Genomic DNA, 144179 nt, shown 5'->3' with positions numbered 1-144179 from the left:
TAAAGAAGCATAACTTCATTTAATTATGGGTTGCATGATCTTAAATTAGTGAGAGGGTGGCATTACATAGGGATTTTATGAAGATGGTGCAAATAGTCAAGCTAATAAATTGTGCATCACAAATAGGTGCTCATTTTAAGTAGAAGCACAATGAAGAAATCAGAAATGAAAGCAAATTTAGTCATACACTAATCTGTGATTGATAGTTATTTGAAATCCTTATTAATAGTACTAAATGTCCTCTAAAAAGACTACAGACCATTTTCTTTAACCTTGTTTTCATCAAGTTGGTTTATTTGTCTCTTGGTGCTACCCAAAAATGTTCTAATCAACCTTGCAATTTAACTACATCAGTCCCTGGGAATAGATAAAAATTTAAACACCATCTGGAAAAGCTTGGCACTTAACATGACCTCAGCTTTTCCCTTTCTTTCTTCTGTGATTTTGTTAACTGTCATTTTGCAGCATGCTAATTTCCACAAGATTTTCTTGATTGTAAAATTACTGCTGTTGTTTTAATCATCTTGAGTTCTATTATCTAAAAAATATATATGCAGCCCCTGGATTATCCTAAAGATAGGGACAATATGTACTATTTTATTTGTAACTATCAGACATTGTGAAAAGAAAACAAACATAAAACAAATGATACATTTTGCAGTTGAACTTTGTAAATTATATTTTTGCAGTTTATCTGTGTGATTGTTTAACTCACAGTCCTGACTGATCTACCAGCCAACTACAGAGATGTGCAATGTGTAACATTCCATTTTTTGACATGCACAATATAACATTATTCTGTTTTTTTTCTTTAAAGTAACATCTGTGCCTGTTTCTAAGTCTTCTAAAATATGCATAAAGAAGAAGCACCAACAAATGTGCACAAATCTCAACAGTACAATTTCTTGTACTCAGTCCAAGTCCAGATAGCCTTAGGATGGGCACCAGTTGGCTGCTTCATTTAGCTGGTTCCACACAGTTTGTCAGTTATGGGCTTAAGTGCACAGGGAAAATGGCCTTTTAAATTACAGGTGCTGGTCATAAAATTAGAATATCATGAAAAAGTAGATTGATTTCAGTAATTCCATTTAAAAAGTGAAACTTGTATATTATATTCATACATTACATACAAACTCATATATTTCAGATGTTTATTTTGTTTAATTTTGATGATTACAAATGACAACAAATGAAAATCTCAAATTCATCATATCAGAAAATTAGAATATTGTGAAAAGGTTCAAAATTGATGGCCCCTGGTGCCACACTCTAATCAGCTAATTAACTCAAACCACCTGCAAAAGCCTTTAAATGGTCTTTCAGTCTAGTTCTATAGGCTACACAATCATGGGGAAGACTGCTGACTTGACAGTTGTCCAAAAGATGACCATCGACACCTTGCACAAGGAGGGCAAGACACAAAAGGTCATCGCTAAAGAGGCTGGCTGTTCACAGAGCTCAGTGTCCAAGCACATTAATAGAGAGGCGAAGGGAAGGAAAAGATGTGGTCGAAAAAAGTGTACAAGCAAGAGAGATAACCGCACCCTGGAGAGGATTGTGAAACAAAACCCCTTCAAAAATGTGGGGGAGATTCACAAAGAGTGGACTGCAGCTGGAGTGAGTGCTTCAAGAACCACCACACACAGACGTATGAAAGACATGGGTTTCTGCTGTCGCATTCCTTGTGTCAAGCCACTCTTGAACCACAGACAGCGTCAGAAGCGTCTAAAGAGAAACAGGACTGGACTGCTGGTGAGTGGTCCAAAGTCATGTTCTCTGATGAAAGTAAATTTTGCATTTCCTTTGGAAATCAAGGTCCCAGAGTCTGGAGGAAAAGAAGAGAGGCACTTCATCCACGTTGCTTGAAGTCCAGTGTAAAGTTTCCACAGTCAGTGATGGTTTGGGGTGCCATGTCATCTGCTGGTGTTGGTCCATTGTGTTTTCTGAGGTCCAGGGTCAACGCAGCCACATACCAGGAAGTTTTAGAGCACTTCATGCTTCCTGCAGCTGACCAACTTTTTGGAGATGCAGATTTCATTTTCCAACAGGACTTGGCACCTGCACACAGTGCCAAAGCTACCAGTACCTGGTTGAAGGACCATGGTATCCCTGTTCTTAATTGGCCAGCAAACTCTCCTGACCTTAACCCCATAGAAAATCTATGGGGTATTGTGAAGAAGAAGATGCAATACACCAGACCCAACAATTCAGAAGAGCTAAAAGCCACTATTAGAGCAACCTGGGCTATCATAACACCTGAGCAGTGCCACAGACTGATCGACTCCATGCCACGCCGCATTGCTGCAGTAATACAGGCCAAAGGAGGCCCAACTAAATACTGAGTGCTGTACATGCTCATACTTTTCATGTTCATACTTTTCAGTTGGCCAACATTTCTATAAATCCTTTGTTTTTATTGGTCTTCAGTAATATTCTAATTTTCTGATATGATGAATTTGAGATTTTCATTTGTTGTCATTTGTAATCATCAAAATTAAACAAAATAAACATCTGAAATATATGAGTTTGTATGTAATGTATGAATATAATATACAAGTTTCACTTTTTAAATGGAATTACTGAAATCAATCTACTTTTTCATGATATTCTAATTTTATGACCAGCACCTGTATACCTACCCCCCTGCCATGTTTGTCTTTGTTCACATATTTTGTTTGGACTCCATGCAGATAGGACTTCATGTCGCAACATTTGCTTGCACATTGGTCTAGAAATACCTTCTGGAATGTGTGTGGACTCATGCAGACTTAATTTCCCCATTCTCCATATCTTATTGTTTTGTAAACCTATTTGTTCTTTCACATAAAATACAAATACTGATGCTTAATTTTAAGTGTCTTTACTGATATCATTAACGTGTTAGCATCTACACTGTGTTCAGATAACTGCATTACAGGTTATCTGAAAATTATGCAACAGTTTTCTTTCTTGGCATTGATTACCTAAACAAAATTCCATTGCCTGGTGTTCCAAAATATGTTGGGGTTGTGAGAAATCAACCAACTTGTTCCTTTTGTTGTCATAAACAAACCAAAGGGAAAAATTCTTGAATTAACTTCTGCTTTTGGTAAGGCATATAGTACAGTGACCAGACGTCCCTGATTTCCGGGGACAGTCCCTGTTTTGGGCCACCTGTCCTTTTAATACAGACAAGGACATTCGTTATCAGAACCAGTCGCAACTACCCTGTGTTATGGTGAGTGTGTTTATCGGTTCATTTGATTTAAATCAGGCTGATCATTGTGATAAATGTTTGGTTTGTGTCCAGGTTATTTAAAAAAAGCGCTTTGATGTTTTTAGTTTTAATAAAATGAGGAGCAGTCATGTGACATAAACCAAGCTAACCAACAAAAAGTAAGACAGAATGTTGGCTGCAGCTGGCATGAGTAAATTCCGTGTAAGGCACTAATCTGGTTCTGTGGTTCTCCAGAGATCAGCAAGGGCTCATCTGAAGATGTTTTTAGAACTAATTGGTGACCTTTAGTTTATATCATCAGATAGTTATTTATTTTCAGTAGCGTTATAGGTTGTTCTGCCGTTGTATGGTTGTGATACATGAGCATGGACTTCCAGACTTAGGTCTACTTTTACATCACCTCACCCACTTATCTGATTCCAAGCTAGAGGCCTGTAATCAGACACTACCTACAGACACTTAGAACAAAACATTTCCTTTTGTTATATATTATTAATAAAACACACACCACACAGCGATCCCACTATTATGGCCCTGCCCTGACCTGTTATTGCTTACCCTAGGTCACACCATGTTAAGCAAACACTACAACCAATCACCATACAATTTACCCCAAAGCCCTAAAAGAATTACATATTATCCAACCATTCCACATCAAAGGATTAGATATAGACTCCAATTTAAACCCCTAAAACCCACCCTCCATTGGATCCAAGACAGCACCATGAGCACAATGGAGGTCATCAGAAGACATGGACAAGAATACACTAAGTAGTCATGAACAAGAAAACTATTTTATTATTTACTTTTTGGTGTTTTTTGAAGCATATGGCGATCTGACCTTAAATTGTTTTTTTGCAAATGACTAAAGCGATACATGCCTGTCGAGGTAGTTTATAGTATATTTTTTGTACAAAACTAAAGTGATAACACCGATCTGGTGTCTTGCGCATCCATATTGAGTATGTTAGCCTGACAGGGTATGCTGATCTGACAGAACACAGGTAAGCAAACTGCACCGGGTCGAGGGTGGGGCTCACAACAGTGCATAACTGTGCTAGGATGAAGCGCTCCGTGGTCTTCATGAGTTGGGAGGTCAGGGTAACTGATTTTAAGTCGGCCGGTTCCTTGATGTGTGGCGTTTTGGGAACTGGTACCACACACGAGGTCTTTCACAGTGCTGGGACCATCCCCCAGGCTGGGGCTCAGGTTGTAGATGTAGCTGATGACCTCAAAGAGCTCATCTACACAGCTCCTGAGCAGCCTTGTGGGAATGTCGTCCAGTCCTGAGGCTTTGCTCTATTTCAGCCTCACCAGCTGGTCTTTCACCTGCATTGAAGAGACTGTGAGGGGGAGGAAGGCAGGGCCAAAGGTTTGGATGGGTTGGGGTTGGTGTGAGTGGCGGCAGAAGGAAAGGTAGGTCTCTGGTGGGCTGGAGGGTTGGAGAGGTGTGGAGGGGGGCCAGGGAGGGGGCCAGTGTGAGGGGAGTCAAACCGGATGAAGAAACTGTTTAACTCATCTGCAAACGTGGTGTCATCCTCTGCAGTCGTGCTGGTCATCTGCCCAGAATTAGAGATGTTCTTGAGACTTCTCTACACATCTCTGTTGTTGTTCTGCGACATCTTCCTCCCATAGTCTTTCTTTGCCGCCCTGATCCTCCATTGGAGCTCCCGCTGAACCCTACACTGCTCCTCTCTGTCCCCTGTGTTGAAAGCCTTTTTATTGTTGTACAGGAGCATCTTGTACAGGGGTCACTGTGCTCTCCATGCAGCAGGTCATGTAGTCAGATTGTGGGGGGCATCCTTAACGTCGTCCCTTGTTATACACGTAACGTACTAAATGAGGTGGGAGGCTGGAACAAAAGGAGGCTTGATAGAAGTAGGACAGCATGGGGGTGATGTGTCTGCAGCCTGGTCACTGCGCAGTGGATCCGATCGCATGCAGTATTAGTGTCCGCAAAGCGAGGAATGTATACACAGAGCACAATCACGTGCCCAAACTCTCGTGGGAGATAGTACGGTCTCATGCTCAACTTGCGTAGCTCCACCTCTGAGGACTATATCTGTTCCTTCACATGAACATGAGCTGCGCGACGCCATCTCACCTTCACATACATCGCCAGCCCCCCTCCTCTTTGTTGTCCACTCTCCGCAAAAGTCCTGTCTGTACGGATGAGTTAAAAACCACCCAGGGAAACCACTGAGTTTGGGGAAAATCCATTTAACCATGTCTCACATGTCAGCACATGATACTAATTTTGTTGCGGAGAGATCTTACGTTTCCCATGACAACCAATGGTAAATCACTTTTCCTTTGCTTTGTCTTTACTTTCAAACACACATAAATAAGTGAAAGGTATATTCTGAGTAAAATAAAAAAAGATCAAAACAATTTACAGTACACTCACTAACATGCTAAATTATAATGCTGGACCTGGACCCCAGTGTAGCGTCACCTTGGGTCTAGAAATGTGTGCCTTACGTTTCAGACATAACAACTCTGTATTGCTACACTGTTTCCTACACATATGCTGCCCTGCTGCCAGAGAACAAACTGGCTATATGCCATTTCTGTCTTTCCTCCAGGCTCTTGCTCATTTTCTATTGTAAAGATGTCCCAAGCGACCATTTGCAACACCTCTTAATCCATTTAGTATAGCTTCATGTGGGCCATGTTTCTGATACAGTTCTCATGGGTTTCCCCACAGCAGAGTCGCTCCAGGTCAGTGTTCATGTCTTTACAGTTTGAGCATGAGCACCAATACAAGTCCACTCCAACTCCACTGGAGCTCTCTGAAGATCTGGGTTCTCCAGCAGGTCCAAAATGTATTACATTAGCTCATCCCTTTGATACAAAGTACATGCATCTAAAAGTACTTGAGGGTGTAGTAGAGGGTTTTCATGATTTTTTTTTTTAAAAGACTTGACCTCTCCACTTAAAAAAAAAAATGCACATGCACAACCCTGTTCCCACTACTGAGAGGGAACACCTATAAAATGTATGCGAGAGCATGCGCAAGCTCATTTTTCCTTGTGCAAGCTCTGTTTAAAATTTGTTCTCTGGCAGCAGGTACAAACTTATTTTCCACAACGTCAGACTCACCACCGATAAGTGAAAATGGGAACGAGGATGGCCTTCCATAGACATATCACCAGAATAATTAGCAATGACCACTTATTTTGATGATCCACCTGGAAAAAGAACACTCTCCACTATACCTTTAAGTATGCAACAATACAAATTTGATTTTCTAATAACAGTGCATTTCTGTACAATTTTAAAGAACCTTGTAACTTTCAGAAACCACCTGATGTATTGATCCATAAAACTAGAAATAGAGGAGAGTCTTGATTCTCCTCACACATTCACTATGGAATAGTTTGATAAGTTACGACAAAGAAACTGCAACTCTGATTTAAAAACTTCTCCTATTGAAGAATTGGCCACACAGCAACAAATAACGCCCTCATAAAATACAAATTACTAAAAAACATCTGCCCTGAGTTTCTCAAATTTGTGGAAAGTAATGGAAATCTCTAAAACAGTGGTGCCAAAGTTCAGTGCTATCTTGCATCTTGAACTTGCATTTCAAGAAAAATTACTCAAGTAAAGTTACTGTAGAGAGTAAAGATAAGTATTTTAGTACAGTAATCAAGTAAATGTTTTTGTTTTTTTTTCAACCACTGCCTACACGTGTAACTGATTCGGCTTAATAACTGCCAAGTCCAATCATTGATCAGTTTATCCTTCCTATACATTCTCCAGTATCCATTCCTGAAGAGGATAATTAAACTGAATAGATGGAACCTAAACCCTGGAAACAGTATCCCAAGACTGTTGCAGAAAAAGAACTAGCCATAAACATTAAAGCTACAGTGTGTAATAATTACAGGGATATACAGTCAGAAATGTAATATATTATACATAACTATGTTATTTATCATCATCTACGAGCTCAGCCTCTTAACCTTAATATTTGCGTTGCCTTAGAATTCGTTATTTATAATTACATAGGAGCGGGTCTCGCAGCCATGGAGGCAGACATCTTTGCGCTACGGCAGCGCAGAGCCAAAAAACTAGCGATTGCGAGATTGCCAAAACGTCACAACGATGCAGAAAAAATAACGGGTATATTTATTATCTTAGGTCTACATGAAATCTATACCCTACACAGACTAATGAAATACTATCTGTATAATTATCTATGTAAACAAACCTCATCAGCGACATCTAGCGTCCAGACTGCAGACCACAGCAACATGAACATCTCCCCCCCACCGCTTCTCCCCCCCAACAGTACGGCGAGCGTTACGGGACAAAATGTCTTCCACGACGTCTGCATCACCTACCTTCTCAAGTGATGAGGTTTGTTTACATAGATAATTTTACAGATAGTATTTCATTAGTCTGTGTAGGGTATAGATTTCAGTACCGTCTCAGTTCATCTCTCTCAACTTGCCGTAGTTACTTTCGAGCGTAATGGGCGATCTCGCAATCGCTAGTTTTTTGGCTCTGCGCTGCTGTAGCGCAAGATGTCTGCCTCCATGGCTGCGAGACCCGCTCCTATGTAATTATAAATAACGAATTCTAAGGCAACGCAAATATTAAGGTTAAGAGGCTGAGCTCCTAGATGATGATAAATAACATAGTTATGTATAATATATTACATTTCTGCATGTATATCCCTGAAATTATTACACACTAGCTTTAAGTGCTTGCTTACTTTGTGTAATCTGGCTTTCATTGGTGTACTTAAAGACTCAGGATGGTTATCTTTGGCTGAGATATAATAAATGGAGGACCAGTTCTACCATATTTAAAAATAAATACATAAACAATTGCTAAATAAATAAATAAGCATACAATTTATTGCCCACAAAAATACAATAAACAAATAAATTTAGGTAGGAATCAAATTATTCAGTGAGACATAAATGTATATATCTCTTTTAATTAGCTTCTTTATTTTTTTGCCTTTGTAATATTCACCTCATTTATTTATTTCCCTTTATAATCTTCAACTTTTTCTATCAATTACTTATTTTTTTAAGTATTTATTTATGTGCATTATTTTTAAATATGGTAGAGTTGGTCCTCAAAAATAACATACTATTTGTTGATATTGAAAGCTATATGAAGCTCTAGCGGAAGTTCAATTGAAGAAACTCTGACTTACCACCATCCAATCAGAAGCAAATCCATCTCTGAAGCGAGCCATTCAGCTTCGAACTACTCCACCGCAAGCCCAATCAGCGTCCTGCTCTCACTTTATAAACGCTCCAAATCTTCATCCCAGCCGCTTTCCTGCAATCGCAATGTCGGACTTCGATTCAGACGACAATTCACCCACCTCCATCCCCTTCCCCGCCATCGCAGCTGAATCGTCCCCATGACTCGACTTCACCTCAACCTCATCAGAGAGTATTAATCCCAGTTGTCACCATCCCCTGTCTCACCGCATTGGTCCGGCAGAAGACCACCATGTTGAGCCCGGTTCTGCCAGAGGTTTCTTCCCAAGCGGGAGTTTTTCCTCTCCACTGTCGCTTCATGCTTGCTCATCATGGACAGTTCCCGAGTCTCTGAGTGAAGCCTGGCGTCAGCTCCCTCAGTCTTCTAGTCCCACATTCTGCTCAGCAGATCACCTTGTCAACCAGCTCCGACTAAACCACCACCAGTTTCAGGCCGGGGGAACATCCCTATTCTCGTTTATCTACTCATGCATGTTAAAGCATAATTCAGCATGAATGTTCCTGCCGAGGTCTGAGCGCCAAAGACTATACTTTCTATCAATAAATTCTTCTAATTATCTTTTCTCTCTGTGTGAGTTTTTCAGATTGAACTTCATGTTGACCTAAAATATTACCTTTAAATATGATTCATTGCAAATACTGTCTCTTTTTAATTATCCTTATTTCTAAGGTTCAACTGTTTGCTAAAGCCATTTCAAAAGATAAATACTGAGGTTTTGGATGATGAATTAATTAATGAAGTGTGAAGTTCACCAAGAGTCAGGGTCCTTTGATGAATAAAGACGAGGGAGAGAGAAAGAGAGAGAGGAAGAGAAAGAGGGGGAGAGAGACAAAGAATATGAAGATATGGTTGTGGGATTGCCTTGTGATTTCATTAATGTTGGCTTGGATACATTTACCAGCATGATAATTGAACTTAATTTGGGTTTCGATTAAAATATTTTGAAACAAGCACAAAAAAAAAAAATATTTTTTCCCACTGTGTAGGGGTGAGTAATTTCCTCTTCTTGCCTTGAGCAGCCAATTTCCCACGCTGTCTAAATAGATCTGTGTCCTTCGTTGGTATCTACTGAGATACCAAAATTTGTAATATTCTTTAGCAGGTTTAAAATAAATGAAAAATTTAATTTTAAATATTTCAACCATTCATCACCAACTCCAATAAAAATTTGATGTCATTTGGTTACACATGTGTAACTTTACACAGATCAGGACTTGGTAAACAAACTTGATTCAAGTCTATGAAATAATTTTACACCAGTGGAAGAGAGCAAACAGTCAAATGAATTCAACGCATTTGCCCTTAAACCATTTTACTCCCAAAAGATTGATATGTGCACATGTATGCAAAATACTTAGCAGAAAAATCTCTTTCCACCAACTACAATAGGAACACGTTTGCGTCAAAAATGACTACATTCCACAGAGTGTGATACCTTGCAAGTAATAGTCCCCATTACTCATGGCACCACAGCAGAGGTCAGTCCCATGGGGTTTACTTTTTACCTCCCTAAATTGGAAGTCAAGAGAAAATGAATTGAGACACCCACACATACAGGTGCTGGTCATAAAATTAGAATATCATGAAAAAGTAGATTGATTTCAGTAATTCCATTTAAAAAGTGAAACTTGTATATTATATTCATACATTACATACAAACTCATATATTTCAGATGTTTATTTTGTTTAATTTTGATGATTACAAATGACAACAAATGAAAATCTCAAATTCATCATATCAGAAAATTAGAATATTGTGAAAAGGTTCAAAATTGATGGCCCCTGGTGCCACACTCTAATCAGCTAATTAACTCAAACCACCTGCAAAAGCCTTTAAATGGTCTTTCAGTCTAGTTCTATAGGCTACACAATCATGGGGAAGACTGCTGACTTGACAGTTGTCCAAAAGACGACCATCGACACCTTGCACCAGGAGGGCAAGACACAAAAGGTCATCGCTAAAGAGGCTGGCTGTTCACAGAGCTCAGTGTCCAAGCACATTAATAGAGAGGCGAAGGGAAGGAAAAGATGTGGTCGAAAAAAGTGTACAAGCAAGAGAGATAACCGCACCCTGGAGAGGATTGTGAAACAAAACCCATTCAAAAATGTGGGGGAGATTCACAAAGAGTGGACTGCAGCTGGAGTGAGTGCTTCAAGAACCACCACACACAGACGTATGAAAGACATGGGTTTCTGCTGTCGCATTCCTTGTGTCAAGCCACTCTTGAACCACAGACAGCGTCAGAAGCGTCTTGCCTGGGCTAAAGAGAAACAGGACTGGACTGCTGGTGAGTGGTCCAAAGTCATGTTCTCTGATGAAAGTAAATTTTGCATTTCCTTTGGAAATCAAGGTCCCAGAGTCTGGAGGAAAAGAAGAGAGGCACTTCATCCACGTTGCTTGAAGTCCAGTGTAAAGTTTCCACAGTCAGTGATGGTTTGGGGTGCCATGTCATCTGCTGGTGTTGGTCCATTGTGTTTTCTGAGGTCCAGGGTCAACGCAGCCACATACCAGGAAGTTTTAGAGCACTTCATGCTTCCTGCAGCTGACCAACTTTTTGGAGATGCAGATTTCATTTTCCAACAGGACTTGGCACCTGCACACAGTGCCAAAGCTACCAGTACCTGGTTGAAGGACCATGGTATCCCTGTTCTTAATTGGCCAGCAAACTCTCCTGACCTTAACCCCATAGAAAATCTATGGGGTATTGTGAAGAAGAAGATGCAATACACCAGACCCAACAATTCAGAAGAGCTAAAACCACTATTAGAGCAACCTGGGCTATCATAACACCTGAGCAGTGCCACAGACTGATCGACTCCATGCCACGCCGCATTGCTGCAGTAATACAGGCCAAAGGAGGCCCAACTAAATACTGAGTGCTGTACATGCTCATACTTTTCATGTTCATACTTTTCAGTTGGCCAACATTTCTATAAATCCTTTGTTTTTATTGGTCTTCAGTAATATTCTAATTTTCTGATATGATGAATTTGAGATTTTCATTTGTTGTCATTTGTAATCATCAAAATTAAACAAAATAAACATCTGAAATATATGAGTTTGTATGTAATGTATGAATAAAATATACAAGTTTCACTTTTTAAATGGAATTACTGAAATCAATCTACTTTTTCATGATATTCTAATTTTATGACCAGCACCTGTAGAATGGACTATGGTTTTGACTTTGACTCGTCCTCGAACTGCAGAGTAAAAAAATAAAAATGTGTGTATCACATGTATTGGTGTGGACTAAAAACAATTAGGTTAGCAAATGTAGAGATATATCTAATAACAATTTAGAAATAATGGAAAGTTCAATGTTTAATTGTTTCATTTTCCTTTTATTGTACGTTACTTTTGATGAATTAGGAATGACACATTTTTTGTACATCATTGTGGTTTTAGTTTCCATAATTTATATTTTGGAAATGATAACAATAATTGCAATTATTTTTGTAAAATGTGTAATATTTACCATTCATTTAACACGAGCACTTCATTACAAAATTACAAAAAACAAAAACAGTTACAAAAACCAAAAACAGTTTTTAGCATAAAGACATAATAAACAATAGAATTACCACTACAGTAGGTATTAAAGGCATCTTATAGAGATTATTTAGTCTTAAGTTTAAGAGGCCAATGCAAGAGACTGCTTCCCAGCAATATTTTGAATTGAAGGTCAAATATTTATCAAAGCTTTCGATGTATTTCTTAAACTGATAATGTATTATTCTGAGTAAGAAAATTGCTGCTTATTACATGACGTAAATAAATATATGAAGCATCTTTGCTAGACAGTATAGCAGTTTTCAACAAGGCAGCTTAAGAAATCTTGCATACCAAAATCTGTCTACAATTGGATAGGTGTTAACTTTGTTAAATAGTTAAAGAATAAATAAAAGACATATTTCATTCTTTTCATAATCTTTTTTTTAGTTATTTCTATCTGAAATAACAGACCTTTGCTTTTTAATTAAGCACTTAGTTAATCAGAATCTAAAAAAGCTATTTCAGTTTGCTATACATTCATAGTAGCCTATACCCTTTATCAGTCGAGGTCTTGAATCCTCTCCTTGGGCTGCCACCTTATCGTGGTGGAGAGGTTTGAGTGTCCCAATGATCCTGGGAGCTATGCTGTCTGGGGCTTTATGCCCCTGGTAGGGTCACCCAAGGCAGACAGGTCCTAGGTGAGGAACCAGACAATGCGCAGCCCAAAGACCCCTATGATGAGCAAAATATTTGGATTCAGCGTTCCCTCGCCCGGACGCGGGTCACCGGGGCCCCACTCTGGAGCCAGGCCTGGAGGGGGGGCACGATGGCAAGCGCCTGGTGGCCGGGCTTTTACCCATGGGGCCCGGCCGGGCTCAGCCCGAAGAGGAAACATGGGTCCCCCCTTACATGGGCCCACCACCCTTGAGAGGGGCCATAGGGGTCGGGTGCAATGTGTGTTGGGTGGCGGCCGGGGGAGAGGACCCTGGCGGTCCGATCTTCGGCTGCAGAAGCTGGCTCTTGGGACGTGGAATGTCACCTCGCTGGTGGGGAAAGGGCCGGAGCTAGTGTGTGAGGCTGAGAGGTTCCGGCTAGAAATAGTCGGTCTCACCTCAACGCATGGTTCTGGTTCTGGAACCAGTCTCCTTGAGAGGGGCTGGACATACTTCCACTCTGGAGTTGCCCACGGTAAGAGGCGCCGGGCAGGAGTGGGCATACCCCACTCCTGCCCCCCATCTCGGTCCCTGTACGTTGGGGTTTACCCCGGTGAACGAGAGGGTAGCCTCCCTCCGCCTACGGGTGGGGGGACGGGTTCTGACTGTTGACTGTCCAAAACGAACACCATGTTCAAGCATAAGGGTGTCCATATGTGCACATGGTACCAGGACACCCTAGGCCGCAGTTCGATGATCGACTTTGTCATAGTTTCATCGGACTTGCGGCCGTAAGTCTTGGACACTCGGGTGAAGAGAGGTGCTGAGCTTTCCACTGACCACTACCTGGTGGTGAGTTGGCTCCGGTGGTGGGGGAGGATGCCGGTCAGACCTGGCAGGCCCAAACGTGTTGTGAGGGTCTGCTGGGAACATCTGGCGGAGTCCCCTGTTAGGCGGAGCTTTAACTCCCATCTCCAGCAGAACTTCAAACACATCCCGGGGGAGGTGGGGGACATTGAGTCCGAGTGGACCATGTTCCGTTCCTCCATTGTCGAGGCAGCTTATCTGAGCTGCGGCCGCAAGGTTGTCGGTGCCTGTCGTGGCGGCAACCCTCGAACCCGTTGGTGGACACCTCCGGTGAGGGATGCTGTCAGGTTGAAGAAGGAGGCCTATCGGGCCTTTTTGGCCTGTGGGACTCCGGAATCAGCTGATGGGTACCAGCGGGCGAAGCGGCATGCGGCTCGGATGGTTGCTGAGGCAAAAACTCGGGGGTGGGAGGAGTTTGGAGAGGCCATGGAGAAAGACTTCCGTACGGCTCCGAATCAATTCTGGTCCGCCATCCGGCGTCTCAGGAGGGGGAAGCAGTGCAGCACCAACACTGTTTATAGTGGGGATGGTGTGCTGCTGACCTCGACTCGGGACGTTGTGGGTCAGTGGGCGGAATACTTTGAAGACCTCCTCAATCCCACCAACATGTCTTCCATTGAGGAAGCTGGGCCTGGGGACTCTGGACTGGGCTCTCCAATCTCTGTGGGCGAGGTCACCGAGGTGGTTAAAAAGCTCCTCGGTGGCAGGGCCCCGGGGGTGGATGAGATCCACCCGGAGTTCCTCAAGGTCCTGGATGTTGTAGGGTTGTGTTGGCTGACACGACTCTTCAACATTGCATGGACATCGGGGGCAGTCCCCCTGGATTGGCAGACTGGGGTGGTGGTCCCCCTGTTAAAAAAGGGGGACCGGAGGGTGTGCTCCAATTACAGGGGAGTCACACTCTTAAGGTCTATTCGGGGGTGCTGGAGAGGAGGGTCCGTCGGATAGTCGAACCTCGGATTCAGGAAGAGCAGTTTGGTTTCCGTCCTGGTCGTGGAACGCTGGACCAGCTCTACACCCTCAGCAGGGTCCTGGAGGGTGCATGGGAGTTCGCCCAACCAGTCTACATGTGCTTTGTGGACTTGGAGAAGGCGTTCGACCGTGTCCCTCGGGGGGCCCTGTGGGTGGTTCTCTGGGAGTACGGGGTGCCAGGCCCTTTGATACGAGCTGTCAGGTCCCTGTATGACCGGTGTCAGAGTCTGGTCCGCATTGCCGGCAGTAAGTCGGGCTCGTTTCCGGTGAGAGTTGGACTCCGCCAGGGCTGCCCTTTGTCACCGATTCTGTTCATTACCTTCATGGACAGAATTTCTAGGCGCAGCCAAGGTGTTGAGGGGATCCGTTTTGGTGGCCTTAGGATTGCGTCTCTGCTTTTTGCAGATGATGTTGTCCTATTGGCTTCATCAGGTCGTGATCTGCAGCTCTCGCTGGATCGGTTCGCAGGCGAGTGTGAAGCGGCCGGGATGGGGATCAGTGCCTCCAAATCCGAGGCCATGGTCTTGAGCCGGAAAAGGGTAGAGTGCCTTCTCCGGGTCAGGGGGGGTGTCCTGCCCCAAGTGGAGGAGTTTAAGTATCTTGGGATCTTGTTCACGAATGAGGGAAGAAGGGAGCGGGAGATCGACAGGCGGATTGGTGCAGCGTCTGCCGTGAAGCGGGCGCTGTACCGGTCCGTCGTGGTGAAGAGAGAGCTGAGTCAAAAAGCGAAGCTCTCGATTTACCGGTCGATCTACGTTCCTACCCTCATCTATGGTCATGAACTCTGGGTCATGACCGAAAGAACGAGATCGCGGATACAAGCGGCCGAAATGGGTTTCCTCCGTAGGGTGGCTGGGCTCTCCCTTAGAGATAGGATGAGAAGCTTGGTCATCCGGGAGGGACTCGGAGTAGAGCCGCTGCTCCTCCACGTCGAGAGGAGCCAGTTGAGGTGGCTTGGGCATCTGTTTAGGATGCCTCCTGGACGCCTCCCTGGTGAGGTGTTCCGGGCACGTCCCACCGGGGGGAGGCCCCGGGGAAGACCCAGGACACGCTGGAGAGACTATGTTTCTCGGCTGACCTGGGAACGCCTTGGGGTTCCTCATGAAGAGCTGGAAGAAGTGGCTGGGGAGAGGGAAGTCTGGGCCTCCCTTCTTAAGCTGCTGCCCCCGCGACCCGACCCCGGATAAGCGGAGGAAGATGGATGGATGGATGGATGGTCTTGAATCCCTGCTAAAACAGCACAATATAGTACGTAAATAGTAAGCAACTCTTTGTGAAGATTGGAAGCGGCAAATGAATTTACTTGCAAGCAAGAAGAATTTTTGCAAGATTTGTAAATTCAGAAACTCCCAAAAATATGTTTTGCCAGAAGCCAATAAAAGCATTGGCCTTAAATACAGATATGTTTCACACCAATGAAATGCACCGGCAAGAATGATGTCAACTAGAAGTGGCAGGCTGAAGGAAAATAAACATGGCTGCTCCGGTGGATATGGAATACCCTCTATCTGTTTTTTAAAAAAATAGCAAAAGAACACAATTTCAGCACTGGTGGATGGAAAAGATGTCTTTGTGTTCATCCTGATTGGATTTGGAAAGAGTTTGATTTATCAGTTACCTCCACAGGTTGTGAAACAAATCAGGAATAAACATTAAAGGTGCTACTGCTGCTGTGATTGGCTTAAAGCTCGACATGGGAGGGGAGTGTCCATTGGTGATTTACCCAATAGGCCTGAAATTTGTACTCAATTTCCCTTCCCTTTTGCGGACTCTTTCCACAGGACCCTTTTCAGATGGATACTTTCTAGAAAGAAAATTGTACTACATGTATCAATCTGGTTCATTTCAGGTTGGCAAATGGAGGCAACTCACAAGTAGAGCCAGACACCTCTCTTAAGAGTGAAAAAAATTGATTGATTCTTACATGCGCTGTTAAAAAGTGTTTTGGCAAAAGTATTTTAACTGAAAATTGAAGTATCTTGTTCAGGAAATGCTTGTAATTTCCATAAGATTTTTATTTGTTAATGCTCTGAATAGGTGTAAGGGCTGCAGGAAAGCGGTGCATGAATTTACTACACCTATTTTTATATAATAACCTTTTCTATAACCACCTTATGGGTATTCACTAAAATACAATAGATACTTCGGCCTTAGTTCAGTAAAAAAAAATTATTTATTAGTCGCAAAACAAACGTAAATGTTGAAGCAAATCATCAGCCTATTTTCATTGAGATGTTATGAATGTTGCTACTTGTAGGCAGAAAGGAAGAAATGAAGACACTGTTTTAGTTTAACAGTCTTCTTAAGATGATGGTCACTGTTGTCCATAAAAATTAATTTAATCTCTGTTAAAAAAATTTTAAAGCCCCAAATAATGCACATGCTTGTGCACTTTTGGAAATTAGTTTGTGCTGAAGCTTTCTTAAAAGTCAGAAAGTGATGTCATGGTACTTCAAACAGCAGCTTTCCAGGCAGGAAGCGAACGTAAAAATTAGACTCTATGCTGTCACAGACCTAGTAGATAGTAAATAGGATAAAAAAAAAATTTATTCAAGCTTATTGGTATAGTATATACAAAGAAACAACTAAAGATTGGTCCTTTTGTCTGTGCTTGTACACAGGGAGGACAAACAGACTGAATCACAGAAAAGTTTACGCAGACAAGAAAATGTCAAAGGCTTACCAAGATTATTCCTTGGGTTATTCCCTCATTTAATATCAGCTCAGATTCTAATATATATTTATGAAGCTCCTGTGAGCACACCGACATCCAAGATCAAAAAAGCCAGCAGGTGTTCACTCTGTGTGTACAACAAAATGTTTAGACATGCACAGCAGAACTCGGAGTTAAAGTATGCAATGCTATTTTGTTAAAAATACACACATGCACTCTAGATTCACAAATATGTTTTACCTGAAGCTTGACAAACCTCACTCTGTGTATCCAGGGTCTCAAAGTACTTAATATCTCATTAAAACCCACAGGTGCTTTGAAATCCAAATGGACATGCTTATGTTTGTTGGGCTGTTAGTGTTAGCACAGTTTTATTAAAGGTCTCTCCCTGGCACACAAAAACAACATAGATGGGAAAGAATCAAGTTTGGGGTATAAAGGAAATGTGAGGGTTGGCTCCCCTGGCTCACTAGTCTTTAAGATTTATATGTTGAGAAAAATGTTGGTACCCCTAATTTATTGAAAAACACACCATTGATATGGAAATGATTTAAATCAGTCAAAAGTGATAGTAAATAAAAAGGCTATGGAAATGAATAAATTCAATTTAGACTGCTTTTCAACCATGCTTTATCTGGCACAGGGTGTCATGAATCCCTGCAGGGTACAATGAAATCTTAAGACTATTAGGGGATTCTATAAGGAAATGTGCGGGTGTAGATTTTTGTGCCCTAAAACCTTTTTTTTTTTCTGAAGTGGACTTCTATGACTCCATACCCAAATCCTATTTAGCATCTTTGGAAGGAAGAAAAACATGCTGTCTGAAAAAGGCACCCTTCAAACCTGAGACAACTGAAACTATTTGCTTTTGAGGAGTGGGCCAAAACACCTGCTAAGAGTTGCATAGGTCTCATTGACAAATACAGGAATCACTTATTTGCATTGATCAATTGGTTTGCAAGAAAATATTTAATTAAGGGCACCATGAATTCTTTTTTGTCTGGGCCTTTCCTTGAGTTTATTTTTCAAATCACTGTGTTGAGGAGCAATTTCTGACTTCCATTTTTAAAAAATTTTTCTAGTTTTTTTATATATTATTATTATTGTCACATTCAAGTTATTTATTATGGCATTATGTTTTTTTCTTTCATTAAATAAGGGGTACCAACAATTTTTTCAGTATGTGTACATTAAAGGTGAGTATTGGTTGTATGTTAAGATGCGATATGTCACAATACTTGGGTCACAATATGATATTATCATGACTTGCAATATCACTATATATTGTGATATTTTACCCAGTTTGTCCAGTTTGTTACTCAGAACTTTGAATCAAGAATTAAAGGCAGACAAATGTGATTTACAATAGCGTTTATTGGCAACCTGTAAAATCTGCAACTCAGCAGGTCTGTAGAGGGGATAACGGCCAGATAAAATGAGGTGCACGCTTTTAACTATTTACTCTTAAGGGAAGGTCTTTGGTAGATAGTCTCACTTTTTGGCCTTCCCGGTATACGGCTGCTTTAGAGACAGAGGGTGCATGTCCACACCGACAGGTCAGGAATTGTGTATATTTTGAAAATATTCAAATTGAAACAGACAAAGGGGTCCACCCCTTTGGAATGGGGGTCATTTGGCTTCTTTTGTTAGTCTGCAATGCCCCATTGCCGTCTAAGTGTCTGAAAGGTCGGTCGTTAAAGGGAATTGTTGGCATGGCTGAATAGGAGAGGTCCTCAGTTTTCCTGACACTTAGACAAATAAGCTTTCACACTGGTTGTCTGGTTTGAATTCTGGGTCCATCTGTTCTGATTATTACATGCCATCTGTACGCCCACTGTCAATTTTCTCCACTAAAGTACACTACCATTCAAAAGTTTGGGGTCACCCAAACTATTTTCAATTTTCCTGAAAAGTCACACTTATTCACCATACATTGTGAAATTGTTGGGAGCTGGAGAAAATCCCATCTTTCTCCAGCAGAGTCCGCTGTGGATCCTCTGAGGGAGCCTCCTGCACAGCTGCAGCTCATCTAGATCATCAGAGGATCCACTATATAAGCTGTCTTCAGACCTTGCCTCAACGCCGCAGTGTTGTTCCAGTTGGTCAGCGCTAAAGCCTAGATCTTTGTTGAATCTCCATGACTTCGAATCCAGGTTGGATTCTAACCACTGTCTCTGTGTTTCCAGGAAACCCTTGCCTCCTCTGTGAAAGCTCAGGAAGAGCTAACCTGCCGAGCCGACCCTCAGAGCCAAACCTTGAAGATTCTCAGAGAACCTCCAAGCAGCTCAGGACTAGAGCTGGGAAACCAAAGCCAAGGTCTGTTCAAGCTAGACGTGAGACGCTGAAGCAGCAAATGGACTCTGCTGATAAACTCTTCTCCAGAACCAACAGTGACTCTCCCAAGGAGAACCTCAAGAACCCTCAAGGTACAATCAGTGCACCTTTGGAAATTAAACCCAGTCAGCAGTCAATAACTGAGCTGTCTCTCACGCAGACTCCGGTGAAACCAGAATCCAGGCCCGAACCAGGAATCAGTACATTCTGTGTGTTGTGCAAAATAAACTGTTAAAACTTTTCATCCTTGTGTCCGTCAGTGGTGTTCTGCATAATTGGGTCTCCATTAGAGAACCCATCATGACAGAACACTGCGGCCAAACTCAAGGCCCAGCAGATCACCTCACCCGTCGTTTGGAGGAGCAGGATGCTCAACTACAAGGACAAACCCAAACGCTCCGTGAGTTATACCATCTAGTTGGAACTCATAACCAAATGCTACAGAGTTGTGCTAATTTCCTGAATAGCGCTAATGCTGCATCTGTACAGCAACCATTTCCGGGTCCAGTCCCTCCCCCGAGGTCACAGGCTGTGACGTCATCAGAGTTCCGTCCTAGTCTCCCAGAACGATTCTCCGGTAACTTGAAAGATTGCAAAGGATTTTTATTTCAGTGCCGGTTGATCTTTCAGAACTCTCCTGGTAGTTTTTCCACAGATCACAAGAAGATAACGTTCATTCTTTCTCAGTTAACAGGAAGAGCCTTGGAATGGGCTCAGGCAAGATTTGCCACTGACGACAGTTTAAATTGCCATTTTTCTGACTTCATTGCTGAATTTACCCAGGTCTTCAACCAGGAAACTGACCAAACTATTGATTCCAGAGCTCTTTTCAACCTTAAACAGGGAAATTCTTCGGTGGCAGATTTCTCAATTAACTTCCGGGTTAAGGCGGCAGCTTCCGGATGGAACCAAAGCGCCTTGAAGGGAGCCTTCTTCATGGCATTAAACGAACAGATTAAAGATGAACTCGCAACCCTCGACGAACCTGCCTCCCTCGAAGATTTAATTCGCCTCGCCATCAGACTAGATAATAGAATTCGAGCCAGAAACAGTTCTAAGAAGCAGAGTAACTTTTCTTCTGCCTCACATAACGTGACTGTTTGTTCTCCCTCTACAGAGCAGATGCCCACTCAGAGGTCTATGCCCCAGTCTCTACCATTGCCTGTTCAGGCCTCTCATTCGGGCGAAAGGGATTTTGAACCAATGCAGGTGGGACACACTAGGCTCACTCCTGAGGAGAGACAGAGGCGTTTCCTAAGTAAACTATGTATCTACTGTGGCGAGAGTGGACACTTCATCGCCTCCTGCCCGGCAAAATCAAAAGCCGGGGCCCGCCAGAGGATCTGAGAAGTCTGGCGGGCCAAACAAACACAATAAAATCTCCTCGATTGTTGCTGCCTGCCACGCTCTTCTGTGATAACCAAAGTCTCTCTTTCTCCGCTTTCATCGACTCAGGCTGTGAGCGTAACCTAATCGACTCTAACCTCGTCCAGCAACTCCAGATTAAAACCGTTCCTCTCTCTCAGCCTCTCAGTGTGTCCGCCATAGACGGAAAAAGACTCCACCGTGTTACCCACCAAACCCAGCCCCTCGAGCTACTTCTGTCAGGTAACCACCGAGAGACAATAACTTTCTTTGTTTTTCCCTCTGCATGTTCCCCGCTGGTCCTCGGTTTCGAGTGGTTGGAGAAGCATAACCCTCACATTAACTGGACTAAGCGTCTCCTGGAATCATGGTCTACTACGTGCCACGAAACATGCCTTCGTTCTGCTGCCCCTATGGTGGGGCCTCCTAGAGGTGGGGGGGAGATGGACTCTCCTGACCTTTCTTCAGTTCCCTCTGAGTACTATGACTTAGCCCCTGTCTTCAGTAAGGTCAGTGCGACGTCCCTACCTCCACACAGACCATACGATTGCGCCATTGAACTTTTACCTGGTGCTCCTCTTCCTAGCAGCAGATTGTATAACATTTCCAAGCCCGAAAGAGAAACTATGGAAAAATACATCAACGAATCATTAGCTGCTGGAATAATTCGTCCTTCATCCTCTCCATTGGGCGCCGGTTTCTTCTTCGTGGGCAAGAAGGATGGTTCCCTGAGACCTTGTATTGATTATCGAGGTTTGAACCAGATCACAATTAAAAATAAATACCCACTGCCTCTTCTCGCCTCTGCTTTTGAACCAGTACAGGGTGCAACAGTGTTTTCCAAGCTGGACTTAAGAAACGCCTATCATCTCCTTAGGATACGAGAGGGCGATGAATGGAAAACTGCCTTTAAGACACCCTTGGGCCAATTCGAATACCTGGTGATGCCTTTTGGTCTAACAAACGCTCCAGCTTGCTTCCAGGCCCTAGTAAATGATGTTCTCAGAGATTTCCTCAACGTCTTTGTTTTTGTGTACATTGATGACATTCTCATTTATTCCAAGGACCTCCATGAACACAAGAAACATGTTTGTCTTGTTTTACAGAGACTTCTGGAGAATAAACTGTTCGTGAAAGCAGAGAAATGCGAATTTCATCAACCTTCAGTCACTTTTTTGGGGTTTGTGCTCGAGGGCGGCCAGGTAAAACCTTCAGAGGACAAGATCAAGGCAGTCTTGGAGTGGCCAGTTCCTGAGAACCGAAAACAACTGCAGAGGTTTTTAGGGTTCGCTAACTTCTATCGTCGATTCATAAGGAACTACAGTCAAACCGCCCTTCCATTAACCTCACTGACTTCTATTAAACGAACTTTTCAGTGGACTCCCGAGGCTCAAGCAGCATTTGAGAAACTAAAATCCTTGTTTTCCAGAGCACCTGTCCTTATTCAACCTGATCCCGCAAAACAGTTTATCCTAGAGGTGGATGCTTCTGATTCCGGTGTTGGAGCTGTTCTCTCCCAGAGGCTCGACTCAGATCAAAGAATACACCCATGTGCTTTCTTTTCCCGTAGGCTCTCATCTGCTGAACAGAACTATGACGTGGGTGACCGAGAACTCCTGGCTATTAAGCTGGCATTGGAAGAATGGAGGCATTGGCTGGAGGGAGCTGAGCACCCGGTTCTTGTGTGGACTGACCACAAAAACCTGGCTTACATCCAGTCAACGAAACAGGCTAATCCTCGCCAATCCAGGTGGTCAATCTTCTTCTCACGTTTCAACCTAATCATTTCCTACAGACCCGGATCCAAGAACGTGAAGCCCGATTCCCTCTCTCGTCTCTACTCCGTCGATCATCCAGAGACACCTGAACCTGTCCTCCCGGCTTCATGTACCGTAGGAGTGGTCAACTGGGAGATAACGGACCTAATCAACTCAGCCCTAGCCTCTGAACCAGATCCAGGTACCGGTCCGCCTAACCGTACATATGTCCCATCTTCTGTCAGGTCCCGTCTTATCCAGTGGATGCATGCCGCCAAATTCTCCGCTCATCCTGGAGTGAGTAGAACAGTTGCTCTCATCTCCAGACGCTTCTGGTGGCCCACTCTCCACAGGGACGTAAAGGAGTATGTGTTGGCTTGCCCTACATGTGCCCGTGACAAAGCCTCACACCAACCTCCTTCAGGCCTGCTTCAACCACTTCCTGTTCCCTCGCGTCCATGGTCCCATATCGCCATTGATTTCGTCACCGGTCTCCCTGTCTCTCGAGGTATGTCCACCATACTAACCATTGTTGATCGTTTCTCGAAATCCTGCCATCTACTTCCCACGGCCTTCCAGACAGCTCAGCTGCTTATTAAACATGTTTTCCGGCTTCATGGCATCCCCCAGGAAATCCTCTCGGACAGAGGTCCCCAATTCATCTCTCAGGTATGGAAGGCTTTCTGTTCTGCTCTCGGCTGCAAACCATCTCTCACTTCAGGTTACCACCCTCAATCGAATGGCCAGACCGAACGCATGAACCAACAGCTGGAATCCACCCTCCGCTGCATCACGTCAAATAACCCCGTGGATTGGAGTCAATACCTCCCGTGGATAGAATATGCCCACAACTCTCTCCGTTCTGCATCCACTGGACAGTCCCCATTCCAGGTCAGTCTCGGATACCAACCACCTCTTTTCCCCGCAGATGAGAGAGAGATATCGGTGCTGTCCGTCAACCAACACATCCGTCGCTGTCAGAAGATTTGGAGGGAGACCATCGCCACACTCAACCAGTCATCCGTGTCAGTTAAACGTTTCGCCGACGCCAAGAGACGTCCCGCCCCCGAGTATTCTGAAGGCCAGGAAGTGTGGCTCTCCACTCGAGACATCCCCCTCAAGCCTGTTTCTTCGAGCCCTCTGTGCCCACCGTCCGACTCCCCACCACCCGCCCTGGAGGTCGATGGCCATCCGGCCTTCACAGTGCGCCGCATTGTAGACTCCCGTCGACGAGGTCGCGGATGGCAGTACCTCGTCGACTGGGAGGGCTACGGACCGGAGGATCGTCAGTGGGTCCCAGGCTCGTACATCCTCGACCCTGCGCTCATCGAGGAGTACGAGCGTTCCTGCCCATCTACCTCTTCCGGACCGCCAAGGGGCGGTCGTTGAGGGGGGGGTACTGTTGGGAGCTGGAGAAAATCCCATCTTTCTCCAGCAGAGTCCGCCGTGGATCCTCTGAGGGAGCCTCCTGCACAGCTGCAGCTCATCTAGATCATCAGGGGATCCACTATATAAGCTGTCTTCAGACCTTGCCTCAACGCCGCAGTGTTGTTCCAGTTGGTCAGCGCTAAAGCCTAGATCTTTGTTGAATCTCCATGACTTCGAATCCAGGTTGGATTCTAACCACTGTCTCTGTGTTTCCAGGAAACCCTTGCCTCCTCTGTGAAAGCTCAGGAAGAGCTAACCTGCCGAGCCGACCCTCAGAGCCAAACCTTGAAGATTCTCAGAGAACCTCCAAGCAGCTCAGGACTAGAGCTGGGAAACCAAAGCCAAGGTCTGTTCAAGCTAGACGTGAGACGCTGAAGCAGCAAACGGACTCTGCTGATAAACTCTTCTCCAGAACCAACAGTGACTCTCCCAAGGAGAACCTCAAGAACCCTCAAGGTACAATCAGTGCACCTTTGGAAATTAAACCCAGTCAGCAGTCAATAACTGAGCTGTCTCTCACGCAGACTCCGGTGAAACCAGAATCCAGGCCCGAACCAGGAATCAGTACATTCTGTGTGTTGTGCAAAATAAACTGTTAAAACTTTTCATCCTTGTGTCCGTCAGTGGTGTTCTGCATAACCGGGTCTCCATTAGAGAACCCATCATGACAGAAATGAATAGAAAATAGAGTCAAGACATTGACAAGGGTAGAAATAATCATTTGTATTTGAAATACTGTTGAGGTAATCTGGAGAAATTGCACCCCACGCTTCCAGAAGCAGCTCCCACAAGTTAGATTGGTTGGATGGGCACTTCTTGCATACCATACAGTCAAGCTGCTCCCACAACAGCTCAATGGGGTTCAGATCTGATACCAGCTGCCTGCTTTAAATAGTTATTGCTTAATTTGGAGGTGTTTAGGGTCATTGTCCTGTTGTAGGATGAAATTGGCTCCAATCAAGTGCTGTCCACTTGGTATGGCATGGCGTTGCAAAATGGAGTGATAGCCTTCCTTATTCAGAATCCCTTTTACCCGGTAAGAATCTCCCACCTTACCAGCACCAAAGCAACCCCAGACCATCACATTACCTCCACCATGCTTAACAGATGGCGTCAGGCATTCTTCCAGCATCTTTTCATTTGTTCTGCATCACACAAACATTCTTCTTTGTGAGCCAAACACCTCAAACTTGGATTCATCCGTCCACAACACTTTTTTCCAGTCTTCCTCTGTCCAAATTTCTATGTTCTTTTGGCCATCTTAATCTTTTTCTTTTATTGGCCAGTCTCAGATATCCTGCAGCCGCTTCTTCACTGTGGATGTTGACACTGGTTTTTTGCGGGTACTATTTAATGAAGATGCCAGTTGGGGACCTGTGAGGTGTCTGTTTCTCAAACTAGAGACTTCAATGTACTTATCTTCTTGCTCAGTTGTGCAACATGGCCTCCCACTTCTTTTTCTATTCTGATTAGAGCCTGTTTGTGCTGTCTTCTGAAGGGAGCAGTACACACCGTTGTAGGAAATCTTCAATTTCTTAGTAATTTCTTGCATGGAATAGCCTTTATTTCTAAGAACAAAAATGGACTTCTAAGTTTCAGATGAAAGTTCTCTTTTTCTGGCCATTTTAAGCGTTTAATTGACCCTACAAATGTGATGCTCCACAAACTCAATCTGCTCAAAGGAAGGTCTGTTTTGTAGCTTCTGTAACGAGCTAAACTGTTTTCAGATGTGTGAACATGATTGCACAAGGGTTTTCTAATCATCAATTAGCTTTCTGAGCCAATGAGCAAACACATTGTACCATTAGAACACTGGAGTGATAGTTGCTGCAAATGGGCCTCTATACACCAATGTAGATATTGCACCAAAAAACAGACATTTGCAGCTAGAATAGTCATTTACCACATTAGCAATGTATAGAGTGTATTTCTTTAAAGTTAAGACTAGTTTAAAGTTATCTTCATTGAAAAGTACAGTGCTTTACCTTCAAAAGTAAGGACATTTCAATGTGACCCCAAAATTTTGAATGGTAGTCTATATTTGCCAAAACAAGTATGCGAACCCTAATGTTCACTAAAGTGGCACAACTCATTATGGATATATGAAATGATGGAGGGGTAAGGGTGAGAGTTTGTAAAGATGCTAGTTGAAAATGGTGTATAGGTAAAGGAGAGCGGAGCTGATATCCTAAAGGCATTCACCTTTCATTTATCTAGCAAACTTCCCCAACCCTCCAAAAAATGAAGAGAATAGTCTATATCATTTGACTTGCATGGAAGAGTTTTTAGAGAGGAATCTTTATGTTGTATTCTGGCCACTAGACAAATGTCTTGCCAAAATGGTTTTTTAAAATTGCCTTTTATTCCTGATGTGCATTTGCTGGGTTTTACTTGTTTGTGATTTTTATCTACTGAGTGCGAAAAAGATAACATTAACAAATCTTTAAACACAACTAGAAATAAAAAGTAAAAGTAAAAGCATATCCAAAACCACAACAACATATTCAAGGCACACTTACTGAGGGAAGTGTTTGCAGATTTTTTTTGATATGATGCATATATCAAAAACTTTTGAACTACATTTATTCATGTTCTTCCAAAAGTTAAAATGATGCAACAAACCTTACACTGACAGGTATAAGTTTTGCAAAGATCCACCCTACTCTCTTTCTGGTTGGCTAATGTCATGGCTCTCCCAGGTTTTACTGGAGCAACCTCAGCTAAATACATTGAACAGTCTATGTAATGGGAACCACCAAAATTAAATCAAGTGGAGTTATTGTTTCCTCTCATTTTCAAATTGACAGAAATCAGTTGCAGTGACAGAAAACTTAAATCTATGCTGACAATATAGAGTTAAGAAAGCAGATAATGCAAAGGGGTCAATTCACAAAGATTTCTTAAACTACTTTATCGTGGCACAATAGAAACATTTTTAAGACGAATAGCAAATTCCCCTGGAACCTGTGCCTCTTTAAAAGTCATATACCCAGTCTCTTATTTTTGGAATCCATCTTTTTACTTTCCGTCTCTCTAAGAAACATTTACCAGAAACCATTGTACATATTCCTATTTTCAATTATTCTGGATAGGGCAATATGTTTTCTTGATGGGCTGATTCTTCGAGAGCAGTGTCTCCATCTTTGCCATCCAAGGCAATAATACTTGTCAGAGTCAATGCCTAGTTGTATTCTGAGCCTCATTACAGCTGGTAAGGCCCAGAGTAGAAATGGAATACAAGTTCCTCCTGATCATGCATCCTTATTCAGTGTAGTAATGTCTCCGTGACTTCACCGAGGCTAGTTTTAAGTAGTGTTGCTAAGCTTTCCGTAAAGGTTCACCTTTTCAAGACCAATAAGGTCTTTAAGCAGTTTTTCAAATCCCTTCATATATATATATATATATATATATATATATAAATTTTTATTTATATATATACATTTATTGACAAATAAGTGAGCCAGTTTTGCAGCAGTGTTTTAAGCGTGTGCTTAAATATAGGAATAGCTGCTGGGGCATAAGCTGTAATTATACATTTTAAGCAATGCTGGATCCTAATCCCCAGTACTAATAGAAAGTTGTGAGAATATAAAATTTTGTTTATAAGAACAGATATCCTTGTTCAAAAGTACAAAAAAACTGAACTTAATAAATCAAAAATGGTTACATTGATAAACATGAATGGTTACATTCATAAACATAAAGAGTTAAACTGTTTTTCAAATATTTAATATTTTGTTTTTCACATTCAATTAAATGTCCACAAACATTAATCATAAAGCAAAATGATAGTATGTAAATAACCAAGAAGGACGACAAGAAGAATTGTTTTTTCACCAAGAGAAGTGAAAATTATACAAATTATTTCATAATAGGAATTTTGTCATGTTATCTCAGAAAAGTTATGTTCCAATTATTTTAGGTAAAATGGCTGATATACTCTTCCATATATTCAGGTATAGGGTTTCACTGAAAACTTCTGTCATTAAAAGGAAAAGGAAGAGAAAATAAATACCATGATTATGTATTTAAATTAGTGCTGTCAATCGATTAAATTTTTTTAATCGCGATTAATCGCATCAATGCCTGAGTTAACTCGCGATTAATCGCATTTTAATCGCACATTTTTTTTCCTGATTGAAAATCATTTAAATACTCTCGATGACATACAAAAAAATACATACAGGCTAGGTTTGTTGCCAATGTTCTTTTTTTAAAATGAAAACAGGTCACAGATACTGATTTATGCCAAAAATAACCAATATGTAGCCAAAAAAAAGGCCCTGAAAACAGGCTGATGTAAAAGACAGTCTTTACAGTTAATACAGTCTTTTGAACAAAGACAAGCATTTTACCCTACTTCTATAAAATTTAGTAGAGTTAACATTAGATGTTAATTAACCAAGGTAATAATGAACAATTTTCAATCAATACATCAAAATCAATAGACCGACATCACTAGATGGAGGTAGTCTATGCTCTAGAAAGTTACTTTTCAGCCTCTTAACAAAAATGAGAACACACACACACCCACCCACCCACACACACACACACACACACACACACACACACACACACACACACACACACACACACACACGATACCGACCTGTGGCGTCCACATACGGCAAGAGTGCCGTAGCAGATTCCATTTCACCTCAGTAATCTGTTTTCTCAGCGTATTTCAGGTTGCTACTAGTTACCAGACACTCAACTTGTTTGTTGGTGGTGGGGCTTAAAGAAAAGGCACTAGCGCTACCCAGTGTATGAGCGTCTTTTTCCCTTGAGGAGCTCCGCTCTGGAAGCCTATGAGAAATGCATACACTGGGGGAAAATAGCCCCGCCTTCCCGCAGGCTGCAGCGGGATGTACTTGGAAAATTGTACCATAAAACCACATAGCGTTAATCTCACGTTAAAAAAAATATCGCCGTTAAAATGGCCTCGCGTAAACGCGATAATAACGCGATAATTTTGACAGCACTAATTTAAATGTTTACATCTTTGCTTAGATTGTGACAGTAAAGGGTCAGAAAACAGTAGAAAAAAACATACTGAAACAGTTTCCACAACACTGGCAATTCTGTGTTAAATAACTAAAGGAATCATAGCCATAAAAGCAAATTTGTCACTTTTTTTTTTAATTAGTTTAAAATCAAACTAGATCTGTGTTTACACCAAAGATTCATCTATCTGGCAGATAGAAAGGACTTTCTTTGAGTCCATGGGGTATTTACAGTAATTTATCCTTTAAGGGGATTTGTGTCTGTCAAAAAATTATGAAGTGTTATATATGAAAAGTTTATCTGAGAAAGGATTTGTTCAGCTGTAACTGATCCTTTCACTCTTTCAGTCTGTTTTTGAAATTTTCTGTCATACTGTATTAGATTGAATTGACTGATATGGGTAGCTTGATCGACCACATCAGAAGATAAATCTGTAAAAAAAGTCACATTTATACTCATGGACTGGAAATATAATGCACTATTTTCAAATAAAAACATGTTCATATAATAAGGTGGGGAGGGGCTGCCTAGTGGTTAGAGCATAGAGCTTGGAATCCCGAGGTCCTGAGTTCGAGCCCCACTCCCACAAACTGCCATTCTGGGTCTCTGAGCCAGACCCTTAACCCCATACGGCTCCCAGGCGCCCCACGATAGCAGCCCACTGCTCCCCAAGAGGATGGGTTAAATGCAGAGGTAAATTTCTCCAGTGTGAAATCAATAAAGTTTAATTATTATTAATAAAAGAAAACTTTTAAGCGACGGCCAGAACTATTGAATCTTTACATTTAAAAGGTCCCATATTATTATAAACATTTTGTAATAGTAATCACTGTCCTTAAACCTGTGTATGATTTTCACAAATGAGAAAAACCATTTCCTCTCTATGATTTCCTTCCCCTACCTCTTAGCTAATGTGTGCTTAAAATGGTATGCTTATAAATCATTCCCCTTATAATGTCATAAGGGGAAATAAGCTCTCCAGATCATTCTATTCTCTTTTAAAAAGATGAAATTGTCCAGAGAGCTGTTCCGAACGATATTTCTTTTTGTTTTAAACTTGTGTAAACAAAATTACAAATAAAATCTGTCTAAGTCTAATTCTGTAGCAGCCCATTGGTAGAGATACAGCCTTCATCTAATGTATTGTTCCTAGGCTATCTCTGCAAACTCTGACTGGTTGTCATGGTGGCGGGTTGTGGGGACACGACCTTCGAGATTATGGGGACATGGAAGGCCAAAACAGCTTGTCCAGAGGAGGGCTGGATAAGGAGATTTTTGGTTCAGGCTGTCTGCTTAATCTGTGAGGAACTTTTACTGCACAAATGGTAAAAACATAGCCTAGTAAATTAGCCCCACCCACCAGCGGCCAAAATAATTTTTGCCTACGAGTTAGGTCTAGCCTCGATCAATGCCCCAGGTCCTAGAACTGGCGGGCCAATCACAATGCAGAGATATGTTTTGAAATTTTGGATGCAAAGTGGGTGGGGTTTTGAGGGCGGGATGACAAAGCTGGAGAAAGCACAAGGAAGATAGCAACAACTGTTGAACAGTTCTCGTTTGACTCAGCCTTGGAATCACTTTTGGAAGGATTAGACTTGGGGTTTTTGTTGAAACGTGACCAGGAAGAGGCTCTACGCTCATTCATTTTTAAGAAGGAGGTATTCGTCGTTTTACAGACAGGCTGTTTGTTTACACTCCCCCACCAGCTTTCAGTCGCTTTTGCTACGTCACAGTCAGTTGCGCTCATTGGTCAGAGCGTTGGCCAATAGGCACAGACGTGGTTTGAAAGACAACGGGTTGTTCTCTTCAACAATCTTACGACGTCTCATTCATCGGGGCCAGACTAAATAACACATTTAATCTCACATTTAGTCTGGTTTATCAGGCTAGTAAAAACATGCTCTGGGGGCCCCATTGTCAGTAATTTTTAATTTCAAATGTAGCATAATATGCTTTTTCCTTTAATCCAAAAAGGCTGATTACAATATGAAATTTTTATCTATAATTACATTGGAAATCCTTAACTTTAAAAGTTTTTGAAAATCCAACAAAATATTGAGTAGGAATGATTTTATATTCTAAAAGAAAACCAGGTAATTATTTTATTGTTTATGCTCTTTAAAAATCTACAAATATGATACCCTATATAATTTTTTTGGATGGTCATTTTTTTTCTTACTAGAAACACTTGTTTTTCTTGTTAAATAGTATTTTAGAGGGATATCAGTGTGATGTCATTTTTTTTAAATGGACAAAGTAAGACAACACTAGTGTCCTTAAATAAAAAAAGCTAGAATAGTCTATCAAGCACAACTACTTTAAGACATACTAAAACATAATATAGCCAGAAGATTACTATAAAATAAAACAACCACAAAAACAGGGCACAGATGGAGTCTTAGATTCTTTGTGAAAGATAAAGTGTTGATAATGCAGCAGAGATTTTGAGGCAATGTTTGTCAAAGAGTTGATCTATATATAAAAGATATCTTTAGAGCATTAGTTCTTGGGTTAAACAAACTGTCCATTGCTTGTAAAGCCTCTAGTGTTGTAACCAACACCAATTAACCAATTCATTTTGTGAAAGTACAGAACTGGAACATTACTGACTAAAAGCATGAGTGTATTGAAGTCCAACTAATTCTCAAATAGCCAGAGAAGGCAATGATTAGCCCTGGCTGGTTGCCTGGGCTGGGCTGGTTGGTCCTCTCAATTTCACTGACTTGTAGTTGTGTTAAGAACGTAATTTAAAAATAAATTAATAAAAAAAAAAGAAAAAAAAAGAATGTAATTTTAAAAAAGTGAGACGATTTTAATGCAAACCCAAAAATGGGTTTCATGGATGCTGTGTTAAACTATTTCTCACATCACCAGTAATGGTTTTATTATGCAGTGTGCGGCCCAAGCCTGACTGATAAGACAATGCGTCTTTGACTGCCTCCACTATGCAGTTTACGGTTTTGTCTTGATGGCATACTTTGGTGTCACGCCACTTCTGTATGCACCTTTAGTATGGACATAAGATTTTTGTACAGAAAGCAAAAATATGATATAATAAACAATAAAATTGATCGAAAAATTTTTTGCAGGATGACTGAATATTAACTAGAAAAAGCTGTTTCAGAGAAACAGCAAAGTGAAAATGCTTTTTTCTGCTGAATGAAAACAGAAAAATTAGCTAAAGAAACTGCATAAATGAAAAGAAGCAGAAATTAGCTGAAGAATATATGAAAATGTTATAGGAAGTATTCAGAAACTTCAAACAGCAGAAAACAGTGGAATCATCTGAAGTCTTTGTAGGGTAGAATCATTTGGCAGAATAATGGCAGAAACACACTCATCTTAAAAGCAAAACATTGAATGGAAATGTTAGAGCTTCATTAAGAAATGTGTGTTGTCAACAGGCCTTGGTAGTATAATTTGAAGAAATTAAGTAGGGAGTCCCAGACGTCCCTCTCTCCAGCCACTTGGGCCAGTTCCTCCGGGGGAATCCCAAGGTGCTCCCACGCCAGCTGAGAAACATAGTCCCTCTAGTGTGTCCTGGGTCTCCCCCTGGGCCTCCTTTCAGTGGGACATGCCTAGAACACCTCACCAAGGGGATGTCCAGGAGGCATCCTAATCAGATGCCCGAGCCCCCTTAACTGGCTCCTCTTGATTTTGAGGAGTAGCGGCTCAACTCTGAGTCCTCCCCGGATGAATGAGCTCCTCACCCTATCTCTAAGTCAGAGCCCAGACACACCACCGAGAAAACTTATTTCAGCCGCTCGTATCTGGGACCTCATTCTATTGGTCATGACCCAAAGCTCATGACCATAGATGAGGGTAGGAACGTAGATCAACTGGTAAATCGAAAGCTTTGCTTTTCTGCTCAGCTCTCTCTTCACCACCATGCTTCACAGCAGACGCAGCACCAATCTGCCTGTCGATATCCCGCTCCATCTTCCCCTCATTTGTGAACAAGACCCCAAGATACTTAAACTCCTCCACTAGGGGCAGTACATCCTCCCCAACTTGGAGAAGGCACTCTATCCTTTTCCGGCTCATGACCATGGTCTCGGATTTGGAGGGACTGATCCTAAGGCCACCAAAACAGATCCCCTCAACACCTTGGCTGCGCCTAGAAATTCTGTCCATAAAAGTTATGAACAGAATTTGTGACAAACGGCAACTTTGACGGAGTCCAACACTCACCGGAAACAAGTCTGACTTACTGCCGGCAATGCGGACAAGGCTCTGAGACCGATCATACAGAGACCTAACAGCCCCTGTTAAAGGGCTTGGTACTCCATACTCCCAGAGTATCCCCCCCAAAGGACCATCTGAGAGACACGGTCGAATGCCTTCTCCATATCTACAAAACACATGTAGACTGGTTGGGCAAACTCCCAAGTACCTTCCAGAATCCCGCTGAGGGTGTAGAGCTGATCCAGTGTTTCACGGCCAGGATGAAAACCACACTGCTCCTGCTGAATCTGAGATTTGACTATCGGACAGACCCTCCTTTCCAGAACCCTGGAATACACCTTACCAGGCAGGCTTAAGAGTGTGATTCCTCTGCAGTTGGAACACACCCACCTGTCCCCTTTTTTAAATAGAGGGACCACCACCCCAGTCTGCCAGTCAAAGGGAACTGCCCCTGATGTCCATGCAATGTTGAAGAGCTGCGTTAACCAACACAACCCCACATCATCCAGAGCCCTAAGGTACTCATCCACCCCTGAAGCTTTGCCTCCGAGGAGATTTTTAACCACTTCAGTGACTACAGCAACAGAGATGGGAGGACCCAAGCCAGAGCCCCCAGGCTCTGCTTCCTCAATGGAAGACGTGTTGGTGGGATTAAGGAGGTCTTCGAAGTACTCCGCCCACCGGCATACGACATCCCAGGTCGAGGTCAGCAGCACACCACCCTCACTGTAGACAGTGTTGGTACTGCACGGCTTCCCCCTCCTGAGACGCCGAATTGTGGACCAGAATCCCTTTGAAGCTGTACAGATTTTCTTTTGTAGAGTCCCTATAGTCTTATTTTAAAAGTCTACCATGGATGTGTGTCAAGGGAAGGGTCATGCCCAGCAGTGATATAGAATCCATTTCTAAATGTGAAATCACTGGTTGTCCATGTTATGGGTGAATAAATGCTGTATTAGAGCGTAAATAGGAGACTTTTATTGGAAAATATGCTCTGGGGTGTGTTTAGATAAGGTCCCTGGAGTCTAATAGAAACAAGCGGGTGGAGTTAGGGTCATAATGCTGAGCCATTTGCATCAATTAATACACAAGTATAATATAGAGGCTTTTATTTTGTAGGGTCCCAAGAGTCTTATTTTGAAAGTCTACCATGGATTTGTGTCAAGGGAAAGGTCATGCCTAGCAAAGATATAGAATCCATTTCTAAATGTGAAATCACTGGTTTTCTATGTTAATGGGTGAATAGATGCTGTATTAGAGTGTAAATGGGAGACTTTTATTGTGAAATTTGCTCTGGGGTGTGTTTTGAAGAGGTCCATGGGTCATAATGCTGAGCCATTTGCATCAATTAATACACGCGTATAATATAGAGGCTTTTATTGTGTAGGGTCACTGGAGTCTTATTTTGAAAGTCTAGTAGAGTGGTGTGTTGAGGAAAGGGTCAGACCCAGCAGTGATACTTGATGTATTTCCAATCGTTAAATCACTCTTTTCCCCTGTTATTAGGGCAGTAGATGAAGTGGCATTGGGAGGCTTTTATTTTGAAATTTGCTGTGGGGTGTGTTTTGAAAACCCCCAAGTCTTATTTTTAAAAAGTGGTTGAGTTTGGGTCATAATGTTGAGCCATATGCTGTTTAAAGTGGCAGAGGTAAAATCCCTTTGAAGCTCGGTTACCTTGACAACGCTTTTAACGAGTCTGTCAGACGACAGAGAGAAACGCGCAGCAGTATCGTTCTGTTCCTCTCAGGCTTTTTTGAATGGGAAAATCAGCTCCGAACAAACGAGTGCTGAAGAAAAACCGTAAATGGTATCTAAAAAATTCTTTCAGCCTAAGCGAAAGCTATCCTTTATCTTCGATTGGCTCTAGCTCATTCACAACCTTAATGGGAAGGAGAAATAAAAAGGTTTGTCACTCCTGCTGGTCTCATTAAATAACATGCAGCTCCATGGTAGAGCAGAGCTCTCAAAAGCAAAACTTCCCCTCTGAACAAATAAGCGGTGAGCCAAAATCGTAAAAGGTATTCAAAAAATTCTTTCACTGTTGGTGTCAGCCATTCTTCGGCTTCGACTGTGCCAACTTTTATGTTTCTACTAAAAACTATTTGGTGATTATGTAAAAATTTGTTTTTTCTGAGTATGAAGATTTTTCTCAGAATCAAAGTTTTCCTATGCCCAAACAAGTCAGCTAAACAGCTAAACCATATATGATATTGAAAAAAAATCCTTCAATGTGAGTGCTAGAAGGGTCTGAAGATGTTCTATACCAAGTTTCATGTTAGTACATCAAATAGTTAACAAATGGGAGCGATACGAAAATATGTATCATTTTGGATTTTGTCTGTGATATTTGGAAAGTCTCTCATTGGATTTCTATTGGGGAAGTGTGGACTTCTCTGTGGTCTGGGCCACACTGTCGGAAAACTGTAAATGCCACACAAATGAGGTTTACATTTCCCGAATCCTGACAAAAATACCTACGTTTTGATGTATAATTTATTTCAATTGAGTGAAAAATGAGGGAGTGAGAACAATTTGTTTGGAAAAAAACAGAACAGCTCAAAAGCTAGAGCACGCACTCTAGCAGTTGAGGAATTCCGTCTATAGACTTCCATCATAAATATGAAAATCTTTACATTTTCTTTTAAAGTCTGAAGCTTCACTGAAGCAAAACTGTAAAAGTTAGCAAAAAGCCGAGTTAAAGAGTAATAGCAGAAAGATACGGAAATATTTTAAAAGTTGAATGGTGTTTCTAGCTGAAAGTATGCTGAAGTAGTTAAAGCTCAAAGTAGTTGAAGTTTTAGCTGAATTTTGCTGAAACCTAAGAATTCTACATGCATTTCAATGGGACAAAAAAAACGCAGAAAAAGCATAATATCGCGAAAACTACAACAAATATCTTTACCAAAAGACATAGCACAATTCTCCAGACCAAGCTGAACGTTTTGATACCAAAATTGTTGAAATCGGTTGAAAACTGCGGGACTAGTTAGAGTCAGAAAAATTTGAAGTGAACAACAATAAGTGGGAATGCATAAGCATTTGAACCCGCCCATATAGAATCATATGTGGGCATGTTCTGGAACACGGATGACATCATCTAGGAGTGGCTATCTATGGTATAGAGGGCTCAAAGAAAGTTCTATTCCATTCGCTCTTAGCCTTGCCAATAACTAACAGCTGGTTGTAGACAGGACATACTTTGTGATTTCATTTTACAATAATTTCAAATATCCTGTCTATAAAGAAACAAACATTTGCCCACAGTAACGAGACTTGGAGGAAACCTGAACAGTTTAACATATCCAAATCCTGAAAATACACAGTAAATATTGGAGGACTTTTGAAGCTGAAGAAATTAGGATGGAAAGCATAGTCAATATGAACAACTCTGAAGTGCTTAATGAGGCAGATTGTTGCTTCCAGGAAGAGGTAAGTCAAACAAATTGCAATGTTGATCCAACTATGTACATTTGCAAGTTTTCCAACTCCTTTCAAAATGGTTGGATGAATGCCATGATCCAAAGCGTTATGAACCTGACCATCACCAGAAAATTTGTGGCAGAGTATCCTGAGGAGTTTTTTGGAGCTTTTTCAGAAACTCCTTCGTTTGCCAGCCTTTTGAATACTGCTATGTACCATCCAGGGACTTATTTTTCCCCAGAAGTAATTTACCAAGTTCTGATGGAAATTTCTGAACGTGTCTTTACCCAGCAGAGCCATATGACAGCATTCTTGGAAGCTATTTTACGCTGGTTAAACCCATGTGGTATTAACACTCTTTGCGAAGGATACACAGCCATGTCGTGTGAAGGATGTCATAAGGAATGGCTTGACACTTGGGAACTTGGCCCCATCATTTGCCTACCGTACGCAGTGGCAAACGACAGTACCGCTTCTCTTCTTAAACGTTGGGCTGGTGAGGCCCCCACAGTGTACTGTGACACCTGCGACTCCATGTTGACAACAAAACAGTTCCTCAAAAACACTGATGTGATAGTCCTTTATCTTGAACGGTCAACCAGTCAGGGGGAATTAACACATCCTGTCATTCCTAGTCCAACCCTGGAGATCCCTGGAAAAAGTGGAACCCAGTTGTACCGTCTGTCCTCAGTCATTTGCCGCCAATTGTTGACTTCTCAGGTGTACCACTCTTACACATACCTGATGTGTGGACAAGTGGTATTTAGGGCGGAAGATGAACAAGTTACATTATCAGATACAGACTGTGTGAAAGATATATGCTGTAACGGGTTTATCTACATCTACGAGAAACACACAGATGGAGAGGATGAATATAGCGTTGCGGTCAAAGCTACTCCAGATCAAGATAACTGCAACCCTGAAGAAACAGCAACTTTTCCCACAACATCAAGATTTAGGGGGGACCTAAAAGTTTTAACCTATCCAGACCCTCAAATACAACAAGACATATCGGAGGATGAACTGACTTCCTCTTTTAAAGCTGAAAATATGGACATGGGCAGCTCACCAAATATGAGCAAATCTGAAGTGCTTAATGAGGCAGATTGTTGCTACCAGGAAGAGGTAAGTCAAACAGATTGCGATGTCGATCCAACTATGTACATTTGCAAGTTTTCCAACTCCTTTCAAAATGGTTGGATGAATGCCATGATCCAAAGCATTATGAACCTGACCATCACCAGAAAATTTGTGGCAGAGTATCCTGAAGAGTTTTTTGGAGCTTTTTCAGAAACTCCTTCATTTGCCAGCCTTTTGAATACTGCTATGTACCATCCAGGGACCTATTTTTCCCCAGAAGAAATCTACCAAGTTCTGATGGAAATTTCTGAACGCGTCTTTACCCAGCAGAGCCATATGACAGCATTCTTGGAAGCTATTTTACGCTGGTTAAACCCATGTGGTATTAACACTCTTTGCGAAGGATACACAGCTATGTCGTGTGAAGGATGTCATAAGGAATGGCTTGACACTTGGGAACTTGGTCCCATCATTTGCCTACCGTACGCAGTGGCAAACGACAGTACCGCTTCTCTTCTTAAACGTTGGGCTGGTGAGGCCCCCACAGTGTACTGTGACACCTGCGACTGCATGTTGACAACAAAACAGTTCCTCAACCACACTGATGTGATAGTCCTTTATCTTGAACGGTCAACCAGTCAGGGGGAATTAACACATGCTGTCATTCCTAGTCCAACCCTGGAGATCCCTGGAAAAAGTGGAACCCAGTTGTACCGTCTGTCTTCAGTCATTTGCCGCCAATTGTTGACTTCTCAGGCGTACCACTCTTACACATACCTGATGTGTGGACAAGTGGTATTTAGGGCGGAAGATGAACAAGTTACATTTTCAGATACAGACTGTGTGAAAGATATATGCTGTAACGGGTTTATCTACATCTACGAGAAACACACAGATGGAGAGGATGAATATAGCGTTGCGGTCAAAGCTACTCCAGATCAAGATAACTGCAACCCTGAAGAAACAGCAACTTTTCCCACAACATCAAGATTTAGGGGGGACCTAAAAGCTTTAACCTATCCAGACCCTCAAATACAACAAGACATATCGGAGGACGAACTGACTTCCTCTTTTGAAGCTGAAAATATGGACATGGGCAGCTCACCAAATATGAGCAAATCTGAAGTGCTTAATGAGGCAGATTGTTGCTACCAGGAAGAGGTAAGTCAAACAGATTGCAATGTCGATCCAACAATGTACATTTGCAAGTTTTCCAACTCTTTTCAAAATGGTTGGATGAATGCCATGATCCAAAGCGTTATGAACCTGACCATCACCAGAAAATTTGTGGCAGAGTATCCTGAAGAGTTTTTTGGAGCTTTTTCAGAAACTCCTTCATTTGCCAGCCTTTTGAATACTGCTATGTACCATCCAGGGACCTATTTTTCCCCAGAAGAAATCTACCAAGTTCTGATGGAAATTTCTGAACGTGTCTTTACCCAGCAGAGCCATATGACAGCATTCTTGGAAGCTATTTTACGCTGGTTAAACCCATGTGGTATTAACACTCTTTGCAAAGGATACACAGCTATGTCGTGTGAAGGATGTCATAAGGAATGGCTTGACACTTGGGAACTTGGTCCCATCATTTGCCTACCGTACGCAGTGGCAAACGACAGTACCGCTTCTCTTCTTAAACGTTGGGCTGGTGAGGCCCCCACAGTGTACTGTGACACCTGCGACTGCATGTTGACAACAAAACAGTTCCTCAACCACACTGATGTGATAGTCCTTTATCTTGAACGGTCAACCAGTCAGGGGGAATTAACACATCCTGTCATTCCTAGTCCAACCCTGGAGATCCCTGGAAAAAGTGGAACCCAGTTGTACCGTCTGTCTTCAGTCATTTGCCGCCAATTGTTGACTTCTCAGGCGTACCACTCTTACACATACCTGATGTGTCTGTGTGAAAGATATATGCTGTAACGGGTTTATCTACATCTACGAGAAACACACAGATGGAGAGGATGAATATAGCGTTGCGGTCAAAGCTACTCCAGATCAAGATAACTGCAACCCTGAAGAAACAGCAACTTTTCCTACAACATCAAGATTTAGGGGGGACCTAAAAGTTTTAACCTATCCAGACCCTCAAATACAACAAGACATATCGGAGGACGAACTGACTTCCTCTTTTGAAGCTGAAAATATGGACATGGGCAGCTCACCAAATATGAGCAAATCTGAAGTGCTTAATGAGGCAGATTGTTGCTACCAGGAAGAGGTAAGTCAAACAGATTGCAATGTCGATCCAACAATGTACATTTGCAAGTTTTCCAACTCTTTTCAAAATGGTTGGATGAATGCCATGATCCAAAGCGTTATGAACCTGACCATCACCAGAAAATTTGTGGCAGAGTATCCTGAAGAGTTTTTTGGAGCTTTTTCAGAAACTCCTTCATTTGCCAGCCTTTTGAATACTGCTATGTACCATCCAGGGACCTATTTTTCCCCAGAAGAAATCTACCAAGTTCTGATGGAAATTTCTGAACGTGTCTTTACCCAGCAGAGCCATATGACAGCATTCTTGGAAGCTATTTTACGCTGGTTAAACCCATGTGGTATTAACACTCTTTGCAAAGGATACACAGCTATGTCGTGTGAAGGATGTCATAAGGAATGGCTTGACACTTGGGAACTTGGTCCCATCATTTGCCTACTGTACGCAGTGGCAAATGACAGTACCGCTTCTCTTCTTAAACGTTGGGCTGGTGAGGCCCCCACAGTGTACTGTGACACCTGCGACTGCATGTTGACAACAAAACAGTTCCTCAACCACACTGATGTGATAGTCCTTTATCTTGAACGGTCAACCAGTCAGGGGGAATTAACACATCCTGTCATTCCTAGTCCAACCCTGGAGATCCCTGGAAAAAGTGGAACCCAGTTGTACCGTCTGTCTTCAGTCATTTGCCGCCAATTGTTGACTTCTCAGGTGTACCACTCTTACACATACCTGATGTGTGGACAAGTGGTATTTAGGGCGGAAGATGAACAAGTTACATTTTCAGATACAGACTGTGTGAAAGATATATGCTGTAACGGGTTTATCTACATCTACGAGAAACACACAGATGGAGAGGATGAATATAGCGTTACGGTCAAAGCTACTCCAGATCAAGATAACTGCAACCCTGAAGAAACAGCAACTTTTCCCACAACATCAAGATTTAGGGGGGACCTAAAAGTTTTAACCTATCCAGACCCTCAAATACAACAAGACATATCGGAGGACAAACTGACTTCCTCTTTTGAAGCTGAAAATATGGACATGGGCAGCTCACCAAATATGAGCAACTCTGAAGTGCTTAATGAGGCAGATTGTTGCTACCAGGAAGAGGTAAGTCAAACAGATTGCAATGTCGATCCAACTATGTACATTTGCAAGTTTTCCAACTCCTTTCAAAATGGTTGGATGAATGCCATGATCCAAAGCGTTATGAACCTGACCATCACCAGAAAATTTGTGGCAGAGTATCCTGAAGAGTTTTTTGGAGCTTTTTCAGAAACTCCTTCATTTGCCAGCCTTTTGAATACTGCTATGTACCATCCAGGGACCTATTTTTCCCCAGGAGAAATCTACCAAGTTCTGATGGAAATTTCTGAACATGTCTTTACCCAGCAGAGCCATATGACAGCATTCTTGGAAGCTATTTTACGCTGGTTAAACCCATGTGGTATTAACACTCTTTGCGAAGGATACACAGCTATGTCGTGTGAAGGATGTCATAAGGAATGGCTTGACACTTGGGAACTTGGTCCCATCATTTGCCTACCGTACGCAGTGGCAAACGACAGTACCGCTTCTCTTCTTAAACGTTGGGCTGGTGAGGCCCCCACAGTGTACTGTGACACCTGCGACTCCATGTTGACAACAAAACAGTTCCTCAACCACACTGATGTAATAGTCCTATATCTTGAACGGTCAACCAGTCAGGGGGAATTAACACATCCTGTCATTCCTAGTCCAACCCTGGAGATCCCTGGAAAAAGTGGAACCCAGTTATACCGTCTGTCCTCAGTCATTTGCCGCCAATTGTTGACTTCTCAGGTGTACCACTCTTACACATACCTGATGTGTGGACAAGTGGTATTTAGGGCGGAAGATGAACAAGTTACATTTTCAGATACAGACTGTGTGAAAGATATATGCTGTAACGGGTTTATCTACATCTACGAGAAACACACAGATGGAGAGGATGAATATAGCGTTGCGGTCAAAGCTTTAACCTATCCAGACCCAGCAAAATTATTGAAAAACATCAGAATAATGACAACTGGAACCCATCCCTAAAAAATTAAAATAAACTAAACAAAGACATGAAAAAGCAGGGGCTGCACAGTGGAACACTCTTCAGCTCAGTTAACTTACAGCAGTAAGGTCCTTGGTCCAGCCTGAGGTCCTTCTCGTTGAGGTTTGTTTTCCCTGTGTATGCGTGGGTTCTCTCCGGGTGCTCCGGCTGCCCCCCACAGTCAACTTAGATTAATTTGCCACATCTGAAGTATACAGAGGGATAAAATTAAAATAAGTTTTATAAGTGTAAACTTGTCTACGAATAACAAAATTAAAATGCATAAAAACTATTTTTATATATTAAAAAAGTGCTGATAGAAAAAAATAAAACAGTAAAAATAAATTATGCTACAAAAAATACACAAAATATAGAATCAAAACATACGAATGATAAAGAAGACAAAAAAAAAATTTAAGGAACAATTTAACCCTCCTGTCGTCCTTGGGGTCAATTTGACCCCATTCAATGTTTATCATTCAAAAAATAGTAGTTAACTTCTTTTTTTTGCTTCATATTTCATGACTTTTCCTAATTAGATGGGGACAACTGGTAAAGCATAACATTTTTGTGATGTTATTTTTTGAATGCGCTGAACACATATTACACGCATTGGTTGTCCTCTGGGGTCAATTTGACCCCAAGCTGTTTTAGCTGCTAAAACTTGTCAGTGACCTAACATGACCATACCTGCAGGTGCAGAGTTGATACATTTTAGTTGATACATTTGAACTGAGACATGTAACTCCTTTATGTACATGTATAAATATTAATGGTGGGACTTTAAATGTTTTATCAATTGAAATAGCCTTTTAATAATTAATTTCGATTTAATCGAGAACCCTATATCTAATATATATATATATATATATATATATATATATATATATATATATAAACTGAAAATTTTACAACTGTAAATTTACAGTCATATGTTTATATTTCTTTTTTTATATATATATATATTTTTTACTATTTTCTAAGGCTGCACTTTAAAAAAAATTGAAACTGTTCTAAACGAAATGTCTTTTTGTTTTACACTTGTGTAAACAAATAAATAAATCTGTCTATATCGACAAAATCAATAGTCTACTCATTTCAAAACCTTTTACTCCCAATTTCAGGAATAAATAAACATGTGGGCACAGTAACACATATATTTATTGTTTTTAATCCATTATATACGTTATTTATCCACTGTATTAGTAGAAAGTTATAATCACTTAGGTTTTGTAGAATCCCGATATTTTATTAAATTGAACTGAGACATCTGGCGATCTGTGTGACCTTCTGAACTCACACCTGCCAAAGTAGAACTGATTTTTCCCACCTTGTGAAGGGCGGGTTATTCCTACAACGCCATTGGTAGTTCATGCCAAATCAGGGAGGAGCAAACATAAGCTTGCACTACAGTCCTCTATCCAAATCATTCCTCATTGTGCTCTGAGTATACTGCAATCTGCACACTCTCTCTTTGAAAATGTCTTCTGGAAAAAGGTTTACTGTCAAAGAGGTTTTGGAGCAGCTCTTTGACAGTGAAAGTGACTTAGAGGAGACTGTCTCTGAGACTGAGGATTTTGTTGAGGAGGACCCTGATTTTGAGGAATTCTCATCTGATGAGAATGAGAGTGTTGACCCTCCTTTTGTCCCTCAACCACCAGCAGATACAATTTCTTCCAAAAATGGAAAAATAATATGGTCCCTTTCCCCACTGAAACAGCAGGGTAGACATAGCGCAAGTAATATAATCAAAATGGTTCCAGGACCCACCAGATATGCAGTCACCAATGTTGATGACATCAAGTCATCATTCGAGCTCCTCATAATGCCATCAATCAAAAATATTGTGCTTGGGATGACAAATTTAGAGGGAAAGCATGTTTATGGGGACAGTTGGAAAGACTTGGATGTAGTTGACTTGGAAGCCTACATTGGCTTGCTAATTTTGGCAGGAGTTTATAAGTCAAAAGGTAAAGCAACAGCAAGTCTTTGGAATGCTGAGACTGGAAGGGCAATATTTCCAGCCACCATGTCTCTGAAGGCATTCCACATTTTGTCTCGTGTCATACGCTTTGATGACAAACAAACAAGGCGGGGCCGTCGAGAACGTGACAAACTTGCTTTATAATCCAGGCGCTCACGTGACTGTCGATGAGTGCCTGGTTGCGTTTCGTGGGCGCTGCCCATTCAGACAGTATATGCCTAGCAAACCTGCTAAATATGGCATCAAAATATGGGCAGCATGTGATGCACAGTCCAGCTTTGCCTGGAACATGCAGGTGTACACGGGCAAATCTCCTGGCGAAGCACCAGAAAAAAATCAGGGCACAAGGGTTGTGCTTGATATGGCTGAAGGACTGCATGGGCATAATATTACATGTGATAATTTTTTCACGTCTTACGCCCTGGGTGAGTAACTGCTCAAAAGGCAGGTTACGATGTTGGGGACAGTGAGAAAGAACAAGCCAGAGCTTCCCTCTGAACTCCTTGCTGTCAAGAGCAGGAAGGTAACATCTTCCATGTTTGCCTTCCCTGAGAAAGCAACTCTGGTCTCCTACTGTCTCAAGAAAGGGAAAAATGTCCTGCTGCTCAGCACCATGCACAAAGATGCTGCCCTGAGCAGCAGAGAAGACAAAAAGCCACAAATGGTGCTGGACTACAAAGAAACAAAGGGAGGGGTGGACAATCTAGACAAGGTCACAGCCACATACAGCTGTCGACGCATGACTGCCCGTTGGCCCCTTGTCATCTTCTTCCACATCATTGATGTGAGTGCATATAATGCGTTCGTGATTTGGTGTGAGATAAACAAAGACTGGAATAGGGGAAAACTCAGCCGAAGGAGGCTTTTCCTGGAGGAGCTTGGCAATGCACTGGTCAGGCCTCAAATTGAGAGAAGACAGAGCTTTCCAAGAGCATCACCAGTTGCTGCAGCTATTGTGAGGGACATACAGAGGGAGAAAAACACCCCAACTCCTCCAGTGGCACAAACTGCAGGCAAGAAACGTGGCAGGTGTCAGGTCTGTCCCACCCGAAACGACTGCAAGACCAGCATGACCTGTTCAAAATGCGAAAACTATGTCTGCAAGGAGCATGCACACACACTCTGCACATCCTGTGTACAGTAGTGCAGACTAAAAGCTTGGCTACTGTGGCATGAACTGTTCCACGTTTTAGCTACTGACATTATCACACTGTTCAAAATGGGTGGATTTTCATGTTGTTTCTCTCTAAAAACTGTTCCATGTTCTAACTACTACGTGACATGTTCTCATTATCCATTTTCTGTCACACAAATGAAAAAAAAAATACAGAAAAAACAACCAAAAAAATCATAAAAAAACAAAAACAAACAAAAAAAACTCTATAACTCTGCCACTGCCGGTCCCAAGCCCGGATAACAAAAGAGGAGGGGTGAGTAAGATCCTACAGTAACTAGCAACAAATATATTACAACAAAATAGATAAAAATAAGTAAATAAATATGTTTATGAGAGGAAAGGGGGAGTCACCAACATTAATCAATATGGTTCATTTGGTGAGAGTCATGAATGTGCTCAAAACCTGTAAATTTAAGAAGATTTGTATAAAAAAATCAAAATAAAATCATTTTCATTTAAAGGTTTAGCCTGATGGTGGCGCTAGAGGGAAGGTCAACTCACTGATTTTCAAGGGGTTATTTATGTATTCAACAAATAAACAAAGTGCCTGTCACAAAAACTTGGTCAACAATATTCTGTAAATCATTTTCTGGAGGTAAATATCGCTGGGGTCAAATTGACCCCAAGGACCAAATTTGTTACTATATTTGAGAACGAGGAGGGTTAAAAAAAATTCCAAAAAGTTAAAGTTAAAAAACAAACCACTGGTCTTTGTTTTCCAAGTTTGAAGACGTTTCGCTTCCTATCCAGGAAGCTCTCTCAATTCAAATTGTCAGGAATAGCGTTGAGTTCCAGGCTTTTGTACAGTAACCCAACAAAAGCCTTGTTATGGCTTAGCACATTGACAGTGGAAAACCAGCTCCACCCCTTAATAAAGGAAGTTGTTATTGGCCTGCAATACCCGATACTGGCCCATTCCTCTGAAAACCTCTAAAAACAATACAAAAGTTAACTGGGCAGTATTAGCAGTTGGAATCCCAGGACAGTTTCCAAACCAGGACGGGCTTTGAGGTTTCACATTGCCTGTATTAGTTTTTTAAGACTGGATGTAAATATAAAGCTTTCATGAAGTATTAGGCAAAAAATGCCAGAAAATGAAATGTATTATGTCTCACCTGAATGTTTTGACATTATAAGTTAATGACGATATTAGTCATTCACAGTTTCACCACAGTTTGAAGAACAATATTTAAATGTTGCAATGACTCAATAGAGAACTTTCACTTTTCTTTGTAGAAAGAAGAGACATAGATTCTCCAGAGACTGGCTTTTCCTGTAAACATAATTCATGGGCATGTAACTCCTTTATGTACATGTATAAATATTAATGGTGGGACTTTAAATGTTTTATCAATTGAAATAGCCTTTTAATAATTAATTTCGATTTAATCGAGAACCCTATATCTAAATATATATATATATATATATATATATATATATATATATATAATATATATATATATATATATATATATATATATATATATATATATAAACTGAAAATTTTACAACTGTAAATTTACAGTCATATGTTTATATTTCTTTTTTTATATATATATATATTTTTTACTATTTTCTAAGGCTGCACTTTAAAAAAAATTGAAACTGTTCTAAACGAAATGTCTTTTTGTTTTACACTTGTGTAAATAAATAAATAAATCTGTCTATATCGACAAAATCAATAGTCTACTCATTTCAAAACCTTTTACTCCCAATTTCAGGAATAAATAAACATGTGGGCACAGTAACACATATATTTATTGTTTTTAATCCATTATATACGTTATTTATCCACTGTATTAGTAGAAAGTTATAATCACTTAGGTTTTGTAGAATCCCGATATTTTATTAAATGCTTTTGAAACACTAACTCTATTGAAGTGTGAACACTATGTTGAGCAAGTTTAACAGAAGATTATGAATATATCAAGTAAGTAGAATTGGGAGTCTTAGTTAAATAATAGGTCTTTCAAATCGACAGTAGAAATGAATGATTATTAGTTGATTGATTATAACTGTAATTTGCTTTTTCATCAGGGTTCTTAGCTTTTCACATAAAGGTTGGGCTCCTAGACCGGCTGTTAAAATCCAGTTCCCTTCACCAATTTAGTAATATAGACTATGTGTTAGACTTAGTGATAAATCGTTCATTGCATAAAATAACCGCAGAAGACCACTGGTTAAAATACAGTGCTACCTTTGTTAGCTAATCAGTAACACAGGATTATTGTATCTAATAATCACACAAAGACTAAACACTACTCAAAATAAGCAGGGGTGAAAAAAATGTATTAAAATTTATTACACAAGTAAAAATATAAATCCTACTGTTTCAAAACACATTTGTAGAAGTTAGAGTATCAACTTAAGCTTTTGACTCACATAAAAGTGTAAAAGTACCACTTTTAAAACTATTTAAAGTATAAAAGTAAAGATAATGCAGAAACATTTTTAAGGACAGATGCTTTAAACTGTTCACTGTATTAAAGGAACTAGGGCTGCAACTAAATTAATCAATAAAAAAATAAATTAATCTGTTAGTTATATTTTTCATTACCATAGGGCCAGCAATTGGGTAGCTTGAAGGTAATGATGCTAGGTCCAACTGTAGCAGCCTGACTCTTTAAACACGGAAAAAAAGATGAATTGAGCGGATAGTAACACACAGCATGGGTGGTTCAGTGAGGCGCAGCTAGCATTAGCATCAGTTTAGAACTTTTACTGAAAAAAACATCAGTCAGTTTCAGATGAAACACAACCAACACATGTAAAACTACCTATTCTACCTATCTTTCACCCAAGCAGAGGATTTATGAAGCATCAGCTGAAAGGAAATTATATTTACATGTTGGCTCATAGGAATGTAGGGGACGTGGGTTTGGATCTGTTCTGGAGTCCGACTCAGTTTGGTTGATTGGGTTCCATGGAAATGCAGTCTGCTCCTCCAACAGGCAACTCTAGAAGATATTTGAGTTACTCTTTTGCAAATAACAGAATGAAAGTTTGCAAGACTGCCTTTTATGATTTACATTAACCTTAGCCAGGAGACCCTCTTAAAGTAGAGGGTAGCTTGTAGCATTTGCTCAGACTGCGGAAGCACAGCAGCCGAACCAATGGGTCATGGTCTGGCGGTTTCACAGTTCCAGGCAGCGGCTCGAGTGGTATGGCTTGACAGCCTATAGCGGCTCTCAGGCGAACACCATTTGGGCCCGTTTCTTCTGCATCAGCAGGTTCCCCAAAAACTGCCTTCAACCTGGTTTGAAACACAGGAAAAACAAGAGACTAGGTTCAGCTCTTTGTGAATCGTAGGCAGGGTGCAATCTGATTCGGCCAGCGAACACAGACTCTTCTCTGGAGGGGTTTTGGTGGCTACAACGTAGCCACAGCTGAAAACCGTCTTGTGTCTCCCATTTCAAAGCTAAAGGCGAGGAGAAGTTGAATGGAGTCATCTACTTAGGTAAACTCTGTTGCAGGGATTGCGCCTGCTTTCATCATAAACATTTCATACTCAACAGTACATGAACATTAAATATACCCCAATTTCCCAAAAGGTCCTGCAGCATATCTAGAGTAGCAGCAGCGGAGCATTTTGACGAATCTGAGCAGCAGAAGCAGCTCCTCATGAGCTGCAGAGCTTCTGAGGCGCAGTCTGCGCTTCACAAGCAGCAGATGCCGGAGTTGGAGAAATTGAATTTTTGCTGTTTGACGCAGCACATCAACCAATCAGAGAAGCTGATCTGAGGCTGGCAGGGAGACAGACACAGCACTGCTGATGCAGAGCACTATGATCACTCCTCTGAAACAGTTTATTAATGCCTTAATTAACTTAAAATGTGGAAACTTGCCGGCAAAATATGTTTGTGTTTATTATCCTGGTCTGTGTGGCCCCAACAGCAAAATAATAATTTAAGGCAGGATCGTAACATTGACAAAGTGACTGCACAGACAATGTTTTAGGTGAACCTTCTCAATTAAAAACTGCTTTTTACCCACTGATCAAAGCAAATATAGCAAAGCCGCTCTCTGCCATGAGGCTGATGATGTTTCACGAGCACATGTACAGAGTACAGAGACTTTAAAACATGCCTTTAGCTGACAGAGTAACAGATTTAGAGCAGTAATTATATCAAAATTTTAAGAAATAGATATCTAAACATTTAGCATTTAAGATTTAAAAAATTTGTTTTTCGTCTGTCAATATGTTCTATCCAGAACTCCTTGTGGAAAAGTTTTACTCTAACCTGAAAAAAGATCTTAAAAATTGTAAAAGAAAATCTTCTTTAAGGAACCTTTTGCTACTGTATTTATTTATTTTGGTTTGGTCATTTTTCATCCCTTATACTGAAGGCCTTGATGACTGCACACATTTAAACTTTGTTTACAGGAGCAGGGAGGCTACAAAGTTTGGAAGCTGGCTCTTGAGAGCTGAAGTTAACTACCCACATGATTGAATATCCCATGGAAATCATTTTGTAAGTGTTTAGAACACTTATATCTAACAGAAGTGTAATAAAATATGAACAAAAAAATATAATCTGCAATATGAAATGATAAAGTCACAGGCTGAGTTGCTTTTATTTATTCAGGGTGACCTCACGATTTTAGCCAATCAGACATTCAGTAGTTTTTATTGGTTCAGTGATAAACACCATACTTGTTTAGTATAGTATAGAGGTCAATTCAACAATAGTATAGTTGAATTGACCTCATAAGAAATAGAATTTTAACTAGAAAAAGCTGTTTCGGAGAAACAGCAAGTGGGAATGCTTTTGCTGAATGAAAAAAGCTGAAATTACCTGAAGAACATATAAAAAATGTAATAGGAAGTCATCAGAAACTTCAAACTGCAGAAAACAATTGAATCATCTGAAGATGTTGTAGGGTAGAATCATTTGGCAGTAAAATGGCAGAAACAGACTCATCTCAAAAGCTGCACAGCCAAACTATACATGATATCAAAAAATGTCTTGAATGTGGGCGCTAGAAGGGTTTTAATATAATGTCTCCCAAGTTTCTAGAAAAATGTATAAAGAAATTTTGAAGGGGGCCACCTACTGCCCAGAAACATGTCAGGTGTGTTATGAATTAGCAGCAAACAGAAAAGCTTAATTCCTGTCCAGAAACAGAGCAGAATGAAGCCAAAGTTCACAGCATAGGCTGAAAAGTATTAAATTAGCTGAATCAGAAAAAAAAATACTAAGAAAAACTTGAATCTTATCTGGTTGAAGAAAAAATAGTTGCTTAAAGATGGGAAGTAAAATGTTGAGGAAGATGGTATTGAATAAGTATCTAAATTTTGAAATCATATGTAGAAATGTCAAGACTTGGCAAAACAATTTGAAATTATTTAAAATGTGTCGGTTGATCAGCATAAAGAAAACAGTGTCATCCTTAGAGGATTGAAAATCTACAAACCTATGTGTAAGACTGACCATGAGAAGCAGAGGAAGGACAGAGAGAGAAACCTATAGAAAGAGAGCTAATACCTAATACTTAAGGAGCTGAATTTATCAAAATAACTAACCTGCATGTTACGAGCCGCTGTGGTGATGAAAGCACCGTTGGCAGGCTTAGGCTGCATGTTACGAGGTTACCAGATGCTTTATTACAGTGTAAATCTTAGAACCTGATTAAGAAATATGCACTGAGGTGTGTGGTCAACGGGTCTTGGTAGAGTAATTTGAAGAAATTGGTTGAGTTTGGGTTTGGGTCATAACTACGAGCCATACGGCACATTGAATGAGTGTGTGTAAGGAAGAGGCTTTTATTTTGTAGAGTTCCTTTAGTCTTATTTCGAAAGTCTATCACGGATGTGTGTCAAGGGAAGGGTCATGCCCAGCAGTGATATAGAATCCATTTCTAAATATGAAATCACTGGTTTTCCATGTTATTGGGTGAATAGATGCTGCATTAGAGCATAAATGGGAGACTTTTATTGTGAAATTTGCTCCGGGGTATGTTTTGAAAAGGTCCCTAGAGTCTAATAGAAAGAAGCTGGTAGAGTTTGGGTCATAATGCTGAGCCATTTGCATCAATTAATACACGAGTATAATATAGAGACTTTTATTGTGTAGGGTCACTGGAGTCTTATTTTGAAAGTCTAGCAGGGTTTTTTTGTTGAGAAAAGGGTCAGACCCAGCAGTGATACTTGATGACTTTCCAATTGTTAAATCACTCTTTTCCCATGTTATTAGGGCAGTAGATGAAGTGGCAATGGGAGGCTTTTATTTTGAAATTTGCTGTGGGGTGTGTTTTGAAACCCCCCCTAGAGTCTAATTTTAAAAAAGTGGTTGAGCTTGGGTCATAATGTTGAGCCATATGCTGGGAAAAAAAATATGAGTTTAATGTAGGGGCTTTTATTTTGTAGGGTCCCCGGAGTATTATTTTAAAAGTCTATCAGGGTTGCGTGTGAAGGGAAGGGTCATGGCCAGTAGTCATATTGTATCCATTTCCAAATGTTAAATCAGTGTTGTCTCCCTCTATTAGATTAAAATGTGATGTTTAAAGTGGCAGAGGTAAAATCCCTTTGAAGTTCGGTTACCTTGACAACGCTTGACGAGCCTGTCAGTGACAGAGAGCAAAGCTCAGCAGTATTGTTCCTTTCCTCTCAGGCTTTTTTGAATGGGAAAATCAGCTCAGAACAAACGAGTACTGAAGACAAACCGTAAATGGTATCTAAAAAATTCTTTCAGTCTAAGCGAAGGCTATTCTTTGTCTCCGATTTGGGTAACTTTCATGGCTGTAGCTCATTCACAACCTAAATGGGAAGGAGAAATATAAAGGTTTATCACTCCTGCTGGTCTCATTAAATAACATGCAGCTCCATGGTAGAGCAGAGCTCTCAAAAGCAAAACTTCCCCTCCGAACAAACGAGAGTTGAGGCAAAATCGTAAAAGGTATTAAAAAAATTCTTTCACTGTTGGCGTCAGCCATCCTTTGGTTTCGACTGTGCTAACTTTCATGTTTCTACTAAAAACTATTTGGCCGATGTAAAAATTTTTTTTTTCTGAGTATATATATTTTTCTCAGAATCAACGTTTTCCTATGCCCGAACAGGTCAGCTAAACAGCTAAACCATAAATGATATTGAAAAAAATTCCTTCAATGTGAGTGCTAGAAGGGTCTGAAGATGTTCTATACCAAGTTTCATGTTTGTACATCAAACAGTTTAGAAATGGGAGCGATACAAAAATATGTATCGTTTTGGATTTTGTCTGTGATTTTTGGAAAGTCTCTCATTGGATTTCTATTGGGGAAGTGTGGACTTCTTCGCGGTCTGGGCCAAACTGACGGAAAACTGTAAATGCCACACAAATTAGGGTTATTTCCTGAATCCTGACAAAAATACCTACGTTTTGATGTAAAATTTATTTCAATTGAGTGAAAAATAAGGGAGTGAGAAGAATTTGTTTGGAAAAACCAGAACAGCTCAAAAGCTAGAGCACGCACTCTAGCAGTTGAAGAATTCCGTCCATAGATTTCCATTATAAATTTGAAAATCTTTAAAATTTCTTTTAAAGTTTGAAGCTGCACTGAAGCAAAACTGTAAAAGTTAGCAAAAAGCCGAGTTAAACAGTAATAGCAGAAAGATACGGAAACATTTAAAAAGTTGAATGGTGTTTCTAGCTGAAAGTATGCTGAAGTTGTTAAAGGTCAAAGAAGAAAAAAAAAAAAAAACGCAGAAAAAGCTGAATATCGCAAAAACTACAAAAATATCTTTACCCATAGACATAGCAGGATTCTCCTGAACAAGCTGAACGTTTTGATACCAAAATTGTTGTTTTTAATCGGTTGAAAACTGCCGGACTAGTTAGAGTCAGAAAAATAAAAAGTGAACAACAATAAGTGGGAATGCATAAGCATGATCAAGATGTTAATTATAATCTAATAAAGGGGAAATGGATAGGAAATATCGTTAATCTCACAATCAGATCCATAATTTGCAATGTATTCAAGCCCCCCTAACTTTATCCATGTCACTAGCAGTCCTTTTTTTTTTTTATAAACTGTGCTCCAATTGGACAGATTATATTCTTTCTCCAGATCTTCCCTTTGTTCTGTTGTAGCTTTTACATCATATCATTGTCAGTATGTTTATGTAATTAGCCAGATATTCCAGATTTGGAAAGAAAGGACTAGAAAGTAAAGATATTTCTGTTTAATTTCAGGGGTAAGAGTAAAAAAGTCCTTAGAACAATAAATACCCCAATAAGGTACAGATATAAGAAAAAAAAGCCACTTAACTGCAGTAAGTTTTTATACTTATTTTCTTGACAGACAGATAACACTTTCTTACTACATGCCTTATTATACATAATACACAATTTAATCACCAACTCAGCCAGATTACAGCACATTTATAATCTTGCAGCAACATTCCATTAATATTATTTAATCTCTTGCAGTTCTATGTAGATTATTTCTTTACACAGAGAACGACTAATCTGAATGCTGGATTTTATTCAGCAGATGATTATTCAATCACAAGTGAGGACTATTATTTATCGGAATATGTAGTGAATCCTCAAAATGAAATAAAAGAACATTCAATATATTGCAAATGTAATTCAAGCAATAGACCACTTTAAATTCCACATCTTTCTCCCTAGGACACATGCACTATACAAATAGAAACAGTAAAACACTTATGTAGACATTTGATACAACATGATGTTCAATAAAAACTTTTAAAACTCTCCTAACACGTGTTCTTCAATTCGCCAACATACATGACATGAAGAGCAAGAAGGCATCTTAAGTTATAAGATAAGTGAGGTTAGAATTGGAACATTTGGGCAAGTAAATCAATGAAAGCTTGGTTAAAATGGTTCAAGGTTCTGATGAGTTTTGACATCCTTTTTTTCTTGAACCTGATAACAGTAAAACTGCCTCTGTGGACATTTTCTAATAAGCTCTTAATTCCTGGGACTCAGCAGCAGAAGAGGCGATAAGCTGCTTAAGAGATGAGACCTCTGACCATCCCCATTTGCAACATGTTGTAAAATCATGGTGGGTGGGAGTGCAGGTGTCCAGTGTCCAGATTCCCGACCCTGGGCCAGTTAATGCACGCCTTATCTTTAAATTTCTGCCCATCCTTCTATCAAGCTACTAATGAATAAAATCAACTAGTACTACAATGAAAAATCAACAAATGAAGGATAAGTTTTTGATTCAAGTGCTACCATAATCTCCCAGCTCCTTAGAACTCTTCAGTACTGGTTTTGGAATGTATCATAAACTTCTAGGGAATTTGTTGTAAATTAAGCAATAAAACTTTGATATTTGCTATTTTCAAACTGCAGCAAAAACTGAAAAACAAACCTGAGTTTACATTTAGATACTATATGCCTGCTTGTGTTAAATGGGGCATTTCAAAACTCCTCATGTAATTACATAATGTTTTTTATCATTTTCTTTTTTGGAAATGGGAAGCCATTTTTCCTCCTTATCTTGGACATTGACTTATAATCTGTTTATTGTGTTGCATTTTTAACAAATGAATCATATTTCCTCGTCTGAAATGTGAGATGTGTGGCCTATTTTAGTTTTTTATCCTTTTTCATTTGCATTATTAAATGTGTGTAATTGTATATTGTCTACTTGACTGTTTGCCTTTTTAAAGGCTCTGTGTCTATTCTATACTATTAACACCCGTCAACAGGAATATTAAAGAATCTAACATACTTTTTATCTCCAAATGTAAGCATTTTACCAGGATTTCTAGTTAGTTTTCAAAGGATCCAGACCTTGAGAGCACTTTTCAGATGTGTCTCTGCTATAACACAACCCAATAAAATCAACAATTTGGTCCCTTTATAGACTATGAAGAACTTGACTTCAGCTGAGGAGGAAAAAATCCATTTGAATCAGTTGTGTACAACTGAAAGTTGTAGGATAATGGTCCTCCAGGAGTTTGACACCCCTTCTGTAAGCATTTCCAAGTATGTGGAAAAGAAACAGTATAAATGGTCAAGTGAAGTAGAATATAGTAGGTTTCCATTTGTCTAAAGGAATGTTTTTTTTTGGGAGATTCTGTATTAAAAGCATAACATTTAATGAAAAAAGCTGAAAATTGAGAGCAAAACTTTTCTTCCATAATATAGGAATGACAAAAACTGGAACAAAACCTAAAGTATCAAAGAATAATGTTACTTATTGTTTACATTTGGAATTAAAAATGATCATTTTTTTCAATATTGGTGAATTACTCTGTTTCTTATTGTGCTTATTCTATCAAGCACAATAAGAACTATCATTTTCATCAATCATATTTCCTGAATAATTTAGAACAAATCAGTCACTAATTTGGTTTTCTTCTGTCTGAAACGATTCTCTCCTCATTTGTCTTCCTGCAGGATCATATGGTTGCTTTGCAGCTGGCTTCAGACCAGAACCATAAGAACCACAATACCACAGATGAATTTAATCCAAGACACACAGAACATTAAATGTTTTTATTTCAGGTAATGGTAAGTGGAATAACTGAACATGAAGTATCTCCTAATCTCTGTCAAAGGGTCTACAGTATACTTTCAAAGCACCTTTGGAAAAATAAAACCTCAAGTCTGCTTGGAAATGATCTGATTTTCTCTGCACACCTTCTTTTGGACATTTTCTCCAATTCTTCTTTATAAAGCTGACAAGGGCAACCAAAATGTACTGATGAAAACGATGCTCAGATCTCTAGAGGTCCTTCATTAAGCTCAGGTTCAGGATGTGGCTGCTGAGTCAACCCCTATCAGTTTCATTTCAAAAAAGATACTTCTGTGTATTGTTCTTTTTTTACTTTTTGTGATCAGTTATCACACATTTTATAACAAATATTAGTTTTTCAAAGGGTCAATTTGAAAAGAAGTATTTTTATATATCAGGTTAGTATGACTTCATCCAGAATTATATGTCAGTCTAGGGTAGAAGGGGTTTGGTTACATCAACAGAGGTCACTGAGCAGGAGTCGGGGAGGAGCCCACACAAGTCATCAGTTTATAACTGTAAACATTGAGACAGATAGGATAAAAAATATTATTACTTCTAATGGAAATTTAGAAATGCTAGCTACCGTTTGCATGAACCTTTTGGATGTGAAAGGCAGTCTGAGAGAACCAAAATATGGACAGAAGAGCAGATGAATCCCATGCATAAAATTCTTACTCTAAGATTTAAACCCAGGACAAACTTGCAGCAAGAAATGGTTTTAAAACTCTCCCCACTATTATAGGGATTAGGATTTTCATAATTCTGTAAAAAGAAAGACGGAACAACAAAATCTTGGGAATTTGTGTTTCCTTTTTTTTAAGGGTTTCTCTTGTATATTTACTGTAATAGAGAAAGGCTGAAACTCAGAATACAGAGGGGCACATTTGAAAAAAGAAATCCTCTTAACTAAACTGTAAAATCCAGTATGACTGTCAACATTTAAATATTGTAATTGCTGCATTGACAAAATGTACATTTGCGCTTATTGGTTTATATTACAAATAAATCAGTCATCAACCTCAGTAGGTTGCTGCATAATATCTGCAATACTGATTAAATTGTTAGAGTTTTAATGAACCAGTTAATGAAAAGTACTGTCATTGTTAATAGTAAATGGAATGAGCACAGAAATTAGTACAAATATGGTGTGATTTTATTTCCACAATTAAGTTCTGGTTCCTCAAGTTAACCGAAAGCAGTAAAATAGCTACCAGTTTTTTATCAGGTATTCTTTTGCCTGCTTGGTTTAATAATGAAGATAGATGAAGCATTCTGCACCTTCTGTTAAGAGAAGTTTCTGATTGAGTTTATCCTTTTGTCTGTGTTCTTTACCACAGACTCACAGTTTAGATGTAAATTTGCTCCCTATTTACCTTCTACATAGTTGATAACCACCATTGAGAGGTAAACAATAAAATATGCACCAGTCAGAGCATTTAACTATTTTAAATCATTCCAAATTTCAGGGTTTCTACACTGAAAAAATAATGCAACCGCTTTTGGTATTTACTCAATCATATTTAGTTACTTTAACACAATTGTTTCATGTTAGTAGAGCAGGACATAAAACAATTGTGTTAAAGTAACTAAATATAGTTAAGTAAATGCCAAAAGTGGTTATATTTTTTTTTTTTTTTTGAGTGTATTTCCTTTATGTGTGGTGCCTCTATAAGTGTTTGGATATAATTAGCTTGCAAAATAATGATTACATCACCATGTATGATGATATGTGATATGTCTGAGAAATAGAATAGAAAAAATGTCACCTTAAAAGACATCATTAGGAATTCAAGTCATTTACTTTAGCATTTCCTGCACTAGATCACAAAAAATTAATTCTCAAGCTCTAAAAACTGGAGGCTGAGGGATTGCTGCAAAGAGCTGTCATAACATGCTCATCCAGGAGGGAATTGTGCAAGTCAATGACTCAACACAATCTGCTGAGTTTCCTCATACAGGAAACATTATAACCAATTTGACTGGATTTAAGCTTTATGCTTAAATCCAGTCAAATTGTTTGTAAATAACTACTATCACTTAAAGCCTTTGCTTAATATATTTGATTTGTTTTGAAAGATATAGGCTGATATTTTTAGGAAGAAATATCTCAGATAACGTTGCAGATTTTCTGAAAAAAAGTTCAGATTACTTGTGTATGGACTTTAATAGAAAGTAGGATGCTCCAGGCCTTAATTGGAAGACTTAGACCATGATCTGATATTTTGCTCACTTCTGTAAATTAACTATTTTACCTTTTACTAAGTTAGAAATAATTGCTGAGGTTGCTGTTCAAATATGAAACTCAAAATCTGTAATAAAGTCTATATGAGGTAAGTCTAGAACTCATGAGATCATGGAGTGTTTTGGTACCTTGAAGATCAGTTAACAGTTATAAGTTTCTTTATCGGGACCAAGAGATAATAAAATATAACGACCAGTCAGAGACTCGGCAGTCAGACTCTTTATTCTGAGTCTATTAGAAGTTTTTACATAATTTATGTGATTAAAATCCAATAATCTATCTGAGAGTTAGACTTATGGCTAACAGATTATAAAAGATTTGTAAAAGTAGGGTAAAACTAAATCCTCATTTCTGAGAGACTATACTCACCCAAGAAACTTCATTGTTGCTATTTTTGTTACTGTTAACATCCTCTCCTATATACTGTTTCCACCTAAAATATCAGACGGTGATATTTTCATTGAAGAGTGTAAAAATTTGTCTTTTCATTTAGTTAATACCCCAGAATGTCCCCAAGTCTCTTTTTAGTTGCACAATAAAAAAAGAAAACTGTTTACATCAATGTATATCTTTCCAGTAGATCATCCCTGCAAGTTTGCGGAGGAACCGATGCTTCAATGGGTCATTATTCTAAAGGGCAGCCTAGTCTATCACAGGCCCTTACACAGACACGCACGGCAAACAACCAAGCATTCAAATTGACACTCAAATGCTAATTGAAAAGGTCACATAGTCTAACCTCTGCTCTTTGTACTGTGGACGGGAGGAGGTGAGGGTTAGACACTAGACAACCTGTTGTAATCACCCTTTGCCTTTTACCCATAAAGCATTCATATTAACAATATGGTAAAGAATGAGACTAGAGTTTGAGGTAGGTTGTCAGATAGGATGTTACTTTTCTATGTTAAATCAGACAAAATCTTTTTTTGGTCTTTTGAGTCACAAAGATAATTTATTTTGATAAATGCCAGAGAATTTGGCAACAGTATTTATTGATATAATTCTTTTAACATTTTTATAATTCAGGTTAAATACAGCTAATTACTAATTAGTTGCCTTTAAGCTGTCTGACTTCTTAACTTATAGAGCAATATTTTGCTTGAATTTTAGCTCATTCCTCCACATAGAACTAGTCTAATTGAGTTACGTTTGTAGGCCAATTTCCTAAATCAGATAATCATGTCCCTGAAATGTTCAGTTTGTGTGAAAGTATTTGATATCGAATCAATTGATGTGCTCCGAGTTGTTTTTGATTCAATCGAAAATACCTTTATGTCTTAAACGGTAGCACCAGTCCCTCTTGCAGCATCCTGCTGCCACCCGAGAGAAAAGCTTGATGAAAATGGCTAAATAAAAAAATAAAAACTCCCTAAAATTCATAACACATCTCCATTACTAGCTGACATATTAGTGTATGAAAAACATGCCTGACAGAAATACAGTACATTCATTAACACTTTTCTACATTACTGATCAGTGGTCAGTGCTAACTTCCTGTTTATTACAGCAATACATGAAGATGTGATGTGGATAAGGATGTATGGTGACATCACGCTGTACAGTGCTTGGTTAATTTGTTTTTAAACACCACAATTTTGCTTTTTCTTATTTTCAAAACTTTTAAAAGTTTGCTTAAAACTGAAATTACGGTTGGATGGAAATGCAACTATTAACATTTCTCTATATCCTTAAAACTACAATTTTCAAATAGTGCTTTTGCCTAAGGTGCTTTTGAAATAATGACTTCTTCCTCTCTGTGTGGCTTTTCAGCCCATGTGGACTGAGGACTTGTTTCACTTCGTATAATGATATGGTCTTACCAACTTCTGCCAGAAGCTTCATAAGGTTTCCTGCTTTTGCTCTTGCTCTCTGTGCATCCTGCCACATCTGTCTCTGGAGCACAAAACCCAATCTCTAGCTCTCCCCATATCTAGAAATTCTAACACAGAATATATTAGGACTAGCTAGATTATTTAGATAACCATGTCATCTGACTTCTACTTTGGATTATCTGGTTAATAGCTGAAGTAGACTACAAGCTTCTACAACCTAGTATTTCTAGTATAAAAAAGCCAGCGTTCATTGCGGCTTTGAAAGCTTCTAAATCCACATTAAACCTAGAATTCTATACAAACAGGATTGGTATATGTTTGTGGGATCTAGTGTTATGCTATTTATGGTGAAGGGCAAATCTATCTAATTAAACTGAATGAAATAAGTTAGCTTTACACCAATAAGGTAGTAAAGTTCTTGCCAAGGGGAAAAATGGCAACTTTTAAGTTTCTCCTTCATTAGCTCCTTCTACCTGGAAAAGGCTTGCCTAATGTTTATCCTTGTTCTACTTCGCAAATGGGCGACCAGCTTTATGTATAAACTGATATAAAATCCTTTGATTATGAAAATGTATCTGATTATTAATGGAGGTAATAATACACCAATAATAACATGTATGTAAATGCAGTCATTGATTTCAGGCAGGAAAAAGAGAAATTGTCACACAATGTCCCTTTAACTTGAATCTTGTGAACTGAGCTATTGCTTGTAAAATCAAGATTTATCATCATCTTGGCTGGCTAGTAATTTTACATTAAATGACACTTTTTTTCCCTCAAATTATTTAATTCGGTTTATTTATATAGCGCCAATTCACAACACATATCATCTCAAGGCACTTTACAGTTCAACCAGATCATATAGTCAGATTGATTCAAAGTTTTCTATCTAAGGAAAACTAGTTGATTTCATCGACTCATTGACTCAAAGGCAATCCCTCACACTAAGCATGCTTGTAGCGAAAGTGGAGAGGAAAAACTCCCTTTTTACAGGAAGAAACCTCCAGCAGAACCAGGCTCAGTGTGAGCGGCCATCTGTCGAGGCCGACTGGGGTTCAAGGAGACAGAAGCAGAGATACAAAATAAAAAAATACTAATTATTTTTGGTGACTTCAGTTGATCTTAACAAGGCAAGTTTTATTCTAATGTGATGTCTGAAAGGTAACAACTGTCATGTGTCCTAATGGGGTTTTGACAACAACCTTATCTTTAAAAAAAGCTTTAATATTATTGCCCTCTGATAAAAATCATTAATATTGGGTAACAATAAAATCATCCTTATTATCATTTAAATTATTTTTGTTCGTAGTACTATTACTACTACTACTGAGAATGATAAAACCAAAAGGTGTTTAAGGGATATTTTCTTGCCATAGTTTTGTCTGTTTTTCTTAAATAATGTTTTAGTTGCTCACTGCTATTAGATAAGTTATCAGACTATTTAGCCCCAGGGAAAGGTACCCCCCCCCCCCCCCCAGCTGCAAATTACACACACTTTGTCTTTAAAGGGAGCTTTCATGTTATTGCCTTCATAAAAAGAGATTTTTTTTCTGTCTACTAATAGTTATTTAATAGTTCAGAAATGATGTATTTTATCTAAGAAAATATCATTAATATTGGGTAACAATAAAATCATCCATATTGTCATTTCCATTATTTTTGTTCATATTACTATGACTACTAATACCAGTAGTCTAGTTGTAAAAAAAAAAAAAAAAAGAAGGGGGATGGTAGAATTATTTTTTTTAACATACATAGCCTAATTAATATAGTCTATTAACCTAAAGAATTATGCATGGTATGGTTGTTACATGTTAGGTACAGAGGTCATTGACCTTTACCAAGGCACCTTGCAGTAGACCTGCAGTCAGTCAATAGACTGGCATGGCTATCACTGCCCCTACATACTGTAGTTAGGGACTAATTTCCCACTGGGATCGGCTTCATATTCATGGTCGGACACTTCTTTGTTTTTTTTTTTGTTCAGGCTACTAGTAAGCCCACAGCCCACCAAATGTTGAAATGACAATATCATTGTCATCACTGTTGATATATAGTAGGAATTTTACACATTCAGTAATAAAATGTGACAGGGGATGGTATGGGGGATGGTCCTTTAAGAAGGGGGATGTCACCCCCCCCTCCACTCAATAGTGACTACTACTAGTGATAATGATTAGTGTTGCAGCGGTACGATAACAGTATCAGGCGGGGCCCGGATCCAGCACTAAAATGGTGGTATCAGTATCGGTGAGTACCTACAAATAGGGCCCGATACCATTTTGAGAGCCAAAAGTTTATTCAGCTATTGTCACGCATTCCATGTAGGCTATAAAACGTTCTACTAGATTCACTTTGTATTATTCTTTTTTTTCCTGCTCCACAAAGGTAGGCAGCAGTTTGACAAACCCATTATTTTACATCCAAGTAGTATGCAGTTCTTCATATACACACACACATCAATTTAAAACAGATGGTATCGGTATTAGGCGATACTGCACAGCCAGGTATCGGTATCGGGGCAAAATAAATGGCATCGGTGCAACACTAATAATGATATAAGCAAATGGTGTTTAAGGGATATATTTTTCTTGCCATAGTTTTATCTGTTTTTCTTAAATAATGTTTTAGTTGCTCACTGCTATTAGATAAGTGATCAGACTATTATTCCAGCAGGATGTGTAACCAGGTGCTGAATGAGAAGCAGGCTGGCGCGTGCAGCCTCATGGAAAGGTAGCCCCCCGGCTGCAAACTTTGGACCAATCAGGACGCAGCTTTTCCTTCCTACAAGCAGGACCAGCAGAGGTTCAACCTCTAAAGAAGAAACTATCTGCTTTCAATTTAAAACTGACAAAGCTCTTCCGCTGACATATAAAACAACCAACTAATTATCACTAAAGGAAACGTTTCCAAGTGATGACAATGTTGGGTATGTACGTGCCAGACAGATTTTCTCTGAAATCGTCAAACGTCCAGGATGGAATCGGTCTTTACACGGCGAGGCGGGTGAAAAAGGTTTGTAGTTTCCCTTTAGGATAAAAAAAGAAAGAAAAACTTTTAGGTTTGAACACCGGGCGCGATTTAAGTTACTTTCAAGGAGTTTTTAATTTTTTTTTAGCATTGTAGAGAGATTGTTTAGCTCGCCTTGTTTCTGAGTCGCTGTCAAAGAGCTCCAGGCTGCTGTGACGTTAGGTGCCACGTAGCTACAGGGTCTGCAGCGGTTTCTCCATGGATTCACCGCCTCCGCGTTCATTTCTACTTTCCTTAATCTTTAAAGTCATTTTACTTCCGACCTAAAGCTCCCTTCACTCCATCCATGCGCTCCTTTTACGCAGAATAAAACTCCCCAAGCGGTTAAAGTCTCTGAAAGTGACGCGCTTCTTCATGCGTCAGCTGAGATACATTGTTCAATCTACAATACTACCGCTTTTAACCACGCCCCTCTTGAATGTTCATTTTGATGTCAAAATATCAGAGCAGAAATGATGAGATCAGTCTGCTGTGTTTTCCCCCTCTGATTTCTTAAAGGTTTTCCCTTCTTTTCCTGTTCCAGGGGGAAAAGTTTGGCCCGTTTGCCGGTGAGAAAAAGCTGCCCAGTGAGCTGGATGAAAGCTCAGACACCAGGCTGATGTGGGAGGTGAATCACACATCTGTGCTCTAAACATTTATATGTTCACACATTTAAAGTGAGGAAACTTAAAGATGATTGGTGCATTCCGCTTAAAGTTACCTCCAAGTTGTAATAACAGAGGAATTATAATTGCACAGCATTGACCATTTTAACAGATTAAAACCTGTTTGTATTTTGAAGTTTTAAGTGTTTATGTGCACCTCCTAAACATTTACACCTTTACATTTACAAGTCTGCATGCTGCAGGAGTTTTGCACATTTTGCTGCAAGTTTTACTGTATTTTAACTTATTTTCAGGAATGTTTTATATAAACAGGTCTGAAACAGGTTTTTGCATCTGTTTTTAAAACTCTTTAAAACCACCTTTTGCTACGATATAGTTTCCAGCCTTTTGCATATGTTTTTCCCAGTTTTCCAAATTAGGAGATGAACCTTGTTTCGGATTCTCTTTAAAATAGCCCAGTTAGGGCTAATGGTGGCGCAGCGCTTATCGTACAAGACCCATGTACGAAGGCCTTAGTCCTCGACATGGGTGACCCGGGTTCAAATCCGGCCTGTTGTCCTTTCCTGCATGTCTCTCCCACTCTCTCATACCCCCTTTCCTGTCAGCCTACTATTCATAAAAAAAAACAAGCCACTAGTGCCGTAAAAACCACAAAAAAACATAAATAAAAAAATAAAATAACCCAGTTAGATTGAATAGATAGTGCCGGTAAACATAGATTTCTCAGTTAAACTCCTCTCTGGAGTTTGACTGGTTAAGTGTTTCACAATTAACCTGGGTCTATTGTAGGAAGGAATGCATGTTTATTTAAAACCTGCATAATGTCTGTAAAATATTATTAGAATTCCATATTTTTACTTTACTATAACTGCAGAAAAGCTTGCAGCCACCACTGTAAAACTGCCACCTCTCTGGTGTTTCTATAGACATTCACTCAATGATTCTAAAGTAATGATTCACATTTGGTTCTGTCATGAGCCTAATGTATGTGTGTATTTATTGTTTCATGTATAATTCATGCACATTGGTATTATGGTTGTAAGATTTGCCCAAATTTGAGGTCACAGATTATTTATTTCCACACTAAATGCTAACCTTATAAAGAAGAGATGAAAGTTAAAATATTTTTTTCAAAGCTTTTACATATTAAATAAATGTATAACTGGTTTTGGGCCACTTCAAGTATTTAGCATGAGACACAAATGAAGCTTCAGCATTGCAGGCAGGACAGCTAGATTATGTGGCAGCAAATACTTAAAGGCAGGAAAAATGTCACGGCTCAGAACAGAGGACACAGTATTCAAGGCAAGATAGACAGAGGGATAACTCAAAAAGCGCTTATTAAAAAAAACATCTGCGGATCTGCAATAGCACCGGCTAGGGCGTCAAAGGCAGCAACTTCTGGAGGAGTCAGGTTAGTGACCACGATAATCAGACGTAGGATGATTATGAATGCATGACAGTTCAGTCCATTCTGAGAGGTGGTAGATTCCCACTGGTCGACCACCAAGATGTAGAGGTTGCCGCACAGAGATTTCCAGACGCTGAAACCTTGAAGACTACAAAAAAAGCAGCAGATCAGATCCAAGCAGATGAAGGATAATCCAGAGGGTCAAGAGGCAGATTCAGGTACAGTTCACAAGTAGAATCCAACAGGAGTCCAAAGACAGGTCAAACAAACAGATCAGAACAGGAACAGGCAGCCTCAGAGGTCCAAAGGAAGAACGGGCCAGGATCAGGCAATCAGGACACAATCAGTTGTGCTAGAAAATTCTCACACCAAAGGCTCAAGAATAATCTGGCACTGATGACTGGGAGCAATCAGTTTAAATAGAAGCTGGAACAGGTGGATATGATGAGCTGTAATAGGAAACTGGGCAGAGCTAGGCAGAAGAATGAAATGAGTAATCAAGCCAGTCCTCAGCGCCAAGATCATGACAATAACTTGGAAAAACTCAGGTGTATAATGCTGCATGTAGTCTTACCAGATAGTTTCAGTACTGACCTTTTGGTTTGGCTTGCATGTGTTCTGAAGAAGTAGTGTTTTAAACCTGAGCCCATGTAGAACATTTGAACGCAGATCTCCTAACATCACTAATTATTTTAAAGTGGGTCAAACCTTTTCATCTTTGTCTTTCGGTTTAACTCTTTCAGGGGTCACTAAAGCAAGTGCTTTGTCTCCATCTAACGTCATCGTTTGCATCTTTTTCTGTCACACCAATTGGACTGAAAGATGAAGTCAAAAATCAATATTGCAACTTTATTTTGATTTTCCTCTGCACTAAGTACAAGTGTGTAGATATAAATTGCAGGATTTTACTATTGTTTGGAAAAATGCTCAGTTCTGCTTGCATGCTTACTTTAAAATGATAGCTGCAACTATGGCGGAAAACTGGCCTCAAGGCCGATTTATACTTCGAAGCTAGGTCGTCTGCGTAGACGTCGCAGTGAACTCAGAGATGTCCCTGTCCCCTCAGCAGACACTCTGCTGCACCTTTCCCGAATTGTAGGTGACCGCAGACATTGCCGCAGACAGGAGGCCTCTGATTGTTCAGATCTACATCCACTCTATTTATGCATATTTCCTGTTTGGTTAAAGTTTGACCAGCTAGAAGGTGTGCGAGACTGCTGGGAACACCTGGATCCCCCGCTCTTTTTCACACTCATGTCCCTCCATTGTCGAACAAACTTGCCCACACTTCCTCGCCGCCTCGGCTGTATCTTGGACCAAGGCTAGTTCCTGATTGTCCGTCTTGTTGTGGTGTGAAATAACATACCACAGACCACGCTTCAAAATTGAGCATAGATCAAAAATGTCTGATCTGCGACATATCTGCGACAAGCTCACTGCGACACACTGCTACAGAAGTATAACCAGCCCTTTAGCATATTACAGCCACCTAAAAGACAGTAGTGAGAGGGTCAATGTCTAGATGTGGTACCTCAGACATGTGGTACCTCTGCGATTTGAAAACACTGTTTGTTATATTGCAATTCGATTGCAAATACAATTGCCCAACCCTTGATATCAACTACTTTCATTTCATTTCATCATTTAATGTGGTTAATTAAATCATTTTTTGAGGGATTGATTAAATCAAAAAGAACCCTAGGAGGTTCTATACTGATCACGGTTGTTATTGAAACCTAAGTTTTAAAAAATCAAATTATTACCATGCAATTTTATGTTTCTTTTGGTTCTTCATTAAAAAAATTCCAAAGATTCAATGCTCCATGATCGCTGTACTTATCTGATATTTGTGTATGGTCCCACCTCTAGTTGATTAGAAAGGTGATGCAGAAGTGTTATTCATAAAAAAACACACATCTGTATGTGCTGCATATTTAGTGTTTTAAATGGTCCTCCAGCTGTCAGAGACATACCTGATGGATCTAAAGTTTTTCTCTAGGATTTGTTGCGCTGACTTTCGAGGCTATCATTGCCAGTTTGCATTGTTCCTTTTCTAGGCTGTTATTCTATTAATTGATCAGAGCGGATAAATACTCAAAACATCTGTAGAGCAATTTCATGCTATCTTAATGCCAATCAAAGAGTTTCTCTTTGTACTCAGAGCCTGATGTTAGCAGATGCTTTAGATCAGAGTAAAAAGGGGGAAGGAATTCTTTCAAAGTTGGCTGCTGCGAGGAGACCATTTTTAAATAATTTTTTATAAAGAGTTCATTGTGTACGAATAAACCCCAAAATGTCCTTTTGGTTTTGTGTATCAGCCACAAGGCTCAGTGGAACTGATTTATTAAAAATGCCACCAACTGTAAAAATATAGATTGGAGGTTAAAGTTGCAGCTATAAGAGATCATGCATAAATGTTTCATAATTAGCAGTTACCATGATTAAAAAGTAAACACTGTATACACTCTTACCAGGAGACATAACTGGAATGTAGTAGAAAACACATCCTTTATCAGAGCACACAGCTGTGTGGGAAAACACAGGTTTATCCAAAGAGTTTCTCTGTTTCTGTGTGATAAAGGAAAGATTTAATTATGCTGCAGATCAGTGAACCAAAGCTGATGTGAAAACTGACTCTCGTCGATTCTTGGTGTGAAATAGCTGATGGTAACGGGTAAAGAAAACGCTGCAGTTATCTGTTGTTGTCATGTTGTGAGGTACAGAGCTGCATTCAATGACCAGGTGTTCACAGTAAAGGCCATCACTCTTTGTTGTACAGAGGAACCAATCTTCAAGAAAAAAAAAACAAATTAAAAGACAAAACAGTTGTTCTCTGAAAGCTCTCACTGTTGCTCTGCTTTCTCTCTTTTTTCAGGTTCGTGGCAGTAAAGGGGATGTTCTGTATATTCTGGATGCAAGTAATCCTCGCCATGCCAACTGGCTGCGGTTTGTCCATCAGGCGCCTTCACAGGAGCAGAAGAACTTGGCAGCTATTCAGGTACATTTCCACTCAGCAGACAATGAATCCCTAAGATTCAAAAACAATCAATAAAACTGGCTGCAGGAAGGAGAAAGTAAAGAGTTGTCTCATTTTCTTTAAAAACCTTGTAAAGAATAATCCATGTTTTCAATTTCCCTTCTATTTTTGGTCAAGAAGGTTAAACTATTTATTGTATTATTTCCTGCAAAAGTATCCATTTCCCTTAAAGTTTTCCACATTTTCTCATGTTACAACCACAAATCTCAAACATGTTTCAATGTGATTTTATTTGACAGAACAGGACAATATGCTGCATAATGGTAATGTAGAAGGAAATGGATTTATGGTTTTTAAAAAATTTTCTTTCTCAGGAAATCCTAAAAGTGTAGCATAGTTCTGTATTTAGCTCCTTTACTCTGGTGATCCTAAAGGAAATCCATTAGTAGTAGTCCTTTAAGCAGTTGTCTCTCTTTTGCATCTTTTGATTTGATTATAGCAATAATTGAACTTTATTAATCTCACACTGGAGAAATTCACTTCTGCATTTGACCCATTCCCTTGGGGAGCAGCTGCATAATCATTGTGACTCTCATGAGCAGGTCATTCAATGCAGATTATGAGACTTTTTATTTCTAATTTTGAAATAGCACCTGATATTTTGTCTGAATTTAAAGGAAATGCTGGAAGTATTGTTGCTATGCAACAGTTGGTGGAAAAAGTATGATTTCGATGCTACATAATATGGTGGGTTGCCAAGTCCAGACAGTGGTGTGGTTTTTTGCAGTTCAATCATGTCAAATCAAGCCCAGTTTGTAAATCTTTAATTGCGCTGCTCAAGGTGACTGTATGTTGAAGTAGCTCAGCTAGATTGATTGTAATAAGAATTTTTAAAAGAACGTCACTTTCTCCATTTGTGGATCAAAGCTTAACCCCCCCCCAACCCCCCCCCCCCCTTTCAAAGATTTTCGCCAATATATTTTCGTTATTGGATATTTGTTAGGACGTGTAGCCATAGCTCTGTTCACATTTCCCCCTCTGCAGTTGCTGACTCAGTCACATGCAATTGTGGCAATAACTGCTGATTTCATTTACGCTTCACTCTCTGTTACACATCCAATGGGCCAACAATTTGTCAGCTCCTGTACAAGAGAAAATAAAGCTTTGGGCTTGTTTTATGCAAATGTCTAGGACTCATACGTCTCTAATGTAAGACCTGCTCTTGTCACGGTTGGGTTGAGGTTTTGAGGACCCAATTAATTAACTGAGGCAAAGATTCAAAAACAAAAGTACAAAAATACAATTAACCAAAAACCAGAAAACTTCAGGGGAAAAGTCACGTGGGGAGCCAGGGAAAGACGAGGAACCAACACTGAGAAACTGCACAGGGAGAGTATATACCGGTATAGGAGACAGAACAAAGACTGGACTAATGAGCTGAGAAGGAACAGGTATGTATGGAAGCATCTAGAAGGAGCTACAAATACAAAGAAAATAAAAATAAACTTGAACAGAGGGCAGAACTCGGATGGCTCTTGGGAAAACGTATCACAATCTTATTTTTCTCTGCCCAGATAATATAATGCCTGCACTTCTGTGGAGTAAAACGCAAGCCCACCAGAACAGTGAGATCCTTCCGCAATAACAAAACCTTAAATCACTAATGATCCTAAGGAGCTGCTGAACAAGAAAAAAAGAGCCTCCAGGAAGGGTGACAAGAAATGATCAAGGACGACTAAATTATACTGAAGCAACTTGAGGTCAAAATAAGATAAAACATGGAGGCATACAGAAAGAAGCTGGAAAGCAGGCTCCTGCAGGGCAATCTCAGAGATGTCTGTTCAGGGATGAAGGCGATCACAGGGTTCAAGTAGAAGCAGGATCAGACAGATCAGCTTGGCATCTTTCTCTGCTGCCCACTGCAAAACTGACATTCTTTGATCCAAAGATTTCCTGTCATGCCTAAAATCTTTCCTCATCTACTGTACCTCTGCTGTGACCCCCTCAGCTTCTTGGCATTTGTCCTCAATCAAATTATGGACATCTGTCTGTCTCACGTCAAGTGAAGATGCGACTGGAGAGGCTGAATCACAATAAGGCACGAGGTCCAGATGGGGTCAACCCTCTGTGGGATTCTACAGCACCTCTTCCACCAATAACCCGATCCCAAAGAAAACTTAGCCATCAGTCATCACTGACTTTAGACCTGTTGACCTGACATCCCTCCTGTTGGTCCAGATGAGCAAGCAGACAAGCAGCTCTCAGGACATACTGCAGTTTACTTATCGCCATAGAGATGGAGCTGATGACTCCATCATATACCTGCTTCAACAAAGCCACTGTCGTTTAGACAAAGCAGACAGCGCTGAGAGGATCATGGCCTTCAACTTCTACAGTGAATTTAAAACAATTTTGTCTGATAATTTCAGAAACTCCAGAAGACTGAAAAGAGGCATCAACAAGCATCAGGGTCAGACTGGTAACGATTTTTAGCCCTGGCATTTTTCCCTCTACACCGGCCCACTACCGCGCGCACAACCCCCACCCCCCTACGACCCCACCCCTAAGGAAACAAAAATAGTAGCGCAGTCAAACTGCGTCTCAAAGGTGAAACACAATACAATTACACATTCACGATTAACCATGACCAAGACTTCTATACAGTGATCCCTCGCCACTTCGCGGTTCACTTATCGCGGATTCGCTATTTCGCGGATTTTCATAATGCATTTTTTTTTTTTTTTGCATTGTGCTCTGCATTCTGATTCGCTAAAAACTCACTCCCGCTTCTTGTATCAAAACATGCTACGAATTGTGCTATCATTTTGTCGTCTCGTGCAGTTGTGTACGTACATAAAACAGCTTGGCAAATTTACATTAAGTTGGCCAAATTATCTTGTAATTTCGAACATCTCCTAAACCCATAATGTCGACGAAACGGCCTGGACCGACAAAAGCACCTGCGGATGGGACCAAACGGCGGAAGATGCTACTTATCTCAGATAAAGTTAAACTTCTGGACATGCTAAGGGAAGGTAAAAGCTATGTAGCCGTTGCTCGCCATTACGGAATCAATGAATCTTCCGTTCGTTACATAAAGAAGGAGGAAAAAAACATAAGGACGACAGCAGCAGTCAATTTTAATACGAATGCAAAAAGGGTTGTAACTGTCCGCAACAAGACCATGGTACGGATGGAGACGGCATTAGCTCTGAGGATTAATGACTGCAGGAAAAAAAACATAACCCTGGATACAAACGTTATCTGCACAAAAGCGAGAATGCTGTATGAAAACTTTGCTGTCAGTGATGGGGAAGAGGGAGAGGATGCCGGGCCCTCAGCAAGTGCTGCTGACAAAGTGCCAAGCGCATTTAATGCAAGCAAGGGCTGGTTTGAAAAGTTTAAGAAACGCTTTGGACTTAAAAATGTTTGTCTGCACGGTGAGATGGCGTCTGCGGATACCGCTGAGGCAGAAGCCTTCGTGAACAATAAATTCAAGGCGATCATTGAGGAGGGGGGATATAAGCCCGAACAAGTTTTTAACATGGATGAGACTGCCTTATTTTGGAAACGAATGCCCTCCCGCACCTTCATCATGCAGGAAGAAGCCAAAGCCCCAGGATTTAAAGTTCACAAAGACCGTTTGACCCTGGCTATGTGCGGAAATGCCGCAGGTTTCATGTTTAAACCGGGGCTGATTTACAGGTCTAAAAATCCCAGGGCGCTGAAAAACAAAAATAAGGATGATTTGCCTGTTTACTGGATGTACAATGCAAAGGCTTGGATGACAAAAGCGCTCAATCTGGATTGGTTCAAAAACTGTTTCATCCCGGAGGTCAAGTGTTATTTGAGAGGAAAGGGACTGGACTTTAAAGTGCTTCTGCTCCTTGACAACGCCGGAGGTCACGGTAATGATTTGGCATATGATGGTGTGCAAATCGAATTTCTGCCGCCAAACACTACATCCCTGATTCAGCCCATGGACCAAGGAGTCATCCGTGCTTTCAAGGCTCTCTATACGCGCAACACCCTGCAACATCTTGTTGACGCTATGGACTCGGATCAAGATTTCTCACTGAAGGACTACTGGCGTGGATACACCATCGCATCGTGTCTCCAAAACATTCAGAGGGCCATTCAGGAAATGAAAACGGAAACTCTGAAGGCCTGCTGGAAAAAACTATGGCCAGAGGCAGTGCAAAACGCAACCGGAGGCTCGCTTGACGAGGTCCACCACTCTGCCGTAGAAACAGCTGTGAATCTGGCTAAACAGACTGGAGGAGACGGCTTTAATGACATGAGTCCGGATGACATAAACGCCCTGATTGATGGAGACGCACAGCCGCTGACCGATGCAGAGCTGGCAGAAATGACAAAGCCACAAAGCGACGATGAAAGAGAAGAGGGAGAAGAGGACACGAGAGATGAGGAGGAAGGACTAACGGTTGGTCGCTTAGCAACCATGGTGCGAATGGCCACTGAACTTAAGCGAGTAGCTGAGGAATGGGACCCTTTGATGAGCCGTTCATTACAGTTCTCCAACGTAATCGATGGTGGCATGTCGGTGTACAAGGATCTTTTTGCAAAGAAGAAAAAAGAGCGACAACAGCCGCTTATCACTATGTTCTTCTCCCGAACAAACACACCTGCACCGCGGGCTTCAGAAGAAGAGAACACTGCAGAGCGCAGTCAGGATGCAGCGGCCCAGTCTGAAGAGCAGTGAAACGGCCTACACGTGAGTCACTGTATTTGTATACTGTACACGTAATAGTTGCTAATTGTAAAAAAAAAAAAAAAAGTTTTCTATTTCGCGGATTTCACTTATCGCGGGTCATTTTCAGAACGTAACCCCCGCGATAAACGAGGGATCACTGTAATGCAGCTTTGGTTATTAACGCAACAGTTACTGCTGCTGCGTAACATCCACACTTGCACGAAGGCAGCCAGACACCCACTCACACATACTAGGTCTACAACGTCAGTCCGAGTGTTGTAAAACACCAACGTAAAACAATATAGAGGCAGACAGGCAGTTCTTCAAGAATGAATACATGAAGCTCAGCGGTGTGTAGGCATTCACTGCAAGTCTAGGTGGCATGTGGGCAATGAAACAGAATCATGTAATAGATGCAAAAACCCATCATGCACCGCAACATATTGTTGCAAAATAATCATTTTAATTTTATTCTAATTTAGTTTGTTGCAAGGATTTTACAGTTTGAAGAAATAGAAAATTATACCATATGCCAACCGTCACAAGGATGTGCATGACAAGGAAGGCCTTTATATATTGCATGAATCATTTAGATAGTTAACATTGTATTACTTCTTGAGCTCCTTGAGTTATTTAATGTCACAGGTAGGAGCTTCGGCTTGAGAGGGAAGTGTATGATTTAAGGAGGGCTGGCCCTCGCACGCTGAAATTAGGACCGGCCCACCGGGCAAATGCCTGGGATCACAGATTACCAGTCCTAGGCTGATCAGGATCAAAGAATACCTGGAGGTTCTTTCTAACCAGATAGTCAGCAGCACAGGATTACCACAGGGACAATACTCCCACCATTCCTTTTTACTCTGTACAAATACCCCTAACAGTACAAGACAGAGTCAACCTGCTGAACTAATAGGATGACTCTGCAGTTGGGTGCATCAGAGATGGACCAAAAGCTAAGCACAGGGAACCAGTGATCCGCTTTGTGGTGTGGAATCAATCCTCTGACCCTGAATGTAAACACAACATGGTAGATAATTGTAGATTTCAGAAGAAATGGCAACAAGTCGAATGTTAGACGAGGCAGACAGCACCGTGAGGATCATGATATCTCCAGACCATCGTGGCAGAACATGTGGAGATGGTGAAGGAGTACCTTGGTGTTCCCCTGTACAACAGACTGGTCTGGAGACGCAACTGTGTCATCGTAGACTAGAAGGGAAAGACCAGACTGAACTTCCTAAGGAAGCTAAGGTCTTTTGGAGTTTGCAGCAATATTCTGAATATTGTTTGTAAAACTGTTGTGGAGAGTTTGATCATCTGTTGGAGTATAAGCATCAAAGCAAATGACTTAAAGAAGCTTAACAAGCTGGCAGAGCATGTGAACGGAGCGGAGCGCCGCGCAATTCCCGCTCAGGAGGAAGTTTGCTCATCTGCTTCGCACTCACCTTAATTTTCCTGCTGCTCCGGTAAAATCGCTCCACGCACGCTCAAAATTTTTAGTAGAAGGCATTTTCTGACATATTTCCTTTATGTAATTATGCCAGGGCTCTGGGACAGACGGTGTTTGATTTAATGTTGTGACTGATAAATGTGTATTGTGTTATTATTGCTTTTTATTGTTCTTATTATGTGTATCGTCTTATTATTGGCTATGATTCTGAAGGTCAGTCGTTAAAGAGAAGGGATTGTCGTTAAAGAGGGGGGATTGACATGCTTACAATGGAACCAATCGAACCAAACGACCCACGGTTTCAATTTGCATGTTTCCAAGCAATACAAGGCCTTGTCTATATAAAGTCTCAAAGTCACTGTGGATCCAGACATTTGAATTGAGAAAGCTTCCTGGAGGGGAAGCGAAACGTCCAGTGGATTGTTTTTTTTTAAACCTTTACAGAATGACTATGACCTGGATGACTGAGAATCTTCATCAGCAACACCTTATGAGTTACTAAAATATTAAATCACCCTTTGAGATCATTAAAGTATTTTTAATTGAATGGAATTCAGACCTAAAGTGAACAAAAAGGACCAAAATCTGTTTGGAATGAGACCAACATTTTAAGGTGGTCTTGGTCGGGTTGCTTGGTCTGGACTAAGTTTTTCTAATTGCCATTAGCAGTTGCACTGATGATTCCAACTGAAGGCAAAAAAAACTCTGGTCTGTTTAAAGTAGACCAAATGTGGCAGGTGTGAATGCACCCTTAATGCTTCATAAGAGTACTGTTTGTGCGACAGCTATACTGTATGTTCTGTATTTTTATTTTTAACAAACTACATTATTTCCATTAGTTCCATTTTCTCCAACGTTAACACACTTAAAACCAGACTACATTAATCATGTGTGACATATTAATAGTTCAATAGAAAAAGAACGTAACCTTAATTACAGAACTTGGAGAATCTAATGTATTTATACAGCTTTTAAAAATGTGCTTGTCAGTTATTTATAGGCATAAAATGTATAGCGTGTTTAAAGGGATTGAGCAATAGCCCTTTTTCTATATAAAAAATCATGATTGTATGAACATTAAACAATGTAATACTGGGTTTCATTTCACTAGCTCAGTACCTAAGTTAATAATATGCTTTAAAAGGATGGAGCCATGCTTCCATATGGAAATAAAATAAGGAAAAATATCAAAAAGTTTCAATAATAAGATAAAGTTGAACGTTTCAGCAGTGTGAAATACGTCTTTTTGTTTGAGTGTTTTCCTATTTAACATTGATCAAGTTTTTTGGGTTTGACTAGGATTATAGGCATAAACCTTTTGCAGAGGTATCAAGTATCAAAGTACAAATACTTTGTTACTTTACTTAACTACAGATTTTGGCTATCTATACATTACTAGAGTAACTTTTTTTAGAAAACTTTTTACTTCTACTCTTTACATTTTGTTTGCAGTTATTTCTACTTTCTACTCCTTACATTTAAAAAAAGACTCGCTAGGTTTGTTTCATTTAAGCTCATTTTCATTATGGTCTGTTGGTATTTAAATACCACTAAAAACCATCAAAATAATTAGTTTCATCCAGACAGTTCATTTCTTTGTTGTTGGACTTGGTACTGAAGCAACATGTTGTTATCCACATACCAGAATAAATAGTTTTTCAAGATGATGCAGATTTAAATGGTTATAAAACTAAGAAAATTAAGTATAAGGAAGTTATCATGGAGAATTTTAGAAAAGTTTTTCTTTAATGAGGTAGTGCAGTAACCAGTATAAGGTTTAAAGCAGTTGTCCTTAACATTTCTTCTTCATTACTTTTATTTTCATACTTTAAGGAGTTTAAAAATGGGTACTTTAATACTTTTACTTGAGTAAAAAGCTTATGTTGATACTTTAACTTTTACAAAACTGTTTTAAACAGTGTGATTTATACTTCCATTTAACTAATAAACATTAATACTTTTGACATCTTTGCCCTTTTGCCATCATATAAAATCTAGGCTACATTCTCCACTGTCCACGGGAGCTTTCTAATCTAATCTAATGTGGATGAGCTTGTTTATCTTTTTGACCTACCTGTTAAACAGAATAGAAATAATGTACTATTTTCTTTTCACTACATATTTATGTGCTGGTTTGTCTCTTAAAACCTCTAACTGAAATCTGGTTGTCAAAGAACAAAGGGAAATAGTTTACATACTTTTGCTTAGCATTAAATATTTTAGTAACACAGAGAAAAGAGGTCATGTAACAAAGTGGCGTTAATGTAAAATGGAAAAAGACTGAAAAAGAAAGTCTGGAACCACAAATTGGATTGGTAGGAAATCAAACTTGACTGTTTTATTATGTCATTGTTTTCATAAAATAGATTTCATTTATTCCAGTTGCTTGTTGAAGGATGCTTACAGTTTGGTGTAACTACTTAACAAAACAGTTTGAGGCCAAATTCTCCTGTTGCCTAAAACTGGAACCATTATAATGTTTTATAAATGGGTGTAATTTGGGTGTAAAATTGGATACGAAGCAAAATTCCTTATCTTAATTTTGTATTCCTAAATGCCTGAGAAAACATATCTTTCATATGATTTTCTTGATAAATGATGTGTCAACAACAGTAGCCAGGCCCACAGGCTCCTAAGGAAATAGTATGAATTAAAAAGAAAAATATAAACACAATTTGTAAAGGGCCGCAAACCCACATACACAACCTTGTGAGCTTAGAGCTCTGGTCTCATAAACTTCACCTCTTGCTCTTCAGTGTAAGAAGACAAAAAAAAAAGATGGCTCTTGCATGATAAAAGCAAAATAGAGACAGAAGGGAAAGAATATGAACGCTTGGGTCTAAGGGCCAAGTTCCTGCCATTAATGCTGGAACACACAGTGTGATTGGTTGTTTAAAGGTCATGCATGCGAGTTAGATCTCTGCATTTCATCAACAATGACATTTATTGTTTAGTTTTCCTCCTCCTAATCGTTATTTATGTACATTTAGAATCCTGTAATTAAAACAAAATGACGTTTTGATTTTATTAACGTAACCTTTAAGGACAGGAAGGTAAATGAACACATTTTTAAGGTTATGCGCCTTTGACCTGTGGCCTCAATCAGGCTTTAACTGAGTGCTGGTGGGGTGTAATGGGCTCAGCCCCCAGAAAAGCTTCTAGATACTTAAGGGTCTCACTGTAAAAAAAAAAAAGAAGAAAAAAACAGTTGAAGATAGGGTCAAGCTGTTTTATTTTCACATGTTCTTTAGGATAGTGTGTTGGAAAAGAATGCATACTCTATGAACTTTGTCATTTTTCTCATATTACAACCACAAATTTGAAATCTGAGCTTTAATTGGACCATTTTTACAAATGTATATAAATTCTTTGTAGCTCTGGTCTGATTCATGTCTTACCCTGAAAGGGAACTTTCAACCTAAATTATTTTGTTGAATCAGCTTCCTTTCAGCATTGCTCTGTACAAAACTCAAACCATCTTTCCATAAGCACTTTTTATCAGCTGCTAAAAAAGAAAAAAAAAAAATAGCCCCACAGCATGATACTGCCAAAACCATGTTGAAGTGTCAAGTCTTAGTTTTAAAGTCGTAGGGAAGTCATATTTAAATGTGAAATCATTCTGGCTTAAACATGTATATGAATGTATTCTTTATCAGATGATATTGTCCCAAAAGTTAGAAAATTTATATTTTTTAAAATCCTGTATAAAAATCTGTCTTAAAATCTCATCGTTATCTCATGCAGGCCAGTTAGTTATATGTCAGTTTGTACATCTTAATTCGGCCAATCATATATCAACAGTTATCTGTCAATCAAATTTTTGGTCATAGCATCTTGATTCATATGTCGCAGCTAATATATGCAACGGTTAAAATAAGAAATAAGAATAATTTCCTTTCCCATTGAGTTCCGTCCCAGTGTTCACGGGGATGGACGTCTGTGTCCTCTGCATGCGTAGAGCTAACAGAACTGGCAGCGTTGCGAGGCAAGGGCTCAAACATGTACGGCTGGAAGCCTTCTACACCAAACCAAGCTTCTGCTGCCCTGGCATCCTCTTCCACAACATCTTCGTCCCCGCTTTCCGCCTCTAAATAAAAAATGCATGATGGAGGAGACTCATCCACGACCTCCAACACAAAACATTCCTCCTCTTGCATGTTTCTGCTGTCCATAGCGTTCCTTGACAGTATTGTTGCTAAGTGCTACTTGGTCTCAATGCAATTTCCCATTGGGAACCTACTAGCAATAAATTGCTAACTGCTTAGCAAAATGCTTCCGACAAACCGGCCACAACCAAAAATGCTTGCGAACCTCCCAACACATCAATCCCGCCCTCTTTATAAACGACCAATCACATTCACTTTATTTATTCGTGTAAAGTCGGGCACTACTCAGGAGAATTCGGAACTGCGACGGTTGGAAAAGCCGTTTCCCTATGACTTTAAGCTTCCTTACAACCTTCTCCCTGAATGCTGTGTTCCTCTGTCTTTATGATGCTCTCTGTACACTGATGTTCTCTTATAAACCTATGAGGCCACCTGTGGTTTTCTACAAAACAATGATTGCATTAGTAGCGAGTTTAACATATTATGCTATCTCATAAGATAAAATGAAATGTGCAGCATGGCAATAATAATGACTCTGTGTTTGTTTTTCTGGGTTAGGATGGAGAGAACATCTTCTACCTGGCTGTGGATGACATAGAGACAGATACAGAGCTTCTGATAGGCTACCTGGACAGTGACATGGAAGAAGAAGAGGAAGAGGAGGAGGAAGATGTAAAAGATGAAGATGAGAGCAGTAAAGAGGCCAAACATCTTGTAGAAATGGGTAAAGTGAAATCTTCAGAATCAGCTTATTAAACCACATTTTTGTTTTGGACAGTTTGAATGAGCTCTATGGGTATGCCTCCCCTCCCTCTGTGTAGAACTTGTCATAAAGAAGGAAGACCACCCCTGCCTGCTCTGTGAGAGCAGTTTTCCAAGCGAGGAGATCCTGGCCGCCCACCTGCAGAGTCTGCACCAGAGGCCCAGCACCGAGGAGAAGGAGTTCAAATGCAGGAACTGTGGCAAAAAGTTCCCCATCAAACAAGCTCTGCAGCGCCAGTGGGTTGATTAATGATTAGCAGCCTTTTCACTTGAGATTTGTTGAAAGAACTAAACAAAAAATAAGCATATTTGGTTGCAGCAGCATAATGATAGACTATAAAAAGAAACTAATTTTAATTTAGTTTTATTATTTCTTACATAAAACTATTACTTTTGATATTTCAGCACCTAGTCTTCCTCAGTATTTCACAGGGTTGGAGCCAACAGAAAGAGAGGGGTGTCTCTGTGCTTCTGAAAGACTCAAATAGACTCCTTTATTTTTCTAGCTTGGTCCTTTGGATCTTTATTATGCAAAAGCATCCTTGTATTTTAAAGAGTGTATGCGTTCTCTAACTAGGTCCCTGAAACCTTTAAAGCGGGGCATACACTGCGTGATTTTTTTGCCCTTTTCAGGGCGACTTTCCAGTCGTGCAAGAATTTTTTTGATTGGCCCGATTTTCTGCATGATCGTGCCTCGTGCGTCGTGTAGTATACACGAGAGGTTATCAGTCTCTCATGACCACCTCCCGATCAGACATATAGGATTTTCAGTCGACTGTCTTGGGCAAATCACTCAGTGGGCATGCACAAACAAAGATTCTTCTTCTTCTTCCTCTCAGATGAAGCATGGCGGGGGTGTGAGTGAAATGGAGTTCTTTCAGAACGTAGTAGCCACATTCGCTCAGCCATGTCTTTATCCAAATATGTCGTCGCCTTTTCTTCTTAGGGCTTTCAGCACAAAATTGCACATTTTGCCAAGGCAGCGCGTTTCACTCTAGTGACCTTTATATTCCACTTCTATTCATTTGGCTTCCGGATAGACGAGTTCGAGTAGCGCCATCTCACTGCGGATCTGAGTACATCTTGGTTTTTAGATGTACAGTGTGAGCAAGTAGATTGCATCACATTGTCGTGCTGCACAGTGTGAGAACATCCATCATGAGCTGTGAACTTAAGAGAGCTAAAAGAGAGAGGAGCCCAGATGCACACTTTACTTAACAGTGGTCTGAAGTACAAACCCAAACGCTCATATTTTATTTTCTAGCTTAAGTTAATGTTTGTTGTTATAAAAATTCATCTTTAGTCTCATCTGACCACACTGGAGTCACACGTTTTTTTGAACTTCACATGATCACCCAAGTAACTTAAGTACTTAACACCTACAGAATTGAATATAACTCTGTTTCAGATAACATTTGGTTGCACTTCAAATTAGTGTAAGATTTACTCTTTAGCCTGTGTCAAATTTTACTCTTATTAGTGTCAAAATCAAGAAGACTTCTGAGAGACTTACAGGTAAAGGCTAATTTATCTTCAGAAACCAGGTCGTCTGTGTGTGTGTTGCAATGATCGCAAATGTACCCCCACCCCCTCCGCATAAACTCTGGTGCACCTCTTCAAAATTGTAGGTGACCGTAGACAATCTACATCCGCTCTACACTATCCGTATTTCCTGTTATGTACCTTACAGGCTTATTTTGTTTGTATGACCGCCATTGTGGAAAACGACCACCTGGATCCCCGCTCTTTTTCACCATCATGTCCCTCCATTGTCGCCCAAACTTGCCCCCACTTCCTCACCACCTCGGCCGTATCTAGTCCAGCAGCTGGTTGGTGATTGTCCATCTTGCGTTGTGGTGTGGAATTACATAGTACAAACCACGCTTCAATATTGTGCATAAAACATAAATATCTGCTTCGGTAGTATAAGCAGCCCTTAATCGACACCATGAAGAGTAAATGTTATACTGCACCGTGGTCAGATTTTTCACTGACTGTTATCTCCAACATTTGAGTAGATTTATACTCTTTAGACTAAAATAGGATAAAATTTTGAGCACTTCATTTTTTTACTGTGTACATATAATCGGATGGTAATGCAATGTACGTATAATCTTTGCCATAGTTCTCTTATATTAAAACTTTAGAGATCCCTCTTGTGTGCTGATCAGATCAAGTAGTTAGGTTTGTTTTAAACTCTTTTATTGAGCTCGGTGTGTGGGTATGTCTAAACATTTCTTGTTCTTTTCTGAAGATCAGCGCTCGGTTCCCTTATTCAAATAACAATTTTCCAGCCCTTCTACACTTAGTAGATAGAACAAGGGAAAGAGGTCTCTATATCCCCTGGGAAATATCTATCCATGGATTACCAAAATAAAGTTTTTAGACACTTTTGTTTAAAAAAGTAGAAGATAGATTAGGAATAAAGCTTTACTAGTTTTTTTAGGGATCCAGATGAATATTTCATCACTGATAAAAAAAAAAAAAAAGTAAAACAAGGGACTTTCCTTTTAGTAAATTTATCGAAATTAAATTTAGGGTTTTCAAAAGTTAAATTATGATGCCTGATAAAAGAAAATTTGACTTAAAGGGACACCTTTACTATAGATGCCAAACATACAGATGGAGTAACAGTCAAAACAAAAACTTAATCCTGAATGCATTTGCTTTTTATTAATATCTTTTAAGCTGAGACAAAGCTTAAGCATGAGAACATATTAATGGTAACAACATTTCCAGTTTGATGGGGAAATCTGTATATGTAAGAATGATTTGGAATAACTCTAATCTGCCTTTGTTAGTTTATCTTATCTACTATAACGAGGATTTCTTTTTAACATAGTATCTGATTTGTTTAACATTTGGATTTCTCTGCAGTGTTTTGCATTGTTCTGAGACACTTGATCCATCAGGTGATTCTAAAGCTCACCAGTGCTCCCTTTGCCACAACACCTTCAGCTCAGAATCCAGGTAATGCATGTATTTTAATAAACAATGTCTTTACATTGTAAAAAACAATAATTTTATTCTCTTGTTAGTTGATTCCTCCATAATATTCCGCTCATATTTCTTGTCCACAGTTTCGAACAGCATAAGGAGGCATGCAAAGGAGATGCCAGGTTCATATGTAAAGCAGAAAGCTGTGGGAAAAGATTCAAAAGCAAGGACGCTTTGAAGAAACACAAAGGCAATGTGCACACAGGTGGGAATCTCCGTCTTTTCTTATTGCAGGGTCTTTCTCTTTGATGTTCACTGTCTCAAGCTCCTGATACATTCACAGCCCCATAAATTATCGTTTTGAAGGTTTTAATGTAATGAATGTGTTTGCCCATCAGCAGGCTGAGCATTCAAAGAACTGCACAAAACCGTACATGACCTCGATCAGTTAAAGCCGCTCCAATGTTAAGACTCATCTCTAATTACATGAACTCCATAATTGCTGACCTGTGTTTTCTGGGGCAGCTTACTCTGCCAGATAATTGAGCTTCCATAGCTATTTATGATGGGATGTAGGGCAGCGGGAATCTGCAAAAGCCTCAGATGTAAATCGAGTATCAAAGAGAGATTAAGATATTCATCTGAGAGGCTGATGGAGCTGAGAGCTGGGACTTCATGCTTTTCCAAAATGTGGTCAGGACAGGGAGAGGGTGTGTGAATGTGTGTGTGTGTGTCTGTGTGTGGGCAACGGGGGAAGTGGATCAGACACAACAGATGTTGATCTTGTAATTTAGATGGGGATAATGGCTCTCTTGGTCTGAAAACGGTGGGATTACTCTGCATATGATCATAAACTGGTAATATTTTTTACTGAGCAGTGCTTGTTCTCGAATTTGTTGCTACATTTGTTTATTCTGACAATTTCTTATGCTTTCTTTTTTTAAGGAAGTGCACGACGGAAGCTAACTTGCACCATATGCAACAGAAAATTTTCTTCTTCTCTAAATCTTCAAGAGCACAGAAAGGTAAGATGTTCTTAAACTCAGTGTCCTGCTAAAGTATTCAAATATTATCCTCTTTTTAGATATATTTTCAAAGTATTCAGCCCTCTTTACTCTGATACCCCTAAATAACATGCAGTTATACCAGTTTGTATCCAAGGATAAAATAAGAAACCATCCCACTGTGAAAAACGTGGGTTTTCTGGTGAAATTGACCTTTTTGGACTATTTGCAAAACTAACATTAGAGATCATCCTGAATCATGGTGGGAATGTAGAATGGGAAAACAAGGAACACTACAGGGCAGGTGTGGGTTTTTCAGGTGTGCAAGAGCACGACTCACAGTGTTGCTTTACAGTGTTGCCCTCCCCCAGCATCTGCAAACTTCAGAAAAAGCTAATTGAGAATCACGTTTCACTCACCTCCGCAGTTGGAAACCGTTTGGCTGAGTCTTCTTTTCTTTAAAGTGGAAATCAAACTGTCAACCAAACTTTATTTATGAAATTGTGTCTTACTATAATCAATAATTATATCACAAACGTGAAAAATATAAATGTATAAAAGAAATAACAGCATTGTTTATAATTTTTTACCATGTTGCAGAACTCTAAGCGGTTATGTCTCGGGGTGGGTTGGTTCTGTAGCTATCAGTTACCTTGGTAAATCCAGGCATACTGTACCTCACAGCCATAAAACACCTAAGATATAATGGAAGCTGAAGCTGAAAGGACAATCCAGTGTCTAGATCCCCCTTGCTAATGATTTCAAGCCCATTCGGCGCGTGACTCAATATATAAGTACTGTTAATAGTAAGACACAATCTCGTAAATGAAGTTAGATTAGTTGGACGTTTGATTACTGCTTTAAAAATAGCTTCAAATAATATTTTGTATATACTGTATAAAAACCCTAACCCGTTTTTTTTTTATTTTTAGAACATGGTGCGCAGGTTGGTCATGACGTGTGGTACGGATTTTTATTATAATTGACAACTGGTGCAGCTCTGAAGCATGACTTTGGCTCTGCTTTCTAAACATTTAAAAAAATTGCCTGTTGAATAATTTTGAATGAGTTTGTTAGAATTTGACCAGTTAGTGGAACATTGTACCAAATCGGGACGTCGGGTCACCCTCTGGTTGTGGACTCATGGCTTTGGAGTGTTAAGGGAAAGTGGTAGAATTTAAAGGGAGGATGGAGTTCACTTCATGATGCAAAAAAAAGGGGATTTTATCCCTTAAATCCTGCTAATTCCTGGTAGTTCCCAACCGTTTATAGTGCAGCATGTTCACGTAGGGCTGGGCGATAATTCAATAACGATATATATCGATCAATAGACGTGTGGCGCAATAGAAAAAAATAGGCTCGATAAAAGTTCGATAAAAAAAACGCAGTTTTCCTTCCTTCTCATAGTAGCCTATCATGTAGGTTTATGCTAGTCACTACTTCCTCCCAACCAATCGCAATCGCGGACCCAGGCACGCCGTCACAAAGCGCCGCCCTCTCAAACCACAACACAGAGCACATGAAGATGTCCCAGCAAGGAGAGGCGGAGGAAATTGTTTCAAAGAAGGGTTTTTGTAGTTCGGCAGTTTGGCAGTATTTCGTTGGCAGTTTGGCAATATTTTCCATTTATTTGTTATATTTATTTTGGTCACTTTAGTTTATTCTTTGTCAGTATTTAATAACATAACTCAGGTCTCTTAAGTTATTTTTCTTTAAAACAATTCTGTTATGGTTAAAAAAGTTGGTTAAATAAATATTTAATTGGAAGTCTGTGTTTGTGTTCTTTATTATAAATAAATCATTTAGCACTATCATAAAAAGTCCAGGCAGAGCTGCACATAAAATATGGTTTCAAATCTTTTCAATAATTATCGATATCGATCAATATGCATTTTTTTTTATCGATAAGCTTTTTTTCTATATCGCCCAGCCCTATGTTCACGTCTACTTGTGCCAACTGGACAATGACCCTAGACCTACACTAAAACTGTATGTGGAACAAAGCATAGTAATGTGGGATAAGGGCCAGCTCACAGTCCAAATCTGAAAACATTTCCAGTCTGTGATAGGTTTTAAATTTATGTCTGTTCCATCTAACCTAACGTTTGGATCTGTGAGAATTTACTCAGCCCGCTCTTGTTTTTACAGCGACGTCTCTTTGGAGCTGTTTCCCGCAGCTTGGTCGTTTCCATCAACCTCCACACTGTCTGTAAAACACTCTAACACTCTTTATCTCACACTCTGCCGGGCTTTATGTGCTTCTGTGATCACTTACTCCCCCCTTTATGATCAAGTTGTTGCAAATGTATTCTAGGTTACACGGTGCAGGGGGCTGCTTTCTTTTTCACTGGCTCATCCAAACAGGTCTTGTGAAATTTAAGAGCCTCTATTGGCAGACCATAAGATTTTAACCTTGGCGTCAGGATCCCCTCTCTCTCATTGATGGATCACAGGTTTGAACGCAGCTGTTTAAATACTTTCCCAAAAACTTTTTAGGCAGACAAATCTTTGCTTTTGTTACTGTGGCTATCATCCTGGTTTTCATTCCACACTTTTGGTCACTTAGGTTTGGGTATGTTCTCATCAGACAACATTCCTCTGAGTCACACAGATGTAATTGTAGCATAATTAGCTGCTATCGCAATCATATTTTCTAAGTTTTTTTTACAAAATAGCTGATTTCCAAGAATCAAGTTCCCTTTTTTCTATGACAGAAAAGCACCTGAGATTTACTTCTTGTTACCGTTTGCAACTATTGGTTCGGACTAGAAAGTAGCATTCTCATGTCTAAATAGGCTAGTTTACATCTTCTCTTATGTAATGGTCAAATAAAGCTTTCAGATAAATAAATTAAATAAAACATTCTAATTATCTGTTGGAGTTACAGAAGAAAAATGTAATCTTCCACACGTCCACTTCCAGTATCAAAGAGTGGTTACAAATGACTGAGAACTGTGAAAGAATAATACTGAGCATTTGTTTGATTGTGGTCTTTCATTGCAAAATGAAAGCCTCCATAGTTTTCTCTTATTCTATAGTTCATTGCTGGTTTTTTCTCCTTTTTCTTGTCAAATCTACACTTTATAATCTGTCAAAATCAACACAGAAAAAATGGAACTCCTATATTTAATTTAAAACTCATTCCCAAACTAAGAACTCAGCCAAGCTAAATTAATTTGGTGAAAGATTATTAACATGCTGCCTGGTCATCCTGTCAGGCTCAGAACAGAAGGATCCAGACAAACAGATTTCTCAAAGCATTTATTAAAAACTGTACCAGAGTGAGCGCCGTCGGCATCTAAGGCAGGAACCTCTGCAAGAGGAGACAGCAGATTAGTGACCACGGCTTTCTGGAACTGGATGATAACGAACTAGTGAGTCACTAACTGGTCTTATAGTTCAGTCCGATCCAGAGGGTAAGGATGGTTCCATCCAGCTTGCTGCCAATGCGCAATGCTGTCACCACACACAGAGAGTTCCAGAAGCTATCGATGGTTGGAGGAAAGGCAGGAGATCAGAACCAAGCAGATGAATGTAGGCAGAATAATCCAGAGGGTGAAGCCAAAGTTGATGTTGCTGACATGCTCTGTGACATGTCAGAGCCAGGAGGTCATAAGGTACCGCAGGGGTGAATCAAGAACGGAGTCAGGTCACAGCTCCAGGTACGATACTGGCAGGAGTCAGAAGACAGGTCAGGCAGACAGATCAGACAGGAACAGGCAGGCTCAGAGGTCAAGAGGCAGAACAGGTCAGGATCAGGTAATCAGGACACAGGAATGCTAGAATAAGTCTCAGCAAATGGCTCAAATGATCTGGCCCTGATGACTGGTGTGAAGGCTGGTTAAATAGAGACTGATGAAGGTGGATCAGATAAGCAGGTAATGAGACCTGGGTGGAGCTAAGCAGGTGTGTGAAATGAGTAATCAGACCAGATATCAGTGCCAAGATCTAGACACATCCAGCTAATCAACACAGAAATATTAATGTGTCAAGTTTTTAATATTTCTTTACAAAAAGAAAAAAGAGAATAACAAAGATTCTATGGAAATAAAGCAACAACTGCAGGTTCACTATGAGCTCCAACTTCATGTGTAAAAAAGAAAACAACAGCCTTTTAGCTTCTTGGCTCTCGGCTGTTTTAGCTTATGGTAGATTTACAAATAAAAATCACTGTTAACACAAATAGCTCTATTATTACAATCCCAATACCAGTCTGACTGCCTATTTTGTAAAACATTTTCTTGTGAGTGTTCTTGCTGAGTATTTAGTATTTATGTACTAATGTGATGTTATGCCTGGTTGGGTGAAAGAACAGTGACTGTAAAACAGAGTTTGAACTAAATCTGTAATCTCAGATTTCCAAGAGGCTGCCAACATTTCCAGGACCAAGATGTTGCATAACAGACAGAGTTTAAAAGTTTGGAGGATAAAAAAAAAGCAGCTTTGATTCCATATTATCTATATTTTCAAAAGGATTCTAAATAGTCGGAATCAGGACTTCTAATCACTTTCCTGGCCACAGGTGTATGAAATCAAGCGTCTGCAGGCTGCTGTTACAGACATTAGTGAAAAAGTTGGTCCCACTTAGGAGCTCAGTGAATTCCATTTGAGAGCTGTGATGGGATACCACCAGTTGTGAAATTTCGCTCCGGAATATTCCACAGTGGAATGTCAACTGCATCACAAAAAAATGGAAATGTTCAGGGAACCATAAAGTGCTAGGCCACATTAAGTGACAGAGTGGGTTCAGTGGACGCTGAAGATCATAGTGCGAAGAGGTCGGCAATTTTCTCCAAAGTCAATCATCGCACACCTCCAAATTTCATGTGGCCTTGAGATTAGCTCAAGAACAGAAGAACAGCGATCTTCGTGTAATGGGTTTCCATGGTCCAGCAGCTGCATCCAACACTACATTTCCAAATGCAATTCAAAGCATCATATGCATTGGTGTAAAGCAAACCACTACTGGATTTCAGAGCAGTGAAGACACATTCTCTAGAGTCATCTGTAAATCTGATGGACCTGTCTGGGTTTGGTGACACTTGTCTGACTGCATTGTACCTACTGTAAAGTTTGGTAGAGGGGGAATTATAATGCGGGGTCGTTTTTCAGAAGCTTGGCTTGTCCCCTCAGTTCCAGTGAAAGGAACTCAGCATACCAAAACATTTTGGACAGTTCCATTCTCCCAGCATTGTGGGAATAGTTTGTAGCTGGCCTCTTCCTCTTCCAACATGACTATGCACCAATACAGAAAAAACAATCCACACAAATGTGCTTCAAGAAGAATGGTTAAAAATCTGGAAAAAAAAACCCACACTCCTAAACATTGTAGACAGTCTTCCAGAAGAGTTGGAGCTATTCTAGCTACAAAAAGTGGACCTAAATCATATTGATCCCCCAATGGAATCATTGGATGTCATTTAAGGTCATATGTGTGTCAAAGCAGGTGAGTAAATACTTTTGGCAATGTAGTGTATTTAGCCTTCCTGTTATCTGCTGAGATTCTCCAGCTCTTGCCTATTGAAAGCAAAAGCACATATTAACTTTTTGAATGTTTTCCTTTCAAATATAGTCTAAAACTCTTGGTTAAAATTTTAAATGTTGTAAATCACTCATCTTAAAATCAGTGAACTTGCATAATAGATAATTAGGTATTCACTGTTAGCTTCACAACCCATGCTAACTAAACTTTTGATAAACACTTTTTTTCAGTTATGTTCAATTACTTTTTATTTGAGTCATCAGAACAAATTTAAAAACATTTCTCAATTTAGTAAACTGCATGCAACTTTTAGTGGAGACATAGACAAATTGGGTTTAGGTAGAAGTAAGAAAATTACCAACATAAAATTAACAACATATACTAGCTTATTTAATGCAGGAAAAAGACTCAAACATGTTTAACCCTTTAAAGCCCGATCCAAGAATAAAACAAAACAGAAAATTATTTTTTTTGGTTTGAAGTCCTTTTTGGCCTTTTAACAAAATATGTAAAAAGAAAAAACAGAAATACATTTTTGATATTAATAATTTATTACTATGCGATAAGTCAAGATAATTTTTTGTGTAGTCTTCTGCCCTCTGTTATCAGGTATATCTGATTGTGTACAATAGGATTTTGAGCAAAGTTTTTACCATTAAATTATGCAAAAGGTGTCAGATGCAAAACATTTCAGAAACCGTATGTATCAAATATGATACATTTGGCATTTTAGGGTTGAATGCTTTGAGAATAGCGAACAAAATGTCCTATTACCTTTTCTTTAGATTTTTTTTTATATGGCATTGGCTTGTTATTGTCTTTCATTGAAACAATCATCCATTTTTGTGGAATCATCACAAAAAATTTGCAATTCCAAATTTTCTTTATTACTATGGAGAGCACACCAGCAGTTCATGTCAGGAGGGCGCTTAAAGACGAACCAGGCTGTTTAATTCTATGTAAGTGAAAAATGTACATAAACGAACTCTCATCGACTTTTAAGAAGATTCTTTTTTTCACTGCTATTTGAGAGTTAATGAAGTCAGATCTGCAAAAGAAGAGGAAATATTGTTATCAACAGCTAACATATTTGGCTTTGGTGCTTATAGTTTAGTCCAATAACATAAAAAAACTCATATTTCACAGGGAATTGACTTTGTGATCAGACTTTATTAGCTGTCAAAAAATGACACTGAAATATTATACAGAACATGATTTAATGGGACCTCATCATGAAGATGAACTCGCATCGAAGAGTTCAGCAGTTTAAAAACCATCTGCATAGGTCAACAGTAATTTGCTCTGAGTTATTCTTCATTATGTGCTGTAAAAGTGAGTAAAAGCATGTGAAGTATACACCAGGACCACTGCACAGCCCCGAATCCACGGCCCCTCTAGCTAGGAGGAATTTGACCAACATGTCTGCCCGACTGATTGTAAAATAGTTACATTATTTGAGAAAAAGCCATTTATAATCTTCCTTATGTCGGTTTATTTATATACAGTAAAAAACAGTATTTTAAGGCTTGTGGTTTTAATCTGGTAAAATGTGTAAAAGATATTGAATAATTTTGCAATCTTCTTTTTCTCTTTCTGAATTTTTCTAAATATAAATTATAAACCTGCTTCTCACACTGTTTCAATGGGTTTATATTGGAAAAAAAACAAATAAAAAGCATTTGAGCGGGGTAACTTTTAGTGCTGTGGAGGTTTGGTAAATCTGATTGGCTCTGCAGCCAGGTCAATGCAGCTCTTTGAATGATGGTCGGCGTTATAGATGAGCATCCAAGCTGTCTCCAGTTATTCACCCTAGCTGTCACTGCTTGACTTTCATAAAAAAATCAGGTAATTTGGAAATGTCATTTCCTGTAGTCAAAATCCATGAACCAGATTAAACGACAGACATTTATAAAACCCTGTTGGCTTGTTTATCTTCTGATCCCACACTCTGCTACACTCTGAATCACCTGGAAGCTGCAGCATGCAGTACGGCCGTTCTTCAGGGGATCATATAATCTAGTTGAGCTGTCTTTGAGTTCAAAATCTTCTGTGCATTTTACAGTTATAGTAAAGATGATCCTATGTGGCCAGTGAAATGGTTCTATGTGTCTGAGTCACTTTTTCACTGCTAATGATGGAGAAGTGTTTCCATCCCTCTTTTCCAACAAACCCTGAAAGACATCAAGTTTCCTTTGTGTTTTTAGGCATGAAAACCCATGATTAGTTAAAAGTACATCACCTTTGGCAAAACAGACGCTTTTGATTGAAATAAGTTGACCGCACCCAAATGCTATATGGTGAAGGTCTTTAAAAGGGGGTCCGCAACCCCTAGGGGGTCCATGGAGGTCCTGTGTGGAGGTCGCGAAAGCTTTGGTTGATTAGACTTTTTTTTTTATATTTACCCCTGCAATTTTTTCCAATAATTGAAATGTCTGGAAATACACATTAACATGTATTCAACACACTGTAAACAGATAGTAGACCGATAAATGGAGGCAGAAGATGTCTTTCAGTCATCAATGCGACACAAAGAAGCTCTTTCAAGCTGGGCACCGTTTCATTCACAACACCTGTCCCATTAACAAGGAATCAGAATCAGAAATACTTTAATAATCCCAGGGAGAAATTACTTTCGTTACAGGACTCCATCTGTAATAGAGTGACTATAGGACCAGTTTGATATGACAGAATTTCATACAATATATATAATTAGGGGGTCCCTGCTCCATCTCATCATCAGTTTGGGGAATCTTGCCTATGTGCAGATATCTAATTTACAAAATTATTTCTTGGAAGTTTCACTGTAAGTAGAGAAAATAGCAAAGAGCATTTATTTTCATACTCAAGACTAAATCTCATAAATTTGAATGGGAATATAAATGCATGTAAAGAACCCACTGAACCTCTTCACACATCATTACGTTACAACCACAAACAAGCTATTTGTTTTGTTTGGATTTTATTTGGGTTTATAAAGTGGCTTTTTGCTGCACCTACAGCTGCAGCTCTCAGCAGGTTTTTGCCCACATTATTAGCAAAGTAATTGAGGATGAGAGAGATCAGACGGGGAGCATCTTTTACCAGCAGTTGTCTCTTTTTGCAATAAATTCTCTGATGGCTTTGATCTAAACCATTTTATTGCAGCTCTGTGTACATGTTCTTTAGAAGGACTTTCCTGTTGGAAGATGAACCTCTGCCCTTTTCCTAAGCACAGCTTTTTCCTCCAGCACTACCCTTTATTTTGCTCCATTCATATTCTCATTAGTTCTAATGATTTTCTCTGCTGTTTCTGAAAAGTTGGCTCCCCAACATCATGATACGGCCAACAACATGTTTCACCGTGTGGATGGTGTCTTCATGACGGTGTGCAGACATTCAGTAGTTTTGCATGGAGGCCTAAAAGATAACTTTAGTCTAATCTGATCAGAGGATCTTGTTCCACACATTCATGTTTTCCCCTACATGGATTTTTGTCCCCACATGACAAAGTGTAAAAATAATCTCCCTTTAACAATTTAACAATGGTATTTTGATTCTAACTTTGCATGGTGTGTTGTAGCTTAATCAAGTCTTGAAATGTTTCTTCCTGACCTGTCTACTGTGATGCTTGGACATTTTAATTCTGTTTGTTCTCTAATAAGCCCCATGGGCTTATTAGAACTGACACATTTATTACTCTATAGCGTGGCATGTTCTTACAACTTCAATCAAATCCACCAGAGCATGAAGTATTCTCCTGCCGAGAGCATGAGTTGATTTTATTCATACCTTTCTAACTCTTAAAGGAATAGTACACCCAAAACATGATTAGCCTTCATTTTCTACTCACCCCCATGCTGAACAACACTCTGGAGTACTTTTTTGATATCTCAAATGCATCTGGAGATCTGGGAGGCTTCTTGCTGTCTGCTGACATTCAAATAATGGAGGTCTATGGCGCCCGAGGCAGAAAGGTCCATAAAAGTCCACAAAAAACGTGTCAATATTCCTCCATACTGCTCGTCCAATGTATTCCAAGTGTCCTGAGTGGGTAGCATCCAGAATTTACTCGAAACGAAGTCATTTAGAATGTTTTTAGAGCATAAACAGTAGTGTATAGGATTTCCTAAAAGCGCGTTCAAGAGTCTACGGAAACCGCGGCAGACCAAACCAGACGAAAGTGCACATTCAGCTCGGCAAAGAACTCATGCTCTTCCTCAACACTGAAGTCCTCAGACATTTTTCTTTCGTTGTTTCTTTCTTTGCACAGGTAAACAGCACATTTCTTCTTCTACGCTTGCATTATTGGCAGAGCAGACGCTGAATGCGCACTTTCATCTGGTTTGGTCTGCCGGCTTCCGTAGCGTCATGAACGCGCAGGTGCGCGCTTTCAGGAAATCCTATACACTACTGTTTATGCTCTAAAAACATTCTAAATGACTTCGTTTCGAGTAAATTCTGGATGCTACCCACTCAGGACACTTGGAATACATTGGACGAGCAGTATGCAGGAATATTGACACGTTTTTTGTGGACTTTTATGGACCTTTCTGTCTCGGGCGCCATAGACCTCCATTATTTGAATGTCAGCAGACAGCAAGAAGCCTCCCAGATCGCAAGATGCATTTGAGATATCAAAAAAGTACTTCAGAGTGTTGTTCAGCATGGGGGTGAGTAGAAAATGAAGGCTAATCATGTTTTGGGTGTACTATTCCTTTAAGGCTGTTGGCTGAGTGGATTATATCTAGGAGCATCAGAGTAAAGGGGGTTGAATAGAATTAATGTGAAAATTTGCTGTTAGCTTTTGTAGAATATTTTGAAACCAAATATCCTTTTTGTTCCACTTTACAATTATGTGTTAGATTATAGTGACCTGTCACCTAAAACTCCAAATTCTGATTAGAAGGAAGGTGGAAGGTTATAGGGACCTGATTTCCTTTGCAAGGCATTTTCTTTTCTTTCATTTAATGTAGATCCAGCTATAAACCAGATTGACATCAATGTCAGCTGTAGTTAGACAAGTTCTGCAGGGCAAGGCAATAAACAACAAGGCAGTAATTCAAATTGAATCAGACACAATGATCAATGATGTTATGCCTGTCATAATATTAAGATCAGAGAGGCAGAATTTGTGTCACCATCGAAACAGGTCTTGACAAATTACTTTTCTCCTGGAAGGTTGACACGTTCCACAGAAACCCTTCCCTACCAAAACATAAAGTGTTATTATAAAGATGACACATTTATAACTCTATAGCGTGGCATGTTCTTACAACTTCAATCAAATCCACCAGAGCATGAAGTATTCTCCTGCCGAGAGCATGAGTTGGTTTTATTCATACCTTTCTAACTCTTAAAGGAATAGTACACCCAACACATGATTAGCCTTCATTTTCTACTCACCCCCATGCTGAACAACACTCTGGAGTACTTTTTTGATATCTCAAATGCATCTGGAGATCTGGGAGGCTTCTTGCTGTCTGCTGACATTCAAATAATGGAGGTCTATGGTGCCCGAGGCAGAAAGGTCCATAAAAGTCCACAAAAAACGTGTCAATATTCCTCCATACTGCTCGTCCAATGTATTCCAAGTGTCCTGAGTGGGTAGCATCCAGAATTTACTCGAAACGAAGTCATTTAGAATGTTTTTAGAGCATAAACAGTAGTGTATAGGATTTCCTAAAAGCGCGTTCACGAGTCTACGGAAACCGCGGCAGACCAAACCAGACGAAAGTGCACATTCAGCTCGGCAAAGAACTCATGCTCTTCCTCAACACTGAAGTCCTCAGACATTTTTCTTTCGTTGTTTCTTTCTTTGCACAGGTAAACAGCACATTTCTTCTTCTACGCTTGCATTATTGGCAGAGCAGACGCTGAATGCGCACTTTCATCTGGTTTGGTCTGCCGGCTTCCGTAGCGTCATGAACGCGCAGGTGCGCGCTTTCAGGAAATCCTATACACTACTGTTTATGCTCTAAAAACATTCTAAATGACTTCGTTTCGAGTAAATTCTGGATGCTACCCACTCAGGACACTTGGAATACATTGGACGAGCAGTATGCAGGAATATTGACACGTTTTTTGTGGACTTTTATGGACCTTTCTGTCTCGGGCGCCATAGACCTCCATTATTTGAATGTCAGCAGACAGCAAGAAGCCTCCCAGATCGCAAGATGCATTTGAGATATCAAAAAAGTACTTCAGAGTGTTGTTCAGCATGGGGGTGAGTAGAAAATGAAGGCTAATCATGTTTTGGGTGTACTATTCCTTTAAGGCTGTTGGCTGAGTGGATTATATCTAGGAGCATCAGAGTAAAGGGGGTTGAATAGAATTAATGTGAAAATTTGCTGTTAGCTTTTGTAGAATATTTTGAAACCAAATATCCTTTTTGTTCCACTTTACAATTATGTGTTAGATTATAGTGACCTGTCACCTAAAACTCCAAATTCTGATTAGAAGGAAGGTGGAAGGTTATAGGGACCTGATTTCCTTTGCAAGGCATTTTCTTTTCGTTCATTTAATGTAGATCCAGCTATAAACCAGATTGACATCAATGTCAGCTGTAGTTAGACAAGTTCTGCAGGGCAAGGCAATAAACAACAAGGCAGTAATTCAAATTGAATCAGACACAATGATCAATGATGTTATGCCTGTCATAATATTAAGATCAGAGAGGCAGAATTTGTGTCACCATCGAAACAGGTCTTGACAAATTACTTTTCTCCTGGAAGGTTGACACGTTCCACAGAAACCCTTCCCTACCAAAACATAAAGTGTTATTATAAAGATGACACATTTATAACTCTATAGCGTGGCATGTTCTTACAACTTCAATCAAATCCACCTGAGCATGAAGTATTTCTCATGCCGAGGAGCAATCAAACTTTCCATAATGACACTTTAGCTGAAAAGCAGCTTAAGACCTCCATTATCATCATTTAGCTGAACAAGCTTCTGCAGAAGCAGCACTGACAGGAGGAGCTGTGTTTCATTAGCATATGCTATTGTAGCTGAGGGAACTATTAAATGCGCTATTATTGGAAGCATGCACAGAAGCAGTGAAGGGATTGAGATTTTTCATCACTTTAATTGCTTTTCTGTGTGCAGACATCAGTCTAATGAAAACAGTCAGGACTTTGTAACAGTTGACCATCGCAGAATTAAACTCCAGAGCTCCCAAAGGCCACAGCCCTGTGCATGCTTTAAACACCAACTCATTGTCATTTTTTTCTTCTGTTTTAGATACACGAAATATTTGAGTGTCACGCATGTGACAAAAAATTCATCTCAACCAACCAGCTCAAACGCCACATGATCACACATTCCGGTAAGACAAACACTGCGGCTGTGTCCGAACATCCGCCCTAACCCATAATACAGTGGGGACTATATAGTGGACTTTATAGTGAACTCATTTAACTGATAGATCGGACAGAGGATCACTACTTTTCACTCCACGTTGGTGACATAACACCGCCTCCCGCACGGTGTTTGCGCCATCTTTGTTATTAGTCTCCTCTGTCGGCAGTGACAGCCATAGGCAACAGAGAGCTGCAAAGCATTCCGGGAAATATCTGCTCATCTAGTGACCATGGATGATCACTACTTTTCAAGGTGCTTTTTGGAAAGTTTTGAGTCCACTACATTTTTATCCACTAGACATTCAGACACTCATTGAAATTGGCATGACCACTATATGGTGCCCTATATAGAGATTAGGGAGGAGAATCGGACACAGCCTTCATTTACATTGACTGTTTAAAACCTTTTTTGTCTCTCTGTCTGAAGTTAAACCACACTAAGTTTATGTTCACACTGCAGCCTGAAGTGACCCAAATCCAATTTTTTTGGCCCATTTGCGACCTGGATCTGATCTTTTCATGGCAGTCTGAACAACACAGATCAGATTTTTTCCAATCCAACCCAGGCCACTTGGCTATGTGGTCCTGAATATGTCACGAATCTGATCTTTTCAAATGCGACCTGTGTCTGAACGGCCAGGTTGCATTCATCCGATCTGAACGACATTATTACCCGACAGTGGTCAATATTCTGCATCTTGCTACGCAGAAGCGGCAAGAAAAACAACAACCATGGCAGGCGATAATGTTGAGAGCAGTATTTATGTTTAACCATATTGAAAATATTGGGTTTTTACGGTTGGAATGGATCGCTAGATGCGCACGGCACTACCATTCATGTTTACTTCCATAAACACAGAGCATGCTGGCGTGTGACGTCATTGCGTCCACTACTGCGCATGCTGGACACTTGCGTTGTATGACTGCAGTTCACACAGGAGATCACATACAAGTCGCATATATCTGGAAATATGAATGGGAATGCAAAAAAATCGGGTTTCGCAAAAAAATCGTAATTGAGCATCAAGGCCTGCAGTGTGAACGTAGCCTAAAAGTATTTCCCTTTTGCTAATGACAGTTTTTATAATTTTACAATACTGAATACGAGTTTGACCAGATTTCCTGATTATTTGGTAGCAGTGCTTTTGAATTGTATGAGCTGGATTACATATTTTTAGTTTCCTTTCACACCTTACCTATGACTTGTGGACTTTTGAACCTTTCCTCCTGACAGAACTGCTGTAAATGTGTCCGGTTTGTTAGCTGTCTTTACGTTTTTTACTTTCTGCTTTTTTTGTCTATAAATCCATTTTAGATACTTATTTGGCTTTATGCTTAGTTTTGCAATAAATGTGAAAGTCCTGCTACCTGCCAAGCTTTGACTCTCAGACCACAGGCTCTATCTCCAAACCAAATTGTCTTGGTTTATGAGAGCATATACGAACTGTAATGTGGCTTTTTGCTTTTGAAGGAACTGTATCTACCTAATTCAGTGGCCTCTTAAAGGAATAGTACACCCAAAACATGATTAGCCTTCATTTTCTACTCACCCCCATGCTGAACAACACCCTGGAGTACTTTTTTGATATCTCAAATGCATCTGGAGATCTGGGAGGCTTCTTGCTGTCTGCTGACATTCAAATAATGGAGGTCTATGGTGCCCGAGGCAGAAAGGTCCATAAAAGTCCACAAAAAAACGTGTCAATATTCCTCCATACTGCTCGTCCAATGTATTCCAAGTGTCCTGAGTGGGTAGCATCCAGAATTTACTCGAAACAAAGTCATTTAGAATGTTTTAGAGCATAAACAGTAGTGCATAGGATTTCCTGAAAGCGCGCACCTGCGCGTTCACGACGCTACGGAAGCCGGCAGACCAAACCAGATGAAAGTGCGCATTCAGCATCTGCTCTGCCGATATTGCAAGCGTAGAAGAAGAACTGTGCTGTTTACCTGTGCAAAGAAAGAAACAACGAAAGAAAAATGTCTGAGGACTTCAGTTTTGAGGAAGAGCATGAGTTCTTTGCCGAGCTGAATGCGCACTTTCATCTGGTTTGGTCTGCCGCGGTATCCGTAGCGTCGTGAACGCGCTTTCAGGAAATCCTATACACTACTGTTTATGCTCTAAAAACATTCTAAATGACTTCGTTTCGAGTAAATTTTGGATGATACCCACTCAGGACACTTGGAATACATTGGATGAGCAGTATGGAGGAATATTGAAACGTTTTTTGTGGACTTTTATGGACCTTTCTGCCTCGGGCGCCATAGACCTCCATTATTTGAATGTCAGCAGACAGCAAGAAGCCTCCCAGATCTCCAGATGCATTTGAGATATCAAAAAAGTACTCCAGAGTGTTGTTCAGCATGGGGGTGAGTAGAAAATGAAGGCTAATCATGTTTTGGGTGTACTATTCCTTTAATCCAAGTTGCAAGTGTACTGGTTTCACTCCATATATTCCCAAATTATGTTCATATATATCTACAGATTACACCTCACTGCTGAACTGTGTGATATATTTTCCTAATTGCATATCATTGTTTAAACCAATACAAGAATTGCTTAAACACAGATTTAATCAGATTTTCTAGAAAATAATCAAATATATTCTGAAGTTTGTTGTTTTCTGGCATTATGGGAATAGAATTTAAATTGTGAATCCCAACTGACCAAAGGAGAAAAAAGTTATTCTCATTTAAACTCAGACAACAATTAAAGTATTCCCAGATGTCTTTTCATACATGTATAAATATAATGTTCAACCAATGCATCCCTCAGAGAAGCGACCGTACACCTGCGAGATCTGCAGTCGATCATTCAAGCGTTTGGATCAGGTGACGGCTCATAAGATCATCCACAGCGAGGATAAGCCGTACAAATGCAAGCTGTGTGGAAAAGAGTTCGCTCACCGCAACGTCTACAAGAATCACAAGAAGGTGAGGAAATGTAGAATCAGATCTATTGGTGGTCCTTTAACAAGTTGGGTAAAAGTAGGAGTTCCTCTTCTTGTATGTCTTCTCCAGTGTTTTCTTTAAAAGTTAGTCATTAGCTGCTGTAATCAATCAGGGTCTCGTTGCTGGTTGTTATCTGTGAGGTCTCTGGCCCTTTCCAACCTCCTGGGTTTCTTGTGTTTGCTTTGGGGATTAAGGTGTCATTCAGACTGATGGGCGGCTGGCTGGGTGGGTGGATGGATGGTGAGAGTAGGTTCAAAGTAAAACAGAAGCCTTTTGCTCAAGAACCAACTCGAGTCGCTCATCTTCATTAACTCAGCAAACCAAACTGGGTATTGCTGGTACATTTGACCCATTAAAATCAGATGATAAAGCCTTCTTAAAGGCCCAGCTGAGGGAGGAGGCGGCTCGCCTTGCACATTATATAAATGCTGATTATGGCCCTCTCTTCCCTGCAGACCCACTCCGAGGAAAGGCCATTTCAATGTGAGGAGTGTAAAGCGCTGTTCCGCACCCCCTTCTCTCTGCAGCGCCACCTTCTGATCCACAACAGTAAGTTTGGTTGTGACCTTGTTTTTGAAAGCTTGCTCTCTCATGTACATTCTCTCATGTCTATTGCAAATCTTTTTACATGAGCTTTTTGACATTTTACAGCCACAAATCTCAATCAAACTGACTCATCTAAGGCTGATTTCTCTGTCAAATGTCTAAAGTTAAGTCATATTTGAAATGAGAATAACTGCTGAGATATAATTTGAGGTTAAGAGAGTAAAGACCACATTACCATATTTTCCAAACACACATTACTTAAGAAATCTTTTTTTTTTATATAGATATTTACCATTTAAACCAGGGTCTGGTAGCTAAAACCTCAGCAACGCATCCTTGTCTACTGTTAAAAATGCCCTTTGTGTTGAAATCCTGCTGTTTTGTTCTCTGATACTTGAGCAGGATGGTCAGCTGGGGTATTTTCTCTTTAAGAGCACCTTAAGAGAAAATTGCTTTAGTTCCCAGTGTGAGACAATCAAATTAGGTGCTGCCAAAAAACAAAGAATACATTGGATGGTTCAAAAGTTATAAATATTAGGCTGATTTCAGGTTAACCAATGCTATCAAACAGTAGCAAACACATGGCACTATCAATACCAGACTCATTAGAGCTGCAGCTGCAGATTTCTGGAGTGTATTTTCTCAGACTAATGAGGCATGTAATTGCATTTGAATGCAACTGAAAGGAAGAATTTGTTGCATCCTCTTTGAAAAGCAACATAATCTCACTATACACTATTGTTTAGGTTGCTTCCTGGCTAAAAAATGAATTTATTTGGTGCAATAAGAAAACTCATAGGTAAAAGTATCAATGTATGCCTTCCTTTGATTTATTATTTCAATCCAACTAGAAACATGTCAATTAAAGACTAGAATGTGCTCCAGAGGGGTGAATGGGGGAGAGGCGTTAACGTTTCCAACCCTGTTTCCCTTCAATCGAATGGATGGATGACCAAAAATTAAAAACAAAAGATCTAGGTCTATATTCTCCCAAGCAGTGGTCCAAAAATGTTACCTTCATCTTAAACCAGAATTGAGTTTGTATACCCAAGTGTCCCAAAGTTTTAGGAGTTGTCATCCTATCCTAGTGTCTGATTAACAACATGTGTCTTTTCCCTCTAAGATCATCATACTGATTGAAACTGTGGTTTAGGCTTGGCAGGGTGCAGTTCTAATTCTCACACAGAACCAGATAACAAAGGAGGTTGTAAAACTTGAGGCATTTCCTGCTGCTTTCCCAGGTGGCAGGCAGCATATTACCAGATTTCACAGCTCTGTGGGAGTGAGAATGACATTATTAATCTATTTTCTATAAGTGCATTTCCACTATTCTGCCTTTAACGTTCAGCCCCCCCTTACCTGTTCAACTGGAACTATTAATCTCTCCTGGAAGTTTGTTATTGCCATGCATAACCCATCTGTTCATGTTCATGTAAGGTTTTCGCCTTCCACTAATTCGATCTTCATCAGTGATTCAGATTGAAAAACAATTCATCTACACTGATTTTGAGTGGTACTTTTATTGTTCGCAATAAATAAATTAATGAGTGAGGCATCTTCATCGTACCACAGAAAAATGTGAAATCAGTCCAATAACATATACACCTCATTTTATATCACAGCACCATTTTGAAACACAAGTAAGCAGATGAAATCCTTGTTAAAAGCTGTTAGTGTGATCAATTTTGCATTAATTGCACTAATCTTAACATCCTAGATTGTATAAACAAAAAATAAATGTTTCCAATGTCTTGGGAAAAAAAAAAAAAAGATTTTCAATGATGAAACTACAATAATTTTTTCATACATTTTGTGCTTTCACTTTGATTAAGGCTGAATATAGCAAATTTCTCACTTAATTATGAGTCTTTTCTCCTTCATATGTCCATTATCTGCATTCATACATTATTACCAATAGCTTACACTACCACAACCATAATGAAAGCATGTAAACACTCTTCTACAGTATAATGACTAAAAGTAACCATGGATATTCATCTTCCTGCTGCTGTCTTATATCTTTTAAAGAAAACCAGTTTGAACCTTTTTCTAAACATCCTCACTCTTCGACTTTAATTCATAACTTAATTTCTTCCATACTTTCACACAATCATTCTTTTGAAATATGCTGGGGAAGATTCTCAGTCATCCAGGTCATAGTCATTACGAAAAGGTTAAATGCAATCCACTGGACTTTGTTTCCAAGTTTGATGATGTTTCGTTTCCCATCCAGGAAGTTTTTTTCAATTCAAAAAGGATTCAAAGGATTCTAAGTTTTGAATTGAAAACCCTTCCTGATAGGCTTGTCCCGATCCAATCCACGTATCGGATCGGAACGCCGATATTGGCAAAAAAATGCGTATCGGCAAAGCATTTAAAATGCTGATCCAGACTGCCGATCCAGTTTAAAAAAAAAAAAAAAATCTGGTCCGTATTTTCCAGTTTTGCCGATTGAAACGATCCATTCCACTATTTTGCGCCAGTGTTTCCCTGTTTTGCATTTTTATTAAAACTTACAGTAATATACCACCTTTAACTGTTTACGGTTTTAATGTTCACTGTGCAATTTCGGATTGCTATTCATAATTTTGTCCAGTTTGTGTTTATCTCTTAATAAACAGGTAAGTTTGTTGTTACCAAGCATTGTGTTTTATTCAATCTCACCTAATTTAGCTGGCTAGATGTTATCAAGAGTACTAAAACCCTTTTCAACATGAGTCTTACAACTAAGGCTAAATACTTTAACTTAAACTTAAATACATGCTCGGATAGGCTGGTATCGGCCAGTATCGGTATCGGATCGGAAGTCCAAAAACAATATCGGTATCGGATCGGAAGTGCAAAAACCTGGATCGGGACATCTCTACTTCCTGAATGGGAAACAAAACATAATCAAACTTGGAAACAAATTCCAGTGGGTTATTTTTTAACCTTTCTGAAATTCTTTTGAAATGCACATGCTTCCATATTTGTCTGACATGTTAGATTTAGAAGTTTAGTTTAAACTCTAAAACTATAACATCCCTCCCTCTCAATAGGAAGTTTCTGCATGCTGTCAGGTGCAGCATTTCTAGCTTTACACACGAATTGTAAGTTTCATATTTTAAAAGTTTTTTTAAAGAAACAGCAATAAATGAATAAAGGATTATTGTTGCCATGATAACCAGCCTTATGTTTTATTCTGATGGCGCCTCTCTATAGCGTGCATAGAGGATTGAGTGATGTGCTGTAGGCTTTACCCCAGACTTCTACATAATACCTGAGGTAGGGTAAAATCATTAAAGAGCAGAGAATGTGTTATGCTCCGTTCCACCTCTACCTCATCTATTATATCTATATTTCCCTTTTTTTGTCAAGAAAGTTTTTTTTATTTTATTAATTTCTGGTTTGATATCGTCTAAGAGCTACTATAAACACTCACCAGTATAGAAAATATTATTACCTTCTAAGAACAAAACAAGCTGTTTCTCAATAGCTTCTCTTAACTCAGAGGAAGTGTGTAAAAGGAACAGATAATTAAAGATAATTACAGACTTTTCCCCTCACAGCATTTTACTGTATATAAAGCAGCAGCAGCCAATTTTTAATAAATATAGTTGTGTTTATTTTGCTTTTAGAATATGAACACTTACGTGTTCAAGTATTATTGGTTTAATCAGGATATGTTTTTTTGACCTGATGATCAAAAGAGAAGTTTAATTATTTACGCTTTGAACTCTAGACAAGTTAAAACTAGAATGACTGAAACCTAATACTAAAAAAAGCTATTTTTTTGTATTTTTTGTTGTATTTTGTACTTAAAATATCTTCATTAAGTGATAACAAAGTAAACTTCCTTGTTGTATGAAGCAAGTTTAATTGTAGGTAGGTTTGTGTGTCCTTTTTGTTTAGCGTTTTTTGCCCAGTTTTCCTCATATTGCTGACTAATGAATGCTGACCTAAACCAAGGATAGGCTTTCAGAACTATGGATGGTGATCTTAATTTTCTTATAATGTATCCATTTCTAATTAGGTCTATTCTTTATTTTGTTGGTTCAGCAGTATTAAGGATTGAGTAAAGCAAGTGAAAAAGAAGCAAATACTAAAATCATGATAAAATAATTTGGAAACAGCTTTGTTTGATTTTGCAATTAACGTGGTGATCAGAAACATCTAAAATGTGACGTAAAAGGCACCCATCAAGTAAACCATTGCAATTTAATTCATAAAGGAGAAATCTATTAATATATATCATCATATATGTTCTTTGAATGAGGGACTTTACAAATCCACCTGCGTTATTGTTTTCAGGCTTAAAGAAAAAAACAATTGTAGGCGTTTCAGTGTGTTTAGATTACTGACTCAACTTTTGGAAACATGCATTTCCTGATATTCAGCAAAAATCTCAATAGAATTGAGTGTTCATTCTAATATAATCTGCCCGCGACATTTATTACCACCAGGCAAACATCTGACTGATTTAAAACAGACTGAACCTCAGTTTCCCACTGGTGTTCTGTCTTATTGAACTGACCGTCACCGGGCGCGGTAGACCGAGAACGAGCACACGCTGGAAACCACTTGCTGCCTCCGTGTGAAGAACTCTGTGGAAATGAAATGATCTCCATATAATGGAAACATGGACTCTCCAACAATAGAGGCCGTTGTGTTGAGGCAGAGAGCTGGTTCCTTATTGCAAGCAGTTGAGGTTGTCTGCATACTGTCTGACTGCCGTTCCAGCTCTTTTGAGCAGAGCAATTATTAAAACGGTATGTTTTCAGTGAAAAGTGAAGCAAAACCATTCTGTCTGGTACAATGAAAAAAAAACCCTCTGTTTATAGTTTTCAGTCTACACAATTGCTCGGTGAAATTGGGTCCCCGCTTGCTGTTTGGATGACCTGTGTCCTTTGATGCAACAACAATAGCCAACATAAAGTAGGTCCCTTTAAAACGATCCGCTGTCCTCGCTGCAGGTGAAAGGACATTCAAATGTGACCAGTGCGACGCCACCTTTAAGAGAAAGGATACGCTGAACGTCCACATCCAGGTGGTGCACGACGGCCACAAGAAGTACAAGTGTGACCTCTGTGAGAAGGCCTTTGTCACCCCCTCTGTCCTGAAGAGCCATAAGAAGGTGGGTGGAAAGGGCTCAAGCCAGGCGGCTTCAATCACACACAGCCATTACATGTCTGCAGCTTCTTTTGACTGAGTTCACAGGAAATTGTGCTTGTACTTGTTTGAAACACGTAAGGTTCAAACAGAAGAAACTGGGCGCATTCTTATCAAACCTTACATTTCATTTTTTTTTTCTTCTTTTTCTCTTTTGAGAAACTGCCCTTTGAACATTTATAATGTTACAGCCTCAATCATCCATGTGATTTTTACTAGGTTGAATAAAAAAGGTTTTACTTTGATACATATAATTAAGTAGTTCTTAACAGAAATGTCAAAGGAAGTAAAACAAGAGAAATATGGCATGTAACACAGAGGCAATAGCTTCTTGAATCAATTTTTATGCAAATTAGTCCTTTTTGTAACTCAAAACTATAATTTTTCCAATCCTTATTAAAAATTACTCAAACAAAGCCAAAATATCTGGAGAATGTTAAATATAAAATAACGGTTAAAGATGTTGCCAGAAAGAGAGCTGAACTTTGTCTAGGACATTCTAACAGGAGGCCTTTCTGTTGGTTTTTGTGGATTGTTGTCATGTTGGAACTTGTCCCACACAGTTCTTATTGCCCAGTGTTAAGCTGCATTAATCATCCCTATACCTGGGAAAACATTCCTACATCATTTTGCTGATACAACCATGTTTTGTCTTAGAGATAAACTACTGAGGCTAATTTACATTGTCCATTTCTTTCACACTTAAAGCTGATATATACTTCGAAACTAGGTTGTCTGCTTAGGTGTGGCGGCGAACGCAGAAAAGTCCTCGCCCCCTCCGCAGACACTCTGCTGCGCCTCTTCCAAATTGTAGGTGACTGCAGACAGTGCCGCAGACAGGAGGCCTCTGATTGTCCAAATCTACAGGTGCTGGTCATAAAATTAGAATATCATGAAAAAGTAGATTGATTTCAGTAATTCCATTTAAAAAGTGAAACTTGTATATTATATTCATACATTACATACAAACTCATATATTTCAGATGTTTATTTTGTTTAATTTTGATGATTACAAATGACAACAAATGAAAATCTCAAATTCATCATATCAGAAAATTAGAATATTACTGAAGACCAATAAAAACAAAGGATTTATAGAAATGTTGGCCAACTGAAAAGTATGAACATGAAAAGTATGAGCATGTACAGCACTCAGTATTTAGTTGGGCCTCCTTTGGCCTGTATTACTGCAGCAATGCGGCGTGGCATGGAGTCGATCAGTCTGTGGCACTGCTCAGGTGTTATGATAGCCCAGGTTGCTCTAATAGTGGCTTTTAGCTCTTCTGAATTGTTGGGTCTGGTGTATTGCATCTTCTTCTTCACAATACCCCATAGATTTTCTATGGGGTTAAGGTCAGGAGAGTTTGCTGGCCAATTAAGAACAGGGATACCATGGTCCTTCAACCAGGTACTGGTAGCTTTGGCACTGTGTGCAGGTGCCAAGTCCTGTTGGAAAATGAAATCTGCATCTCCAAAAAGTTGGTCAGCTGCAGGAAGCATGAAGTGCTCTAAAACTTCCTGGTATGTGGCTGCGTTGACCCTGGACCTCAGAAAACACAATGGACCAACACCAGCAGATGACATGGCACCCCAAACCATCACTGACTGTGGAAACTTTACACTGGACTTCAAGCAACGTGGATGAAGTGCCTCTCTTCTTTTCCTCCAGACTCTGGGACCTTGATTTCCAAAGGAAATGCAAAATTTACTTTCATCAGAGAACATGACTTTGGACCACTCACCAGCAGTCCAGTCCTGTTTCTCTTTAGCCCAGGCAAGACGCTTCTGACGCTGTCTGTGGTTCAAGAGTGGCTTGACACAAGGAATGCGACAGCAGAAACCCATGTCTTTCATACGTCTGTGTGTGGTGGTTCTTGAAGCACTCACTCCAGCTGCAGTCCACTCTTTGTGAATCTCCCCCACATTTTTGAATGGGTTTTGTTTCACAATCCTCTCCAGGGTGCGGTTATCTCTCTTGCTTGTACACTTTTTTCGACCACATCTTTTCCTTCCCTTCGCCTCTCTATTAATGTGCTTGGACACTGAGCTCTGTGAACAGCCAGCCTCTTTAGCGATGACCTTTTGTGTCTTGCCCTCCTTGTGCAAGGTGTCGATGGTCGTCTTTTGGACAACTGTCAAGTCAGCAGTCTTCCCCATGATTGTGTAGCTTATAGAACTAGACTGAAAGACCATTTAAAGGCTTTTGCAGGTGGTTTGAGTTAATTAGCTGATTAGAGTGTGGCACCAGGGGCCATCAATTTTGAACCTTTTCACAATATTCTAATTTTCTGATATGATGAATTTGAGATTTTCATTTGTTGTCATTTGTAATCATCAAAATTAAACAAAATAAACATCTGAAATATATGAGTTTGTATGTAATGTATGAATATAATATACAAGTTTCACTTTTTAAATGGAATTACTGAAATCAATCTACTTTTTCATGATATTCTAATTTTATGACCAGCACCTGTACATCGCTCTACACTATGCGTATTTCCTGTTTGGTACCTTACCGGCTTGTTTTGTTTGTATGACCACCATTGTGGAAAATGACTCTTGAAGATGGACAAGCTAGAAATGCGAGGTGCGCGAGAATGCTGGGACCCTTTTTCCACCTGGATCCCCACTCTTTTCGCCCCCATCTTCCTCCGTTGTCGGACAAAATTGCCCCCACTTCCTCACCGCCTCGGCCGTATCTAGACCCACAGGTAGTCGGTGATTGTCCCTCTTGCGTTGTGGCGTGGAATAACGTGCAGACCACGCTTCAATATTGGGCATAAATCAAAAATATCTGCAACAAGCTCACTGCGACACATTGCTGCGGGAGGATAACCAGCCCTTTAGCATTTCACATGTGCAGTAAGTCAGAAAGTCCCATTTAAAAAAGTGAAACGAGAGAACCTTCTTCCATTTGCTTATGGATCTACATCTCAGAGTCATCTCAGAGAAGGTGTTCAGTTGTACCATACTCTCTCCGTTTTCCTGGTTTGCATTTATCAGTATTCAATGTTACTCAACGCGAGGGATTGTATTTAATAACCCAAACCTGGTTCAAGTTGTCCATTTCCTCCTCCAAACTGCTTCAACTGTTTAAAATCCCAACTGAATTCTTGTCATCATAAAGCAATACAGTCAACTTCAGTAATATTGCAGATTATTGAAGTCAGTACAGTCATCCATCTTCATTTCTGCTGCTTTTAAAATGAATTCTTTTCTAGATTTAAAATGGCAGTTAGTCCATTAGCTCCGCAGGGTTTCAAAGCTCCAAAAAGATCTCCCTGCAGATTATGAGCCCTAAATCTGACGGTGTCCAGCGTGCTTATGGATCAAGATTGAAACCAAGCAGGTTCTTGGCTCACAGCAAAGAAAAACTCTCACAACAGTAGGACCGAAGACAGCCACTCTGATGTGCCTCGCCGCTGACCATGTCTGGAGGCTGACTGAGGCCTGGCCTTGATCAAAGTCGGGCTGCCAAGGAGACGACAACTTGCTGGCTGTGTTTACATCTGCCTCTTTTGACCACAACACTTCAATGAAGTCTTTAAAGCTCTGCAACTGCTTATACAAACTCTGCTCCCCAAAATATCATCACAGATGTGGAGCACAAGTGTTTCTCTTTAAGCCAAACATATAGTAAATATATTCATTGAATAATGAAGCATAGATATCATTGTAACCTGGATATTTGATTGTAATATGAGCTTTGACATAAAAAGTTTACCCTTTCTCTTAAGAGCTTTAGAATCCCTCGCATTTCCAACTGTATGGGAACAGTAACAGTATTTACAATAACATGCAATGTGCAGGACATCAAACTTGGCCAAAAACATAATGCCAGACTTTTTTTTTTGTACATAAAACTAAGAAATGGCTTCATTTTTAATTCATCAATCGTGGCAAATCTTCTCTGTGGAGAAATAAACACCTAAAAATTGTAGAAATCAAATAAATGCAGTTTCTTTTTTAACTGTATTCATAAGTCTTTTAACTTTTAATTTATAGTCACTTTACAACCATTAAGATCAGTGAATTTGAATGTGAGTTCAAGTAATAGACCTACATAAAGCACTGCTTTATGATAAAACCAAAGAAAAGGAGCATAACATTTTCTAAATGTTTTAAAAATCAGAATGGTACGTTGCACAATTGCGTTTAGCCCCCTTTATCAATATATACCTGTGTAGAAAATCCAGGGCAACCAATCAGAGAGGCAGATTAACTGGTGCTTTAATCTCAGTCTGAATACAGCAGACCTGCTGTTGCCTCAGAGGCTTTCAATCAAGAACACTATTGAACAAACAAGCATTGTAAATATTGAAGAATGACACAGCCATGTTTCAGATGAAAACTGGAGGAGCTAAAATCAGGATTTGGTTATTTAACAATAATGAAAGCTTGAACATCTCAGAACAATTGTCATCTTATAATGTTCCAATGAAACATGGTGTTGGCAGCATCATGCTGTGGGGATGCTGATTTTTTAGCAAGTAAAGGAAAAGTAGTCAGAGTTTAAAGGAAAAAAAAGATGGCAAGAAATGAAGGACAATCTTTTAAAAAGTCTGTTAGTGGCTGTAAGACTAAACCTCTAGAAAAAACAAATAAAGACCTAAAATATGTTGTTTTTGATTAAGGCGTTTTCCTCTCTTAGAATAGTCCAGATAAAGTTTGGACCAAAGTCTATTTTACAATTTGTGCTGGCTTAGATGCAAAAATGTGAAAAACCTTTAGGGATTCAATACATTTGTAAGGCACTGTATGTCAAAGTGTCTGATATTGCATTTTTATTTTCAGCTCTTTCACACAGTTTATCTTACACCATTTTTTTTTTTTTGACGTCTTTTCTTGTTTTTTCAAAGGGTTCTCCACAACTGAACAAATAAAACCATTAAGTAGTCTCTAACTTCTCCACAGTTGTTGGCAAAGCCCTTTGTCAACATGCACAAGTATTAGATGAGAGCTTGATAGCCTCTGGAGGCTTAATCAAGTGTCAGTTTACTGAGTGGGTGCTCCTGCAGGAGAAAGAAGAAGAAAACAAGATCCCATGGTTAAGAACCACTTTAAATGACTTGCATTATGAAGGCTTATTTACGGTCCTTTTGTGCCACATTAGAATAAAGTCAGCAGTCATTCTGGATGCTGATGCATTACAGCCATGCTCCAAGTTATCTGGATTATTTTGCAGGCTTCTTGTGTTGCACTAGATGTATCCTTAGTGAGCCTTGGTTCATGTTTTATGAGAGGGTGCGTGCGTGTCAACATGAACATGCATGCCAGCTACACTGTGCATGTTCTACCAGATAATCTCACGTCTGGAAGAATGCACAAATGAAGGAAAATTGCTGGGTTGATTTTTGGTTTATGCATTTGAAAAAAAAAAATGAACAAAAAAACCCCACGCTGTAATTACAAACAACCGTCAATAAATTCCACACTTGCGATGTTCCCATTTGCAAGCATTCCCTCGGGCTCTCTGTGTGTGAAGGTAAAATACCGGTGAGGGTTTGTCTTTTGCACAAACTGCACTCTGCAGCATTGATGCATCTGGGACGCATATGTTCATATCAGTGGATTTGTTTGTCCATTGTTATGTGTGAATCTGCGTGTCCATGCGTGTGTGTCAGCTCCTCTCTGAGCATGTGTGTGTGTGTGGATGCGGGTTTTGTAACAAAACACCCGAGGTGTCAAGAGGGACGCACGCGGTGGGGCGATGGAAAGAAGGATGGGGCCCCGGAGAGGAGGTGTTCCTGTACCGCTGTACTGCTGTTGAAACTGTCGCTCTGAGTTTGGGCCTTTCCGTCTCACGGTTATTTCACATAATTTACTGCAGTCTGGGAGCAGGAATCCAGAGCTGAGAGCTGCGTGTTCAGCCTGGTTTGGTCATAGAGCTCAGTCCTGGTTTTTGAGAATAAAAGGAGGAGAGAAAGAAGGAGGAGTTGGTTAAAAACACACCCCTGCATCCTTGCAGAGAGGAGCTCTTGATCCTGGCAAATCTCCATCATCTGTGTGCTGTCTCTGATCCTGCAGAGCTGATGTCAGAAAATGCATCTGCTCTAACTAGGAAAATCTTTAGGAACAATAAGTGGATATGTCTGGATAGCTTTGTCCACAGAAATGAAGCAGTAGATTCAGTTGGATGAATGGGTGATGAGTTTCTAAAAAAGCTCAAACATTTTCTAATAATAAAATCCATCAGTCACAGTATATAATGTTTTCATAGTACTGGAAGAATCAGAGTAAGGTTTCTGAATGTTTTTTCCTATTATCTGCCAACTGTCTGTTTATCGTTTCTCCTCTAGACTCACACAGGGGAGAAGGAGAAGATTTGCCCTTACTGTGGACAAAAGTTCGCCAGCAACGGCACGCTCAGGGTTCACATCCGCAGCCACACAGGTCAGTCCTTAAATCTGCTCAAATGAACTTGTTCCTGAACACTGGTTTAGATGGTCCATCATCTCAACACCACATTCAATGCTCATCACAACTGACTGATTGTTCTAAAATGTCTCAGAAAGATCATCCAGTTTAACCGTCAGGGCAGTTTGGAAGACGTCCGAATATTGGGGAGATGCAACATGTTGTAGCACTGCTTTCATCAGCCTTTGCACCCCCACAAATCTGAGCCCTGGATCTTCATCAAACTGCCTTAAACTAAAGCTACACATTCCTGTGTGTTTCCTTACCAACAGACTGGTGCAGAGGCCTGGCTCGGCCACACAGACTCTTCTTGGCTTCCATCCCCTTCTTTTTCTTTTTCTTCTCTCTGTCTCCCAGCCTGCTGCTGGCTGTCTTCTCTTTTTTCTCATTCCCACTAGTAGAGCCTTGCAAAAGTCTTCACACCCACTGAACCTTTTCCCATTTTGTCACATTATATATAAGCGATATAACAAAGGAAGATTCTGGCTGAATGTTAGGGGTTGTTGTCCTGCTGGAAGGGGATCTGCTCCATTTTCTAGTCTTTAGCCGCCTCTGACAGCTAAAGTTCAAAACATACCCTCCACCTCTTAAAATCTATCCTCCCCTCATTTCTAACCAGTTTGTGTCCCTGATGATGGAAACCGAACCAACTGTAATGATAGTGCTATCACCTTGTCTCACAGCGGTACACAGTCACTTGTTTTCTATCTCATCAAGCATTTAAAATTTTCCATTTTGGTTTCCTCTAACCAAAACCTTTTCATTCACATGTTTGCTTGGTCTTCTATATGATTTGGACCAAACTGAAAACAGAAAGTTTAATAGTTTTCTTTAAAAAAAGCTTCATTGTTACGGATCTTTCATAAAGTTCAGATTTATGAACTAAATAGAGCTGCACAGCGGGGGTGCAACAATCATGCCGGGTCATCTACTTCATCAGGTTTGAATCCCGACCCATGGACCTTTGCCACACGGCTTTCCCCTTTCTCTCTGCCCTTTCAAAATAAAGGCAACAATAATGAATTGCACTGTTTTAAAATCCCATACATAATTTTATTCATACATTAACGTTTGATTTGGTCTTTCGCATAAAACCCCTCCTAAGTAAAACTGCTGGTTGTAATGTAGAAAAGGTGGAAATGTTTTAACTTCTATATATTAAACACTTTTATATTAATATATTTGAACTTTATTGATTTCACATTGGCGAAATTTACCTCTGTATTTAACTCATCCCCTTGTGGAGCAGTGAGCTGCCATCATGGACGCCTAGAGAGCAATTGGGGGTTAAGGGTCTTGCTCAGAGACCCAGAGTGGCAGTCTGTGGGAACTCAGAACTTCAGGATTCCAAGCTCTATGCTCTCACATCTAGGCTGCCACTCCACGTTTTATATATATAAAAGAAGAAAAAGGTTGTATAAATTCTTTCAAGACTGTCATTTTTCCTCCATTTTCCTGTGTTACCTTGTGAACTGTAAAGTGCCTTGAGATGACATGTGTTGTGAATTGGCGCTATATAAATAACCTAAATTGAATTGAATTGAACCTTTAGTGTTGCACCGATACTGATACCGGTATCGGCGAGTTCTGACAAATAGGGCACCGATACCATTTTGAGAGCCAAAAGTTTATTCAACTATTGTCACCCATTCCAGGTAGGCAATAAAAAGTTCTACTGGATTCACTTTGTTTTAGTCTTTTTCCTGCTTCACAAAGGTAGGCAGCAGCTTGACATGAAGCCATGATGGCAAATATTTTACATCCAAGTAGCATGCAGTTCTTCATAAATACACACACACATCAAATTCTACAGATGGTGACGGTATGGTGTCGGTATCGGCCAATACTGCACAGCCAGGTATTGGGGCCAAAAAATGGCATCGGAGCAACACTAGTTACCTTTACAATGTCACACTTTGATCATGTTTCGCAGCAGAGTTGTGGATGAAGCATCTGTGTGTCGCAGCGTGGACTTCATCTTAAAAAATTAACCTGATATTCTCACCAGCCTTAAGCACAGATCCACATACCTAAGTTTTCCACTGACTTATAAAAGCCCATCCGACGGTCATTGCAGCTCCACATAAGACTACTGTGTCAAAGTGTGTGTGTATGTTGAGTGGTGGTCCCTAACCAGCCCACCACACTTTGTCAACAGCCCCTTTTGTATCCGTGTGCGTGCCAGCCACGTATTTGTGTGTTTGCGTACATGTGTACGTGTGAAGGACAAACCAACAGAAAGAGAGAATGTATACCAGTGTGGTCCGCAGGCCGCTCTGATTGTATTTATATGGCATAAACAAAAGAGAGGAATGCTGGGGGAGGGGTGGGAGCCGAAGAGACACCTAAAAGAAAGAAAGGAGCAAACAGAGAAAAGACCACTCCAAGAAAGCATCCAGCCGGATGACCTGCAACCCCGACTGGCTGTAAATCTGTCCTCTTGTTCTCTGGTCAGGTTCCTTTTTACTTGTTTGTTTGTTGTTTTCTATGTGAGGAGAGAAAAATAATCGTTTCCCTCACCGGGCGACAGTCTGACACCTTATTATCGGGGTGACATATATTGGCATTCAGATCATGTTACTCAGCTGCACAAATATACTACAGATGCCGTAAAAGAGTTGAATAAAGGAAAATAAACAAAACTTAAAGACACCTTTATTTCCAGCCTGACCTTAAGTAGAGGCCCTCAAATATCCCGCTCCTCTGAAAGGCAGACAGGAAAGCTTGATCTTGTTTATCTTCCTGCTTCACAGGAACAAGTCAGCATTGATTATTTACCTGCTAAACACTGAAGACTTTGTTGGGAATCCCTTGAGATTCCCTCCCCACCCCTATCACTTTACGTGAAACACTTACAGAGCTTCACCAGGAAACTCAGCAACTGATCAGGACAAAGTGTGAAACAGATTAATGAGAAATCCAAACGAACAACGCTGGCCGACGTTGAGCTGTACAAAAGGCATTCGCTGTGTGTTTGAGTTGGATTTGGTTTCAGTTTCATTTGGTTAGTACATCATGTTGAGCTCGAACAAATTAGCTGAAGTGCCACAGACACTGGAATCTTCTGAGAAAGCAGCCGTTTTTATGAGATCACTGACAACCCATGAAATGTGAGCTGTCAAAAAGCTGGACCAAAACGTTGCGGAGCTTAGCAGTCATGATGGATGTTTCTATCATTTTCTAAATTATTCTTTCTGGCCCAGTGGCGATGCAGATATCTCCTACTCCACATCACAGCTCAGTGAGAGCAGATTTTCCCACCACGTGTGCCACGTTGTGGTGAATACCCATCGGCGGGTCGTTAAAAATGATTTTTGCCAAGGGAAATGTTGACAGAACCCAGTGACACGCTGTCATATTGACATCATAGGACATGTCATGCTGGCAGCTAGGATCAGCGTTAGCCCAAAAGCTGTGTTGCAACAAACTGGTGTGTGTTTCAGTCCATGGAAAAATGAATCCGGGGACATTTGTATCACACATATTTGAGTCTGAGTGTCCTTGTCTTTGCTTACATTCAGTGTCTAAAAAGAGCATTTATAAACATATGGACTTAGGCAAGATTTGGGAAATGTTGCAGGGATTTCTGCAAACGGAAAATGCAGAAATAGAAGGCAAAGATGTCAACTGTCGAGGCTAGGATGGGTCTTTGTTGCTCAGCAGGGATGAAGGATGAATTCTCAATCAATACATATAGTGCTTTTTTATTATGAGTATTAATTTTACGTTTTGCTACAGTATGACTTAAACTTTAGAGACTATCACAAAACTTTTATGTTATAGACCAACACATAGTAGAGTGTAATTGTTAAAGTGAATATAAGTCTGTAGGGAGCTTGCATTAATTCCCTTTGTTATAAAGTGCTTTCCATCCTCACTTGTGTGGAAAAAGTGATAATTAGCTTGAGCTCCACTTTAAAATGACTTTTCCACAAACAAATTAAAGCACCGAGTGTTTCCCGGTACCTCTGGAGGAGTTGCACAGCTCTGGCCAGAGAAGACTATTAGTCATGCATCCCACATAGTTGGCCTTTATGGATACCTGGCAAGAAGAAGGCCACGATTGAAACCAAAGCCATAGAATGTCCAGTCTGCCAGTTTCACAACAGACATATCCAAAAAGTGTAAGAAAATTCTCTGCTCAGATGAAACAAGAATGTAACCATTTAGCCTAAGCAATATGGGCCTGGTCTTCAAAGATCCCACATAAGGGGTACTCAACTGCATTCGGCAAAATAAAAAGTGCACATCTGATAAGTGTGCATGCTGATCTGCAAAGATCGTAAAGCTTAAGACGTGCAAAACCAGTCTGTGCTTTGGGAATGAGTGAATTGTGTGTGCCACCGGCAGTTTGTTGATAAATATTACTTAGAAATATATATTCCATATTTACTATGTTTACGCATTAGTATGTTAAAGTTCTACAAACCAAATTAAATAAATAAAAAAAAAGACGAAAATATTAAAATAAAAATGACCCTAAATCTGATGCTTGAAATTGAAGCATAGGCATGTTCTGAACGGCCTTATTCAAAGTCCACACCTTAATTAAGAGAATCAAGTAAGAAAGTAAAAACACTACTTTTTTTTTAAAGTGTGACAGTTTTTACTTTTGGCAGGAGAAGATAAAAAAAACTCTGTCTCTAAACACAAAGACTTGCAGCAGTGATCAGATTTAATTAAAGTGGTTTCACAACGTATTGACTCAGCAGAATGAATACAAATGTGTGCCACACTTCTCAGAATCTTATCACAAGACATTTAAAGTACATTTTCTCCTGTTTATTTATAATATGGTGTGAAGATTCCAATAAAATACAACAAACTTTACATTTTTAAAGTGAGAAAATGTGGAAAGTTCAAAGGGTAGGAACCCTTTTCCACAGGCTGCAATTGAGACAATTAACTGTGTAAATTTAGGTGCGTTAGGAAAATTCTTTGGATATTGAATCATCCAATGAAAACTATTTAGCTGCAGTGAGATAAAACACAACTGATTGGGTAAAAAAGAGAGAAAAAAACATTAGACCAGCTCAACAATGATCACACCAGTTTCCGCCATTTCAATGTTTTTTTCTCAGCATTAGTCAAAGCCAGATGCACGAACGGATGGAGGAAGAACACTGGAAAACACTCTCTGTGCCTGCATGTGGTTCAAAGGGTCATCTCCGACTTCAAACTGAGAAACAGTGAAACTGATTACAGAGGTTAAAAGGATACATGAGACAAAAAAATACGCCTCAGGGCCCCTGTGGTCTCCATGACAGTATGTTAGAGATTCGGTGGAAAATTTATGTTCAGAATCCATAAGCAGGCATTAAAAGTCTTCATCTTGTTACAGTTTTCCTGCAGCAGCACCTCTTCACATGTTGATCTTTCTACCAAGGTCCTGACATGTCTGAATAAAGCCATATGTGACTTAATGTAAACATTCTTTTATGTTGCATTGTTTCGCACCCAAACACAAAGTCAAAAGGTCTGAATTCCCTCCGGTACCAACCACCGAGTAATAATTACAGGCAAACCTTATATTCTGTTATTAACAGGTTGTTTACAGTAGTTTTTTTTAAATACAGGGGAAATCCCAGTGTCTGGTTTTCCTCAGACCGGGTTTGAACGAGGGCTGGCTCACTGACATTTGCTCTAAAGTGTGCCTCATCAAACCGAGGGCTATTTTAACATGAGTAAATCATTGCCATGTGAATTTTGAAATTTGTTTAATTATAGAAGCTTGCTCTAGCAGAAAAATTCTATTCTATGCATATCTTCTGCTTTGTGCTGTAGCAGGGATTGCTCTGTGGCATGAGATAAGAAGGCCTCTGTTCTTTGTCCAAATATCGGTTCCTCATGGAAGCAACATGGGAAGGAAAAATTGCATTAATAATTACTTTTTTTAACTGCTTCAACCATTCTGCCTGTTGTGCAGCTGATCTTGTGTGTGGACTGTCGTTATAATTGTGAGGGAACTATTTATAGATTGTAATTTTTGATGTTTTGAAACGGCAAGTGAGCCTGCAACAGAACAGCTGCCCCAAAACAAGTAACATCTGGCAGAACTTTAGAGTTATTTACTCACAGATGACTTTGTTTGTCTTAGCTGTGGTCATGGTTACAATCTTCTGAAGCAAAAGCAACTTATACTGAATTATTCTCTGTTGCTTTGATGAATACCACCGCTTTCTATGCTGAGATGCTTGATTTAAATTGAGAACTGATCTTTTTTTTCCCAGATATGCAGCAATCAGAGTGTCTTGCTAAAGTCATTATACATCTTAAACGTTTTCTTTTATATAATCGTGTTACAAACTCAAACTGCAATGTATCTAAAGCCTGGCTTACACTGTACGATTTTTTGCCCTATTCAGGCTGAGTTTCCAGTTGTGTGAGAATCTGTCTATCGGGTCGACTTTTAGCCTGATCGTGCTTCATTCTTCGTGTAGTGTACAGGGGGTAACGAAGGGCGATCAGCTACTCAGGAATCATGAGGTCGGGAGAAGATCAAACATGTGTGATTGACCATAATAAGCAAATCGCTCAGTGGGTGTATGCAAACAAGATACTTCTTCCTCTTCTTCCTCTCAGATGAAAACACAAAATGGAGTTCTTTCTGTAAAATTGACAATCCGTAGTAGCCACGTTTGCTCAGCCATGTCTTTGTCCAAATACATCGTCGCCTTTTCTTTTCAGGCATTCAGCGCAAAATTGCACAAATTGCCAAGGCAGCACGCTTCACTCTATTGGGCTTTATATTCCTGTTCTACTTGTTTGGTTTCGGGATAGACGAGTCTAAGAAATGCCATCCCACTGCAGAGCTGAGTCTGACATGGTTTTTAGACGTAGAGTGTGAGCAGGTAGATCGCATCAGAGCGTCGTGCTGAACATGCATCGTGAGCTGTGAACTGTCAGCTGTAGCTGCGTGCAACCATTGAAACAATAGCACAGTGTATGCCCGGCTTTAATGGATTTTTTGAAATAGTATAAGGTAATAGGAAATAAATGAAGTAGCAGGAAAATGATTTTGGGTTTTTCAATATATCATTTACAAATTGTGTTCTTAACTGGAATATGCTTCGATCTAAACTGTATCTCTGGAATTTGAAGGTTTCTGCTGGAAGGTGTACATACTTCCTACTCTCATCTCTTTTGCTGCCTCTAATGTTTCCTTTTTCCAGATTCCTATATTTCAAGCCCCATGAATCTTTATAGTGAATAGCTTCTCTTTCCTCCTGAAGAAAAGCATCTCCACAAGATTGTACACCGTCTACCATGTTACACAATTAGGATTTTGTGTGTCTATTTTAATTCTGCATATAAACCAGAAACAGTGATATACTCTTGCAATCATAATGTTGAGGCCAAATTTGTGGAGTAGACAGCTAATAAATGTCCAGTTGGGAGCCTTCTCAGGGAAGATGGCTCCCAGCAGCCCTCCCTGCCTGTCGTAATAATTGGTTGGCGATTACCTTTGTCAGTTTTCAACTGTGCCACACACTGTCCACTTTAGAGAGACAGACTGAATGGCGTTCTGTGAGATAAAAGCTTGGATACCAAATAAATTTATTTGTTCTTACACAATCTCTCCTTTTCTAAACTTGCCCTCAGCTCCATGTCTCACCTGTCTGCCACGTTTCTTGGTCTTCTGGACACTGTTTGTTCTCTAATAAACAAAGCCTTTTAGAGGGTGGAGAAATCTCCCAATGCCGTGACCTCAGGGGCGAAAGGTCAAGAGTGAAGTTTCTAAGATGCGCCCTTGGTTCATTAACGGCAATCCCTTATCATTTCAAACACGCTCATATCACATTACCTCCCTGGCCCCTGTCGGCATTTGGCACAGGGTTGTATAGAGGAGGATGGCGGAGGGCCGCTGTCTGCGTCAACTGGAGGAAGCCAGGAATTAATTCCTGATCGACAGCGCTAATGTCTTTCAGGCCGGAGCCCCGAAGCCACAAAGAGCTCTCCGCAACACGAACGCAGCGCGGCAGGCAAAATGACAAAGTCGACCATCTGCTAACCAGACACACAGTCGCACATGCGCACACACAAACATACGACTCACAGGTTGTGCCAAACGGATCGATTAGCAGACTAGGGGTGTGAGGGCCACAGCAGGGGGGAGATTGGGGGGATGGGGTGGGGGAGACACCCAGGGTCAAAGAGACGGTGTACAGTTTCAGCACATGCTAAATCAGTTACCAACTCCGCACACATAAAGCCCCGGCTCAGCGCTGCAGCCACCCCTCGTAATCCCCAAACAATCTGGCTCAATCTGGAGAATAAGTGGGGGGGTTTCTGGTTACAGTAACACTCAGCAGAACAGACACTCATCGTCTGACATGCTTAACAGACACTGACGCTGGAGGAACGCTACAGTTTCCAAGTAGCGTTTGTTTGTAAACACCAGCAGGTTAAGTAGGTGAACTGGTGTGTAGAGTTGTGTTTGCAGGCTCTGTATTAAGTGACAATAACCAGCCCCTGGAAGGGATGTTCTCAAAGCCGCAGAGTACACCATCACACGGAGCCACTGCGCCATTAGTGCAGTAATGCCTTCAGCAGGACTCCCGAGGCCAACGCTGGATCCTATAACCTGATACTGGCGCACGCTACATACAACACAAGAATTGCTCTCCTCTTTCTCAAAAGCACATCTGGGATTCAGATTTTGCTGTTTGTCAACAAAAAGCCTCCTGCAGGCTAGGGGACGTGCCGAGCTGTCGGGTGAAGAGGGATTCGGGACAGATTTCCAAGCTGCCCTTGTGCACATGTTTCGCTCCGTGTGATCAGACCGTATATGTCAGCGTTAACCCTCAGCACACTAACCTGAGGTTGCACGTTTTATTACCCCATGTCACTGCGGTGCTCCTCTGAAGCCCTCTTGTGGGGGATTTACGGTGGGTGGGTTTAGAAGTCGACTTGTATATCTGCTACATGACAGCTGTTGTAACTTTTCTGTTGACAGACGGGCTTTGTTGGATGTAAATAAAAAGTGCCAGGATAAACCTCTTGAACATGATTTTTTTTGCAAGCTGATCTTTGATATAAAAGTTTAAGAAACAGCCTCTGAAGTATTTTCTGTGCTGTTGGATCGACCTTTATGTTTTTATGTGTTGGACCTTATAAGAAGAAATAAAGACGGGAAAAAATCCTACAAAAACAGCCATGTTTTTAGCAGTGGAGTATTATTATATTACATATGTAATCCCATGATGGGTTTGCTGATTTAATAAGCATCTTTGCATTTTGAATCCCAAAGAAACACAGCTAATTAACCTTATTATTTAAAAGCGGAGCACATTTCCACATCAATAAAATAACTTGCTTGGCTGCTCAACATTTTGTCGCTAAAGACAGATTATACTTGTGCAAAGCAGATGTGAGATTAAATTGTTGCAGGGAAGGATTAAACAACAATAGATTGTTGTTTTTCTGGCAAAGAAAATGTGTGTGTTAATTTTATTCTCATGGATATGAAATTGGTGTCTGGGGCGACTTTACGCACACTCATCATGGTTCTAAAAAACATCTCTACCTTGATCTGTTTTAAACATTAAAGCTATTATGTTTTTGTAAGGCATGTTTACATTAAAATCTGATTTAATATGTTTTTTTTAAAAGATTACATTAAATGCACATGTTTTGAGTTTATTTGTGACTTTTTCTCTAATAAGCACACTTTCAAATGTGTGTTTATGAAGACTAAAAATATGTCCCTAATAAAATTTAATTTAATTCAGTTTATTTATATAGCGCCAAATTCACAACACATGTCATCTCAAGGCACTTTACAGTTCAACCAGATCAAATTGATACAAAGTTTTCTATCTAAGGAAAACCAGTTGATTGCATTGACTCATTGACTCAAATACAATCCCCCACACTAAGCATGCTTGTAGCGACAGTGGAGAGGAAAAACTCCCTTTTAACAGGAAGAAACCTCCAGCAGAACCAGGCTCAGTGTGAGCGGCCATCTGCCGAGGCCGACTGGGGTTCAAGGAGACAGAAGCAGAGATACAAAAAGCAGCTGTAAAAGGCGGCCCCGTCCAGGAAACACACAGCCAGGCAGACGAGCTCCAAGGCAGCTCCCATGCCAGAGGACGAAGAAAGCACATCCACTCAGTCACGGTCAGAGAAACAGGACCACACTGGAAAACAGGCCGATCTCCAACATCTATAAACAAGGGTGTTGATGGAAGCAGCACAGCTGATGTTTCTTTCCAGGATGACGTCACAGCCAAACAGGAACAGACGAGGCAAAGCTACTCTGAGGAAAAGCAGAGAGAGCAGAAGGTTAGAGATTGAACTAACAGATTCTGCAGAATAGGAGAACAGAGAGAGAATGAAGCAGAATGATGAAATGGGGGTCCCTATGTCCTCCAAAAGTCTAAGCCTATAGCAGCATAACTATAGAGATAGCTCAGGATAACCTGAGCTATCTCTAACTATAAGCTTTATCAAAAAGGAAAGTTTTAAGCCTAGCCTTAAAAGTAGACAGGGTGTCTGCCTCACGGACTAAAACTGGTAGTTGGTTCCACAGGAGAGGAGCCTGATAACTAAAAGATCTGCCTCCCATTCTACTTTTAGAAATTCTAGGAACCACTAGTAAACCTGCAGATTGAGAGCGAAGTGCTCTGTTAGGAACATAAGGAACAATCAGATCTCTGATATAAGATGGAGCTTGGCCATTTAAGGCTTTATATGTGAGAAGGAGGATTTTAAATTCTATTCTTGATTTAACAGGAAGCCAATGAAGAGAAGCCAGGATAGGCGAGATATGATCTCTCTTTTTCATTTTCATTAGAACTCTGGCTGCAGCATTTTGGATCAGCTGAAGGCTTTTAACTACAGTTTGTGGACTTCCTGATAGTAAAGAATTACAATAGTCCAGCCTTGAAGTAACAAATGCATGGACTAGTTTCTCAGCATCACCCCTGGACAGGATATTTCTAATTTTTGCAATGTTCCTCAGATGAAAGAAGGAAATTCTAGAAACCTCTTTGATGTGGGATTTAAATGACAGGTCCTGATCAAAAACAACACCAAGATTTTTGTCCATTAAATGTCCATTAAAGGTATGAAAGAGTATCTCTTTTCAAAAATTAAGTTTTCAGATTAATCTAAAATGAATTAATTGATGGCAACATTATTGCACTTATGCCCCCCTAATCCCCCCCTAATCCCCCACCACCAACAACAACAACAACAAAAAATCCATAAACTCTGGCTGGGGTGGGGCCTATAAAACATAAGCCAATCTACTTTGCCCATTGTCGAAAGTGGATTGGCATATTATTTGTCAATCAAACATCTTGCGTACGTGCCGCAATAATGTTACATAGCTTGTTTATTAGCTATTTCTTCACCATGAAGTAGTCCGCCATCAAACAAGACCCTTAGACAGAGACTTGTGTATCCTAAGGACAAAAACCCCAGACCAAATGTGAGCGGAGTGGTGTATGCAGTTCAATACAGTAAGGAATGCTCTGATCTTTACATTGGAGAAAACAAACAACCTCTCCACAAACGCATGGCCCAACACAGAAGAGCAACATGCTCGGGACAAGATTCTGCAGCACATCTACACCTTATGGACAAAGGACATTCTTTTGAGGACCAGAATGTTCACATTTTGGAAAAAGAAAATAGGTGATTTGAAGGAAGCCATATATGTTAAGAAAGAAAAAACAACCTTAAACAGAGAGGTTGGACTCAGGTCCCAGCTTTCAAAAACCTACAATGCTGCTATCATCGCAGCCCCAGCCTCTAAACAGGAGAGCCTCGCCTATTCCGGCAGGCCAAAAATGTCCTGAAACGATCCCCCTTTCAGACAATTAGACGGGTATGGGGCATTGCAGGCTAACAAAAGAGGCCAAACGACCCCTAATTCAGGGGGTGGAGCCCTTCGTCCATTTCAATTTCCATGTTTTCAAAGCAAAAACCAGGCTTTGTTGGGCTACTGTGTAAAACCTCAGACTCAACGCTATTCCTGACATTAGAACTGAGAAAGCTTCCTGGATGAGAAGCGAAATTTCTTCAAACTTGGATGCAAAGTCCAGTAGATTGTTGAATTTTCTTTTTTTACTTAGTCCGCCATTTGAAATCCCAAAATTAGTTGTAGCAGCAGCAGCGAGAACACACCAACAAAGTGTAAATATAACTTGCACTGATATTGCAGGCAGAGACCTCTTCTTCTTATGCAGATCCTGCAGACTAGGTGCATCCTGGCACTTTGCTGCCTCTCTAGGTGAAATAAAATTACCAATGTAGGTACCAGATCTGCTCGGGTCCTATGCATGCCAATGACGTGCGCTATATGATTGACTGACTGTGGCTAGCTGTGTTCAGTTAGCCATATTAGGCTACATAACTTTTAACTTTGGGTCAATGACAAGCGTTTGTTTTCTACAAGTAGAATAACTGTTGTTTTCTTGGTCTAAAATGTCTACGAAAGTCACTCTTTAGGATGTTCCATTTTTCCTTCCATGCCCCGAGGTCTTAAAAACAGAATAAAACTAAGCTGAGACTTTTGTCAATGAAATGTAAAATTATTGCAAATATGGGTTATAATATGTTGAGACTGGAAGAGATTTGATTCTTAAAAAATACAATACAGTTTGTCCAAGTGGTATTGCCATATGAAGACATCATAAGAAAGGGCAGGGCCCCGAGCAGATCTGGTACCTACACCGGCGGAGGCGTTTCCAGCATAGAGAACTTTTGCGAAGGAGGGGGGCCCAGACGTATGCACACAATTTAAAAATACACAAAAAAGCCGTTGCACATATCTTACATCACATAATATTCATCTTTCATGCCTTTAAGACCCTTAATAAAGTTATAGAAAATCAAATTTTTTAACCTTTTTTTCAGATTTGATAAAGTTTATTTAAATTGGTTGTCCTCCTGGTGTAGAAGCCTCGTCCATATGTTTTCCACAGCATCAAGGTCATGCCATCAATGAAGCACTTACCAGCTTTTTCCATTTATGCCCCAGCTTTGATTGAGTGTTTAGATCATTTTCCAGTTGAACTCTCAATGGTCTCCATGCTTTATCCATCAAGTTTTTGATTTGAAATAAAAACGAATAATGTTGATGTTCATAATTATCAGTTATCCCAGCCAATGTTTTCTCAAACCAAACCACTATCATTGAAACTAGAGATGCACTGATGTGATACCTGGATCGTATATCGTCTCCGATATTGACTAATTAGCTGAATCATTGTTTGGATATTGGAGATCCAATCCTGTACACTTTGCATGGAACTGATATTTATTTCTCTTTGCTGCTTATTTGTTAAATAATATAAAGTAAATTTGTATCTGCCTTCACTCACATGGCAGGATATATGGTACATCCATTCAAAACTTGAATCTGATCGGTATCGGATATCGGCCTAGCTGACAGATTGGATCTGAAAAAACTGGATTGGTGCATCTCTAATTGAAAAACACCAGCAGCATAATGCTGCCACCACCTTACTTGATAGTTGATACAGTTTTTCTGTTGTTTCACAGCCTCGCCATCACTCCTCTAAACATCAGAATTAGCTTTATTGGTCACATTTATGCAAACAAACAACCAATTTAACTTTGATTCCACATTGCTCTAAATGCAATGAATTTTTTAAAAATTCACATAGAATCATAAAAGCAAATTAATGATACCTTGTTGCTACTGGTTTTGTTGGGAATGAAAATGCTATTGGTAATTAATTCAGCTGCATCCAAAATCAGAAGATGGTTAAAAAAAAAAAAAACTTTCTGCGAAATGTAGCTCTGTGACTTAAGGATCATTAATCTAAATCTTTTTAGAATGGAGACTCTTCAGACGTCGGTATCTCTTGATTTTAAAATAGCATGCTCTAGATTAGTTCAGTACGTTTATAACCACTCCAGTCTAGAAAAGGAATTTTTAAACTGTTTCCTAAAAAAACCCAGATTAATATCATATTATCACCAATTCAATAAACCTCTAACCAGAACAGCCATTTCTGCAGATGGGGGCTGTCTAATTTATTATCCTTTCGACTCGGGAACTTATTTGATGATCGGTTCGGAAAGATTGAAACAACATTTTTTCCCCCCTAAATGATTAGGTTATTTCTTTAGGGGTCAGCTTTGTGTTGCTTTAATTTCTGCACAGTTCTGTGGGTTATTACCTCCGCTCTCTTCTATAGATCAGCAATCAGCTCTTGGGACTCTTATCAGGCCAGTGGATCAGCACATAGTAAACTAATCCATGTGTCAGTGGAGAGTTTGACTGACAGCCTGTCACTTTCTCTTTGTCATCTGCAGTGTGTGCTCAGATAGGATCTATAAGGCTTAGACCAGAGTGTTTTTGATCCAGCCAGGAGAAGCCAGATCACTCCAAAACTGCTGGCCAGTTGGAGCTCAGATAGCAACCCACAGAGTGTAACCAGCACAAGCTTGAAATCCACAGTGGAAACTTGAATAGTTCTCAAACAGCGGCTTGAAGAGAATGATCCACAAAGGCAGCTTGGTCACATTCATTTTTAAGCTTTTTAGCAACACTTTTTATTAGAAGACACACAGTTATAACAGGAGTTATGCTTTATTGTGTGATTTAAATGACTGCAGATGTTTTTTTCATATTTACTTCTGCATGGTCTGAAGTAGATTTTTATATTTACTCTATAAACTATAAATGTGTTTACCATATTTTTTTGTGTGCATTTTATATATGTAATATTCACCAACATGATTTTCACATTTTAGGTGAGCGCCCATACCAGTGTCCCTACTGCGACAAAGCATTCAGCAAGAACGATGGCCTGAAGATGCACATTCGGACCCATACTCGGGTACGTCTTTTCTCACCACTTATACTAACCCCCCTGTCTCCTTTGTATCATAGTCAATCGCTCAACACTACTGATAGCAAAGAGATTTTGTCACATTTGGTACAATTGTTGAATTGATTTACATTCAGTTGACTGATAGCAAGGGTGCACAACAAACAAATATTTATTAAAAAGCTTAGTGAAGGTGTTGCCTGCGACATAAGAACAGTAACAACCGGGTAGCTACAGAACCCCTTGTACAAGTTCCAGTTTAGATGTTAGATGAATTATCTAAAATTTAATGTTTCAAACTAGTTATTTTGTTGGAAAGAAGAGTTGAACTCATAGATGTGAAGGGCGCTTTATAGGGAAATTTCAAAGGGTGTTATTTGTTGACATGAAACCTTTTTACTTTTGCAACATTAAAGAGAAAGTATATTCATGGCAGAGATCAAGGTTGGTGTAATGGGCTTTATGCACAGCTCCACTACTTCCTGAATTTAAGGTAGCTCCTTTGTTTCCTGTCTTTCATTACTGGACGAACTGATTGATCCAGGTGTGTCTGGCCAGTTACTTAGGTCATACACACTTGGATTAATCAGTGCATCCAATCATGAAAGACAGGAAACAAAGGAGCCTCCTGAAGTTCAGAAAATGGTGGAGTTGTGCATAGAGCCTATTACCAAAACAATCACTTGGCCTAATATAATGAGAGTGCTTAATAAAATTCATTAAAAACACTTACATGGTGTAAGAAACATTGATTTATTAAAACTTAATGCTCAGGGCATTATTAACTTTTGGAATAACTTTTTTAAAAACTTTTTTACACATTCTATTAAACGTTGAACTTGTTAACATTTTATAACTTAGTTTACAGTAGGCAACATATCAATTCAATACAGTTTATTTATATATATATATATATATATAGGGCCAATTCACAACATGTCATCTCAAGGCACTTCACAGTTCACCAGATCATACAGTCAGATGGATTCAAAGTTTTCTGTCTAAGGAAAACCAGTTGATTGCATCGACTCATTGACTTGAAGGCAATCCCTCACACTAAGCATGCTTGTTGTGACAGTGGAGAGGAAAAACTTGCCCTTTACAGGAAGAAACCTCCAGCAGAACCAGGCTCAGTGTGAGCGGCCATCTGCCGAGGCCGACTGGGGTTCAAGGAGACAGAAGCAGAGATACAAATGGCAATAATGACACATCCTGAGCACCGTTGGACAACTGGTGTTATTCTATAACCTGGTTGCACTCAGGTTTGAGACATAGGTGGACCTTACAGACCACATTTGACCTGATTTAGGTTAAATTGGTGTTTATAGTTACCAAAAGTTGTAACTTGGACATGAAGGGTTAAAAATCTTAACTTTGCTTAATTATTTATTTGCAACATATTCCTTGGCCTAAAGATTTAAACCTTGATAAAGACAAAACAAGTTGTGAGACTTTCTTTACAGGAAAATTTACACATCTAAATAATGACGTTCCGGAAGCTGCAGCTTTTTCTCTACATTGATGCTCTCCCATGGGTCAGATGCTCTGTCATGGGTCAGCCTTTTAAAGATGTCTGACTTCCCATATACAGTTATGCTTATTGATAATTCAGTTCAAAACAAATGACAGAACTGTTTAAGGTGATGGTTTAATTATATTCTTACTTTCAGCTTAACTGTTTGAACATTATAAACTTCAAATGTTTCAGCTGCTCACTGTGGAGCTCATCTTACACTGAGACCTGTCTGTGGACATCTGAGCACAAAGAGTAGAAAGAGTCACCCTAAAACAGATAAAACTTAGCCACAGTTACCATTCTTTTTTACCAGAATAATCGTTTGAAGTTTGAAAAGCACTTACATAGTGTCATTAACAACAAAAAACATTTAATACATTGAGTTTTGGGAAAGTTTTCCATCGTCAGCTTGACGCTGACATTTGCAGCCTGTCAGGACAGTTCATTGAAGCGATTTGTTCTTCTTTTAATGCTGTCCAGAGTAAAGTACTTTGCTCTGCGCGTCGCAGTGTGTCAGCAGTGGAGATATCCCGCTCAGGTCGGGCTGACTCCGTAGAAACAGGCAGATGTAATTTTGTAGTGTGCTGCTGATTAAACTGACCGATGTTTTTGCCCTGAATATTCCCAGATCTGTCTTTGCTCACGTTGCTCTGAAATATGGGCTGAACAGTTACAAACAGCAGAGCCGGATGAAGTCACTGCATGTTGAGAAAAACTAATGTCATTTGGCTGAGGGAGCTGCAGCCCACCGTTAATGAACATGTGATTTCAGATGGATGAAGTTGGGGTTTCTTGTGTTTCATTCAGCAAACCACATCCCTGGAAAACTGCAATGGAACATGCCTGATGCAGATATCTGGCCTCTGGTTGTTTTTTATTGTTTAAACTTTTAAAGTTGAATGGATGTTCTCTAATCAGATGTTATGAGTTTTAAAAAGTTGTTTTAGAATTGAGATTTTTGATAGTTTGTGGAGTTAAACAACTATAAACAACATTTTAAATGGAATCATATTAAAGTTGCTTTTTTAATATTCTTTTAAATGCTGATCAATTTTTTTATGGATGGATTCTGACCTTTGTTAAACTCTGACTAGATATTTATTTATCTTTAATCATCAATAAAAACAAGCCCACCTTTGCATTTTATAAATAAACATTAAACGGTATAAATAAAATCAGTGCAAGCTTACAGAGTTTTTAAAGGCATCTCTTAATGTAATGTGAACCACACTGTACAATTTCTGTCTAGCTAAAAAGTTGATATAAGGGTCAGAATTACTGTTAAGTGATAGATTGGGAAGTCCTCAGTTTTTGTTGTTGCACAATAAATAATCCCACAAATCATTGTGATATAAAAACAATATTGTCATTCAAATTGAATCAAATTTGGAAATGAGGACAGTAAACAAGAATGCAAATGTAATTAAGTGAGCTCACATACATTTATTATGTGATTCATTTGTTTATTGATTATTTTCACAGTTCTTCCTATTAACTGTCCCTTAGCTTCCTTTTTCCTGTTAAAGTCCAGCTCCTTGTGGAGGCAGCCTGAGGGAACAGTTCCATAGGTCTCTGTTGGAAATATTTTCTTATTGTCAGGACTCAGAACTGTGGACCCAGAATTTCAAGCAGATAGACATATGTGACTCACAAAGGCCTTTCGCTGGCTGGAATCTCTGCAGAGGGGTAAACTCAGTTTAGTGACCAAGTAAATCCGACAGAGGAAGATTACGAGGGTGTGAGTCACTAACCTTGTTTTAAAGCTCAGTCCGTGCCCAGAAGAAGAAGTGGAATGCACACGGTGAACGTCGTCCAGCGAGTTCCAGGAGCCAAAGCCAAGAAGGCTGCTGAACTGGCTGACGAGCAGAAGCAAGCAGATGAAGGAAGGCAGGAGTTCCCAGAAGGTGAAGCCAAAGTCGATGTGGAAGAGGTTCACAGGAGTCCAGGCCAGAAGATCAGAAATTGAAGAGGTCCCGAAGCGAAATCCAAATCTGGGTCAGGAGATAGATTCAGAGTCGTAAGCAGGCAGAATCCAGCAGGAGTCCGAAGACAGGTCAGGCAAACAGATCAGAACATAAACAAGCAGGTTCAGAGGTCCAAAGGGCAGAACTAGTCAGGATTAGGCAATCAGAACAACAAACATGGTACTCTAGACAACTCTCACCAAAGGCTTGGATAATCTGCAACTGATGACTGGGGGCAAGCAGCTTAAACAGAGGCAGGAGCAGGTGGATAAGGTGAAGAGTAATAAGAAACTGGGCGGAGCTAAGCAGGTGAATAAAATTAACCATTAAGCAAGTCATCAGTGGCAAGACCATGACACCTAAAGCTTTATTGCTTCAAATACCTCTTAATATTTGTCCCCTAGGACCCCCCTGGGAGTTTTTGATTTCAGCAAATCACAGTAAAAATTACAGTATCTTAAGTAAGAGATGCAAAAGAAGCCACAGTTCATTTTGGTTGTATTACTCTAGCTGGTCCTCTTTCGAAGAGGAAATTGTGGATTCTGACAAACAGATGTAATGGTAGCAGCTACACCTGTCTCCTCCTGTGCTGCCATGTTTGTTTTGGTTCTTTCGTGGCTGTATAATCCGTTGTGTACCATGATAGTGCTATGGTACTAGCCAGCTCGTGCTGGGACGTTTCTTGAACAGTTTAAGCATTTGCGGGACAAGATGGATTGTGTTTGTAAATACAGAAATGTTGCAAGAATTCATCTTACAATTGTTATTATGGAAGTATATTTTTAAATATACATAACTATCTACAAATAAATGAAACCATGTTTTTTGACTAATCTTCTGGTATGAACAACCAAAAAGCTCTGTTGTGCTCTAAACCCTGTGAATCTTATTGCATATCTTGTGCAATGCTAACAATCTGCAGTTCAAATTCATTTAAAAGATACTTTATTAAACCTTGAAGGGAAACTAAATGTTGCAGTAACTCATAGGTTTTTTTTTTTCACCATTTGCATTTTTCATTCATGCACGTGCATGTCATTCCCAATTAACTGTAAACAAGTTCTTTCATCTGCATCTTTTCCTCTGCAAAGCGCTCTCTCACATTCCTGGATTTAAACCAACATGTTGCGAATATTGGGGCTGGATTCCCTGCTTGTTTTCCATAAAAATCGTAAGTCTCTATGCGCGAATGTGTATTGAGAAAATATTCCATTCAAAAATTATTTTGAATGGAATAGTTTAATTAGTCATTGTTTGATTTTTATCTTGGTGATATAGTTTTTTCTTTTCTTTCCACTGTGCTACCAGGAGAAAAAAAAATCCCATAGATCACTCCGACCAAGCAGCCTTTCTCCTACAATAACATGGTGATCAATCCTGCAGGGTCCCTGACAGGCTGACACCGCCTTAAGCCATTCTGCCAGCTTGCCTAAAAAAATCCCTCAGTGTGAGCGTGGTTGTTGGTTGCTTACTGACCTGAAGGTTGGTGGTGTAGAGCAGCTTCCTGCTCGCATGCTGCGTTACAAATACCTGCATATTTAATGTGTCATATGAGAAGATCTCCTGCTTTGGACTGAACAAACAAGACTCCATCCCCACATCTCTGGATGGGCTCTTTGTAGAAACTGGTCGGATTCAGAGGAGAGGTCGGGTCAGGGGTCAGAGGCGGAACAGCTGCCAAAGGCTGAAGGTCACCAGGTACAGATGTTTGATGTTACCAGGGTCACACTGGTGCATTGTGGGTCTTACTTCATTCATATGTTCCTTGAACTTTTGAAAGTTTTGTTTTTATGGAGGAGAACATGATTGTGGTCAAAGCTCTGGATTTTTGTGGGAATCTGCATGAAACTGATCAGAACAGAATCTGTTTCCGTGGGGTGGGCTTTTCTCTCACACACAGGGGGCTTTATTTCCATTGTTCCCCTTCACTCTGTCACATGCGGCCAAACAGTCGCATCCTTAAAGCTGCTCACAGGCACACATGCAGTGAACCTGATCTTTACCTCCTTTTGTCTCCTGTGTCACTGGGCACTCCTTGCCCGGCCCACATGATAGCGCCTTTCCCAGGACCCTTGCTTCCTGCATTCACCCCGTTCCCAAGACAACTAAGCCTAAAATGGGTAGAGCCTCTGCTATCAGCCAGACTTGTCAAAAGCAGCTTCCCAAAAGCTGCAGCAGTGGGAACCGACTGCTCGCTATCTCTTTCTCATTTCTTCTTTAAAGTCTTTGAAGTGTCAGCACTGTTTCCCCTCAGAACGAGCCGCACACGCCTACCATCCGCCCTCCTCATCACACATACTGTACACACACACACTCACACATGCATGCTTGTGACAACGCACCCACAGCAAGATAGCCGCTTTGGCTGACTAAGAAGGGCCTCCGAAAGCGGCAGAGGAAATGTTCTTTGGTAAACTGATGAGGTGTGGAGACAGAGGATTGATATGCTACAGCCCTACAGTGCCAGCGCACTGATTCGTGTTCAAAGGGATTTTCTGCTCCTTGTTTTCTTTACTCTTTTTAGGAATGCATGTGTTTTTGATGGCCCCCGTGTTGGCCATTTCCTCCCTGCTGCAGAAGCTTCTCAGCCTTTCTTCTCATATCGTCACCAGAACACAGTGGAGAGTGTGAAAGTGAACCTGGGATACTTCCACATCTTTCCTGCATGCCCGTTAGTTTTTCTCCACGTGTATTTTCCAACATGTGCGTGTCATTACGTGTTTGTTTTCTATTCCCCAGGTTTTGTCCATATGCAATGAAAACTGCCCACGCTTTGCCATAAAATATGCCCTCTTTACATGTGTGTCTCTGCAGGAGAAGCCGTACAAATGCAGCGAGTGCAACAAGGCCTTCAGCCAGAAACGAGGACTGGACGAGCACATGAGGACGCACACGGGAGAGAAACCCTTCCAGTGTGACGTGAGAAGCAGACCGCCTTTCCTTGATTCCTGCCTGTTTTTGTCTCTGTGTTTAAATTTGATGGACCTCTGGCACGAGGCCAGATGTGGAGCTCGGCTAGAGCCAGATAGGGATCTTTCTTCTCCGGAGGGGCAGAGTGGGCCGATCTCACGTAAACACTTTGAGAGGATCAGAGGGATAAATTACTCTCAGCTTATAATACTGCAGAAGTAATAATTATTAACAGAGAAGGGAGTAAAGACACACAAGAGAACTTCCTGTTGGTTTTTAACCTACGGATACTAAACTTTTTCACAGTTGTTTCAAATTTCAGACCTCTTTTTAAACTCTGAAAGAAAAAAACAATATTCAATAATCAGGTGGAGTTTTACCAAAATTCAGACTTTTAATGAGTTGATGAAACATAAGCAAAGATTTCTGGATGAAATTTCAGGATAATTTACAATTATGACCTCTGATACAGTTATTGACTACTGGTGAGGTAATGTCGCTGAGGTTTTTACAGCGATTTCTATTTCTCATCAACCCGGTCGTAAACTGCTTATGCTTGGAGTCATAATGGAGTCGATTCTGAACGCACATGTTTTTTATAGTTAGTGTGACTAACAGTTTCCAAAGATTCTGTTATCTCTGATATAGATCATGGGTGAATTTTAGGTTTTTCTTTGAAATCTTCCCTAAACTCCAAAAGATTATTTTCTTTAGTAGAGTAGCTTTTCATGGCTAACAAGCTGAACTTGGCAGACATGTGCAGCTAAGAGCTATATTTCCATTACCCTAATTGTTAATGTTCTGTTCCTTAAATACAAGATAAAATGCCCCAAAAAACAATGTGACCAAAAATTGTTTACCTCCGTGAACAGCTGGATTACTGGTAAACCATCAGATTGTTTGGATTCGATCTGAAATGGAGAAATCAATGTTTACTTCTTTCCACCTCATACCTTTCCAAACCTCAGTATGGTATAGTTTTGAGTGTGGACTTTTCCTTTAGACTCTTATCTTTATTTCTTTCCACTCTTCACTGCACTATTTTTGATTCCACTATCAAGTTCCACTTTTTTATCCCTCAGATATTTTATTTTTTTTGCACTCAGAGTCTCTATGAGGTGAAAAAAGCTTTTTTTTGTCACTTAAAGTTCAGTTTTCTTTATTCCCTTTCTTTTTTTTTGTTATTTAACAATAATCATTATTTGCTGCAGAACTTCTAAACAGGGTCAAGGACCTTCACATATTTCTATTTCTCCCAGGTATTTCCAACCTCAACCCTGTAAAAAATTCAAGTTCAATTGTTAGATGTATTAAATGAAATAATTAATTACACCGTGCTCCAGTTTCTGCACCTCAAGCTAACTGAGTGTGTGCTGTTAAACTACAACAATTTCTGCATGGGTTGCATTGGAACGGTCTGTGAACCGGGGGGAAGGTAGGTGCATCAATCCAACCTATTCTCATTATGAGTGAGTGTGAAATTGTACGAAAAGTTATGCACCGTAATTTCGTACGTTTTGGACGTCGTAAAACAGCAAGCAACGTAGTTAGAGACATGAATAAGTGATGATTGCACTGTTTTTCCCATTTTTATGTCCGTCCGCGGATCTGCTTTTTTTTTCTGTCTGCCAGCGCATGCGCACTGATGTTGGTTTTCGTACGGTTTCATAATGAGAATATGTTGATCAATTGCATTCAAATAGGTACCACCAAAACAAGTGAATCTCAGATGCTCCTGAGGACTGTGGAAAAAGAAGGACATGATGACCAACAATTAAAAGGAATTCAGACCAAAGCATTGGAGTTCAGATTTGAATGTTTTAAATGTCAAAGGGAGGATTTTAAATAGCGTGCAATATATTAGAGGGAATGGGTTTGGTGTGACAGACTTGGACAGAGATCAATACGTATGAACACTTTTGCTGGTGGTGGAGGCTGAGCTGCAGTTCACTGACAAATAAAGATGGTAAATAGATACTGTTATGAGATTTTGGCCATATGAATAACTGTAAAGCTTAAAGTAGCTCTTAATTAGGCAAGACGATTCAAAGTTCTGTACATAAGAAAAATAAAAGTATATTGCAATTGCACAAAGGTAGCAGGAATAATTATAAAGAGCTAAAGTGAATAATTAAAATAAAATGTATATAGAAATTAATGATAATAGAGCAGATAAAAAATTAAAGGAAAGTTGGACTGACAGCCTAACTAGAAGTGTTTTTATAGCCCAACCTAAGGCCACACTAAACAAATAGGTTTTCAATCCATATTTAAAGCAACTTTAGGGTTCCACTGCTTTTATAGTTTTCTTTCCAGAATAATTGAGCATAAGAACTAAAGCTGCTTCTTTATGTCTGAGTCTGGATATGCAGAATGGATTTTGTCCTCTCAGCTCTTCTGAGAGACCTGAGAGGTCCGAGAGGGTGATCCACAGCAAGTCTTTAATGTAGCCTCTTTAGGGGCTAAGCATTCCATGATTTATAGACTACCGTATTTTCACGACCATAAGGCGCACCGGACTAAAAGGCGCACTCTCAGTTATGTGTCCCATTTCTGTATTTAACACACACATAAGGCGCACCGGACTATAGGGCGCGTTTTTTATATACAGGTACAAGTCCTCTACTACCTTTAAATAGCTCTACTGCGTATTTAAAAATACAGCGGGGGCAAAACTGAGTATGACTGTGCTTTATTCATGTATTTATTACAAAGTATTAATCAAACCTGGCAGCTGGCCGTGAGACAGAGACATCGCAGATGACACAGCGCTGTGGTCACTCCTAAATTAACTTAAAATCCTGAAACTTGCCGACGGAATATGTTCGCTTTTATTGCTGGTATCCTGGTGCCTGCAGCTAAAATTATTTAGATGAAAAACACCTGCCAGCAGCCGCGGTGAACGAAAGGATTTCTCCTGTCGGTGCACCGCTGGTATGTGGGGGTCTGAGCGCCTCCGACAGAAATAGATAATCTGGATGAACTGACTGCAATTATTAAGTTTTCAGGTGGCCTTTCTCACTTAAAAACATATTAAAACTACTTTATTCCAACTGATCACAGCAAATATAGCTGCAAGATTTAGATTATTTAGATGAAAAAACACCTGCCAGCCACCGCACTGAAGAGGAGGAGGAGACCAGAGGCTGCTGTTGAATTAAGTTTTCAGGTAGAAAAATAGAGCGGGAGCAAACCTGAGTATGATTGTGCTTTATTCATGTATTTATTACAAAGTATTAATCAAACCCATCAAAGTCATCATCCTCTGTTATCCTCAGCATTCCTCTGAATAAAACAGCTGCGCTAAATCAGACATGCCAGTTTCCCCTTTTTCTGCGCTGTCAGTCACTTTCCGTGCAGCGCAGCTCCTCAGAAATAATGCCGGCTTTTGCAAAAGCTTGAACAACAGAGCCAGCAGACACGTTAGTCCAAGCATCTACAATCCATCCGCAAACGGTGGCGTAACTTGCACGGCGCTGCCTTCCATTTATCATGAAACTGTGGTCTCATCCATCGCTCCCACGCCGCTCGCAGCCTTACTGTGAACGGCCGCTCCACACCGATGTCAAGCGGTTGAAGTTCCTTTGTCAGACCCCCGGGATAACGGCGAGCACAGCGTTCATTTGATTCATCTTTTTTTCACATCGGCTGTGAGATGGGCACGCAGCGATGGTGATGCGTGGAAAAAAGCACCTGGTCTCCTCACATATACCTGCCTTTCATCATCTCCTTATTCATCCAGCCTTTTTCATTTGCGTTAATATCATGTCATCAGAGCGCTGTCTGTCTCCCAGCCAGCTCCCAGATCAGCTTCTCTGATTGGTTGATGCGGCGCGTCCAGCAGCAAAACTTCAATTTTTCCATCTGAGCTGCAGCAGCGCGTTGGCGGTGCGTCAGATGCTTAAACGCTCCCGACGTGCTGCACCAAAACGCGCTGCAGGACCTTTTGCTGCACCTATATGCGCGTCAACCATTGACTTTGCATGTAAACTCGCTGCTTCTGCTGCACCTGCTGGGTCCGGCGATGTCGAGCGGTTGAACAGCGAGCACAGCGTTAATTTGTTTCCCCATGTTTTTCACATCAGCTGTGAGATGGGCACGCATGGAGTTACAGATTAATGGTGATGAGTGGGAAAAAAACAGCTGGTCTCCTTACATTCAGCCACTCTTTCATCATCTCCTCAATGAGGAGGTCTCAAAAGTCGCAGTTACAACACACATAAGGCGCACCGCACCATAGGGCGCACCGCACATTTTGAGGAAAAAAAAAAGACGTTTAAGTGCGCCTTATAGTCGTGAAAATACGGTAACAGAAGTATTTTAAAGTCTATTCTCTGAGATATGAGAAGTCAGTGGAAGGACATAAAAACTTAGGTGATGTGCTCCACTTTCTTAGTTTCAGTGAGGACGTAGGCAGCAGCATTCTGGATCAGCTGCAGCTGTCCGATCACTTTACTCTAAAGGTCCAGGATTAACTGGCGGTGTGCTGACTTTTGAACGCTCTTTCCAAACATAGTTTCTTCAGTTTTTTTTTTATTCAGCTGTGTAGTAACCAAACTTCTAAGTTAGGCTAAGAGGATCTTAAGTAGAGAAGGTGGCTGTAACAGCAAGAGCTGTTTGGCAGATGCTCAGCTTGAATAATGACATAAATTAAAAACTTCTTTAACTATCATTCAATTAAATATATGGAGATAAGATCAACTTTATCCTCCTTATACAGAGAGAGATTCAGTTTAGCAGTTGGACAGGTTCACGACGCACCTGTATACCCCCAATATAGTGTGCATAGAAGGAAGATGTAAAAGGGAAAGATTTTATGTTGGCCATTTTGCAAAATAGAACTGCTTTATACAAGCAGGCCATCACAATAAAATAGTGACAGTTGGTGTCTATGTTGATATCAAAAAGATGAAGTCGTGAAACTATCATTTATGTCGGGATAACATAACAATCAGAAAGCTAAAATTGGAGGAATTAAACAAGGTATTTCTTATCTCAATAATTGGTTTATTTATCTCCATGGGTGCATTTATATTTCAGTTGTTTTGTTTCTCATATCAACCAATGAAGGCTCTTAGAAGACATCATCACACCTGGTAAATGGACAAAACCACATCACCTTTACAAAGATAAACATTGCTACTGGCTCCTTGCTTAGAGATGCTCTTAGCGGCTATCTGAATCACTCCTCAGCTAAGAATGCTTTGCAGGTATTTTTAGGCTAAGATAGTCGCAGCCTGAGGGGATTCCTTGTGAATACATACCCTGGAGTTTGAAAAGGCATCAAAGAAGAACTTTGAAGGCTTATTCTTGGTCATTTTTCAGATGGCAACATCGGAAAAGAAATTTTGTAAACAGGCGTGCCAAGTCATTTTTTAAAAACACTTACCCTACCAAACACTTTTTCCAAACGTTCCTAATGGGTCTAGGTTACCGCTGCCAGTAAAACCCTAATAACATATGATTCTTCTGATTTTAGATTTTTTTTTACAAGTCAGTCTGAAGATATTAACAGTAGCAGATCCCTTACTTTTATTATGTTTTTGCAAAACTATAAATTGTATATACACTAATATTCAATGGAGTTTGTACATTTTCACACTCGTAGCAAAAACTGATGTTGAGACTGAAAAAAAAGATTTTGAATGAAAACAGTTTGTCATTATATAGATAAAAACAAATTGACCTTTGGAAAATTATTTCTCTTTCAGAAAAATACTTTTACTCTCAAATATTGTTTTTTTTTTTTGCAATCAGAGTGAAAAAAAAATTCTCTCAAAAGTGGATTTCTCTCTCAAAATTTTTTTTTTACTCTCTAAAGACAAATATTTGCTCTTGATTCAGGATTTTTCTTTGATGTGTAAAACGGCAGTCCTGTATTCCAATTGGCCAGTTTTAAAAGAACTGACAGCTGATTGGTGATTTTAATTGTGTTCTAGATGAGCAGCGCTTTGTCTGGAACCTGGATGGGAGCTAATGGCTGTATTGTGTTTCTAAGAGTGTTATTGTGTATTTTCCACCAGTAGGTTCCATAACACAGACCCAAAGCCAGCCATCTCCTTCAGTTGCAGACAGCTCTGTCCAGCTTCACAACAGACTTTTGACCCCGCCCATCAGCACAGCCGTAAGCTCTCGTCCACATCCCAGGCGAAGCGCTGCTCATCTCCAACGCATCTAATATCACCGATTCTGTTGAGAGTCAATGACAAAATATTTCCTCTCAAAAAAAATTTTTCAATGTCAAATAACATGAATTTTTGCTATCAGTGTGAAAATATGTTCACTCCAAATTTTTTGTTTCACTTTTATGGTTATTTTCCCCTTTTAGATCACTTTTTTCTTCAATTTGATACAAAAATTAATTAACCTAAAAAATTCATGATAAAAAACATAAATAGAAGCTTAAAATGAAAAGAAATAAATCTGAATAATGTGTTTAAATTAATTAAGTGGCTAAATTGAAAAAAAACAAAACTTTTTAATAATGATCCAGTTTAATAAATAGGACTGTATTTTCCCTGTTCTGTAGTTGAAGAATCGGCTAAAAGGGTTAAAACTGAGGACATAAAACTGACAAAAAAGAGTCAGTGAGTCTTTAAACTCTTTTTTCTGCACAATATAGAAAAACTGAGGCTTTTTATTCCTAAATGACCATCAGTAGAAGGTGAACGCTATATATTTGAATAATTGTTTCAGATTCAAAACCCAGAGAGCTTTAAAACAGAAAACCCATCTTCCCAGAGACTCATCTGATGTTATATTTAAAGGCCACAAAATCAGCATCCCACTCACTGACAATTAGGCATCACCACAAGAGCTCCCCCAATGATATCAAACACTCATCCGGCTTCTTTTTCCAGCCCCAGAAGAGACATTTCCGTGTAATTAATTTGATCCCAAAACCAGTGGAAATAAGAGGACATGTGGGTTTTATTAGAGGCGGTTTATTTTGAGCCAGACAAAGGGATTGCTCGCTTCCAGAAACTTTCTGGACATAGAAAGAGCTGCCGATTCAGCTCCTGTCAAAAATTACTGAAATGTCGAAGCATTCCCAATTACATCTGGCCTGGAGTGAGATGCACATCAGCTCTCTGCCACTTCTTCAGTCCAAAAAAACTGAAATATCCGACAGACATTGGGTCTGTTTTGCAGATTGTTGAGCCATGTTTGGTAACAGCCAGGTATCACATCATTGTAGATATCCCATGTAATCCGCTTTTCTATCAGAGCTTCTCTATAATGCTGTACAGACACAGATGTATGCTGTCTGACTTTCTAAATGTAGTTCGCAGATGGAGCCGTGGACACATGCTGAGATTCTCCCAGCTTAATGTCAAAATGGAATTCCGGCCAATGCTGGATTATCCTGATTGATACAGGGGGGCAGGAGTCATCAGAGCAAAATGACTTATTTAGGATAAGTGTTAAAGTAGTGTACAATCCCTCCCAAAACTGATGGAGGGGGGTTCTCATACTTTCTGTCTTCTTTATAACTGAGTCTGTATCACTAAGTTTGTGTGTCTGTTAGACGTCTAAACCCTGCTGTCACTGAGGAGCTCCCGGAATAGAAGCAGCAGTTATGGCGCCTCACACAAGCTTTCTGGCCCAAACACAAACTTTGATGTCTTTTAATGAGATTATACATGTAGCAAATGATTGTAAAGTGGAAATAAAAGGATACATGATATGGTTTTAAAGATAAAATCTAAAATTATGAATAATCTGTAAAATTGTGTTAATAATTCTATTTAAGGATGACTCTGAATAAGATCTAGTGCTACATATTGGCTGTTTCTGAACATCAACCCTAACCACTAAATCCCTCAATCACTATATAGACAGGGGGTTATATAGTGAACTTTATAGTGATCTCATTAATTTACAGTTCGGACAGATGATCACTACTTTTTGCTCCCCGTTGGTCACGTAACTCTGCCTCACGGTGCCTACGCCATCTCCACCACAACAAATCCCATGGGGCTTTGTGAGGAGACTCTCACTTATCAATCTGGGATATATCTACTTGTCTAGTGACCATTGATGATCACTACTTCTGAAGGTGCATTGTGGGAAATTTTGAGTCCACTACTTTTTCATCCACTAGATGTTCGGACACTCGTTTTCAATGATTGCAATGATTGCATACTTTATTGTTGTAGTGAAGTGTGGCAGTTCTAGATCAAATTTACTGGGATGGGGCCAGTGTTTTTTTTTGTTTGTTTTGTTTTTGTTTATAGAGGCACATAACATATATATTAAAAAAAAAAAATTAAAAACAGTGCAGTTCATCCTCTATCCTCCAATATTTTAAGTGACCCAAAGAGTTACTTGTGGTTCTGGAGCTGCTGGTTTCAAATCTCTAATCTGGAAGCAGAAAACAGTGATTCAGTCTCAATACAGGTGAGGCTAAAAGTGCAGCACCTAATTGTTTTAATCACTGTTAAGGTAAACTAATAAATGTTATGGTTTCTGGGCCAGGAATATTATCCTGGTTTAGTATCTTATCTTCGGTACAGAGGCCATAACAGGGACTGGTCAGCCCCCTACCAAAAGCAGCCATACAAGCACATTTTCTACTTGACATAATGGCCGAATACATAAGGAACCCGGTCATATATATATATATATATATATATATATATATATATATATATATATATATATATATATATATATATATATATGCACTATATATTCCCACTCTATATATAGAGCATTATTATATAGTGGACTTTATAGTGAACTCAGTTAACTGACTATTTAGATCGATGATCACTGCTTTTTGCTCTATTGGTCACGTAACTTATCTTCCTCTGCATGATGCCTGGCTGCGCCATCTTTGTTATTAGTCACCACTATCGGGTAGTGACAGCAAGCCAAGGGGAATACAAATCCCATGATGCTTTGCGAGGAGAGCATGACCATGACCATGGATGATAACTACTTATCAAGGTGCATTGTGGGAAATTACACAATGTGGGAGTCCACTACTTTTTCATCCACTAGACGTTTGGACACAGCCTGAGTAGGTTCTGGCTAGCAGAGCGGGCCGAGGCTCTGGACAGGAGAACAGCAGGGAGGGGGTCAAGCGGAGACAAGAGAGGAATCTAAACCCAAATCTAATCAACCTTTCAATCTTTATTTAAATTAAATTACATTCAAAGATACTTTATTGACCTGAGAGGGAAATTAAATTAACTGGGTTTTTCTTCAACTATTTGTTGTACATGTTAATACCTGAAGGGTTTTTCTTGCCCTGTATCTAGAGAAGCCTTTGACTGAAGACACTTGACTTTTGAAGAGTAGTCTTTAATAAAGTTCTTTAAATATTAAAAAACAAATGTCAACAACCTCTTAGGAATATCTAGACAGGTCAGTGGGAAGGTTGTGAAAGTATTTACCATAGGGTTGGATTCCAAAGGTCTTAAATTGTTAATCAGGCCTAGTAATTAGGGCATTGTGCTTGAAATTCAGAGGTTCTGAGTTCAATCCCATCTCCTACAGACTGCCACTCTGGGTCCCTGAGCAAGATCCTTAACCCCACACTGCTCCCCCGGGCACCGCACAATGGCATCCCCCACTGCTACCAACGGGATGGGTTAAATGCAGAGAATGAATTTCCTTGCTTTGTACATGTAACAATGTAATGACAATAAAAAGGCTGAAAAAAAGAAGAATCGCGATGATTGAAATAAACATCAACTAATTTAGTAATGGATTTATTGTTATCAGGATTAATATCGACTCTTAAACATGCCATTAGCTAAGAAAACAACAAATTCTCCCATTTAATCCATCCCCTTGGGGTGCAGAGGTAAATTTCTCCAATCTGACATCAAAAACTTTTAAAAATAACCAAACATTTTACTTTCATGATGAAAAACAATGCTTTGTCCATCATTATTTTCCATCCAGAACTCCTTAAGTCTTCCGGATAGAGTGTTTTAGCCGTCTAATTAATACCCCAAAAAAAAAATAAACAGATTAATTGATTTTCTAAATATTCATTTGTTGCAGCCCTTCTTCCAGAGCAAAATACCAAGGATTGTAGATCCAAGCTTAGCTTCAGTGAATTACTGTTGAGCCATAACAATTGATCTTTAAAGTTTTAATAGGGAGAGAAATGTGCTAATTGCACCATACTCTGGACACAGTGGTATATGGTGGCAACATTATGCTGTGGGGATGCTTTTGACCAACAGAGGCAGGAAAGCTGGTCAGAGATGATGTGAATCTGGAAGGAGATAAACCAACAGTTATCATGGAAGAAAAGATGCAGAAAAGCAGAGGCTGAGTCAGAGGGTTTTTCTTTCTGCAGAATGGAAAACAAACAACAAGATCTAAATCCAATTTAGAATATTTGATTTTCTTTTACTTTTTACCTTCAGTCTAACCTATTTGAAAAAAAAAATTAGCAAACATTTAAATACATGTGCAAAGCTGGTAAAGACATACCCAAGGAGAGTTTCAGCAGTATTTACACAAAAAGGTGGTTATTTCTTAGCATGAACACAAAAGCATTCTAACTGATTTTTATCTGTAAAAATGTTTGCAAACCATATGTTAACATTATTTTACATCATATAAAATAGATGCTTTGAAAATTGTTGCTGTAAAGGGACATTAAAAAATAATTTTGCATGTAGAGTTTTCATTATGCTGTTATCATAAGACTTCTGAGCTTTTGCTTGTCTTGTTCTTTTAGGTGTGCGATCTGTCATTTAGCCTGAAGAAGATGCTCAGCAGACATAAGCTGACTCACAACCCCAACCGGCCCATGGCGGAGTGCCAGCTCTGCCACAAGAAGTTCACCCGGAACGACTACCTCAAAGTCCACATGGAGAATGTCCACGGGGAGACAGAGAGCTAAAGCCAATTACAAGAGCACAAATCAGATCCTTAAGATAAAGTTCTGCCTCGTGTTTTACGTAGCAGAAAAGTCTGAACATGCAGCGTGTAGAGATGGACATCAAGACAGGCATGTTAAAATTGAAACCAAGACTCTTTGTCTAATTTTTTTCCCCCATCATCCTGTTTCTTCATTATTTTTAATTTTTGAACAAACTCATTCCCATATGCTATATATGCCTCTGGAGCCGCTGAGTCTGCTCCCAGGAATGTCTTGCATTTCACATCCAATCCTCCAGACGTCTTAGCAGTATTGCTCTGTGTACCATTCCAACTGAGCCTGTTGTACCTCGATGTGTGTTTGTGGCCTGTTGCCAAGTGCTGAAGAAAACCAGCAAGCAGATTCCTTGTTAGGGTCCTTTTATCCTTCTACCCCAACACCTGCTCATAGAGAAGTCAAACTAATGGACAAAATCCATCCCCATCGTTTTGGGGGCTGTATTGTACAAGTGATGGAACTGGATTGTTGAATGGAGCTCTAAAATAAGGAAGATGCTGCATGATTTACTTTGGCTAAAAAAAATTTTTTCAGTTGCTTTTTTACCATAAAATTTGGAAAACAAAACTTTTTTATGATTTCAATTTGCAGCTTTTTCATTGTAAACATACTTGTTAGCGTAGCTAAAATTGGATCCAGGTGTTAAAAATATCTATTTTGGCATGTTCAATCTGGATTGGTTGATGGGATATTTAGGGTTAGAGAAACACAGTTGTTGGTTGTGAATTTGGGTTCAGTTTGTTACATGTTTTAGAAACCCTAAGCTACTGCTGAGAACAGGATCCCTATAGCATGATGCTGCCTTCACCATGCTTCGCACATGGTTAAACAGAGATGTGCAATTTAAATCTGATTTACACCTTGGCACCTTCTTTTTCCGTGTTCCTTACTTGTCCTATGGGATTAGCTTCCTTTTTTAATCTCCCACTGAGTCCAGTGGAAGATCCGATTTGTGATTTACACAACTAAAAACTGCCCTGTCAATAGATTTTGTTTGTCCACTGAGCTGATGTCATTTAGCACATTTCTGAGACTGAACAAGTGGATTTTACAGACTTATATATATTTTCTGTTCCCCTCAACAGTTAAGGACTACTTTGCTTTTTTTTAGTACATAAAATCCCACAAAAATGTCTTAAAGTTTGTTGTTTTCTGTGAAAAAATCTAAAAAGTTTATTAAGTATGTATAGTTGAGGAAGTGTTCTGTGTTCTCTGTCTGCTCTCAGCAGATTTGGTTTGAACGTCATGACTGGCTTAAGATGAATGGATTCTGGGTTCAAAAGATGTTTTTTTGGCCACATATTTGTGGACAAATGTTTTTTTCTCTTAAAGAACTAAAGAAGAACCAAACAACTATTTTTGTTTTCTCTTTAAACTTTATTTCGCTATAAATTTCCCAGGATGTTGTGCCTTATAAACTGTTTACATGGTTTTATGATAATCTTTGTTCAATACATTGTTTTATATATTTCATGAGAGTCTGT

General features: G+C 39.7%; 1 protein-coding gene and 1 long non-coding RNA gene across 2 annotated transcripts; one reads left to right on the top strand and one right to left on the bottom strand.

Moving 5' to 3' along the window:
• Window positions 1-41990: 41990 nt before the first annotated feature.
• LOC119777030 lies at window positions 41991-48402 on the bottom strand. Its single transcript, XR_005279864.1, has 3 exons — window positions 48191-48402; window positions 48001-48112; window positions 41991-42199 (listed from the first exon to the last, which is right to left on the bottom strand). It is a non-coding gene; the product is annotated as an uncharacterized LOC119777030 (long non-coding RNA).
• Window positions 48403-62480: 14078 nt separating this feature from the next.
• prdm5 (PR domain containing 5) lies at window positions 62481-142761 on the top strand. The gene is made up of 16 exons (XM_038275774.1): window positions 62481-62720; window positions 63259-63342; window positions 67627-67749; window positions 78557-78722; window positions 78820-78997; window positions 81638-81730; window positions 81841-81962; window positions 82643-82722; window positions 95405-95489; window positions 98300-98457; window positions 98931-99024; window positions 103974-104134; window positions 110472-110565; window positions 125323-125408; window positions 131694-131798; window positions 142495-142761. The coding sequence occupies exons 1-16, from the start codon at window positions 62622-62624 to the stop codon at window positions 142657-142659; spliced, it is 1893 nt and encodes a 630-aa protein (XP_038131702.1). The 5' UTR covers window positions 62481-62621; the 3' UTR covers window positions 142660-142761.
• Window positions 142762-144179: the final 1418 nt, after the last annotated feature.

Source organism: Cyprinodon tularosa, unplaced genomic scaffold (assembly GCF_016077235.1).
Source record: "Cyprinodon tularosa strain WSP-4 unplaced genomic scaffold, ASM1607723v1 ctg98, whole genome shotgun sequence".
NCBI lineage: Eukaryota > Metazoa > Chordata > Actinopteri > Cyprinodontiformes > Cyprinodontidae > Cyprinodon > Cyprinodon tularosa.
This window is presented reverse-complemented; position numbering and strand designations above follow the sequence as displayed.

What these genes read in the sequence shown, in the direction of transcription:
- prdm5 (XM_038275774.1), top strand. Translation starts at nt 62,622, where the DNA reads ATGACAATGTTGGGTATGTACGTGCCAGACAGATTTTCTCTGAAATCG. An exon ending in ACACCAGGCTGATGTGGGAG is followed by an intron (nt 63,343 to 67,626) that starts GTGAATCACACA and finishes CTCTTTTTTCAG; the next exon opens with GTTCGTGGCAGTAAAGGGGA. An exon ending in AGAAACCCTTCCAGTGTGAC is followed by an intron (nt 131,799 to 142,494) that starts GTGAGAAGCAGA and finishes TTGTTCTTTTAG; the next exon opens with GTGTGCGATCTGTCATTTAG.